Raw genomic sequence first — 144,179 nt, forward strand, 5'->3', positions numbered from 1 at the left:
ATATTTGGGTGAAGATGGATGCCATCTAAAATACAATTGGTTGATCTTTAATTCGTCAGTAAAGCCTAGAACTTCATAGTATCATCAGTATTTACCTCTTTTCTTTCTTATTCCCTTCCTGAAAAAGCCAGTTCAGATACGGGTATCTTCCCCGCATGTTCTCCAGACAGACACATGGAATTAGTTTGTATTCTCCTGAGAAATATTGTGCCTGTATTCCTTTACATTTCCCAGTGCAAGGAAAGATGAAGCAGCCATGGCTTCTGTTGTCTCCTCTTTTGCTGACCCTGTTGTCTGCCAACTCCATCATCTTCCAGGTGCATTAGGAAGAGTCCACTGAGCCACTCAGCAAGAGAGAAAGGCATAAACCTATAGGACTGATGGGGAAATGCGTAGGACAAAACAGCAGTGCCACATCTCTGGTTGCATCAGTCCTGTATGGGAAACCCCTTCAGTTCAACTGCACTTACTTCCAGGTTCACATGCTTTTGATTGTGCTGTCTGAAGAACAGGGGAGATCTTCGAGCTGCAGCTTGACAACCTGACATTTCTTAGTTAAAAAAATTAAAAGTTAGGAAAAGAAAATACTATAAGGATGTAAAAAGTGTGGTATGTGAACATGAGGAAGGGCTTAAAAACTGCAGCATGATTTAATTATTTTAAATAGCTGATGGAAGGTAGTTTCTAAGAAACTTTGGCAAGCTATGATATTATACTAGGTCTTGTAAGAAAGAATTGGTGCAGCACAGCCTTCTCCAACCTAGTGACCTCCAGATGTTGCCTCCCATTAGGCATAGCCAGTATAGCAATAGTCAGGAATTCTGAGAGTTTGTAACACAAAACAACTGGTAGACAGTGGGTAAAGACCGATGTAGCTTTTATTACATATTCCTTTTAAATTCATGGCCTTTTCCTCCTAATATCCTTCCACATTCCTAAGATTCTCATAAGGTCATGACATTTCAAAGCAAACATAAACATTTCAGTCTTATTTAAAATAATAATAATGCACACCAAATTTATTAAGAAAACAAATAATGTTATGCGGGTGTCCTACTCACATCTTTTCCCTGGTGGAAAAGCTGTTTGGGAGATCTGATTGTTGGCAGAAAAAAATGGGCAAAGGAAAAAAATAAAGTTGAACACCTCATTGTGACTCTTTTCTCGATTTGCAGCTTCCTGCAGTTATGTTTCATTTTAGGAAAAGGTCAGGAAACTGTTAAATGCATCTGCTGTGTAACATCTTGCTTGGTCCTTAGAGTTACACCATTTACAGCACATAAATGAACACAGTCTGCTTCAGAAATATATTTATGGTACTTTATGATTTTATTGGATTTTAATGATTAGTTGTAACTGTCTTTGTGTATTTTATTATGTATTTTGATAGCCTTCCTGGGAGCTGCTTATGTGATGAAAGGCAGGAGAGCAATAGGAAAATAAAATGTATCTTTCCCCCCTGTTGAAACAGGGAGGTGAGATGCAGGTTTGGTCAACACCCATTTGCCTCTTCATGGTTTTAAATGCGCCAAGGTTTGACAATGCCCACATATTAATTTATGGGAAAAACCCAGAGGGAAACATACATCTCTACAACTGTATCAATATATGCTGCACCATAAATGCCTTGGTTAAATAATCTTACAGTTAAAACTCAGCATCATCTTGAGTGTTGATCCAATTAATACTGGCAGCTACTATTATTACATTTCATTTATATTCTTCCCTTTTTTTCTCTTGCTAAGAATCCAGGCAGTATATACTGTCCTCCTCCACTCCATTTTATCCTCACAACAACAAACCTTTGAGTTAGTTCAGGTGAAGGTGAGTGAAAGTGCCAACGTCACCCAATGAGTTTCACGACTCAAGTGGGACTCGAACCCCATCTGCCAAGTCCCTAGTCCAGGGTTCTCACTACTGATTTTGAGTTATATTCCAGGACTTTGCTGAACCTTCTTCTCCATCCTCTGTTGACTCTCTCCTTGCACAATTCCTTCCCATTGGCTGATGGTGTGCAAAGAGCTCTGCAGGTGAACATTTGATGGCATGGATCAAGAATCTGCCTTCCACAAAGGGAAGGGAACTTGCATGAAATGACAGACTCCTGTTGCAGAAGGGATCTTTCTGCATGATATTAAAGGATCCCTAATCATTACAGTTTACCCCATTCAACAGGGTCTCCTGATTTTCCCCATAGCATTTTAAGGGCAAGAGAGAGAGAGAGAGAGAGAGAAAGAGACAGAGAGAGAGAAGTCCAAATCTAGAATCACAGCTGATTCACTTTAGAACTGTATCCAACCCAGTGAGTAGGGATTCTTGCTTACTTTTGAAACTTATTTTATTTAAACAGTAGCTCCTGCGCCTCTACTTTATAACTGCAAGCTTTCAAATCAGCTTACAAAAAGTCATCACAATAAAGGATAAGCATTTTGTTTCACTTTGGTCTGATGAGAGTCTATCAAAATTCATGAAGTTCTCCATATTTGGCACAAAGAGAAATTGAGACTGAAAAAGTCCAAATGATGGAACAACTAAAATTAGCAGATTTGTCTATCCATGCCCAGATATGCCTGGAGCTTAACTAGGGTTGCCACTTTTTTCTCCCTAACTGCAACATGACAGGTGGCCACTCCAAGGTTCTGCCAGTGTTGGGAATAGATACAGCTAATGAATTTTATGGGTGTGGATGGGTGAATAGTTAATTTTGGTTCAGTATTTATCATAATTTATCAATGTTTGCATGTCCTACATGCACTTAAAGTGAAACTGACAGGACCACCCGTTCCTAAATATAGTAGAATTTGGAGGCATTCTAACCCAAATTGCATCTAGAATGGAAGATCTCCCTAGACAGTCTTGAAGTGGTGAGACAATATGTGTTGGATTATAGTTCAAGTAATACTGTCTTTAGACCACTGCTCTTGTACTTCTGAGTGCCTGCATAATGTTGCAATTGTCCGCTATTATTCATAGATCTGATAAGATGGCACCATTTGCCGTTGTTCAGTGCCATTCTCAGGACTGAATTAAAAAAAAAAAGTGTGGACACTTCCTCTAGATTTTCAGATGATCTGGAACAATTCTGATGGAAACCTTTCAATGGTCTTCCACTTTAAGCAGAGAGGACTTCTGCTTTTTCGTTCACTTTCTCTCCATTGAACACATCCTCCCCACTGAACTCTTACTGGTCCTCTCAGTGTTACCATTATTGCCATGATAGATGGATTGCCCTGGAGATCACAGCAGCCACAATAAACACAGCAGATGACCAGATTATTCTGCTCCCTCCACCCATGTCCATCTCTCTCAGTTCTCCAGGTAGTATCCCACATCTTCTCCTAGAGTTGTGGAAGCAAAGTGAGAGCAGAAGGGATACTTTTGAGCATGGTCAGATTACCTTTGTCCCACCACCATGAGGTCAGAACTATGCCATTAAAAAAAAAAAGAAGAAGCAAGTTGCCCGCATCCCATTGCCCAATCCCAATCTCCTTCTTAATCTCCTGATCAGAAGTAAATTCTAGACTGGTCTTCCATGTTTAAAGTATTTAACAGCTGCTTCAGAGATGCAATTGGTGCTGGATTTCTCCAATAGGAAGGTACTAAGATGAGGGAAGCTTCCCTGTTGAATGTTTGCCTGGAATGCAAATAGTGGAAATTCTTTGTGATAGCAGTTTGAATGCAGAACAGCACCTCCTATCTTTTCATCTTCAGTTGTTGCATTTTTATAGTGTCCAATAGCAAAGCTTTCTTGGTGATTTACAGACATTGCAATAATTTTTAAAAGATTATAAACACACTGTCTCTACTCTCTCTTTCTCTCTCTCTTTCTCTGCATACACACATACACAGGCATAAACACACAACACACATGGATATGGACATATATCTAAAAGCAATTTTGAACAATCAACAAGAAAAAAATCAAGATCTGATTAAACCCTCATGATATGCTGGCAAATATCTGAGAAAAGAAAGTGCCTTCTGATTCTGCCTTGGAAGAGACACCTGGAGGAGAGTCTTAGATGAAGAACCACAAAGTAGAAGTGATTCATGTTGGGAGAGGCTCTCTTTCAGGTATTTCAGTACCACGTCCTGTAATCTCCCCTCATCCAATTATCTGTTCCTTATTAATCATCTCATTAATCATGTATAATCTCATTTCCAGTGAGTATACATCCTTGAGGCATGACAATAATGAAATATATAGGTTTTACTACAGAAATCCATGAAAATCCATGCACGGAGTTGAATTTTTCCCTATCACAGACAGATTTATTTGTTTAGCTGCCCTCCAGAGCGTATCAATGGGCAAGGCATATAGTTGCCATGGAACAAGATGCTTTTATTGAGATTCTCTGCTTGAAAACAACAGACCTCTAACAGAGCCTGCAGAAAGGAGTAAAGAAGACTTGATGGCCACTTCTCCCTAAAGTCCAGAACCTCCCTCCTCCAATATATATGTTAAAAACAAACAAGCAAACAATTGCCAGGACATTACAAAATTCTTATAGAGCCACACTACTGCATTTTCCATCTGTCATTTTGGTTTTCTTCTTCCTTTTCCCCCATTGTAAATATGTATTGCACCAGGACCCCTATACCTGCTGGAATGGTTACTGTGTTTTTAGTTAACTGCATTTGACTTTGTCCCAAAAAAGAAGTTGCAAAATGCCAAAGAGAAGAAGTAAAGTGCCTTCTATGATCTTGATGCATTTGTCATAATGTCCCTCTTTTGTAGGCTAGCTCTTACTCCATTTGCTTCTTCAATTTTTGCATCTTTTTCAGATGCAATCTTATAAATGTTTAGACAGAAAAAGTCCTGATGGCAACATGTAGTGTTCCCTAGTCACAGCAATAGATGGTTGTTTCTCCTCCTCCGACCTACTTTATAATCTTACCCTGCTTTAATTAGTGCTTTGAGTCATTCCTGGCCATGTCGACGTTTATATATCCTGGGGAACCCACGGGGGCTGCTATTGGCGTGGTCACGGGCAATGGTCGTTACAACAATAGGGGCTTAACGTGTCCACGTAGAAGAAGGATGGACAGATGGCTGACACCTGTCCCTCCTTCTGATCCTGCCCCCAACCAGAGGGCGCCAGGTAGCCTTGTCAACCACCCCTCGGGTCTGACGGTGCTGCTGCTCAATGCCAGGTCGATCAATAATAAATCTTCCCTCATCCATGACTTGATTGTGGATGAGGGGGCTGACCTGGCTTGCATAACGGAGACCTGGGCGGGAGAGGGAGGGGATGTTGCCCTCTCCCAATTGTGCCCGCCCGGGTATCTGGTTCAACACTGTTCACGCCCAGAAGGGAGGGGAGGGGGAGTCGCGTTGGTTTACAGAGCCTCCATATCTCTCACGGGTCTTCCGGTCCCTTTGAGACCAGGGCTGGAGTGCCTCTACTTGGTGTTGGGCGAACGAGACAGATTGGGGATTCTATTGGTGTACCGTGCACCTTTCTGCCCAGCAGTCTCCCTATCTGAGCTGACAGAGACCGTCTCGGATCTGGTGTTGAGGACCCCCAGGATGTTGGTCCTGGGGGACTTCAATCTCCATGCCGAGTCTGGACTGACCGGGGCGGCTCAGGACTTCATGGCCTCTATGACGGCCATGGGCCTGTCTCAACACGTCACTGGCCCTACCCATGAACGTGGACACACTCTGGACCTGGTATTCACGACGGGGCAGGTAGAGGATGACCTGAGGGTGAAGAACTTATGTTTGACTCCCCTGTCATGGTCAGATCACCTCCTGGTGAGATTTGTGCTCGAGAGCGGCCTCTCCCTCTATAAGAGTGCGGACCCGATTGTATGGGCCCGCCCCCGGAGCCGGATGGATCCGGATGGATTCCTGGGGGCCCTGGGGGAATTTCCGGCTGACAAGACTGGTGCTCCTGTCGAGGCTCTGGTTGAACTGTGGAACGGAGAGATGACCAGGGCTGTGGACACAATCGCTCCTAAGCGTCCTCTCCCACCGGGCAGAGTCCGCTTTTCCCCTTGGTATACACCTGAATTACGGGCGATGAAGCGAGTTGGGAGACGGCTAGAGCGTAGGTGGAGGAAATCACGGGATGAATCTGACCGAACACACTTGAGAGCCCACTATCGGGCCTATGCTGTGGTGGTGAAGGCGGCGAAAAAGAAGTTTTTTTCTGCTTCCATTGCCTCCTCACAATGCCGTCCAGCGGAGCTTTTTCGAGTGGTGCAAGGCCTGGTTCGCCTGGGTCCTAAGGAAGATCCGATGCCACCCTCAAAGGCCCGCTGTGACGACTTTGCCAGGCATTTCAGGGAGAAAATCGCTCAGATTCATCACGAGCTGGACTCCACTAATGAATCAGAGGTCTCTGAGGAGTCGCCAATGCCACCGTCTGGTCCAAAATTACTGGAGGAATTTCAATTATTGCGGCCCAATGATGTGGACAAGGTGCTTGGAAGAGTACGTCCCACCACGTGCCTATTGGATCCTTGCCTGTCTTGGTTAATAAATAACTCCAAGCACGGGATTGGGACCTGGATTTTGGAAGTGGTTAACGCTTCTCTGAGGGAGGGTCGAGTGCCTGCCCCTTTAAAGGAGGCGGTAATACGACCAGTCCTGAAGAAAGCGTCACTGGATCCAGAGATGGCCACTAACTATAGACCTGTGGCCAACATCCCGTTTCTGGGCAAGGTGCTGGAGCGAGTGGTGGCGGGACAACTCCAAGCACTCTTGGAGGAAACTGATTATCTGGATCCTTTTCAGTCCGGCTTCAGACCCGGGTACAGTACTGAATCTGCCTTGGTCGCCCTGTACGACGACCTGTGCAGGGAGAAGGACAGGGGGAGTACATCCCTGTTGGTTCTTCTGGACCTCTCGGCGGCTTTCGATACCATCGACCATGGTATCCTTCTGGATAGACTTGCGGGATTGGGGGTTGGAGGCACTGCTTTGCAGTGGTTCCGCTCCTATCTCGACGGTCGATTCCAGAAGGTAGTGCTGGGGGACCATGTTTCTACGTCATGGCAGCTATGCCATGGGGTACCACAGGGCTCCATTCTATCCCCTCTGCTATTTAACATCTATATGAAACCGCTGGGAGAGGTCATCAGGAGGTGTGGGCTGCGGAATCATCAATACGCTGATGATACCCAGCTTTACCTCTCATTCTCCACTAATCCAGATGAGGCAGTGGCTGTGCTGAACCGGTGCTTGGCCGAGGTAAGGGAATGGATGAGGGCCAATAAACTGAAACTCAACCCAGACAAGACGGAGGTCCTGTTGGTTGGCGGATCGGGTTTCGGAGAGGGTGGATTTGACCTGGTCCTGAATGGTGCAACACTCCCTCTTAGGGATAAGGTCCGCAGCTTAGGTGTACTCCTCGACCCGGAGCTTTCTTTGGAAGCTCAGGTGACAGCGGTAGCGAGGAACGCCTTCCTTCAGCTTCGGCTGATTAATCAGCTGCACCCCTACCTGGAATACGACTGCCTGGCGACGGTGACACACGCGCTGGTGACTTCCCGCCTAGACTTCTGTAACGCGCTTTACGTGGGGCTTCCCCTGAAGACAGTCCGAACACTTCAATTGGTGCAAAATAGAGCTGCCAGGTTGCTGACGGGGACGGGGCGTTATGCTCACATGACTCCAGTCCTCCATCAGCTTCACTGGCTTCCCATTGAAGCCCGGGCCCAATTCAAGGTGTTGATTATGACCTACAAAGCCCTAAACGGCTTGGGTCCTGGCTACCTGAACGAGCGCTTACGTCCGTATATGCCCGACCGCCCTTTGAGATCTGCGGGAGAGTCCCTTCTCCGGGAACCCTCCATGAAAGAAATTAGGAGAGTAAGTACCCGGAGGAGGGCTTTCTCTGCGGTGGCGCCCAACCTATGGAATTCACTCCCCAAAGAGGTCCGCCTGGCACCGTCGTTACTGGTTTTTCGGCGCCAGGTAAAGACCTTTTTATTTAAACATCATTTCAATTGTTAAAACATATGATCTGGCCTGGGCAACTTCTTCTTCCTTCTCTTTCTCCTCCTATATTTTTATTTTATACTGATAATTTTAATTTTGTATTTGTAAATCAATGTATTTTTTGTATTGTTATATTTAATGGTAATTTATTATGTACTATTGTATTTCAATGTATTTTATCATGTTGTAAGCCGCCCCGAGGTTTCGGCAAGGGGCGGCATAGAAATGTTAATAATAATAATAATAATAATAATAATAATAATAATAATGGTGTCTCCCAGCACCACCTTCTGGACATGGTCAGCCAGGTAAGAGTAGAACTGCTGCAATGTGGTGCCTCCAACTCCCATCCCAGCCAACCTGTCCAGAAGGACACCATGGTCGATGATGTCAAAAGCCACCAACAGGTCAAGGAGAATCAACAGGGTTGCACGCCCCCTGTCTCTCTCCCTGCAAAGGTCATCAAACAGGGTGACCAAGGCAGTCTTTGTCCCAAACCCAGGTTTGAAACCCTATTGAAATGGGTCTAGAAAATCTGTCTCATCCAAAAGTGCCTGAAGCTGCCTGGCCACCAGCCACTCTAACATCTTGCCCAAAAACAGGAGGTTTGCAATGGGTTGGTAGTTGGGAACTATCCCTGGGTCAAGGTTAAGCCTTTTAAGGAGTGGTCTAATTACTGTCTCCTTCAAAGAGGCAGGGACCACTCCTTCTCTTAACGATGTATCGCCAGCCTCCTGGACCCAGGACTGAACCTCATCCACTAATCCTCCAACCAACCACAATGGGCAAGAGTCGAGCAGGCAAGTGGTAAAACAAACAGAGCCAAGAAGCTTGTCCACATCCTCAGGTTGCAGTAACCGAAACTCATCCATAACATGACTTGAAAACAGTGTACTAGACATATCCAAAATCCTGTGACAAAGGCAGAGTCAAGCTCTTGATGAACATGAGAGTTTTTGATTTCAAATGGCGCTGAAAATGTGTTGTATTGAGCTATCAAGGTCTCCAGGGTCTCATCTGGCAAACCAGATTGCAAGAGGCCCAAGACCACTCGAAACAGCTCATCTGAAAAGCACTGTGAAAAGCGATAGAGGCAGCAAGAAACCTACATTTTGCCATCATTATAACCACAGAATAGGCTCGATAATGAGCTCTTAGATGTGTTTGATGAGACTCATCACAATATTTCTTCCACCTGTAGTCCAGCCATTTCCCCACTTACTTCTCTGCCCACAGAAGATATTTCTTATCCTCTTTCCTATTCCAGTGTGGCCATGAACAGATTCAAAGATCAGTTAAGGAACTCCAAGGATCCCATCAGGAGATAAGCCTTAGTCAGGCATTTCATCTGATATGACAAGCTATTGTTAATCACAGTAGTTTGTCTGAAATGAGCCAACTGTAACTTTAAAAAAACCAACTTGTTTCTTCAAACCATAGTTAAGATTACCATAGTTTAGGGTTTGGACATTAGTGCTAAACTGCACTAATTCTAATTCATCAAAATTAGAAGGGAACATACTCAGTATTCTTCTTGCAGAGATGCTTTACCATGATTTCTGAATTTGCATAATGTAATGTAGATATATATTTACATTTTGATGCCCATCTAGTCCTTAATGAATTGGCTAGATATATGGGTGTGAAGTGGACTTTCCTATGGTTGAGCATATATATTTCCATCTGGGGGCCTATTCATTGTGATATCATTTGTTTAATAATTTTAAGTAATTACAGCTGGATCAACAACAGAATAATTGTGGGCCACTATATAAGCAATATTTTTCATTTCTGTTTGTGTACATTCAATATGAATGTAAATGCATCATCCATAGGCTATGCAATTAAGCAGCACTACAACAATTGTTTGTGACAAACTGTTTGATAGATTTTGGCATTTGTAGTAGCTATTATATATAATTTGAGGAATAAAACTTGGAAGTTTCCTTTTGATAGATTGGATGTTATTATTGTGTAGGACAGCTGTGTTGTTGTTCTTATTATTGCAACCCTTTGCCACTGCAAGCCAAGCCAGAAATAAAAAAATGTATAAATAACATAGATGGGAATGAAATAATCTTGTCCATAATTGTTATTGTGCACCATTTTAACCACAATCTAGGCTTATTGTGAAACATGGAAAAATGGCCCTTAAGCCCAAGACAAGCCAAATACCAGCCAGTAGCATTCTGCTTATCAAGATAGCTGGGTATCTCACAAAGTGTCTTCTGTTTCTAAAATATGGTTCGTGCTTCCAGCACTGGTGCCTTTAGCGCAAATGAAGCAGGCTGATATACAGCCCAACAAAATGGGACAAATCGTATTAACCCAAGTACTTAGACTTAAGTGATTTGTAGATTGAAGAGCCTTTGTGTGACCTATGGGAAGAGGAGATTGTGGTAGAGTAGCCAAGTATCCCTTATGCAAGCACTCTGTCAGGTCTTTTTTCTTTTAAAGTTGTGGGTTGACGAATATCTTTTTTGAATTTAACTTCATATTCTAAGTCCCCACTCTTCATCTTTTCAGTCTTTTTTCAAACTGTTAGAATTAGTCTTCTGGATGCCTTTGTGTATATGTGGAAAAATATTTCTACTTGTTTATTATTCTTGCTTTACTTCTATAAAGGTTTATTTTTCCTACTGGAAATATTTCTTCTCTGCCAGCCCTGCTGCCAGCATGGCATTGAATAAATTTACTTTAGACCATGAATTTCTGTAAACTAAACTGACTGGTCTAGGGTAGGTATTTGCTAAATTAAATCAACTTTAAAATTAAATACATTCACTTTCAATATATAATGTATTTCAATATATTAAATACATTCACTTTCAATATATAACAGTATGTGGATCTGATTCAGAACTGTGACAAGCTCGCTTTAGCCCAAGGGGACACATAGCTTTCTGAGCCTAATACCTAAAAGAAACCAGGAAGATAAGTTCAATGCTTTTTTCCAGTAGCTGGCTCTGTAGATGCAGAAATTGATAATGAGAAGGAAATGTGATGTCTGACTTTCACAGGGGTTCTTCTGTGCTTATTCCTGAAGCTAGATTTCCCCCCACCCCACACTCCTTGTGGTAGTTCTGTCTTGTATTTAGATACAAAGGGTCTTAGATGAAAGGTGCATTTAAAACATGACTGTTTCTTCCTTTTTACTGATACGATTCTTCACTATTTATTTACAGTAGTTGCTGAATCATTGGGCAATACAAGTCCTAGATAAATTGTTCCCTATTAGGTGTCATCGTCATTCTGTAAATAATTTTCCCAAATGTCATAATGTTCCTTGACTTCAACAGGACATGTAATTGGCCTTCAGAATAAAATGTTAAAATAACTGGCACTGAACAAAAGAACTTGCACAAATAAAGTCTGAAGTTCATAGAAACCTCTGTTTCCATTGCTTATTTCACTTACAGCTGATACCGTAGGATTAGTAGCTAATTTATCATTGCCAAGATAATGGTATTCAAACAGACTTTGGAGGGATACCTGCTTTGAACTAGCTGGCATTCCAAGTGCTGCTCAAAGACTGCCACATTTATAAGACCATAAGACAGTGGTGCAAACCTTCAGATCCAAGCACAGATATTGTAATTTCATTTCAATTCAATTTATATTTCTAACCTGCCCCGTAGTCCATCAGGGTTCCCTGGGTGGTAGACATGCATGATAAAACAGAATACAAATAGTGTGATCTGGAAACTTGATAATCAGTGTTCTTAGTGGTGTGAAAAGCTTCCATGGACAGCAGAAGCTTTTCTCTGTACCTTGTAAAGTCACCACAATGTACACTGACAATGGAGGGAGAGGGGCTGACATGCTCCTCCTCCTCACATGTTTCAACAGTATGCTTTGGTGACACCTAAAATGGCTCAGAACACTTCTGAATCATCTGGATTAAGTTTGGCAATGATTTCATGTGTCAGCTCCACAGACAAGTCTGGGGAGAATGAATACAGTTTCTTGCAAAGAGCATAGCCCAACGATTGCCTCTCTCCTTTGTGTCTGTTAAAAACAACATGGATTCCTGTATTGAGATAACATAAATTGGCATAACTTAGCAACAAAACCATGTTGGTATTTGTGCAAGATGCCAAGCTGAACAAGAAAGGACTGATGAACTAAGGCATGAAGATCCACTTGTACATTTTTTTAAGGGACCCTAAGACCAAGTGGTAATGTGCCATGGCTGACTGCTTTCAAAACTGAGCTAAGGAGATCCAGTAGAAGGGGACCTGGCCTGTAGGTACATTTTCAGGCTAGCTTTGTAATTCATGTCAAGCCCCTATGAGCTACAGAAGCACATTAATAACAGCAGCAAGCCCAAGAACCATAGTTGCATGATTGTTTAGACAATCCTTTTGGTAATACTAGTTTGTTAACTTCAGTGGCAGCTTCTGAGCAGGTCAAATGAAGTGCAACTCTATAAAACAATCTGCAACTGAGAAGGATCAGCATCTTGGAAATGCACTCTGTATTCATTAAGTGGATCCCCTAATGCTGCCAGGACTGCTGTGTAAACAGCTGCCTTGCTCTTTCCTTCCAGTCTTTTTATGTGGCTTTGGCCATCCAGGCTCGGTCCCTGTGACTTGTCTGGTTGTGCTTTGAGAACAGAAGCAAATAAAGAGCTGCATTCAAAGACGAGGGGGATAATGATCCTTGTGAAGGCTTGTACACTAGAAGGTACAGGGACATCTGTCATTGATTGTATTCTGCCTCTCCTGCTTACAGAGATTTGCTGCTGCATTATGCAGTGACTCACCTCCTTGGCTTGCCAAATCCCGTTTTAGCATCTTTCAGAAGCTGTGTTAAGACCTATTTACTTGGATTACGTGAGCAGAGGTAGGTTAATTTTGCTAAGCATTAAGTTTGCTGCCAAATTCCACTAAAAGAAGAATTTAGCTCAAAATTTGCAGGTCTGTAAACAGAAAAGTGTTTTAACACAGCTGGCAGACTTAGCACAATCAGCAATTCCCTATGGAAGCCACTGTAGGCCTGATTCTGTGGCAGTGTTTCCACAGAAAGCATCTGTATTTTCAAGTTATATTCATTATAGCGATACTGTATTATTTTTTTCCCATCAGGCTACTTTATGGACTCTTGCCAATTCCTGCAGAGTGTATGTTTTCTTGCACATGTGTATGTGTGTTCATATGCTTTTGCAGTTCAGCTGTTAAAACATGGTAAGAATAGATTTTATGCACCATTAACCTACAGAACCATGTTGAGGTGTGATGGTGAGCAAAGCTGCATGTCCAGAAATACCCAGAAGCCTTCACTGGAGCTGAACAATTGCTAATAAATTAAGGGCAGCATACTCAAAGCTTCCCAAAATACAAAAGATCACATTTCCCAAGGAAAACTTTTGCTTGGGAATGGGAAAACTTCCTCCTGAAGGCTTCATTTAATTCTACTAGCCACATGTTGTATGTGCTCATCCTACACGTGATGTCAGAAGAAACTACATTATATTAACAATCCCAGGGCCACCTCAGTGTTTGGAAAATGTACATTTAAAAGAATTTAGGTCAACATGGTCACAGTGGTCATTCATTTTGAAATGTTTGTCCCCCGACAACAATCCATTTAGTATGTCTACCACAACTGTTTGATCTGTCATTCGGCTTGTATAGTGAACTGCCTATGCACTCGTTTTGCGCTTTTTATAAAGAACCACATGGGGTGCTTGCCATGCAAGAGTTACTGAAATAATAAAAGGAGGGGAATAAATCAATTTGCCACCCTTGATGTCTCCGGCTTTGTATTTTTCTTAAATACCTTAATTTTTAGTGGCTTATGCGTGCAAGAACATATTCCCCATGACTAATATGCTAGCAGTGGCAAGCGTATAGCTTTATTCTAAGCATTTCATTCATCTGCTTTTTAGCTCAGCTTTCAAACCGCTAGAATGTTTTTTTGGTGGTGATGCTGGATTTCTTTGTCAGCTTGGATTACTGCCTCTCATTCATCTTCCAGCATCTGGTGTTTCCCTGTTCATTAAAAACAATGAGGGATACTTTTGCCTGTGTCTGTGCAGTGTAAACCGGAATGCAGTTAGCCTATGAACTAGGAACTGCCCTCCGATTTCACCCTGAGCTCAGTGTGCTGCGTCCCTTGAGGAACAGAAGGATGGATTTCAGCCTGTTTGTATTAGCATGTGTGCTCCTCTTCGGCCAGGGTGTGGAAAAGTGGAGGCATGTGTATAACTGGAGGGCGAACTAAAAATAAGGGCTGTGGGGGTTTCATCCCCGCCAGGGAACAGTTGCCGGAGCGAATCTCACGCAACTTGGCAACAGTCCTGCTTTTTGCAGTGGTCCCTGAATAGGCTCTGATGGTCTGTTCTGACTGAACTTGGAGAGCAGCACAGTGCCCTGAGGCGAGCCGCCCAGCTGCTATGCTATGGGCTGTGCCAAGCTCTACGCTCCTGCCTTTGACTGACCCAGCACTCCCTCCTTGCTCCCATGGAGCAAGCGACTCATTCCGCCTCTTCCCAGCTGTCCTCTTCCTTCAGAAGGTTGCTTTCCGAAGTCCAGCAAGAATACACAGGGGCCCTTTCCTAATGAATTCTAAATGGACACTTCAGAAAACCAATTCAAAGGAGCTCATTTCAAATAATAACTCACATGTCCCTGTATGGTCTCCCATTAAATGCATTACAGAAAGCCAAGTGCGTGTAATTGCTGGATAAATACTTTTGAACCTGAGAGTACACAAAAGAGAAAGGATGCCGTGTGTGTGTGTGTGTGTGTGTGTGTGTGTGTGTGTGGAGAGAGAGAGGGAGAGAGAGGGAGAGAGCGCGCGCGCGCTAAAATAATAGCTCTTTTCTGGTCATTGCTTTGTTGCTGCTGTTGTTTGTGCATCTGTGCAGCAGTTGTGCATTAATAACAGAGCTGGCTCCTGATTTATCCAGCAATTCATGAAGGGAAACAGCAGGGGTAAGGGGTGAGTTGCCTTAGTGCCTTAAGACAAAGTGGGCCACAGAGGAAGGGGATTCTTAAAAACAAAACAACAAATTTGATAGCCTTAAAAAAAGACTTGTGACATCTCTGAGTCTTGAATATTCTGGACCTGGAAACACTGGAACTGGAAGAGCACTATGGTAGTTCCAAGCCATTTGAAAGCTTTTCAGAGTTCCCAAAAGACTCAAGTCCTGCTGCTCCTCCCTCACCACCTCATATAAAACAAAATTCAGATAAGCCACCCTCCCCACAAACATGCCCATCACAGATGCATGAGCACCTGGCAGAGAGGAAGTGGAAGATATCATAATGGTTTGGATCTGGCACGAGGCTTTTTAAGTTTTTATTTCTACTAAGTTAAACTTAATATGGAGAAGTTGAATTAAATGCAAAGTAACATGATCCATCACAGAACTGGTGCAAGCTAGCAAAGCGATACACATGATATAATCCTTTTATTGCATTTATTTTTGTTATTCTGTTTTTACCTCTTTATAATCATTTATTTATCTATCAAGGTTTTGCTTAATATTTATAACTTGTGTAAATGTCAGTGTTACTTTTTTAATACAGGACAATACAAAGGAGATGAGAAAATTAAGAGGTGAGAAAGGGGGCAGGAAAAAGAAAAAAAATGGAATGGTTGGCAGGTAACCTCATTAGCTGGTGGTTGCTTGTTCCTTTGCGAACTCCACACTGTTGATGGGATGGGTAAGATTCTGATAGGCTAATTATATTTTGGTTATTTATTCATATTTGGTAGTTGTGCTTCAAGCTAGTAAACATCCATGGGCACCTTTATGGTTGACTGGCAATTCCAGAGGGTTTATATTCAGGTTTTTGTGACCCAGTGTGAAGATATGAGTGGCCTTTGAAGCTGACTCACCTTTCCCACTTGGAGCTTTGCAGCTCTGGGAAGCAGTGGCAAGAAACCTCCCTATACCATGACAGAATCAGATTCTGCCAGGCAGGGGTTGGACGTCTTGCTGTATAATATTACAATTTAGTTGCATGTAGGATTAGCTGCCTGTACTGTCCCCATCCTTTGCAGATCCACTTTAAATATATATGGCCCAAGTCCATGCCAAAAATGCAATATGCCTTTCTTGTTACTCAGCACCCCCTTCCCAGCTTTTTACTTGCAACCATAATGAAAGAGCTTCTTCTTTATGTTTCACCTTTTCAGTATGCACAAGTCAGGGAGTGGGAAGAAGAGAAACATGGTAAATACACTACAGAACTATAACTGGAGCACAATCAGTTCCCCAGGACGTAACTGGCACACTGCAGTGAGCTCAGGCATCTGTGCCTACAAAGGCCCTCAGGGTTTCAGTGCTTCCTGAAGGGAAGTGGGAAGGAGTTGGAAAAGGCAGCTGCATGCCTTTCTCCATGGTCTGCAACAGACATGAGGCCTGGGCAAAACATTGACCTGTCTCCATTTTCTACCCCGACCTGCTTGCAATAGGTCTCTACCATGGCTATTATGTTGCTATTTGTTTGGGAATAGAAAGCCACGTTTGAGAAGGGAGGTTGATGGTTTCAGATATTGTTGAAATCTACCACCTTTATTATAGGGAGGAAAAACAGAGCCTCATTACCAGTATCAGTAGAGATTGTCAATTCCATTTAATTGGATAGTTAGGGTATAGGTAGAAATTAGACCAAAGCTGATGGTTAACTTTTCTCCAGAGGAAATCCTTAGGATTCTGCTAAAGTCAATGGGAGAAGTAAAGGAGTGATGAGATGGTGAGATTTAGCTTGTATGGAAAACAGTATTCTTAGACTCATTAAAAATTGTACATATAGTTTTTAGTATTTCTGTGTGGTCATGATAGACCTCAGGAAAAAAAAGGTAGACTTTAGAATTGTCTCATTCATTTTACATCGTTGTTCTTATACAGATGAAAAATACTACCTACTGATAACCTCCTGTTCTTTGAATAATTTAAGTATTGCTTTGAGGGCTTTCCAACTAGTTGACCCTGTGTGACCCTTCTCATTTTACAAGTTTTGACAGGACCACAATTCAGGATGCCATGCCTTTAGGCTCTACAAGTCTTTCAGTTCAAGAATGCTATAAAATATACGATAATATCATTTGAAATAAATGTCGGTACATGACATTTTTCTTTTCCTCTGGGCATTTATCTTTTCACAAGGTGTTCATCAAGTTGTGAATTGTGTATAGAGCAAATAATCCATTAATAGATGAAGTTAAATTTCTGTAAGATTTGAGTTTACAAACAACAAGGCTGTGTTTTTCAGAAAATGTTTCCTTAAAATAGTTGAAGGGGTCACTTACTGGGAAAATGTTTGAAATGTGTTGTAAAACTAGAAATTTAGTTTGTGCTAGAAATTTAGTTCATGAAATGTCAAATTCCACCCCCCCTCCCCAGCTCAAATGAGGTAACCGTATTATTTGATAATTTGATGAGGTAACCGTATTAAGGATTTGGATCACACTTGTAAGTCTCTGGTGCCAAATGATGGCTACCCAAGCTCATATCCTTAGTATTTTATAACCTTGGTGGTGTCCAAAAGCTGTGGGAATGTAAAGTCATTTAGTTCATGACTCTGTCCCCCACTTCAGGGCAAGAAACTTGACAGTTTTAGCCATTTGATTTTATTCATTTCATTTATTACATTTGTATATCACCCACCAGCCCAAGCTCTCTGGGAAGTTTACAAAGATTTAAAATCCTCTTTGGCAGGTTTACAAAGATTAATACATCATAAAGCGTGAACCCACACACACAAACACACAAACATCAAAACATACAATACCCAAAGAAGCACACATCTACCTAAAGCAATTTTGAACAATTAAGAAAAATTAAGGAAAGACGTAAGACCAGAGATCACATTATATGCTGCCAAATGCCTGAGAGAATAAAGATCTTAACTTGGCACTGAAAAGAGAACAATGTAGGCACCGTGTGGATCTCATCAAGGTTATGATTCCATAATTGGAGAACCACCAGTGAGAAAGCCATCTTCCTGTTGCCTCCCTCTAGCTGTGTCCTGTAAGAGGCATCTAGAGGAAAGACATGGATGATGAAATTGTTTCTGGGTTCATGTGAAGAACAATGTGGGCTTTGTCGGCTTCCGTCTTTGTTTCCATACTTCATGAAGCTGACATGGGAGCTGACCAAAATAAAATAATGAACTAAGAATGCTCCATGGAAGTCTTACCAGTCCTTGTTACAACGGCACTATTGCTGTCCAGACTTTAAAGTTATGCTCCAAATTGCAAGATCTTCACACCACTTTATTGCTGATTTCTTTAGATGTTTATGCGATGTGGTTCCTAAATTATTATTGGAGCTGCTACTGCCTAGCCAGTTATAGTTAAGTTTTCCGTTTAATGATATACACGCCCCTTCTGCTCACATTGTAATATGAGCTTTCTGTGCAAACGATCACATAAAGCCAGTTTCAGTATGAGAATTCTAAACTGGCTCGTAATATTTTGCCTTGCCGGCATTCTTGCAATACTATTTTAGAACTGGAACATGTTCTGCAGGCATAGAGCAGTGCATTTTCTACTGTGTGATAAAGAAACTGGGTGATGCCCCAGGGCTGCTGAAACATGAAATAGAAGAAGGAATCAGAAATTTCAGAGGTGACCATCTCATGTGTTAGATCAGGCGGTGGGACATTTCAGGGATTTGCACTAAATTTTTTTCATACTGAGGTACAAATATAGCACAGTTAAGCATAGCAGTGCTCCTATGTTCTGGATACCTTTCAAAAACCATTCATTTAAAACAAGAATTAAAAAACCAAAAAATCTAAGACAGTAGAGAATCTTAAAAAAAATAAAGCAAGTATTGTTGAAAATAATGACATCAATTTTGTTAGATTAAATTGTTCCTCCAATTGTTTATGACACCACTGATGTTTTTCTTTCTGTTTAAATGTATTCTTTTTATCTTGCAACTAGGGTCAACGATTCCTCCATGTCACTGTCTGATTATTATGCATAAAACATCTGCAAAATATAATAGTATTGTATATTTCTTTTGACATCTTAAAAATGGAAATTATTCAAGCTGAGTACATAACCTCTTGGGAAAATGTCCAACTTTATCTTGATTTTCCCTAAAAAGCTGTAATTCGATGGGAGTGGATAATCACCAGTAGCTTTTGTGTGAAGGCAATACAGATACTGCATCACAGCAGATGAATGCATCGTGAATGATACATTACACTTACACAAACATGCATGTAGACAATATTCACTCCCAGCCTTACAGAAGGAAAGATTGGGCAGCCTGCTGTCATTGTACAATGGTGCAGTCTCTAAAGTGCTGGCAAAGCTGCTCTGAAGTGTAGGTTTTTATTACTAAAGGCAGGAAAAATCTGGGGTGGGGGGACATTAATGAAAAGTGGCTTCTGGAAAGAAAATTAAGTAGGGAAGACTAGTGCATTTGGCAAAGTTGCTGTTGTTGGTTTGTTTTTTTAATCCGTACCATTTTGCATAAAGAAAGGCTACATGTGAATTTCATGCATACGTTTAAGTCATACTTTTCCTAATATTAAGGATTACCAAGGAAGTTAATTAATTACCAGTCCCAGCAGTAGCCCCAGCGAGAACACTCAGGATGCTTGGGTGAGTAGGAAAATGGGGAGGCGATTCCATGTTCCCAAATAGCCTCGAGCACCACCTTCCCAGCTGTTCTGGACAGTCTGGACTGTTCTGGACAGTCTCCTAACTTTCTAGAAGAGCTATTCAAAGCCCACAGAAGGGAGCTCAAAATCATCTCCTTCCTGTTGCACTCATGGACATGGATTAGAAGTCTTTTGTGGAATAAATCCTGCCATTTGCAGGATCCAGGTCAATTTTGCCATTGGCCATATATTGTTTTGTAGCAATAACTAAGTCTGTTCCTCAACTAGCAGGATTTAGATCATTGCAACTGTCAGGAGTGACATTTCAATTTTCTGTAGAGGTGACAGAGCAAGGTCCAAAGGCCTGGTCTTTGCAATGACCTATTCCAGCTGCAATGTTTTAAAAGTGCTAAACTTTTAAAATAGAGAAATGGACTCATGGAATGGGCATCTGATTTAAAATGTGGATTAGTACAATGAACAACTGGCTGTCTACTGTTCTCTCCTCAGAGGTGTCTCTGCTAATACATTTTTGATATAAGTAGTATTTAAGGTATTCCTTAAAAAGAAAAAAAAAACCCTCAGTTGGATGCAGTTTGTTAACTTTGACAGGAAAGTAGAATCCAATTATGTATCTACTCATCAATATTTTGAGCTTTATTTTGCTTCCAGCACTTCTAGCATTACTGCTTGTTTGTTTGTTTTTTAAAAAGAATTCTTTCTATAAAATTATGCCAAGAATAATGTTAATAGTGTACAGAAGACCAGTCACCTGTCTCGGACAACTGACAGCCCGTGTTGGTGCATCCTAAGACGATCAACCTGTCCTTGGGTTGTGCTTCTTCATAAGGCAGCTGGGGGCTTTGCATGCTTGAATGCTTCTTCATGTAAAATAATTCTGTGCACACTGAAAATTAGCATGTTAGAAAGAAAGAAATATGCTCCCAAGATTATATGTTTCCAGTATTGTATCAACCATGCATGCCATAAATTTCCTTCGAATCCCCCAAGTAGTCAAATTGTCCGTCAAGACTGTGATTATTTAAATCTTTTAAATCCAAGATTATTATGGAGAATATACCTAAGATTACTGCTGTATTTTCATTTTTTTATTTTAGTTTTGTGTAGTTTAAACTTTTATCATGCATTTTATCATACTGTATTTTATGGTTTTAATTGCTGTGAACCACCAGGATAGCTTGGCTATTCAGTGGTACAGAAATGCAACATAAATGTAAATAAATAAAGAAGTAAGAGTGTAGGCCCATCATTTTGTCTGATATGAAGGAGCATACACAGACTCATGCCTACTGTCTCTAGCCTATGTTTGGGTAGACCATTACATGTGAAGGCATTAGATTTGTAAGCACATAAGCTCTATGTGCACAACTACACCAAGGATTTCAGTGGTGTGAACACAAGCTGTGTGTGTATTCTCTACATGAATGTAGGCTCTGTCACAGGTTCTGATGAACATTGGTGGGCTGGAATAGTGGAAAGAATATGAGACATATGCAGGAGATTTCATACAGACCAGCAGGTGCAGTTCTGATCCTTGCTTATGGGAGAGGTGGAGGCAGCACAAGGAACCCAGTACAACCTGGGAAGGGTCCTGAAGATAGACTTCACTTTACTGGAGTTAATCATAAATTATACAGCTAGGCCGAATCATTCAAATCCATGAATGTTCTGTGGTTTTAGACTGTAGTATTGTCCACTCCAGGGGCATGGTAATAGATAAAGATTATAGAATGTAAAACTTGGGAGATCCAGGACAAGTCCCTGCCTAGCAGTTAAACTATCTGTGTGCCCTTAACCCAACCCTAGCCTATCTCATAGGATTGAGGAGGGAAAGCACACCATGCATACCACATTTGCCTTGAGTTCTTTGGAGAAATTTTAAGTGATTAAAATTAAATAATTTAGAATTAGGGCTGTAAGATAGGTTTGTCATTTGGAATACAGCATTTAAGAGAGAGCAAATCTTTGCACGAACTTGCTTCCAGTTTTATAAGCATCCAACGGTATTCTGAAATATTGTAATCAAATGTTTCCCTGGTTTATATGAATAAAAGCACTGACATGTTGAATCTTTTGCCTTCATGTAAGATTTCACTGTGATATGTGAAGTAGTGATGAACGTCTCTCTCAGCTTCACTTTCTTTGGCATCTGAAGTTTTAAAATGTCAAATTCTTTCTATCCCAAGTGTGAAGAAATGTGTGCATTTTGTTAAATTCTGATTAAAACAATCCATCTTGAAAATAGGGATGGTCAAATGACTGGTGTTTAAGACCATTACAGTTCTCTGAGCATTGTCCCGAAACTTATTTTGTGACTTATTCCTGTTTGCATCGCTGCTTGCTCTGTATGAGTAGGAAAACTGTGTCAATTGAACAGCAATCAGACATGACATTTGAGCAAATTCTTTGTAAGCAACTTTTCTCATTTGCACAATTTTTTCTCCATAGACCAAAGTAGGATTGAGCCAGCCTATAAGAAAATTTGAGCAAATTAACACCATCGTGAAAAATTGTACTGTGAAAGTTGAGCATATCTAATGTGACCACATATCCAGTAATTTGCAAACATATCATTGTCATTGTCATAATATATGAAACTTGTATGCCACCCTAACCCTAATCCTAACCCTAATCCCATGGCCCAAGGGCTCTCTGGGCAGCTCTCAAAAACAATGGCATACAGAATAAAATAGTGACATATAAAGGCAAGCAGTGAGAAAAACCATAATAAAATCATAATTATACTAAAAACAGGTTTGAAACAAAAACGTCTTCACCTGGCAGCAGAAATGGAACAGTGTCAATCACTCTTCCTTTGGAAGGATGTTCCAAGGTGAGGCACAATAACACAGAAGTCCTTCTCCTTGACATTGCCCCATAGAAAATCTTAAGGGTCCCATAGGGATATATAGACACAGGCATTTCTTCAGATATTTGGCAGACATGTGCTCACACTTGCACTCAGCGCTTGAAACAGAGCATACTCTCACGCTTTGTGAGAAAAGATGAAATTCCCATATGGCGCTTCCTGACCCTGCCTCCTACCAACTGCGCAGCTATTCCTAGAATGAAGAGGGCCAAGATGTAGCTGTCCACCATATAGCCAGCTGAGAAAGCTGACAGAGGAAAGAGGCAGGACCCTAACTCAGTAGTCCAAAAATAAGTCAACCCCACTTAAAGGGCAAAGTTCTTTCATATTCACATTTTCCTTCATTTTCAGATGTTTTTGTCCAACATATCAAGATGCGGGTGCATTTTGATCAATTAAAAGCCATGTTTAAATGAAATCCTTACTCATCCAAATCTGAAGCGATTGTTGAGTTGGAATATTGAAAATGATACTTATCTATATCTGTATCATCTATAGCTATAGCTATCATCTATAGCTATATATTAGTTTGAGGCCAGTTGAATGAATTTGGCATTCTGGATGCAACTCTGCTTAAGGACTGGAGATTGATTGGAGGAATGTTGAGTGTTAGGTTATCGTCAGTGTTCTCACCCTGATAGTTACGGGGTACTTTAAAAATACAGAACTACATCCATTCCTGAGCCTACTGAACTTTTGATTATATAGCCTATATAACTAGTGAGCTAAGAAATGTTTTGCCTCTGGGCAAAACTGATTTGTGCAGCCCTGCAGGAAATAATACTAAATAGAGTTTGTGGTTAAAGGGAAAAAAAGACACTTGAGTTGATTTTCTATCCATTCATGTTTGTCTTTCACCCTTACTTTTTGGCTTTCATTGACCAAGCCAGGGGGTTGAGAAACTGCATCCTCTGAAATGAAAGATGTAGCATTATGCTTTTATGAAATACTTTCTGCACAGCTACAAGCCTTGGATCATTCAAGAAAAATAAGGAAATGTATTTTTCCCCTTTTGCTATAAAGTGAGCCAAACCTCAAGCCAAATCCTATCATTTCTTTCATCTCCAGGCATATACTTTTCCTTCCCCAATGCTTTCAAATGCAACTTACAGGATGCTGGCATAAAATATGAAGTGTGGAAGCACAGGCATTTTCCTGTGAAGTTCCACATCCCCTCCCCCTTGCAATACCTTATTTTGAAAACTCTGGAGATGTAAAAACAAACACATTCCAAAACAAATATATTTAATATACTTGCACATTATATATTTAATAGAGAGGCCACAGGATAGGGGCCACGACTTCATCCATACATGGGCTAGAAGACGAATGCGTAACAGACCTCAGCACAGGTGACGGTAGCAGCCTGTGCTCCCTCCTGTTATCCCTTTGTCAGCTCCGCAGGTTTGCGCTGCTGCAACAGCAACTTTCCAGCTTGTGCTGTCCATGTGACTCGCTCTGTGACAAGGCGGAGGTGGCGTTAGCTGCTAGGAAATCTCATCCAGAGCGTGGTGGCCACAGCTGACTTGCATTGCTGTCCTTCCTTCTCCTTTGCCAGTGCACGGCCAGGTGGTGACTGGGCCAGTGTGCCTTCGCACAACATTAGCTTGTGCGTATGTCAGGTAATGTCAATCACAGCACCAGAGAAAATGTATGTATGGGTTCACATGGAAGCACAACATTCAGACTCGGCAGTTTTTTTGGAAAACAGAGAAAATACCAGTGGTGATGGGTTGTTAGTATACAGAACTGACTATGAGTGCTCCAGAGCATACACAAAGTTTTTATAAGTTGTGGGTTTTGTACACAGGGCAGGCTGGAGAATGAATTCCGAATGGGTGAGAAGGTGAGAACAAAATCGTAATATAGAAACATTGAGAAATCATTATAGACATCAGGAAACATCAAAGGCTTGAGTAACAGATAACAAATAAAGAAAACAGGAATTACAGCATTATAACAGGTTTCAGAGTTTGCTTTTTACAGTCAGAGGTAGGACATTGCAGGAAGACAATGAGGAGGAGGCCCAGTATTCGAATATTCAAACTAGGTGCCCTGTATCATCCACCTGCAGGCTGTGCTCTGCATTTGAGAACGATTTGCCAATCATTGCATATCAGAGGCAGGGCTGCTTTTCCCATAGAAGGAACCTCAATGGAAAAACCCTGAAGACTGGAGGAAGGGGAGGAAAGGAAACAGGCAGCTTGCTATAATCTGAAGAATAAAACATAGAGCTTCTATTAGGGCAACTCCAACATGCCCCACCTGCACCTTTGAGTGGGTAAAGCAGATCCGGCAGCAGTTCTCTTTCCACTGACTGCAGGTGCTGCAAAATGCAGAGTGTTTTCTGTGGTTCATGCTTCAGACCAGAATATTCTGAAGCTGTTCATGACGTAACAGCTTCCGTTTGGTTTTAAAGGTCTTGGCTATTATATGTAAAGCTCTAAAGTATTTGCTACCAGGATACGTGATTGACCACTTTCTACCCCAAAGAATCCACTCACTGAATAGTCAACTGACATTCTGGTTTTTTTCCCCCCACATAAAAGCATGGTAGCTTTGTCTGGCATGTGGACAGACCTTCCTTCATTTTGCCACCCAGGTAGAGAGGCCTGGTTCACTGTTAGTGGGTTTTTAGACTGTAAAACACGGGTGAAGTGTTGCCAGATGGCCGACTGCAGGCTCCAGAATGCAGCTCACAAAGCCTTCCCACCTGGCTCATGGTTTCTCCAGCTCAGTCTGTCTACCCTCACAGCAATTGGCTTATAATGAACAAGCATCTCCCCTCCCACTGTCTAAAATGGACTGCTTTCCCAAAGTGGGAGACAATTACAACATGTGAGAGGTCAGATCTGGGAAGGAAAGAGTTCCCCGCACATACTTCTCTCTGTTATCTCCACTGCAAAAAAAGGCAGTGTGTGTGTGTGTGGTGTGGTGTGGTGTGGCGGGGGGTGGGGGGAATAGCCCTGCATTTCAGCCTGTAGAAAGTTTTCCACTAAAGCTGATGGAAGGCTTTTCCTCCTGAAAGGACATATTTATGTGTATGTGCTTGAATGAATTTGTGCAGTGTGTAAAAGGGAATGAGTCCTCTGTCTGAAATAGTGTATGATTTACATGAGAATAGGTGTGTGTGTGTGCGCGCGCTGTATGAGAGTGGGCATGTGTTCTTTGCCCCCACCTGCTTGCTGCAAGTTTCCTCTGGAAGGTTCCCTGGAAGGCAGCGAGCCCCTCCAGCCAGAAAAGATCTCCATCTCTGATACAGAGACTGAGAGGCTGCTAAGACCTCATTATTTTGCCAAAGATTTATTCTGAGTTGTGTGTCTTCCTTCTTATTGCTTGATCTAGTTCTCTTAAAAAACAAAACAAAACATTTTTGTTTAATTGCTGTCTTGAAATTTTACACTAAATTTAGGGTCATTTTCTGGGTTGGAAGGCAAGGTCTGGGTGCTTTTGTAAAGGACTATTTTCTAAACTGTTCCTGCAGGGGTATGTGTTGAGTCTTGGTGGAGGCAAACATAAGGAGCTAGGTGGAAAGGGATGGAGTGCCGAGTGTCCTTTTCAGCACAATTTTTGCCAAGCACAGGAAGATGAAACAGGTTCTTGGGACTATTGTAGCCATTACTTTTAAAAGCTCTTTAATTGAGCAGTGGAAGAGTGGCTGGCAGTGGTGTGTGTGTGTGTGTGTGAAACAAAAAGCTATAAAAGCAAGCAAACGTTGAAAGAACAAAATGAAGACATTTCATTTTTAAAAGGTTACCTTTGCTCCATGTGCTGCAATTTTAAGTAAGACCCCTGCTCACCAGTCTCAGTTGGTACTAAACGCCCCTGTGGGAAGAAGATTAAGTCAGTTTAGATAGCCTTGAGCTGTTACTGCTGTTTGAAGTCCAGGCCTGTTCCTTATAAACAAAGCAATCAAGGCTACAAATGGAAAAGAAAGAGAAAAAGGGGGGGGGGGAGTACCCTAGCAAAGTTAGAACAGGCTCTGTGTGTGTGTGTGTGTTTGAAGCTTTCTTCTCCTTGAAGATGTTTGCCTGACTGCTGAGGGCAGTTGCCTGCTGCAAGAGATTTCATTCAACATACTGGGGTGTTGGCAAACTTTAGCCAGATTTGGGCTGTTCGAAAAGCTGGTTGAAATTTGTTTTTCTTTAGTTACAGATATTAAAAAAACAGAATGGGGGAAAGTTTAATAAGGATGGCTGAGCCCCTGTTTTCAGTGGGACAGTCCAGATCTGGCACATATGTGCCAGGTCTCATTGTCACCGGGGATGCTGAGAATTCATGAATCTCCTTTCAGTTCATTTATATAGGCATTTACCAACATGCATATATGGGACAAAAGGATAAATGATCATAATATTAATAATGTGGGAGAAATTGAAACTGACAGATTCATCCACCCAGGGCTTTGGGTGCTTAGCTCTTAAAAGCCTGGGGTTCATTTCCTGTGCATTCAAATGTGTTAGGGCTGTATAGGCTTCCCACCTCTTTTTGTAGTGATAGCTATAAGGAAGGTACAATGAGTCTTTTGCTTCTCTAACCTCCATGCTGGTTACATTTCCATTCAGTTTTGGTAAGAATTCACCAAACTTTGTAAGTCTCATCATATTAATGATTGGAACTTTAAAGATTATTTGTTTGAATATAGGAGAAAGATTTGTCCATCACTGACTGTTAAGACTCCGCTCTTGCTCTATCCCCTCATCCATGCACACATCTGTGATTAAGATGCAGAATGTGATATCCAGGCTGGCTTGAAAACAATGGGAATTAAAGCTGGCTGTGAAGCAAGCATAAATACTATTTGGAACATATGTCTGATACATTTGTATAAAATTGGGCTAATAAAAGTTAAATATGAACTCAGCGTGATTTTCATTGCTCAAAAGGCCCTTGAAAAAGACAGAAAGCAAAATAAACATGTCTGTTTTAAAAAGCTAATCCACTTTTCTTCCCAAAGTGGGTATATATGTCTGACAATTTGAGATTTTCATGCTTCTGATGAATCAGACAGTCTCCATGAAGCCTCTTGTCTATATATATTTATTAGACTTCAGTGGCAGAATCCAACAAGGTGCTTCTGTCCTTGTTGATTCCTTTGCACAAGCTGCTCCCATCACTTGCACAGTGGTGACTAAGCATGTCCAAATCAGTATGAAAGGAACAGAAGGAAGGAAGAAGGTAATCAGAACTTGCATGAGGAGTTCTGCCAACCTCACGCCTTCCAGAAATAAGCATTTCCACTTACTCTGGAAATTCTGCTAGGAAGCACAACATGTCCCTTGCATGAGCAGTGAGTCTCTCTTTTGCAGTGGAATTTGTGTAACTCACCCCTGATGGAAGGAAATTGGTGAGATGTAAAGGGGTTTGTAGGTACATATGCACTTTATTGAATTTTGCCCTGAAATGCCACAAGATTATTTGGTCTTTAAGTATTGTGCATATGTTACAGTGTCTTCTTGTAAATGCTAACTGCCCCATAACAGTTTCTGGTCGCAACATCCACTAATAATAATGTTATATCAAGAATAATCCAAATTTACAACACAAAATAAATAAAGCAAAGTACTGTAACTCCCACCCTCCCCATCTGATTCAGACTTTCCTGCATTTGTTGAAAATGTAAAAGGAGTCTGGCTCCACCTCATTTGTGCTAATATTTTATTATGACATTTGTGTTAATATTTTATTAAATTTTGCTTTGGTATACAGATCATGGCAAGATGGACCAGGGAAATTGCCCTGACTGTAAATACCACCAGGAATAACTACACAGCAAACAGAAGTGCCTAAAATGTATTTTGCCTTTTAAAGTAGGATAAGTCCTGCATTATGAGTCATTGGATTTTCTTTTCATCCACTGCTGTTCTGAAATCCTTCTGAACATTCTAGAATGCACAGAACAGGATACTTCACTGTTTCCTTTACAGTTCTTTGCAAAAGCCTCTTCTATGCATAGAGCTAGTGCATGGAAGGGAAAGTGCAAGTGCAGTTGTCTATGTTGAATGGAATTTTAGAAAGGGTGGGCACTATCATGTCTATATCACTTTTCCTTCCAGAAAGAAACCCAAAGAGCCTAATATCATACAGAATACAGTAATACCAGTCAAGGACAGCAGTACAAACATTCAGTACTTTTTTTGTAAAAGAAAAAAAAAAGTGCCGGAACTCGTGTCTTGGAGTCACACTTTCACACTAAAAAAGATTTTCGATTCACCAACACACACATAAACATAATGGTTGCCGCCGGCAGTAAGCACTCAGCGCACAACCGCACACATCAATCCCAAGCCGAGCAGCGTCCCAAGCTGAGCAGCACCCTCACAATCAGCGCGGACACACAAGCAGCCTGCAGGCACTATGTTAATGATTTTTGCCGCTGACCTGCTACGCCCAACAGGGCGATTCACAATCACTTGGAAAAATCCATCAAAAAAGATGCTGGAATGCCGTTCCAGTGCATTCTATGACAAAAAAAGCCCTGCAAACATTTATATCAGTTCTTAAATATCAAATTGGTTGAATGAAAAAAATCATAACCTTATTGAAGGAACAAAATAATACTAATCATATTCTAAGTGAATGTGCACTTACAGTCAGCCTTACTGGTAAATACGGTGAATTGTTTGGACCTACAACTCCCCTGACACCAGAAGGGAAAACTAGCCACAGTCTCGTCTTCTCCAGAGCTAGTACATTGTGTGGTGATTAGAAGGCTGGACTGGGTGCCTGGGAGATTCCGGTTCTAGCCTGCATTCAGCCACAGAGCTCACTCAGTAACTTGTCAAAGTCTCTTGACCTACCCTGCCTGGCAGGGTTGTTGCTGTGAAGATAATGTGTTGTAGAAAAGGACTATGTAAGTCATTTTGGTTTCTTCACAAGAGGGGAAAAAAAGATAGAAATATGAGATTTAAATACATAATATGGAAAATACAACCATACCCTAAGCCCCCTTTCACGTGAAGAAATGGAAGGCAGCAATGCTGCTTGGCCATGTGATTGAATGTGTAGCCCAGCCTGCAGCGTGCTGGAAAGGGAGTGGTGTCTCTTACTTCAGGTTGCAAGGTGAGCACAATGATCTCAGCCACTCACCAGGCATAAAGTTCCAGGCAGGTCTTCTTGAGAGCCACCTCATCTCCTCAGAAATAGAGGAAGAACAGATGTCATTCCACTCCTCTGCTGCACTGCCCTTGGCTCTGCCTGGTAGTGGGAAGGGAACCTCCATTACACAGGCCTCCCTCAGGTGTGGAGAAGCCACATGCGCAGAGTTCAGTGTGCCTTGGTCATGTTTGCTGACATTCCACCAATGTGCCGGCACTTGAGGCGAGTTGAGGATGCACACACTCCCAGGGACAAGAGCCTCTTCCTGCATCAGTTATAACCTTACTTTATCAAATGCATATACCTAGCTGGATAACCAAAAATAAGATCCAGTATGAAGTCCCCTTCTTGGCTGCACACCTTCCCATGGTGGGGCATTTGAAATAGTCAGAGAAACTAAGGACAATGCCACCAGAAAGCCAGATGCTGGGTCACCAAAGGAAGAATGGCCAAAACTGACACATCAGGCCAAGATGCATCCACCCTCTTCAGGGGTAACCATCACATCAACAGAAGAGAATGGATACCTTTAATGGTGATGGGTGCAGAGAAACTTCTGAAGGGCAGCTACTGGGCAGCAGTGGTAACTAAGTGTAACACTGGCAGATAACTTTGCAGACAATGTCAGTGATGCTTAAGCTAACCCTGGTTAGCACTGTGAAGAAGATGGTGAACCACTTTGAATATTTTGTGTGTTGAAAACCCCATGACAAAACAATCCAAAAGGAAACAATGGAAGATGAAATTCCCAGGATGGAAGGCATTCAGCCAGCTACTGGGGAAGAACAAGTATGAGTAGTACTGTTGCTAATGATGCAACTAGATCAAAATGAAAAGGAAGTCTAGCAACTGACATGTACACAGGTGAAATTCAAGTCTGATACTGCACAACATATACAATTGGAATATGGAAGTATGAATCTAGGGAAGCAGGAAACCACAAATACAAGAAACTGGATGGTTAAACTTTCTTGGTGTGAGTGAACTAGAGAGGACCAGAATAGAACATTTTCAGTCAGAAAAACACAAAGCATTTTCCTGTGGTAAGACAAACTCAGAAGAAACAAATTGGCTGTAACACTGAAGCAAGACGTAGCACAGGTAGTAGGGGGCTGTAATGCAAAGTCCCACTGAATAATACCAATCTGAATTCTTGTCAAACCTGTTAACACAACCATCATTCCAATCTACACACCAATAACAGATACTGAAATAAAAATTGAAAAATGTATGCAAGCAGCCAAAAGGAAATTGATAACACACCAAAACAACACATGCTGATAACCATAGGTGAGTTCAATGCAAACAAAGTTGAATCCAATGTTGTGTATTGGCATTTCACTAGAGACCAAAGCCAAAACCATCCATACTGTTGTATTTCTGATCACTATGTATGGGTGTGATAGCTGGATAGTAAAGAAAGTTGACAAGAAGGAATTGATACATGTGGATCCTGGTGATAAAGGAAAGCTTTGTGCGTATCCCAGCCTGACAGAAAGATTAACAAGTGCGTCCTAGATCAAATCAAGTCAAAATTTACCCTGGAAGCAAAAATGATGGAACTGACACTGTTGTAATTTGGACACAGGCAAGGACTCACTGGAGAAAGCAGTTATGCTAGGGAAAGTCAAGGGCAGAAGAAGAGGAAGAAGACCAACTGTGGGACAGCTCAGTTCCATAAAGGAAGTCACAGCCTTGCATTCAAAGAGTGATCGAGGTGAGGTCATTTTGGGGCGTGGGGAGCTCATTTGTAGAGTCACCATAAGTCAGAGTTGACTTGAGAATGTAATAACCAAATGAAATATAAAATGGTGCATGCATGGAAGAACCTCTTGTGAATATGCTTATTATGATAAGTACAGAATTCTACTAAGAAAATGAATATTTAAAGCAATTTGAATTTCAAAACAGGACCCAAATGGAGGTGTACATTAATGTTTGTGAAAATAATCCTGAAAGCATCTGGCTTTGTAGCGGCATGCCTCAGTGTTTTCTCCTTTATTTCTTTATCAGTAATGTCCTAGCTGAGAATTGAAGAAATCTGCAGAAATGCAAAGGCTGACATGGATTCAATATCTCATTCTAAATATGTGTAGTGTTTAAAAGCCAAGCTACAGCAGATAACAGTGGGCTGCTTGGGGAACTGAAATCTCATCAGTGATAAAAGGGACATTACTTGGGAGTGGAAGTAGGTGGTGAAAGAGTTATCTCAAAAGATTTCTTTTATTGTTTGTAGTTTTCTTTGTACTTTAAAATACAGAAGCAACTACACAAATCATGGAAAGAGAGATGATCCTCACTAGGAGTGCTGTGGAAACAAGAAGAGTACCAAGCTTTAAAAAGTCATCAGAAAGATTACAGATTCTGCACCAAGAAAATTTTAAATGACAAATAAATAGCTCACAAAGCGGTAGGTTAATAAAGAGACACATTTGATTTCAGTTGGATGACTGCAGCAGATTAATTTGCCCTTACTGTGAATCTCTACTATGGGTTCTTCCTGAGAGCTTGGAACAGACTGAGATTCTCCAGCTGTTACCTGATGTATATATTAACATAGTGATCACCAGTAGAAATAAACATGCTCATTGGGATTGTATTTCCCAAGTAAACCTTCCTACAAATCTCATGTCTGAAAACTAGCTTCAGATTTGTTTGTGTGTTTCTTTGATGTAAAGGAAAATTTATATGTGGAAATATAGTAAAACATGGTTGCCTATGTGTGATGTATCCATGAGCGTTTCTGCTGTTCCTCTTTGACCTGTTCACCATTAGCTTGTCTTTAATAGCCAAGCTTAGATAAAACTATTCCTGTTACATGAATGAGCCACAGCTAATCTTAGCCTTACATGTTTCCCTTACAATCACTACTATGTTAATTTTTGAGTTAAGATATACTAAGGTTTCTTGTTGCCTCTGAACCTGGGAACTGTGTCTTATTTCGATTATGCTGAATGAGAACAAACGATGAAAAAACTAGGTTTCAGCCCTTACCACCACACAATAGTCCCTCAATTTTAGCTGCAACAGGTGTCTGTGTATAGTTTGAACTGGAAGCACATAATCCCCATCACCTTTCAGGGACAAAAGAAGAGAGATGGGACAGGTAGAATGTAAGGCTGGATAACAAGAAATATTGCCTTGCTGGCTGGAAAGTGGAAGATGCATCCTAGTGTGGCTGGACAAGTGCTACAGTTACATGACATTACACAGCTCGAAAGACAGGATGCATGAGAGTGAAGAATCTTGGGAATAGAAGAGGCTGTCAAAGGAAGGCAAAACTAAGCTAGAATTTCTAGTACTGCGCATGTTTCAAAGCACTGAAAAGAACGCCAAGGTTGTGATCATCTTGGGTACAAAACAGCAGAGCAGAAACAAATGCCAACATTAGAAATAAAAAATGGCACCCCACCCCATTTTGCCCCTGAAAATATATATGAGCCATATGTAGTCTCAGCCCTAAAGCTAAAGCTCCTGATTTAAGGGCACAGGAATCCTACAGTGATGCATTAGCAGGGAAGTGGCCCCAGAGAATGCCTGTGTGGTGCTAAAGAGAATCCTCAGAGACCTGGGATCAGGTGGGTGGGGGCCAGATGCTGTCAGGTACTGTCCTGCTGCCACAGTTGGAAAGTAGCAGGTGCAACTCAGAGAAAAGTGGGCAGACTCATCTTCTAACAACAAAGAGTTTAAAAGTGATCGCACTGAGTTATTGTGGTAGAAATGAGTTTATAGTCAGACTTATTCAGATGGTCCCCTGTAGTTCTTGCATTTAACATACAGTATACAATGCATATTTATTCAGAAGAAAGGTCTTAATATTGTCTCTAGAAGCCCACCTCAGTCTCAAACATTGCACAGAAGTAAATTTGTTAATATACCAGCTGGAAAAATTGTAGCTGTATAGCTGGTGCAGAAAGAATGTGTACTCCAGAGGATGAGGACGGAATCCTCTGTGTATTGGCCTTTGGCCCTTGCTGCATAAAGGTGGACATCTCTTGGTACTGGACTGCAGAACGTGCTTCTTTGGGACTGCAGAAAAGTGATGATTGTGTCTTTCTCTTTAAACAGTTTTGACTCTTCAAGGTTACCTTCTTTGGGGTATCATTGTCTATGGATGCCACCATCTGCCCTCAACAAAGGATTCAAAGTTTTACATCTCCCAGCTGTCTCATAAATGTTTACATTCCTGGTTGTCCCAGAAAAGTTTAGGAACCATTTCTCTTCAGTAGGCATAAACTTCAGGAACAAAACTACAATTCTTTTGAGTTATCACAGGATTTTTAAAGTTTGGTGGCCTATCCTGAACTTGATGATCTGTTGAACTATGGAGGTATGGTGCGCTTTCCTGGCTTTTTTCGCTACTTTGTGACACTGTCATAATGAAATAAAAATGAAGCTTTCAATCAATCTCATCCTGCTTCTGGGAGAATGAGGGAGCAGGAAAGGGAATGCGAACTCTGACCTTGGCTATGTTAAGCATTGCTTGGAATAGAAGATGCTCTCTCTGACCTGGTAGGTAAAACATATTCGACTGCATTCAACTGCTTCATATATTGTATCATTCATCTTAAATAAAATGCTTATAGAAGAAAGCTTGTACACATGCAACACACAGAAAGACAACTCAAAATCTGGTGGCTTCAACTGCGAATCAAATCAATCTGGTTTGGTTCTGATTCAAGCCAGTAAAGTTTGGAACACTTCTACTGCTTCAATTCCAGTTCATGTGGTAAAATAGAAACATTCACACTAATGCTGGTTTAGGGAATAGAGTCAAGTCAATTAATTTGTCTTGTTTGTTCAGAGATGGGCAACATGTGGCCCTCCAGATGTTTTGGTCTACAACTTCTTAATGACTATGCCAGTTAGGGCTGATGAGAGTTATAGGTTAGAACATCTAAAGAACCTTAAACTGCCCACCTCCAGTTTAATCCGTTTGGTAACCCACTTAGGAGCCTGGAAATTTAGGAACATAACAGATGTGCACTGTTAGCAACTACATTAAAAAATAATATCTTTATGAGTTACAGGGGGTGACTTACAATGGGACATCAGTATTCAATGAAGAGTGTTCATAATCCTACTGAAAATCAGCCTCCGATCCATTAGCCTTGGTGCGGGGAGAGTGATGGACTGGTACTTAGGTGATCTGAGTTCTTGTCTCCACTCAGCCCCACTGACTAGATGACTTTGGGTCGGTCAGAGACTCTCAGCCCAACCTATTTCACAGAGTTGTTGTGCAACTGAAATGGAGAGGAGGAGAATATAAACTGCCTAGAGTTCCTTCTAAGAGGAAAAGGGGTCAGATAGAAATGTACTACTATTCCTACCACTGCTACTACTAAGTGCAGCAGCAGCAATAAAAACAATAATAGTAAAAGCTGTACATTGTATTGAAGTCCATGCACAACCAAGGTCCATTAGCAATACATAAACAATTCCTTGCCAACCTCCATACCGAGTGCAATATTTTCTGAGACCTTGGTTTTATGTGCTCAACATTCAATTCCTGTTTTGTTTTGGTGGCAGAGGTGGGGCAAACACACCTATACTGTGCTAGTAACATGCATTTTCTTTTTGGCTGTGTCCTGGTTGAACGGACTCCTTAAAATAAGAGCCTAGGTCCATTTATTTGTTTATTTATTTATTTAAACCATTTTTATGCCGCCCCATTCCAGTTTGTACTTTCTTCATAGCAATACACATGAGGACTGAGATGGGATGGAAGCAGCCTAGTACCACCCACATCCAGCTAATATCTTCACACATGAGCAAAGGCAGTTGAAAAGAACTACTAGAAGAAACATAGAAACAGAGCGAGTCAGAAGGGGTCTCTCGGGCCATCTAGTCTGACCCCCAGCTCCAGTCAGCTCCGCTCACGACAGGCCCACCATGTGCATGTCTAGCCTATCCTTGAGCATCCTCACCTCAACCACCTCCTGTGGAAGCCCATTCCACACCCGTGGGGTCCTAACTGTCAGGAAGCAATTCCTGGCACCTAAATTGAACCTTGGAAGAATTTAGCAAGAGCTCTTTACTAGCTAACAAGGTGATAGCTGACCTACACAACTGAGACTGAGATCAGAGCTGTGGCATATTTTGAATTTCAAGACCCAGAAATTAGGATGTGAGTTCAATACAGGTAGCCAGAGTAAATGCTTCATGCAGCTCTGAGAAAATTTAAGTTAGATGTGGTTTGGCTATGAATATAAAGGTTCTTTTAGTGAGACCAAAGGACCATCTGATTTCCCATATTAACTGGCTATATTGCTGTCTCTGTGGTATGGCTTATTCATCTCTATGTTGCCATTGTTTATTGACTTTGTGTCCCACTTTGTAGCTTTTCAAAACTATCTTTATAAAAATACAAAATATTTGCAAGGAAATTCAGTAGCTACATATTCTTTAAATGTTCAATGTGAACAAAAATATGAATTGAAATTCAATAAAAAGAGATGTTACCTAGAACCAGTAGCCCAAGAACTTGTGGAATGGCCAGCAAAAGTAGGAGGGTCTTCAAAACTTTCTTGAAGCTTTCCTACAAAGAAAAGGCCCAATGGATACCTGCTGGAAGGTGATTTCAGAGGTGCAGGGTCTTCACCAAGAAGACACCTTCGCTTGGACTGACCAGGCTAGCTACCCTTGGAAGGAGGCCCATGAGATGGGCCTCTGCTGGTGACCCCAGAATTCAGTCAGATTTGGACAGGCATTCAAAGTAAGCCCAGGTCATTTAAGATTCCAAAGAAGATTAAAACAAACACTTTGAATTGGGCTTGGAAACACACTAGCAACCAGTGACACTGGCACAGTATTGCCTTTACGTGAGCTGATCACCCAGTCCCCACCAATATCCAGCTGAAGTCTTCCCAGGCAACATGCAGCCCAACATACAGCATATTACAACATACAACACAATTGTAGTTGCTGATAGAATTGAATGAGTGCCAGTCACCTTTCAGGGAAAGCACTAAATCAAAGAGACAGTCAATTCTCTGGACTGTTTCTTGGAAGTGTTATAGTTGTTGCCTCCTAACCAGCTCTAAAACCTCCTCATTTCTAGTTATATTTTTTGGAAGTCACATTTCTTTGTAGCTTTTCTACAATAGCTGTCATACTGCCTATAATTCCTAAGGAGCTATATGACAATGTGTCTGTTTGCCACACCATCGTTACACTTATACCTATAAAGTGTGTGATGAAAGATGGGTGAGAATTTTGGTTTTATAAGAATTTATGAAAATAAGTGCATTTCTTCTTATTTGGGACAACAATACCTTGATTTTTTTTTCATGAACATTGGAGAGAGTAAACCATGAAGCCTCAGGCGTTGTGTGCTTAGCTCTTAAAAGTTTAGATTGCAATTCTTTTGTATTCAGCCATGCTCATGATGCTGAATTTGTGTAGACTCCTCTTTTTGTTCTGACAGGTTTCTCCTCATTGACAGTTTTGTGTTAGGTGCAGCATGGTCCCCCCAGAGTGGGAATAATGCTACTTATTGCTTAAATTTGAGTTTGATAATCATTTACCAAAATCCCCACATTTCCTCATATTCAGGACAGATTTTAAATAAAAGGTGAAGTGAAACTGACAAGTTCATCCATTCCGTGTGTGTGTGTGTGTATGAAACCAGCGCTTCCAAAAAGAAGGTTCTGGCAGATTGACACTGTGGTTTGGGATAGATATCTACCAATGAATTTTCAGCTAAAGCCAAGGCCAGCATTTATGTCTCTGGCCCTATCCTCTTAGATAGCTCATAATCAATATGACTGGGATATAAGGATACTGCGTCAGACCCTGCCTGGCATTAACTACATACCTGCTTCAGGCCTATTGGGTTCTCTATTTCATGGATTTTGATAGGTGCCTTATGAAGACTAAACTCACCACTGAATGCTCTGGTCTTTATTGAAATGCTGGAAGTGACCTTCTGTACATTTTGGCCTTGCACCTACAAGTCAACTGGGGTTCCAAAGCCCAACACCCTGTTGCTGAGGCTGAACACACTGAAGACAGAAATCTCACAAAATATAGTGTTCCTGCCTGCTCCCCAGCACATACAATGCTCATCAAGGAACTGAGCCCATGACCTTGAATTAGTTCAAGATCAGTTTGTTCAGTACTAGTCTTATCATTTTGAATCTCAGTCTTCAATGCATCTCATATTTAAGGTGGGAAGCTGTCACCCAGCTCTCTTTCCCCATTGATATGCATTGGCCCATGGAAACCAAGATGTGCATCTTGGTTTATTTAATCAGTAATTCTGTATGAAGGAAGCTAGGAATCATCTCTGTGGATCAGAACTGATATGTCGCAATGCCCGTCAGAGGAGATTAGCAGCCCTGTGTCAAGGTAGAAGCAGTTAGGGTAGAATGAAATGTGAAGCTAGGTCAAATAATTGGGTTCTCGTTCAATAAAAGTGCCTCGTTTGTGTGTTGTAATGAAAGATCTTTGGTGCAATGGATGTCTGGATCCAAATACCCTCTGGATTTTCTGATGGCTAAAGGGATAAGATTGAAAGAGATTTAATTTAGAGCTATTGAAAAACTTTAAAGAGATTAGAGGAATTCATAAATGTAGTCTCTCTGTTATCAGAGTGCCTTTTGTTACTGATCAGAACCAGGTATTACCAAAATAAATAAATAAATAACCCTGACACACAAGGTTTCTGGCTCATTGCCACAGCCTGCAAGCATTCTGCGCCTCAGGTGTGTGGGCAGCAAATGAAAAATAAATTTTGTTTTCCTCTTTGTATAACCTAAACTGAATTTCGGATGGGAGTAAGGCAATTGCTTCCCAATTGAGTGGCTTATCAAAGCCAAGGACAACCATTCTAGCCAACAGAATCTTTTCTCACTCTCATTTCAAACAGACTGTGCTCTCTCTAAGGTCAGGTCACTCCAGCAGAGCCAAATTCTTGTTTAAATAGCTCTCCCAAACACAATCCCTAATGCCGAAAGCCAGTGTCTCTCTGGCTTTGTGATGACACAGGAAGGTTTGCTGTTTGGGCATTGTGGCCTTACCTAGGCATTGTAAAACTTTCCCCAGCCAATGGTAAGAGCGTTCTTCTCTCTCCCACCCACACACCCTCAGCCGTACATGCACAAGAACATGCTGATCAGCTTCTGCCGGTATCAAAGTTTAAGAGCACGAGAGGAAAAGAATGATATTGGCAAGACTGTAGTCCCTGCTCAAAAGGTTGGCATTATGCACACTTCCTTGGGAATAAGCTCCATAAATTCAGCAGGGGTTACTTCTGAATAAACATGAGTAAGATTGGCCTGTCACAGGCCTTTCCTGTGCACATTTACATAGAAGATAGACCCACTGTGTTCAATAAGGCTTACTCCCAGGTAACTGTACATAAAAATTCAGTCTAATTTCTGTTAAACCATGAACAAATATATATGGGAAATAACTTCTGAATCAGAATGCTGATCTTTATATTAAGACTGAGCAATACTGAATGCAGGTAAGACTCTATTAGTTTTCTCACCAGGATAGTAACAAAGCAGTTATTTTATTTGTGTGACTATTCTAAGCATTAATAAATATGAAAGGAAACGCTTCTTTGTGTTTGACTTTATTCTAGGTCATACAGTTTCATAGTATAAAGCAATATCCCATATATATTTGCTTTTTTGTAATATCCAGCATGAAATAAAAGCACACAGGTTGTTTATACATCTTGACTGCCTGTGCATGTCTAAGCAACTGAAAGTGAAAGTTCTTGGCCAGTGTTACAAAGAAGTCACCTGAATGCACAAGTATAAATATGAATTTATGCCATGTATCTGTGGGTGCAATAAAGTGGCAAATCAGATGCCCTATATTTTTGCATAAATAGATTCAGCATTTAGTTCACTTTGCTTGCTTGCCTGAGAAACAGTTAAAAAACACTCTCCCAGTATATACATAGAAATTCAAATACCCATTCAAATACCAGCTTCTGAAAATAACACTGATATAAAATAGCCTGGCGTCTTAAGTATAAAATGGGCTCAGTGTTTAATTCCAAATTTCAGCCAGTAATTCTCAAAGGAATATGCACAGCTCTAAATTAGTACAAAAGGGGATTTGGTGGGTAGGAGTTGCCTTGTAGTTCTATTATGGTCCTTGCATCTGGCAGGATGTGCTGTTTTGAGCCACTACTTTCACTGCCGCTTCTGACATCAATGCTGCTTTTTTCACTGACTGAAGAAACTTCAGCTAATAAGCTCTGTCTGCAAGCATCTAATAAGTTCTATCTGTAGTGTGTAGCAAGCATAATTAATTGAAATCTGGCTACAAGTCAAGAAATTTGTCATTTGCTTTGACAGCATTTTGTATTGGAAATTGACACTTTTAATCCAATTTCACTGCTTCTTGCTACATTTTGCTTCCCCGGACCTGCAGTTATTACATGCGTATATTTCAGCTTCTGAATGATTCATATGTTTAACAGTCTGAAGGCATTGAGTGATGAAGCAGATAATTAATTGACCACATAGGTTAGAGACATAAGCAAGTTTCATTTTAATTGTATGTTAATCAGTTTTCCTCATTTCTGAATAGGGTTTCTGGTGTCACTATTTGGAAACAGGGTATGATGGACAAACTTCAGCATCTTTCTGTTTTGTGGAAAGGGCTAAGCACTACTTCCCTTCTCCAAATTTCACCCTTACTAATGTCTTGGAGGTGCTGGTACACAGATGTAATACCAAATGTTTAATCCAGCCCCCATCTGCATGGTACATCTCTCAGTTCTAGAAATGGAGGAGAAATTTGTTTGGTTTGCATTTTAATTAGAGTTTATTTATTGTGTTGTAGCATTTGTATCCCACTGTTGTTCACCTTGCATGGAATCCAAGGCAACTTACATGGTCATCCATTATTCCATTATATCTTCTTAACAATCCCGTGAGAAAGGTTTAGCTGAGGGTCACTTACTGGTATCAGATCAGCCAATGAACTCCATGACTGCATGGAGGCTAGCGCCTGGGCCTTCTGTATCACAGTGCACCGCACGTACTAATTGTGCAGCTCTGACCAATTCTAAATGTGGACTTCACCAAATTTGCAGTGGAGAAATGTTAACACAATCCATGATAGTAGTTTGGTGGCTGTGTCACAGTGGATCAATTGTTTAAGAACAACCAAATGATCTTTTGTTGGATATTCTTCAAACTTGAGAGAACTTGACTTGTAGTATTAGGAGAGCTTTATGCATGAGCTAAGTCCGTACTCAGTAGCTAAAGTACCTGGGGAGAGGAACTAGAGGGATAGACAAGCAACCTAGGCAGATTAAATGGGTGACAGATTCATGATTTGGGTTTATTTTAGGTGGTGTTGTCAGTCCAGTAGTCATCCCAGCACACCTGTCAGCATTTGTAGTTGTTGAGCTTGACCTTTTTTACACTAAATATCTCTTATTTTAATACGGGAACTGGACATTTCAGTCTCACCAGTTGCTGAACTTGACAATATCGAACAGTCTATTGGACTCAATAGAGACTATGTCAGAGACTAAGGCTCTGCTTTCTTAAAGTATTAAAGTGCTACAAAGACCCTGTTTCTGAATACCAGTTATTACAATGGTTTGTTCTTCATTACATTCCAGCAGTGTGAACATCAAACCAAGCAGTGAATTATTAGGAGTTATAGGCAATTGAGTAAATGGATGGTTGATGATAAATTGTCAAGCTACATTAATTCAACCAAACATATCAGGAGCATCAGTTACCTTAAAACTGCATCTTCATAATTAATCCATATGTTCCACTCAACATGCAGTTGTGGCCAATCTGATTCCTTAAAGGAATTTGATGTGATTTTCTCAACTATGATTCATGGAGAAAGAGGGTAACTGCCACTAATATGAAACCACCTGCTCCACTTGCCCCAGGAGGAGGAAAAAACTCACCACTTTAGTGGGCAAGTCGAATATTTCATATCGCATTATTTATGTATGTTTGGCTTGACTGATCTTATTTCAACACCACATTTATTACTTCTTACACTGGAGCTGTTTAGTTAATTATATTGTGTCAGCTAGGCAGAAGAGAGACAGAAGCTTATTTTATGATTTTTTTTTTCTATCTGCACTGACTCTATGATTGAAACATTTTGTTTTGGCTATGAATATGATCCTAGGAAATAGGTTCTTGCTCAATGCAGTGTTGTTGTACAATGAAGAGTCTGGATTTACTTAATTTGTTCAGAAAGGCAATCTTCTTTTATTTCATTTTTGTTCCAATAAAATCATCCATAGGAAAGCTGTAGTAAGTTGACAAACCACCTTTCTCTTAAACTGGTCTGCCTTCAGGGAACTATTACCTACAATCACATGGCACATTATACACTGTATAATAACTATAACATGGAAGGTGGAAGAGAAAAGCCATAAAATGGCTCCAACACAGCTGGAATCTCAGTAGTGTTCTCATTAAATTTGGGGCACCAGTCACTCTACATCTGACTTTACAGGTTTGACAGCCATATATTTGCTTCACACTTTGTATTGAGCTCATGTTGGTGACAAAAGAATTCAAGGATAAGGTACAAAGAGCAGATTCTCATCTGCAATATTCACCTACTCCAGGGTTGAGATGTATTCTAAGTGTCTGTCTGAGCAGTGCCTCTCACAAACTGTTCATTCTTCTCCATCTCTGAATTCTGATAAGCAATGTTGCCAGGTTGTCCACATTTATAATGTGAAATTTTAGCATACTATGTTATGATCAGATTTGGTCAAACTACAGATGTGAGCAATAATGGTCAATTATTAGGATGCCATCATATGCAAGAATGCCCAGAAAGTCACATGGAAAAATTGCAGACTTAAGTGTATGAGCTTGCCTGAGTTTAAGGAGAATTTGAGGAAGACTAACAGAGCAAAAAATATACACAGAATTTAGTGTTCTGCTGCATATTTGCAGCCCAGTAGATTCTGTATTGTGACAGCCAAGATGAATCCTTAAGTAGAGACTTCAAAGTTGAAAAACCTTTGTAGTTTAGAGTGCAGAGTAGTTTGCTACTTTCCTGTCACCTGAAAAAAGCCTTAAATGAACTACTCTCATTTGAAGGGAGACAATTTTATAGCAACACCAATACTGATTAAATTAGTAACACATTTATTATTCATTTTAATATTATAGAATTTAAAAAGTAATATTACTTCTTTAATGTACTTTTTAAACATGGTAGTGGCATTTACTAACAATTTTGAGTGCATTTTTAATGGTGGGCTACTCCAGGATGTATTGCTTCCTGCTCTGTATATATAAGCCTGCAGCAATTACAGCTACAGAAAACTTGCATGTGTGGGAATATTATAAAACTGGCAGTATTAAGGGATTATTGTCATATAAATACAATAAAAGGTATATCACCTTTGTTATGAATTCATGTCAGAGAGAAAATAAAATGAAAGTAAAAGGTACCACTTCACTGGTTCCTTTGGTCTTTTGTAGTTATAATTTTTCCTTTGAAAACAAATGGCAGTGTATCAGTGAAGAGAGATGGCATGGAATCCCAGAGCAGTTTCCTTATTTTTAAGGGTCACTCTATGGTTAGACAGGGTAGAAACAGCTCTCTCTCTCTCAATCTCTCCCCCCCAAACACACACCATTTTGGACTTCCTCTCCCAGGAGCCCTGTCAGCATGACCAAAGGTTGGAAATACTGGGAGATGAAGTCCAAAAGAACTGGAGATCTTCCTTCTGCTCCTGGCTCTAAAACAACAGAAAAGACAACAGAGTTTCACCATTTTCAGGTGTCATTTCACAAAGGTCAAAAATACTGAGGTGGGAGGAAGTGGTGGCTGTTATCTCAGCAGAAATCTTCATCTTCAAGATCTAAGTTATGAATAAGCTTCTTTCAGACTTTGAAACACACTCAAGTTTGGGGATGGAGCCTGATATAATGCTGTGTGGTGCCTCTCCCTTCCTACATGTGTGTGTTCTCCATCCCATCTAGGTCCCAAAAGAACTTGTATGTGCCTTTTTATTTCATTCATATTTTAAAGAGAAATAAGCAAAATACTGACTGAAAGAAAAGTGTGCGGTAGATTGTGCAAGCATTCACATTTGAAAAACGTGTGATTATGACCCAAATATAATATAGCAAGTTGTGTGTAGCGGAAAAGGAATGAGAAAGAGGGAATTGATCTTTCTTTTTCTTTCTTTTTTCGAAGCCGCTCCTGTATGATTTCTTAACTCTTGCGGTTTTCCTTTGCTGTATTGATTGTTGCTTATGCTTATCTCAAAGTCTGCACAGTATCAGTCCCAAGTAGTTATCTGTTCAACCCTCAAGTCCACCATGTGCTTCCCTGAGTTGACCTCAGTTAACCCCTTTTACTTTGTCAAGCATCAAACGTTAGCAGTCAATTCCTGCCCCCCTCTCTTGCTGACCTCCTGGGGGATTATGATTATATGGCTTTTATGTTAGGGCTTTGTTATTTACAGAAAGCCTTGCTGATATACACTCTCAATCCAGGCACAAGCAGCATTACTAAGCAATGTAGCTTTACTTCTTTGATGTGCTGAGCAATGAAAAAGTAGTCTGAATCAAGGAGACTGTGCTCTTTTCTTGGGAATCCCTCCCACTTTCAGAAGAACAGGAAGGAGCGGGTTCTGTCCCAAATCTGGGCACACTCACACATGATCCTGTGAATTGTCCCCCAAATGTACAGAAGATTTTAGACAACTATAATAATATGAAACAGTCAAAGTCTACTATTGACCAGCTACAATATCCACAATATTACTAGTGAAATAGGCCCCTTCTGATCCTCTCAGCAGCTACAACTAACCGAACAGTTGTTACAGACTGCAGGAGGCGGCTGTGCATGTGTGGGAAAGTTCACAAGCGCTTCAATCCACAGAGGAAAGTTGCACAGATTAGGAAATGTGTGCAAATGTAACTGGGAATTGGGAATAAGATGAAAATGAATGCATGTTCGACAATTTGTAAATACTTGCAGGAGATACATGCTTCTGCTTACATTCAGAATTTTGAATATGGCACGCTTGCGTCTTCGGTGAACAAAATGGAAATTGTCATATATTCCTATTTGTAAAATATTGGCAGAAGCTCACCATTACACTGACAGAAGTCTGTGGAAGATCATAGGATGATATTAGATTTCTACATTTTTGGGATAAGAGTTGGGATGCTTTCTGATTTAAAAAGAAATTGATCCCATTTGAACTTCATAATATAAGTAAACAGGCACTCACTATCCCTTTCCAAGAAATCTGCTAAAGTTCTGAATCAATGTCTGCCATTGGTAAAGATCCAGGTAAGCACAAAAAATGTGAATTTTAATGGCACCCCCACCCCCAAGCTGCCACATAGTAGAAAGCTCTACATTTCTACTAAGGAAACTTCTTGAAAAGCTCAAGGTAGAATGGAAACCCTGAAAGGACCTTTGGAGAAAATTCCTGCAGCTCTTAATCATTGTTTTGATATTTGACTAATTTTAGCTTCTATTTGTATATGTCTATATACATATGCTTTATTGTTTTATGTTAGGATGCAATTTGAAAAAATGATTAAGAATTTCACATATTGAACAGAGCCTTATAATAATCTCCCCTCAATACTTAAGTCTCATAATTAGTCACATATTTATCACTTCCACGTGGTCATCTCTCACATCTCATAAGTAACATTTGAACTAGGAGATGTTTTATAATTTCTTCTCATGTCAATGACATTTAATCATATGGAGAGGACTATGTGACACAGAGAGTAACCAAGTTAACTGCGTCTCTAACATGAGCACCCTGAAGCATTGCTGAAGCAGTAGGGCACCTGTGGAATATGGGTCTGGAAGACATGATCAAAAGTTGCAGTGGGTTTCCTAATTCCATCTTCTGAAAGGAGCCCCCCATGTTGTTACTTAGGTTGCTTCCAGAAAAACTTTGGGAACAATGATGCAGGTGTGATTGGACAAAGAAAAGTAGATAGCCAAGTGGGAATATGTGTCTATGGCTACACATGGAAATAACCTCTTTGGATTTGAGTCTAAGTGGGTCTTCCACATCCTTTTATTTAAAAATAAAAGGGAATGGTCATTTCTTTTATTTTTTCCTATTTTTAAAATCAGGTATGGAATAATTATATATAAGAAAAAGAAATCATATTTGTTATCAATATTGATCATGCTGCAGGTTTTAAGTGAAAAGGAACTAATATCTACTTGCAGCCATTGCAGCCATCTTGATGAACAAAAACCCAAATTTCCTTATCAGAATAATATGGAAACACTTTCCTTAAGAGTGAATTTCAAGTTTCTTTCATGTGTATTATGTAATAACAGTTGAACCAGCATGTCTTTCCTTACCATATGCACATGGGTCAATATATTATTCATCTCCATAACTGGAAGATAATATGCATCACACTTTCCATTGAAGCAAAACTTCATAATAATCTCTGCTTCTACACAGTAACACTGGATTCACACTCGCAGTTGCAATAACATTATGCAAAGTTTATGCTAGAGTATTAATGGTCTCCTTTTACTGAGTTGGGGCAAGAGGTTTAAAAAGAAAAAAAAAACACTGTTTAACTTTCTTCCATTCATGTTTCTTGAAACTACCAGTTTTACATCTTTGTGCCTAGTGATGGCTAACCTATTATCCTCAGTTTTGCACAGATTCTCATTTTTCCATGGTTAAGTTTGTTCTGTCCTTTTTATGTGTCAGATTGCAAATTAATAATATTAAAATATAATTAGCAGGAAGATGTAAATATATGGAAACAGTGCCCAATAGTAATAAAAAAGGTTAATTGTGTGCCATACTGAAAATTATAACTGGTGTACGCTTCAAGATCTGCTTATACATAGGGAATTAACATAATCCCCATTGCAAATTTGGAGGTCTGGTTCAAAAATCCATTTCAGACAAAACTTGGAACTTAGCAGATTCTTCATTGGTCTGAAATTTATGAATTTATTTAGTAAGTTGGGTCTAATAGAATTTCTTCCAAGTGCTGCTGATCCCTCAAAGGTTTCACAGAGCCTTGTGAAGCTACTCATAAAGACATAGAGCACAAACTCATGGGATCTGATTTTCCAGGAATCATGCCATGACGGTGTTCCATGCACTGACCCATTGACTGAATAAATGTTCTCTTGTAAGAATCATTAATTCCAGTATTAATATTTTCTCTTTTAAGAAATTATCATAGCCCTGTGGATGAGTAGTTCTTAAGTCCAGGAGAGAGGCTTATTGCCTGTTTTGGGATGGTGTTGCATCCTCTCATTGAAAGATCAGACTTCTAAGCTGAGTATACTTTTAGATCTGTCTTTGTGTTTTGAGACCCAGGTGGCCACTGCAGTTCAGTAGCCTAAAGACTGGATTGCTGCCATTTGCTCTGTGTGGGGCTGGCATTAAATTGCAGTTAGCCTGACAGAGCTGGCCCTTTTCTGCATGGAATGCCTTTGCTGAAGAACTTCACTAGCTGCCTATCATTAGACCAGGTTCAAGGTTTTGTTGTTGGTATATGCAGAAGTAAACAGCTCAGGACGACTATATCTGAGAAAACGTATTCTCTTTGGTCACTGAGGTTATCAGATGAGACCCTGCATTTGAAACCCATTCAAAGTATTGGCTCTTCTCTATGATATTTCCTGGTTGTTGATGTCAGGCAGGCACCAACATGGGTCTGCTTCTGGCACCTGCTAAAGACACTTTATTTAAACAAGCCTTCCCTGACTAACAGGCCTTAGTTTTATTGGCACAATTTGATTTTATAATTTTTAATTCTGTATTTCAGTTTTTATTATTCTCTGCCTTCTATTGTTCACTGCTCAAATGTTTCATTACATTAATTATGTAAATAAATACATGCCAACAATTAATGCTATACTGAAACCAAGAGAAATAAAAAAAAATCTCCCCATGTTTGTTTACCATAAATATAGGACTACATTTGTAGAGTAACACTGAATTTCTCCCAAGAGTCTTCTGAAAAAATCACGACTATCATGGTTAAGAAATATAGAAATGACCTTTCAGCAAATGAGAACTTGCCACTAAAAATGATGTCACCCAAGTATATACTATGTTGCTAGTGTTTGCAATATATATATATATATATATATATATATATATATATATATAAAAGCACAAAGGGTAAAATCAATAAAGGAAGTTGATTGTTTTGTAATATCCTTCTATTTCCTCAGCAAGGCTTAATAACTTGTCCTGACTTCACACTACACAGTGCATTCCTACTGTTAAGAAAAAAGATGTGCAGCACTTTAACTGTATAATTGAAAAAGGATGGCCACTAAAAAGGTCATTAGTTTTTACAAGGTGCACACCTTGATGAAAAGCAAAGCCAGTCACATCCCAGAACTTTTAAAAGCTATACTTCCAAGTCTTAAAAATCAAGATATCGTTTCCATTTTTATATCACAAAATTAATAACAACCATTGGCTTATCAAGCATGGCTAAATATGTACCAGGCAGCTGTCTGAGTCTTTTCTGACTTGCTTTTCTATTTATCACACACCCTTCCACACCAGATTCCCTGCATCTGCACACAAAAGAACAGTTTGTCTCCTTGGCACAGCCCGGGAATGCAGGGAACACAGGACTGTGAATTTTTGAGCGCTGCTCTCTCTGACCACACTCCCAGTTCCTTTTCTGCCTTGCCAATGACAGTCCACCCTCAAGTTCTCCCTCATATTTTTTTTTTGTTTCATTTTGTTTTTTATTCAGCAATTTTCTCCCAAATCTCCTCCTCAGGCTTCTTACTATGCCTATACTCTCCTTAGAAAACCAAAGAAACAAAAAGCAGAAGCTCACCTTTCCACACCCATTCCACTGGCTCTGGAAGAGACTGGGTCAGTGCATCAAAGGGGGCTGGAAAAAGAAATGACACCTGAAAAGGACACGGACACTCTTGGCAGGTGCCCGCATGCCTACTCACGGGGCTCGCTAGCTCTCTCCTTATTGCCAGCTGCCCATCTCTTCTGATCATCTTGGCAGGTCGCACCCCACCACAAGTAGCACAAACTGAGACCCTTGCCCCCACTCTGATGAGGCCATGCTCAGAAGGGACCTCATCACAATGACACACTTGCCATAGTGGTGAACATTTCCAGGGCTCCAGTGTCAGCTTGGCCCCAGTGGACCATGCCATGGCACTGCGCTGGGAGTGTGAGGAAACCAAGGCAGAGCCACAGGAGGCAACCACCACTTTCCCCAGCTACTTTATCCCACCACTTCCAGGCCAAGTAATTTTCAGTCCCAAGGAAGGGTTTCACGCCAGATTTAGGACCCTGGGGCAAACCCCTTCTTCAGGATGAAAGACCCCACTTTTTCTTCTCTACTTCATATTAATGAGAAGCAGTTGATTCAGAAGGTTAGGTCCCACTGTGGTTAGTCAAATCCTACATAAAACTATTTCCACATATATCCTAGGAAGAGAACACGACTGCCAATATCTCCTTGACCTTGAAATCAGTCAAAGGGAGAGCGTGTAATGCAAACCAGTGAAAGTAAAAACAGCACCTTGGCTGCCACTGTCCAGTTTTGGACAGAGTTTGCCTAGGAGTCACACCCTGAACACACACACCAGATATTGGGCCAATGATGACAGAAACCAGTTTCCTCAATTATAAAAATTATAATGGGTAAAAATTATACCCTCAATAAGATATTTCCGGTTAGAAAATAAGGAAATATTTGGACTCTGTTCAAACTGAGCAAACCTCTTAAGGCTGTTTAACACTGATGAATTTTCTCTGCTCTCTAAGATGTTGGCCACCTAGGCTGCAACCCTGAACCATAGGAAGAAGTCCCAATGAACTGTTCCTCTCCAAAGCAAAAAGGGCATTCCTGTAGCTTCACCCCACCCCCACCCCAGTATGTAGATGTTCCCACAACAGCTCTCCTTTCTGGTGCCGATGCCTTCAAAGAGAGTGGTGTCCCATTCAAGGAGTCACCAAAAGAATAATAATAACCACCAAGAGAAATTCAGCTATTAGGCAGTGTGTGTGTGTGTGTGTGTGTGTGTGACACAGAGAGAAAGATGATCATTTAGAATTCACCCTTTAAACAGTCCATGAAGCAATATTTCTAGGTATCAGAGCACCTGCTTCTCATTCTTAATAAGCCTGATTTAGCGGCTGAACCCTGTGGAGGAGGATTCTCAAATTCTATTAGACCCAGAGACTTCACATTTTTAGAGCCAGCCTAATCTCTGTCCTACTTTACTGCAAAAAGCTTGAAGGACCCTCCAATTGTTCTAATAACCATTGATCTCCATGATCTACCTTCCCGCATTTCTGACAGAGAGATAGAAACCCAGGTGGGTACAAAGCTGCATCAGTTCTTTCCCACTTTGAAAGCTTTGGCCAAAGACAATTGGGAACTCTGTTTAATAAAGGAAAGTTGTCACATTGCTGTTTCTCACACTGTGAGGAACAGATTCCTCCCTTCTCCCACCTCCAAGTTGCTCACAAACAGAGCCCTTTTGGAATACGTATTGGATTTCCTGTGAGACTAAAGGGCACTAGAGCCAAACTTGTGCTCTGTGTTTCTGGCATTTTCTGTTGTGTGTGTGTACTAGGGTGAGATTCCCAGGTGTGCACAAGAAGCTGACTGTTTTGGTGGGACTGATAGCTCAGAGTCTGGGGATGAAGTTGGCTGAATCAGATGAGACTCAGAGCATAAACACTGATAACAGAATTGTTGTTGCAATGGACAGTCCTGCACCTGCAGGCCCAAGCTCTCAGTACCAGTCTGAGCCTGCTCTGGAAGAAAGTAGCTCAAAGACACACATGGGGCCTAGTCTCCCTGCCTGTGGGAATGAAGGAAAAGATGGACATAAACATGTATGTTGTTGGCGACATACAGATATGTGAGGGAATGTCATATGGAGATGGGTAGAGACATCCCATCAATGGGTAGAGCAAAGCTCAGGAAACCAAGGTTCCATTTAGATGCCAGGAAGCACTTCCTGACAGTTGGGACCCCGAGGGTGTGGAATGGGCTTCCATGAGAGGTCGTTGAGGCCCTGTCGGTGAGGGTATTCAAAGATAGGCTGGACGTGCACATGGTGGGCATGTCTTGAGCGGAGTGGGCTGGTGCCGGAGGTCAGACTAGATTGCCCGGGAGACCCCTTCTGACTTGCTCTGTTTCTATGTTTCTATGTTAAACATCCAGAGGGAAGACACTTGGAAATGGGCAGTCTCTTGGAAGGAGAGCACCCACCACCTGAGTAATTGGTCCTGAGGGCCCATCATTACAGCCACAGCCTAGCCAAATTAGGGGCTCAGAGTGCAGGTATTCCACAGTGCCCTTCCCTCCAGAGACAGGTCCCAAAGGGTTCATAAGAAAAGATCTGAGTAAAGCGGGGCAGAGAGGGTTCAACATCTTTCCTTGTGTATACTCAATGGCTTATGTATGCCTAGAGTCTTCTATGTAGAATAAAGATGCTTACAAGAAGTTCTGGAGAGTCTGTCTTGCTGGGGAAGGAACACCTAGCTCACGACATTTTCTTCATTGTCCTGAACAAAGGCATACAATGGCACTCCAATCTGGATTTGAAGTATGCCAGCAAATGTGTGGAATTTTGCAAATTCAGAATGGAGTCAACATCCCTACCCCAAGCATTCAGGAGGCTCTTCATCAGGGGAATATTCAGCTTCAGGAAAACTCAAATGAAGGTCATAGAAGAGTCCTACAGTTCTCCCACCCGAGCATATATTTTCAAGATCGTGTTCTCCCATTCAGTCTGGCAGTGGGTTTTCTTAAAACTGTTGATGTTGGTAGCTGTGTTTCAACTTGCAGGATATACACCCATAATACTACCTAGACAACTTCCTCCTGGAAGCTCCCTCCCTCTGTCAATCAAAAAGGGACCTTCATACCACTAGACAGACTGTCAAAAAGAGCCACTTGGCCTGCCAGAGGGTAGTCCACCTACTTGTACTCTCAGACACCAACACTGTCTTCAGAAGGAATTTCTACCACTATTTGTTGCTTAAGGAAATTATCCCATAACCTAGAGCACTTCTTGGGGCTCATGATATCCTGCACTCAAATATTCCTGTTGGCACATTCCTGCTTCTGGTCACTACAGTGGCTATTCATGCCAAACCAGAAGGATATTGCCATCAAGGACCACGGGTTAATCCGACTTACCCCCACAGTCAACGAATCACTCACTTGGTAGATAAATCATATCAACTTCTAGAAAGGGATTCCACCTACACATATCCCCAGAGTAACACTGACATCAGATGTCAGCTTAACTGAGCAGGAAGCCCACTGCCAAACCATGTAGCTCATGATTAGAAGTTACATGTAGAAGTCACTCACAACATCAGCTGTCTGAGATTAAGAGTAGCCCAGCTATCACTAGTCCAGCTTCACCATCTCCCGCAGAACCATCTTGTCCTCCTATGAAAGAATAGAGTGTCCATGATGATGCTCATAAACCATAATGGGAGCAGCGATCTAATTCCAGGTCTCTTCAGAAGGAATGTGTGGAATGATCCATTCTGTTGATCTCAGCCAGCACACATTCAAGGACACTAAACATCACAGTAGACTACCTCAATAAGCAACTCAACAGCCCAGGAAGGTGGGTCTTCAAAAGTTCTTTCACAAGGTTCAGTGCTGCTTCAACTATGTGACAATACATCTTTTCATATCCACTCAAAACAACAAGCTCCCTTCATTCTTCTCTCATTTTTTTCCATGAAGGTAGAAGCACAGAAAATTCTCTGGCCTCCATGCCTTCTGCTTGCCTTTCTACCTCTGACATCTAGTGCAGACCAAACAAGCCTTCATAATTCCACACTGGCCAAGCATCCAGTATTTGGAAACACTACATTGAGCTCTGACAGATCCACAGACAGATCTCTTCTCTCAGGGATCTGTGCCTCAGCTGGACCCAAGCAGCTTGAAAACTAAGTGGCAAGCATTCCCAAACTTGAGCTATGCAAACTCAGTCATTGATATACTTTCAGCTGCTGGAAAAGACTAAAAGAGCACATCTGTGAGGCAAGCTGGACAGCTCTTTCTAGATCATGTCAATACATCTGCCCTTCATGGCAGACCTTACCATGCTTTGTTTCTCTCCACAGGGACATGGGACTTAGAGCAAATATACCATCATCTCTTTCCTCAGTTTTCTCTAAACACACTGGTGGTGAGACAGCTGCACCTTCAGCACTTCCTATTATCCGATCATCTCCTTATCCGTGCAGTAGTTCACAGATTTCTAGTGTTTCACAGAGTGCTTACAACTCTCATCAAGGCTTCTTTTCAGCCACTACAAGCTGCAAGGCTTCAAATCCTCTTCTTCAAGATGGCCTTCCTAGTTGCCATCACTTCAAAGAGAAGCATGTCAAAACTGAGGGTGGGGAGGTCTTTGTATCAGAAACTATGTGACTTCACTAATGACAGAATGATCCTCGCTATGATCTTCCTTCATAGCTACATTACGTCCATCATTTTCAGAACTGATTCTCCATCATTCTGTTCTAAACATCTCATCTTTCCAAGAAGCTGTTACACAAATTAGATACCCACGGGAGTCTAAAAAATTATATATGTAGAACCAAGGACCTATACCTAATAAAATCCCTTCCATTCAGCCTCATTAGATAAGAATCCCTCTAAGGCCCTGGATTATGCATGCTGGATTATGGTCTGCACATTTCCCTACAATATATGGCACATAGGCTTCCAAGTTTCATGGCATGCTCTGCTAGCACTGCAGCAGCCTATTCCCTTTTCAAACACACCTTTCTTGAAGTTTTGTCACAATGGTTGACTCCAAACATATTCATGAGACTTTTAAATTAGATTAATCTGCTTTAGCCAGTATAGCTTTGGGCAAGAGAACACTCAAATAGGGTACATCCTCAGCTTCAGATTAGTCACAATCCTTGTCTAATGAATTCAGATTGCGCATATCCCAAAACTGTGGAACCTCATCACACCGGACAGAGAATGGGTCATTAGGAATTTACCATGAAGGTCTTCTGTCATATGATGTAATCAAGTCATCTGACCACACCCTTCCTGAGTCACTAATAATCTTTAGGATAGTACACTCTCAGTACTAACTTTGGTTTCTCAGTCTTCTCTTTTGATTCCTAAGGTGTTCTCTCTACCCTTACAGTCTAGACTGCTAGATTTCAATCTAGACTCCTGTTTTTCTTTGACTAGCCATGGAAGGAAGCAGGAGGTGGAATAAGAAGAATCTCCTGTGATCCTTGTTTTCCTGGCTGGTACCAAGGAGGCAACTCAGTTCTTCAGGCACTTCCATTCTATATCAAAATGGACCTTCAGTGTAAGTTCCTAATATCCCATTTTCTCCAAATTCCTTTCCTAATACAAACATATGCTTTGTTCTGGAGTTCACCAAGAAAGCATGGAGGAAGAAATGAGGCAAGGTCCCCATCTCTGTAAATTCCAGCTTTTTCATATTTGGTTGGATGGGCATTGGAGACTGAATAAGGTTATCATGTAAGTAGCTAGAAATAATAGCAGCGCTAACTAGCAGAAGACTGGCTTAATTAGTTCTTCTTATGATACAGCACATACCTGGAAGTGCTAATAAACATTGGTCCTGCTCTTACGAATTTTAGATATGGCTGTTGGAATCCTATTATTGAGTGGCTGCTCTGTACAGCAACACAATTAAGTCAGGGGAAACACATTGGGATTATCTTCAATTTCTGATGACTATGCCTCAGACAAGCCTGAGTACTTCCCCCTACTCCACCAGGGCATTGGCTAATTCAGTACAAATAAATTCTGAGAGCAACAGTCATGTCGTTGAATGTGATATTTTTCTATTCTCTGCACTGCACTAATGCTAAAAGATGCAATTTGGTCATATTGGAATGTGAAGTAGCTGCTTAGTATGGGCAAGCAGTTTCGATCCAGAAGTATACAGTAAGAATATGTGGGTCTCTATAAGACAATCAATTAGTTCATGTTTAGAGGCAGATCGATAACCAATTCTTTGGCTGAAGAGTCTCTCTTGTTGCTTTTTCCAACAATGGCAGATGGTGTCAGTTGTACTTAACTTGATTTATCACAGTTATCAACAGATTAGGAGAGATGACAGCTTGGTGCCATCTCTGGTTATTAATGTTCATAAGAGATGGCCTCATCACTCCCAGCTCTCACAGTGCAAAGCTTTAGCTTTCCTAATGTTTCAGAAAATATCTGGTGAAAATCTATCAAGTTTAGCAACTGCTGTTTGCTTCTTGCATAGAATTGTCATTATTAACTCTAATCACCTCTAACAGTTGGAGGCCATGCTTAAACTTATGGGGAAGAATGTGGGATTATAACAAATAGAAGTTTGCCTTCTTTTTCTCATTTTCAACAACTTCTTTTCAGAAGTTCATAATATCATGTGACCCTACAAGTATCTAAAAGTGACCAGTTCTCCTGAATTTTTGTTTGTTTCCTCTGAGAAAAAGTAAATCATTATTATTGTTGTTTTGCTATTACATAGGATAGCAAATCACATTTGCTATTGTTCCCTAAAAGAGGACAGTTTGACTTTCATGATGTCACCAAAGTTCAGAATTGGGAATCCATACAAGGTTCAGCAATTCAGAATTTTCATTCTAGTATCAGTCAGTGCCCAAGGCATTCTGAAGTTTAAGTCCAGTTCATAATAAGCTCATAGACATGTTAGAAAAATCTGCAATACATACATGTGCATTTTTTGCATTTTTGTTTGTATTTTCTATTAATCCAAACTGTGGGTTCCACTGTGGACTAACTTTCTCAAAATTGCCAAGCATTCATGGGATTGTGTTGGTATGTGGGGGAGAGTTGTGCAAATATGCACTTGAACACATTTGCACCCAGAAATGGAATTCATGTATATCCCTGAATGGAATCTGATTCAGTCAATGAGCAGACAATTGAATAAAAGACACCTGAAGAACTATGAAACAGGGATGAGATAGATTTTACAAAATTCATATCTTGCCATCTGAGCAAGTCCACCGTCCCTGCGACTATAGCGATCTTCCTTTTCTGTGACGGTAGCAGCAGCAGCAGCAGCAGCAGCAGCAGCAGCAGCAGCAGCAGCAGCAGCATAGTTCATGCTCCAATAACATATGAGAACCTCCAGTTCCCAAGGAGTCTCCTGATCAGAAAGCTTTTCCTGAAGCTTACTCAAGCCTGATCAAAGCTACAGAAGCAGGCAGTCATCTTCACCTGGTTAGCCTTGGGGAGGGGAAGGGAAGGGAAGGGAAGGGAAGGGAAGGGAAGGGAAGGGAAGACCATGTGCAGTGGGGTGAGGTTGGCACTCAAGAAGTGGGTGAGAGCAGAGTGAACGCATGTGGAACTTAACAGAACTATTGGAATGGAATAATTAGCTTGCTCAGTGCCTCAACTATACATAGTAAGGAGAGCCGAACTTGACTTGTAAATTTTGTAAGTATTTAAGGATCTTTCTAGTCTACTGAATGTTCACTTCATTTTGATTTAAAGTGAAGAAGCAAAGGAAAGAAAATTTGCACGTATTCTTGTGTGTGTTTTTCCCTAATGTACAAGTTTTTGCATACAACTTTCCCTGCTAGGGACATTTTTGCATTCAATTTTTGAGCTGAGAACTGGATCAGAAAATTCAGAGAAGTACACAATATGAGGGATCTCCATATTGGTCTGGGAAGTGAAAATTAGGTTGATTTACTTAAAATGCAGAGCAAATGAAATTCTTCCACATACATGGCACATTACATTCCATATGCAAAGGTGGGGCTTAGAATAGACAGTAGGAAAACAAGGGATAAATCAATAAGAGTAAGGAGGAATGGGTGTGGGAAAATACAATCACAATCGTACAATTGAATTTGAAGAGGGATCGCTAAAGAAAATAAAACTGTTTGCACCACATTCAAAAAAGGTATCCCAAAATCAAATGGGAAGAGGTCTGATGGGAGCAGAAGGTCTTCAGGTTGCTGAGGTTTGTGAACACATGTGACAGGTGGCAGCATGATGCAAAACGAATTGTACGAGTGAGCCAAGATTTTGAAAGTGAAGACAGGGAATTTGGAAAGGAGGAATGTAAAATGATCTGAGAAGGACACTATATGGCTGTAGCGCTGAGACAACTGAGTGATTTTGGCAATTGAGTTTGAATAGAGGAGGGAGATCACCAAAGCCTTAAGATGAAAGTCAGCTGAGAAGACACAGTGGAATGAACTGATATTTGCACTGTTGTGCCTGGAAAAAATGAGACACCTTGGCAACTGGTTCAATGTGGGGAGAAAATAAAATGAAAAGACTCTCTTAGGAAATCAAGACTGCATGCTTGACCAGAATGAGTTGTTCTGTCTTTGGCACACATGGAACATATAAGGTGCATCTCACCAAGTAAAACACTTTAGTTCCATTCAGGCACCAAATGCAAAAAGACACACTTCAGCAGCCATCTTAGGCATCAGCTGCTATTCCAAGGCAGAAAATCAACAACATTAAAATTCTAGTATCTTCACAACTTTCATGAAGATTCTCAAATTCTTAACATGGAGCAAATGCAGAAACCAACATCTGGATTATGAATTTCATAGTTCTATGTTCAGATTTCAAGAAGACTCAAAGCTACCTGCTTCTTCATCTGGGACCCAGATTACTAAGACAGATACATGGTAGAGCTGTATGAGAATGTCATTCCTCTTCACAAGTCAGGTAAACATGTCACTTTCACTACCCAACACAGGAAGATAAATTCAGTTATTTGGATTTTTATAATTTTTTGCATTCATGTTCAAAAGTGCATTTGCACAAATGCACACTCCCTAAAATGTACATTTGTATACATTAAAACCCTTGTGCCTGCTGTTTCGGTTATTGCAGTTTCACTTAACTGTGATTGACTGCAGTCCAAAAAATAAAATTAAATAAAAAGTTCCAGAAATATAGTAAGCATTCATAATTTAAATTGTGTGACTTTTTGAGTAACGTGAAGAAATCTGATGCAGCCCCACCCAGGATATTAATTATCCCTTTGTCCAGGATATCCATGCTGTATATGCACTGAGTCATTGCCTTAGTTATCAGATCAGCTGTCAGGGTATTGCAGTGCTTGTGTAGTCCTTGTTTTGCTTAATAATGACTCCAAAGTACAAGATCGTGATGCTGAAAACTCAGATGTGCTGAAGAGAAGTTATTGCTGTTGTTGTTGTTAATGTCTTATTTTGCCAAATTTGTAAATTAACCTTTATTGTATGTTATGTACAGCATGTGCATTATATACTGTTTGCCACTTCTCATAGTTTCCCCAGTGGCTTGGAACCTATCCCCTGTGGTTATGGGAATCCTACTGTATATGCCTAGGTGTGCAGGCTTCCGCAAATGCATATTTGTCTACTGTCCACCCCAATTCATATAAGGAAGACCAAATAAGAGATGCATTCTTTCCATAAAGGAAGTCACAGCCTTGACATTAGACCAGCCAAGTATGTATAGGATATGTTGGAGGGCTCTCATACATAGGTCCACCATAGGTCAGAGATAGCTTGACAGCAGAGAGCAATAATGAAAATACACATTTTCAATAAGGGAAAACATCAGATTTTTAAAAAATCTCTCCCCAGTTGGAAAATGGAAAGAAGTTACGTTCAGAAATACAAACGGAGAAAGAAGCTTCAGGGGAGAATTTGGAAACCCTCAATAAGCTTGAACCCTGCATGTTTGACTGTCCCTTGTGTAATATGCACAAACAACTCACTTGTATTACTCAGTAGTGTGAAACTCCCTATTGACTGCACCCCACTTTGCCACATTTCGCCGTGAAGTGAAAAGCTGAGCTCACTGAGCAAAACTGTTGGTTGAATTCCGCCGAGATACTTTGTGTGTGAACTGACCATGTCTCTCCTGGAAATTCTGTGAAGTAAGATTGCTGAACAGGTATAATAAGGATCCTGGAAAATGGATTCAGATGGAATTGAGGAGAGACTGGGGTGGGACTGGAAATGTGAAGTGCTTTATAAAGGATAAGTGAAGTAAATTAAAGAAAACTGCTGAGATGAAAGATAATTGTGAAATGAAGGAAACTCAGGGATCAATCAAAGGGTGTCTTTTAATTATTTCCTGCTTGTTTGTGGAACACAGATGAAAGCCCCTTCAGAAGTCATGGCCTGCTGCAGTGGAAATGAGCCAGGGAAATATTGCTTCAGGAACAATGGATTGCTAATTTGAGGAAGGCATATGAGGGTTGCTGGTTCTGGATGCTATACCATAATATTCAAGTCAAGAGTTTAGCATTTTTGTCATCGTTATCATTTATAATGCACATTCGCACATACACACACAGTAGATAGAATTTAGAACAAGTTATCAAATTAAGAAAAACACATATAAGACCACAAATCAAAAACTTCAATAGGAACAATTGCAAGTAATTACAATTATAATGTCAGTAGATAAATGCAGAATAAAAATATCAAATAAAAACGTTCAAATAAAGTATACCTGGGTGCTGGTCTCTCCATGGTGATACATGAGTTTATTATTGTAGACCAGATTCATGATGGGAATATTTACAGCCCAACAGACATTTAATCTTCTAGCATTAAAAATAAAGCAAGCCCACTTATTTAAATGCTTATTCATGTGTCAAAATATATTAACAAAATGCATTAGACATCTGAATGCTTATCTTTTTAAATATTTGTGAGTTCTTATAAGCAAGCTATTGTTAAAATTAATAAAGGATTTAAAATGCTATTTCTAGTTGTGTTTGATAAGCAAATTTGATGTTGCATCAGTCATACAAACCAATTTAGTATGTGTGTGCTTTCTCTGGAACTAAGTGACGTAATGATTGGTAGATTAGTATTTGTTTAGCTAAATTTAATTGGTCTTCACTGAGTTTTCAAGTCCATCATAAAATTTGGAATGGAAATCGCAGGTGAGCTCTGCTTTGTCCTTTCCACTTGGGCTTGAAAGTCTGCACAGTGAAACCTTTTATGGCAGTTGCCTGTATGAACCGTATAAACTTACATATTTTAAAACATTATTTGAATTAATATATGCATTCTCAATTGTAGGGAGGCATTGAAAAATTTGGACAAGTGAGAATTTTTAAGGACTACCTGATTTTCGGCTTTTGTGTTGGTTCTTTAGTGCAACAATAGGGGAATTAACATTAAAATGTAAACTAATAAATTTCCCCCCACTTATATTTACCACTGAATTACACCAATAGCTATTTCCTTGCTGACAATGTAATTGAGTTTGCATTTTGTGTTTCCTTTCCTTCAATACCCTTGAATCATCAGGAAAAGCAGTGGGAAAATTCCCACTGAAAACCATGTTTCCAGTAGGTGGAAGTGACAAGTTAGACAAACTGATCTCTGAGGAATTTTATAATACACAATCCAAGGGGCCAAACAGTATCTCCCAAGAACCACCTACTGGAGCTGGTCATCCAAGTAAAACCACTACAATGCAGTATTCTTTACACCAAATCTAAACAACTACTTCAGAGCAATACCACAGTTCATCATATCAAAACCTGCCAAGAGATACAGTAGTGCCAATGGGGTCACACACACCCTATTTATCTCCCAGCATGGTGATCACAGAAGATGACCAAGACTGTTTCCATGCAAAAATGACCTGAACCCCAATTGAGGTCAGACTAGATGGCCCGGGAGACCCCTTCTGACTCGCTCTGTTTCTATGAAATGGATCTAGATAAATCAGTCTCACTCCAAGCGTGCTTGGAGCTGGTTGGCTACCATCTGTTCAAGAAACTGGCTCATGAGGGTGGATCTATGCCACCAGCCTGGCATAGATCTTACAACTTACTTAAGCTCTTTTGGGTCCAGAAAGGGTACCTCCAAAAGAGGCAATCATCGCCTCCCTTCCTGGCTCTCCTCTCCCTGCTAGCTTTTATTAGCCAAGAAGGGAAGGATCCAGTACATGGGTCCTCAAACTACGGCCCGGGGGCCTGATCCATCCCACCATGCCCATTTGGACCTGCCACGCACGTGCCCACCACGCACCCACCGCCACCCACCTCGCCCTGTGCATGGGAGACAGCGGTCTGCTCGCTCGGAGAAAATGATCTCCAAGCAAGCAAGCTGCTGCCTCGTGTACCCACCTTGCAGCGCATGTCCGCCTGTGCTTCGCTGCGCGCCCCACACGTGCCGCCCCCGCCCCCTTGCCGACCTGCTCCCAGCACCGGCAGCTTTCAACTGCCCCCCTGGTGAAAAAGTTTGAAGACCCCTGATCCAGTACATGAACCTGTCCAAGCACTTTGTCAACATGCTTAAGCTGTAATAACTAGCTCTTATCCAACTTGACCTGACTATGCTCTGGGTATTTTGTCTGATTCAATTGCAGTATCATTGCAGTTTAAGTTCTGTTGGATGCAAGAGGTTATCCTGGCAGTGCCTAATCAATGTATTGCAGCTGGCCTCCGCTCTAAAATGTCCATGGGGGAAGCATGTAGTAGGAACTGGTCAGCCCTGGATTGCTCTGCTGGGCAGCAACGATTGAATAGAAGCAGTGAGATATTGTTTCTTTGTCAGCCTCACTGCCTCCAGATATACTTGAATACACTTGATTATACCAGATGGAAATAACAAATGAATTGTCACCTTACATCTTCTCAGTGGAGTGTGTGTGGCGCAGACGAAACTAGTTCCCAGTAGCCACCTTGGGGGAGTCATTCTAATATGTGAAAAGTAAACCAAACAATGTTGGGGACGGTGGCCTCACTCCTTTGCTATCCATTATATGCCCATATCGTCTGACATCATCTGGTCAATAGAGAGCTTGGCCTCCCACTTTTCATTGCCTATCACTGATGTATGCCCTGGATACAGTGTTACATTTGTCTAAGAAAAGACAGCTTCCTCCATCTTTCTGCCATTATGAACATGGATGGCACTTTAGGTAGATGCTTCATATGCACATACATGCACACACTTTGTACCTTAGAACAGTGTTGGCAACGTGTTGCCATCCAGATGTTTTGGATTCTAATTCCCACAACCCCTTTCCATTGAGTAATCTAAAACATCTGCAGTGTATGTGGCTGCTAATCCCTGCCAACTCATGTGCATGTTTTTTTCAAGATATAGCAAACTACTTTGCATAAAAAGACAGCAAAGTTGACTCTGCTTTATGAACAAATTCATTTATTTTACATTTACAACCTTTACACTTTGAAACTCATTTTTAATTTTCATGTCAGATAGAAATCACATTAATGGTTCAAAGACTTTGAGAAGCTGTGATAAATTTAATGCTTAAATGTTTGCTTTCTTCGCAGAGAGGGCAGAGTACTTTTACCTTCTTGCTGTAGTTACAGTACAACTACTGGCAACGATAAGAGTAATAATGATGCATTCTATATTATATTTCCATGTGAAATGTTTCCAGCTCCCATACTGTCAGCTATTTAAATAGCAGTTCAGCATACAATGGGTTTGATCCAAAGTTCTGCTAGCAGAACAGCTAATACAAACTGCCTAATTTCGAGCACAATCCTATGCATGTTTAGACAGACAGAAATTGTCCGGCATTCCCCAGTTGACATCGTTGGCTGTGGAATGCTTGGCATTGGAGGACTTTTGTCTGTCATGCACAGGTTTGCACTCGTAATGAAGATGTGAAATAACTTGCAAAACTATTCATGAAATGCCTTGTGGAGCAGCTTGCATTAGCCAAATTTATTTCTTACTTGTGCAAGGATGAAAATGTTCCCTTTTGCAGGTAGCAGAAATTTTGTGCCAGCAGAATGGCACAACTAGATATAACCCAGTATGTTGACCTGTTTTGCTTTGTTTTCCTCCCCTTGTAAACCTAACTGAATGCTTTGCCGAGAACTGCTTTTGAGATCCTTCTTACTCTGTTTCAAAAGGAACATGTGGACTAAAATAGGCAGGAATGGCCTAAAGTTTAAGAAAGAATAAAAGGATTTATAAAACTCAGTTAGATCATTTCTAGAACTACCACACACTTTCTATTTCAGTTTTTCCCAGCCTAACTTCCTCTAGATATTTTAGACTTCAAGACCCATGAACCCCAATTAGTATAGCTAATGGTCAGGAATGCTGACAGTTCCAGTCCAAAACCTATGGAGGGATAGTGCTTTATTTATTCTACAATTAAAGGTCTGAAGCAATTAATGTTTGAGTGTAAGAACATAGATCTTGGTTGTAAATAACCAGATGAATAAATAAATAAAGCCTGTTGGAATTTAGTTACATGGCCGTTGGCAGCGAATAAGGTGGGAGTTTCAGTAGATAAGAGTTTTCTTTTCAAGGTGGTCTATATTCCTCCCTAAATCCTCCATTCGAAACACAATCATGTTGACAGCAAAGCTAGGATTAAGGCATTGGAGAAAATAAAAGTTTGGCAATCATTTGCTGTCTTCTAGGCTTGACCTTAGTCACACTGCTGATAGCACAGTTGAACTGCTGACTCCTCTGACTGAAGCTCCCAGCTGAGGTGGCTTAAACAGTTGACAGGGCAAATGATTGAGGCCAAAATGTCAGGAAAATGAGCCAGGGTAGGACTTGCATAGTTTGCAAGGAGTACTGGAGTGTTTCCCTGAATGAGGCAAAGAATAGAACACAGGCTGTCAACATTGTCACTTGGCTGACCTTTATAGGCCCGCAGCCTCCTGAAGGCGTCAGTTGTGCTATAGCTGTGTGGCTGCGTTTTACTCAGCTTGGGTTTTTCCCCCCTAAAATATTTCCTCTCCTGTATAATTGATATAACAGCCTGCAATCTTTCCTTACAAAGCATGCCATACAGTTCAATGGCGAGAACTTCAAGTCGGAAGATTTCTGTCACTTTGGCTTCTTTTTGCTTCTTTGCTTCTTGTTTCTAATCAAGCATTCATTTGTCAAAATATTAAACAGGAACAATAACATGGTGGAAATAATCTTACAAAACCAAGTGTTTTCTTTTGTGATAATCAATAATTATTAAATCAAAGCTGTAGTTATAAAATGGAAAGAAGTAATAATAATCATTGACTTTTTGTGTAATGTCTTGAACTTGGTGCTATATGTAATATTTGTTATCATTTTCTTCCTTTCTCATATTACTTTTTTGCTTTTCTCTTTTATTTATAAAAATAAAAAATATATAAAATAGAAATAATCTTACAAAATAGTGTCAGTTAACCATATGAAGATTGTCTTTAATGCCCCCTTACTTCTCACTTCAGTGTTGTTAGGATGACAGGAAGGTCGATGATGGCAAGTATCAGGGAGGAGAAATTGGTATAACTAGAAACTAGAGATGTCATATCCAAAGAGAGAACACAAAAGATAAAAAAGAGTTAACTCAAAAATGGCAAAGTGCTAATATGAATAACTCTTAAATTGAGCTATTAAAACAACACACCTATTTAAATGAAAGCAAATTTAAAACCAGATTGAACAACCCTTTGCCTGGCTTTGGAACTGGGAATGAACCAGCAGACCACCATTCACAAGAGAACCTGAATAAAATGTTGAGGAAAAACTTCTTTCCTCCACCAGCTAGTCACCTCACCTTATCAGGAATGCAACAGGGACTGAAAATCCAATGGATTTTTTCAAATTACCCATAAGGGTTTCACTCCATCAACCCACGCAGTTGCCAGCTCTATCAGATGCATATCAGGCCAACACATGGGCTTCCATTTTCAAAATGGGCCAAAATCTGCATAATTTAAAAGGCTGTGAACTGTGAACAGATCCAAAATTCTCTGTCAGAATCAAGGCAGCTGAAATGGAGTGTGTGCCATGTGCAGTGAAAGGAGGATGTTTGCATGTTTTTCACTTCAAATACTACAACAAGAACAAAAAGAAGAACATTGACTCAGATACAATAAATAGGCCCTGCTTTGCTCAGTTTGCATAATTTGCCCATATCATGCTAGAGATACACATTTGTCAGCTCCAAATTTGCATGGATATTCTGAACCATTTCACAGAATCAGAATCCAAGATCTGATTTAGCCCCCTTGGAGCTGCCAGTTTGAAAAAATGTCACAAGTCTGCCAAGTTCAAAAGGAAGAAGTTTTCCAGTGTCACATGTCCTTGCTTATGACACAATAGTTACAGTGATATAGACAACAACTTGTCCCTTTCTGAAGGAAAGAATGTCAACAGGTTCTTGTAACACAGAATGCAAGAGATGTGACAGCATCATTTACAACAGCTCTAAATATCTATTCTAGTGAACACACGTCTGAGCATTAGATCTACTGCTCTACCACTTGTGGCTATCCATCTCCAAATCTGAGATGAAGCTGAAATTTGTCACGTAGGCTATCATGTCATATGTACATTGCCAAAACAGCATGTATGTTAAGGGCAAGGCCTTCAGTAGGTATAATTTGCCCCCATTTGGAGATGTGAAGTCCTTACCACAACAGGTTAAACCAAAACAATTTTTGTTAATTGAATATGTAATGTGTATCTGATGCTCTCTTAGTTAGCATGTGGACGCCCCTTTGAACTCCTTCCCAGCCATTTGTCTTCTGGAATGTCCCCACCTGGGAGTCTGTGCCTATCAAATGTAAAATGTTGCTGTGTATGTGTGTGTGTGTTTACTTTTCATGTCGTTTGTACTTGGTTTCAAATTGATTTAAGGGCGCAATTCTATACATATTTAGACAGGAATTAAACCCTGCAACTCCCAGCATTCCCCAGCCATATCTAAAAATATTGAACAGTAGAAACAAAATGGTAGAATCTCCCTCAGCGATATTGTGCATATCCATGTCTATAGCTCTCATCACTTTGAGCCATTTCCTCTCTCTCTCTCTCTCTCTCTCTCTCTCTCTCTCTCTCTCTCTCTGTGTGTGTGTGTGTGTGTGTGTGTGTGTCTGAAGGAGTAGGGAGAGTGCTTAGACAGGTGCTGTTGAGAAAACCAGGGCTACCTGGGACACCTGGCAGTTCTCTGAGGCTCCCTGTTTGTAAGCTGCCTGCAGACTGAAAAACCACATTTAAGTAGGATGCCACTTTTGTACATCGCTTTACAATACCCAAAACTCATTGTGTGGAACGAAATTGTGTGAACAAGTAACAATCTGATTCTCATACTGTCAACTTATTGTACATCTGATTTATTAAACTCTAGATAAAGGGCTTTGAAATCTAACTGCACCTTGCCTCACACTGAGAACTAAGCCAGCTCCTATCCACACAGTTCTGCTTTTTATCTATAAAGACCTTTGTGGGTTCCATATCCTTATCAAGTTAGAGTATGACAAAAAGGCAGAACACTGGGAAGTGGCTGTTGCATACAGAGACTGTATCTAACAAAAAGGGGATTAGGGATTCTGGGAGTCACAAGGGCAAACAATAATACAATTGTACATATATTTGCACATTGATGTTCAGCTGGGGAATAAGAGAACCTGCATTTTAATTCAACTTTCGCTACCTATGTCAGAGAGTTACAGTTTGAGCACAACATATTTTGAAATAATAATCAGTCTCTAGTATTTATTTGTTCTGCTATCGCACCATTTGGAAGCTTAGTATAGTGGCAGAATCATTGTATTAATTTCTGCTCCACTGTAAGGTGCCACTGTTCAGGCAGCTTGTCCTTAAAGGGATCCCGAGTTAGCAACTGAGTACTTATACTTTCTGGTTCAGTGAGAGTGGGTCTACCAAATGATGATATTTATGATGATAGCTAAGTGGAATCCCCTGAGTCCAAAGGGGATTACATATGCTGGTGACAACGCCCAAGGAAGGATGCTGTTGTCATACCCTGCTTGTAGAAGGTAAACTTCTATGAATTGGTGGTTTGTCCCATGCTAGTAACAGATAGATGATAGAACAGCTGTATGTCCCCTTTTACCAAGTGCAGCCTCTGATGGCTGCCAATGCTCCACTCTCTGTTTAAAGACTGCCTTGTCTAATTTCAGTGAAAAACTGAAAGAAACCTAAGAATTGTTGCCAATCAACAGGGGGAACCTGGGTAGAGGATTCAACAGACACGTATCATTTGGTCTCGGTCTTCTCCACTATGCTGAGATTCACTGTATCTTTATTTATACTACAATAAATATTTATGAATGTGAGTCTGTACACATGACTTAGCATATATGAGTATTATGCAAATATGTATAATCCTTCTTTGTTCTTTTAGGGTATTCAATTTACTCATTTTTGGTGGTCCATATATGTCAGGGTCCAGAGCTAGGACATAGGTGGCCATAGACAAGACAGAGGCATCAGAACCAGGGCAACAGAACTGGAGGTGATTCAGATTTTAATGTAAGGTTTAATGGCAAGTTGAACAGCTAAGTCTAATTTGTAGTTACCAAACAGGCCAGGCTCAGGACCCAGATGCACATATCAGGGCAGAACAAGGGCATGGTCAGAAACAATCCAAGGGTTGAGAACCAGGAGGACATACAAGAGTTGCAGATACCTAGCACAGAATATGGGGCAAGGCAGGATTCACAGCGAGCTTCAGGCAGGATGCAGGCACTTGAGGCAAGTGGAAAAGGATACACAGAAAGGTAAAATGTAGGAGCTGGACCACAGCTAGCAGGCAAACTTGCATTGATGAGGCAACATGGCAAGGCAGGATATATGGCAAGGCAAGGTACAAATGCACCAAAGGTCAGGAGCTGAACCACACCACAGCCAGCAAGAAGACGAATGTTGCTGAGGTGAGGCTGTGAGGTAGGATGCAGGCAGGGGACAGAGCAGGTAAGATGCAGACACTACAGCAAACAGGAAAACCCATGGTGTTTAGGCAGCATGGTAATTTAGGATACATGGCAAGATACAGGACAGGTGAGCAAAGGTGCAGGAACTACAGAAACTAAGATGACCAGTGATGCTAAGGCATCGTACGCAAGGCATGACAAGGCAGGATACGCAGCAGGAAAGACTAGGCAGGATGTAGGCATAACAGAAAACAGAAGGACCTGTGTTGCTGAGGCAACATGCCAAGGCAGGCAACAGGGAAGATGCAGGAACAGAAATGGTCAGGCAAGGTGCAGGCACTGCAGCAACAAGATCTGTGTCTCTGAGTCCAGTTCTAGAAGGAAGAGCTTGCTCTTACATAGCCTTTCACCCAGGGCTTCCAGCTGGCACTCATTAGGAGGCTGAGCACTCCAGCAGAGCCTGGACCAAATCCTGTGAGTGTGATGGTTGTCACAAAAGGAGCCTAGATGCAGGGAATATATGCACTCCAGTTGACAGATAACTTGAACTGTGGTCTGATGTGATCCACGGGTTCTTATTCTAGAAAAATATTTGAAATGTAGTTCAATTAATTGTATTTTTCTGAGATGACCTTATCAAATATATTTTTAAAATATGCAGAATGAGATTTAAAAAAAATGCTCTGAATTACTGACTTGTTTGTTAATATGTGGGTTGCTGTTTTTTTCTTTACATTACATGCCTATCTGTGGGATTTGATAAAACAAATCACACTGTTATGAATAAATTTTAAACCAGATCAATTTAGTATTTGCAAAGGAAAATGACATTACTATGCTACCTTTTGGCTTTGCTGTTTTCAGCCTTGGAACATAATGGTTATTTAAGATATAAGGGGGATCAAGTCCCTTTGTGTAGGTTTTGGCATAAAGTGAGGCTGAATTTGGCATGAGCTTCTGGTTTTCATATGCAAATAACCCTGAGTCCAAAATATTAAATACAGTACTTAACAAGGTCTCTGTTAAGGGGTAGTTTTGAGTAGTGTCAGAGTCCTGGCTATGAGAAAGGGTTGCCATGACTACTGAGGCTAAAGAAGTGAGATGCTGACAACAAGAGAGAGAACAGACAGAATACTTTTTTAAACAAACAAACAAACAAACAAACAAGCTATGCAAGTGTGTGTTATCTAGTGATATTTTCATCCTAATTGTAAGTATCCTTTCTTCAAAACGTTGCATCATGGCAAAGTTGAGAAATGACATTCTTGGCATTGATTTTAATGGGTCATTCCTTTTTATCTCCACCATTATTTCTTGTTTGCGTGACATTGTTTTTGAGGAAAAAAGGTTCCATGGGGAGAAAAATCCTGTCTCTTTCTTAACCCCAATTAGTACGATGCTTTTACTTTAAATGAAGACAGTGAAGGTGTTCTATAAAATATCGCACATCATTTGTACATGCATCTGAAACCCATTCAGCATTAGTACTACCAAATATATCCAACACTGTCACAGTATTCAGTGACATAAACCAGCACTAGCACTGATCATTAGCACTTGCTAAACAAAAAGAAAAAGGAAGCCATTACCACCAAATTTTGCTACTCAGTTACAGCAGCCCAGCAGTTTTGTCCCCATTTCCCTAGCACTGAATGGATGCATTGCACTAATGTCGACTTATACTAATGCAACAGCATTCATGCTAGCAGTGTGGTATCACTAGACTCTTCCACATGTCCGTAGTTGATAGTTATGCTAGTATCTTTTTCTCACAAAAAAGAAAAGAGACATTATTTCAACATTTTCCACAGTCAGATTAGGTAGGAACAAACCCTAGCCAGATCCTCTAGTATTCATGAACTCCCTCTAGTGCTCAGCCCAGTCTTACAAAGCAAACTGAGCCAGGAGGAAATCCTCAAATGTCCACAGAATGAATGAATGTTCCGCAACTGGAAACCTTCTTCCATGTCATGCCCAGCAGCAAAAGGATGCTGTAGGTGCTGCAGAAAAGGAATGCTTCTGGAACAGTGGTCGCACTGGGCTCCATTCTTCCTCCATGTGAAGTGGGGCAACCCAAATGACAGCTTTACATGGCACAGTGAGTGGTTGCCTGGGGCTCCATTTCTGCAATGGATTCCCACTTCCATTCAGATTCCTCCCGTATCTCTCAGTCAGATCTCCTACTGTGTCCTGCACCTCAGGATCAAAAATAAAAAAATCACCCTCTGCATTATAATCTCACTATCACAATGTAGTCTTCTTCATTTGTTGGCCAAAGAGAATGACCCATGTGCCGTTCCCTTTGTAAGCATATCAATTTGATTGTAATATGATGAGTCCATTAAACACTGAGATTTTAGAATGAAATTTTATGTACACCAAGCATGCTGCATTCCAGGCAGGCCCATCTGTTGTATTTCCAGTAAGATCTGCAGCTTCAGTCCTGAGGCCATTGTTGAGGGAAATGAAAATATGAAACAAAATGCAATATGAGTTGCCATATGACGATTGAGCATTCATAACATTCAGAATTAACTCTTTGCATGCATATGTTTTACAAAATGTTCTGCATTTCATGAACAAATCCCAGCTTGATCTCCATGCACATTGTTCAGTGGTGCAAGATGCATAGAAATTGGGTGGGATACTTACTTCAGCTTGAATGCTGAGTTCAATGCATTCAAAGGGTAGGTAACCCTGGGACAAATGATTCCAAAATACAAAAACATATCAGCATATTTTTGCTCAATACTCTCAGTGACAGCCACTAAACTTTTTAGCAGAGCTTCAGGGTTGTGGACTGACCAAAAGCTGAGAAGCCACCACATAGTTACTGGGGGAACAGACAAGGGCAAGGGAGCATAGTCTTCTAGGGAATGTCTGGTTTAGTTCCCAGGCCTGAGATTATCCCACCTCTGATGCAAATGAATGCTCAGTGTGACATAGGTGTGAACACTGAAGGATCAGAAGGAAAGTTCAAGATGTTCTGCTGTTTTAACTGAGAGGCTTAGCTTGACTTCTCAGATGTTTATCAATCGAAGCATGAGCTAGTGAGTTATCTAAAACATTTCAGTTCTGTTGGGAAATCAGCAGGTAGAACTGTTAGCATTTCATACACTGAAAACACTCAGGCCCTATTTTTGAGTCTATAGACTTGCTTCAGAGTTTCTGGTAGCTTTTTCAAGAGGATCGAAAGATGTCTGCCAATGGTGTGAGCAATGCTGGTAGAAACAGCTGCATAGCAAGGCACCATGGTGAGAATGCAAGGACTGTTTTCAAAAAATACCACAATAATCATGGACATTTTTGTGGCCATGTGCCTTCAATATACATGATCATAAAATAGTAGAATTAGAAGAGGCCACTGAGGCCACTGAGTCCAATTCCCTGCTCAGTGCAGGACTCCAAGTTAAAGCATCCTTCACAGATAGCTGTTTCTAGTGTGGGAGAGCCCCTGACCTCCCTAGGCAATTCGTTCCATTGCTGTACTCTTCTAACAGTTGGAATGGTTTTCCTAATGTCCAGTTGGAACCTGCTTTCCTGTAATTTGGGCCCATTGTTCTGTGTCTTGCACACCACATGACTGGGAAGAAATCCTGGCCCTCCCTTGTGGGATAGCCTTTAAGTATTTGAAAAGTTCTTGTTTTGCATTGTCTTTTGCTCTGAATGCTAATGTCCTGCACTTACTTACACACAGTCCAAAGTACAGTGTTCTTAGCAGGGTGCTTAAAAAGTACAATGTTCTTTAAGATGCCCACAGGGAATGCACAGAAGATGTAAATCCTTCCACACCTGTTCTTTTACCCTGTAGTTACTTTCAATTTCTACCTGCAGCCTAAGCTCACTTTAAGAAATTATGGTGTTTATCCAGTCAAGAGAAGGCCTGGAGGTTTTAAGGGCTTTCACACTGACCAAACAAAAAAACAAAGTAAATAGTCTGATAGGGAAGGAAGTATATTTGGCATGTGAAAGGACATAACATTGGAATGAAGCAGAAAGGGAGACGGCTGGAGCACAGGTGGAGGAAGTCTCATGATGAGTATAATCGAACACATTTATGTGCTCACTATTGAGCCTATTCTGTGGCAATAATGCAGGCAATGTGTGACTTCTTCTCATCCTCTATTGCTTCCTCACAGTGCCATGAGTTATTTCGGATGGTCTGGGTCTCCTACAAGCTGGTTCGCCAGATGAGACCCCAGAGCCCTTGATGGCTCACAGTGATTCATTTGCTCAGCACTTTGAGGGAAAAATCACTTGGATCCATCAAGAGCTTGACCCTACTATTTGTATACACCAGTCTTTGGAAGTGTCCAGTGTGCTGTCTTATGTTTCATTATTGGATGAGTTTCAGTTGTTGTGACCCAAGGATATGGACAAGGTGCTTGACTCCTTCCGATTTACCCCATGCCCACTTGACCCATGCCTGACTTGGTTTGTTGGAAGGTTTGTGGATAAGGTTTGGCCCTGGGTCCAGGAGGCTGTCAATGCCTCAATGAAAGAGGGAGTGGTTCCTGTCCCATTGAAGGAGGCAGTGGTTAGGCCACTCCTAAAAAGGCCAGACCTGGATCCAGGGATACTGGATAACTGCTGTCCCATCTCCAATCTTCCATTTCTGGGCAAGGTGTTGGAGCAGGTGGTGGCTTGGCAGCTTCAGGCACTCTTGGAGGATATGGATTATCTGGATCCATTTCAACTGGGTTTTAAGCCTGGGTATGGGATGGAGACAGCCTTGGTCACCCTGTATGGTGACCTGTGCGAGGAAAGGGAAAGGGGAGTGTGACCGTGTTGGTTCTCCTTGACCTCTCGGCAGCTTTCAACACCATCGACCATGGTCTCCTTCTGGACAGGCTGGGCAGGTTAGAAGTGGGAGGCATCACATTGCAGTGGTTCCACTCCTACCTGGCTGACCAGGTCTAGAAGGTGGTGTTGGGGAAAAGTTGCTCTACCTCATGGCAGTTGCATCATGGGGTTCTGCAGGACTCTCATGCTATTGTCTGTCTCTCATGCTATTAAATATCTACTGTGTCTCATGCTATTAAATATCTACATGAAACTGTGGGGAAAGGTCATCCAGAGGTTTGAGCTGAGGAGTCAGCAGTATGCTGACAATACTCAGCTCTATCTCTTTTTTTCATCTAATCCATGTGAGGCTGTTGCCATCCTGAGCCAGGGCCTGGGCTCAGTAATGGACTGGACAAGGATCAATAAATTGAGGCTTACCTGATAAGACAGAGGTACTATTGGTAGAGGGGACCTCTGATAGGTTAGGAGGCATTACCCTGTCCTGGATAGGGTCACACTCTCCCTAAAGGATAGGATCTGCAGTCTGGGGATGCTCCTGAACCCCAGTCTGTCCCTGGGTTATCAGGTGGATTTGGTGTCTAGGAGTGCCTTTTTCCAGCTGCACTCCTTTTCCAGGATTTTCCAGCTCTGCCCCTACCTAAACAGTGGAAACCTGAAGATAGTTACCCATGCTCTGGTAACTTCCAAAATAAATTATTGTAAAGCACTTTACATGGGGCAGCCATTGAAGACAGTTTGGCAATTGCAACTAGTGCAGAATTCTGCCACTCAGTTGATGACTGGTACTTCTAGAATGGTCCATATAACACCAGTTCTGAAAGAACTTCACCAGCTACCAGTTGTGGCCCAGGCCCAATTCAAAGTGCTTGTATTGACACATAAAGCCCTAAATGGCTTGGGGCCCAGCTGTCTAAAGGACCGTCTACACCCATACATACCTACCCACCCCCTCAGATCAGCTCAGGAGGTCCTTCTATGACAGCCACCCCTCAGGGAGATGAGAGGGATGACAACCAGGCGAAGGGCCTTTCTACTGCTGCTGCCCATCTTTGGATCTCCTTCCCTAGGGAAATTCACCTGTCACTGTCTCCATTTTATTTTTGGCACCAGGGGAAGACATACCTTTTCAGAAAATTTTTAACATTTAGCCTCTAAATGCTGCTGTGGCCCTTTTTCATACTGTTATTAGTAAACGTTTAATATGTTTTATTATGTTTTGATATGTTTAATGTATTGTAAACTGCCTAGGTAGGCCTCGAAGGTTATAGTGATCTATAAATAAATGTACAATACATAAATAAATTTGCATATTGTTCATATCATCACTTCTGGACTACTTTCTGAATTTTAAATAAATATATTTGCAGCAGCCACACATTTCAGAGCAGATATAACTACATTTTCATGGACTTTCTATCTAAGAGCTGAGGGGATCCTCCAAGAGGTTGGCAGGAAAAGGGGGACACAGCATTTGAGATGACCCTACTGGGAACAAACCATTTATCTCTCTCACTGCAAACTTTACAGTTACTCATATTACTCAGACACTACCCCAATGCCCGTGCTGTTTCCAGAATGTCCTCATTTTCAGTTAGTGAAGCCATATGGGAGGTGTTGGATCTTAGTTTTGGACTTTGCTTTCTCCTCGTGTTCATTCACTGGGACATATACAGTGTGCCTATGTGCATAGACTGGAAAAATCAGGGCCACCAATTGCAAGGAAAAATGTCTTCTAGTGCATGAGTAGGGACACTGAAGATATAGTAATGCATGAGCTAATGCTGGATACATGGTAAAGCATGGTGTGAGCAGAAATAAACCTTTGAAAAGGGCTAGTATAAATTTGGTGGAATATTTAGTTTGCCTTTTCCTTGTGGCAGAAGCTCTAGGAAATAAAATCCTCTATTTACTTGATCTTGATCATAAACATTTCCAAAATGCACTTTGGTCACTCTCCTTTAAAAGCAACCTTTTCCCTACTAGCATGCATTATGAATAGTTTCAGAGGTAAGTGAGATAAAGCATGGAATCGCTGTTGTAAAAGAGGCACTGATGGACCCTTGGGGGATTTTTTTTAATCAAAGAGGTGCAATTTACTTCAAAGAATTCTGTGTAATGATCTAGATTTTGAATGATCAGCTCTTAGGTAAATACAGCTGCTAATGCCAGTAACTCAATAGTTAATCAGCTGAAGTGAGGCCTTTGGTTTATCTCCTAAGGTTGCTTGTCACTTTGTAAATGCAAGAAAAATGGTAAGTACTGAAGTATTAGGTTACTTTTACTCTTATTTCTATTTTTATTCTATTTTATTAATGAGGCATCAGTGATAGGACAGTATAAGAAAGAAAGAAAGAAAGAAAGAAAGAAAGAAAGAAAGAAAGAAAGAAAGAAAACCATTGATGCATACATCCAAGGTGCAATTCTGCATTGGAACTTTGATTATCAATTCACCCTATCCCAATCATTTGCTAAGAAATAAATTCAGAAAGAAACCATCCCATCTCACATCCATTATTAAGGGCAAGTCAGAAAAGAGATAAAACGCAGAGCAGTGCAATGCATCTCTTGATGCCAAGGCTTCACAATGACCATCAGCGTGCTCCTTCCAGACAACAACCTGCAGACAACACCAAGCACAAAAACCAGATTGACTGTTGTACTCATAAACTATTGAACACTCATCTTTAATAATCTACAGAAGAAAAGAGCTTTCTGTATCTGTTGAATCTCTCCTGCAAAATCATGTGGGGGTATCTAAACATCCACTTTTTCCACTGCGGTTGAAATGTTAGAATAATTCTACAAAAGATTCACCAATGTAACTTGAGCTCATTTGCTTGAGGTCTGGGATTGTTGTTTGATTTATCGATTTATTTAAATGAGCTGATCAGGAGGGGGTAAAGAGGATCAGTTATTTTGAGCTATTAGTTCTCTGGATTTAATTAAAAAATAATGTTGAATTTGATTTCCTTGCCTTGTGTATGACTATTAAGTCAATGTTTCTATTTTTCCCCATAGTATGCAATTATTATTTCTCGGCAGCATAATGTAAGTCATACTTTGATGCACAGTGATGTATCATAAAATCTTAAGCTACTGATGTTTGTCATGTATTTATCTATTAAATGGATTGAAAGACACTTCATTTTGCATATATTAGGCATAAAATATTTATTTAGTTTTAGTCCCACTCTCTCCTTCCTTTATATTAGATTTCTCCAGCTGGGTGTCCTCCAGTTGGTTAAGACTACAACTACCAACTAACCATTGGCTGTGCTAAATGGAGTCAATAGGAGTTGCAATCCAAAACTTCTGGAGGACACCAGGTTGGGAAATACTGCTTGGCACAAGCATCTAATCACATTGGTCCCAATAAGCAAAAATTACTTGTGAGTAGAAGTGAGCCACATTTAATCAGTAAAGATTATTTCAGGTAATCCACTTTAGCATTGCAGTCTTATAGGGCAATTCTATTAATGCCTACCCAAAAGTTGGTCCCAGTGAGTACAGTATGGCTTCCTTTCAGGGAAGTGGAAATGGCAGCACAGCCTGCATCCTATTGGAACCAGGCGTACAAGTGAATTACATCTGGTATAAGTGCCCTTGCTTTCCAGGGGACTGAACCATGACTCAGTGCCCTTAGCCTATCACTCTTGTGGCACAGTGCGTTGAGCCAGCAGCCATATCTTCTTGTGCAAGCTCCTCCTCTGTTGAAAAAACCGGAAAGTCAAGGTCAGTAGAGGCATTTTTATGCCCCTCCTCCACAGGAAATTTGGAGGAATGGGCAGAAGAGGTTTCATCCCAGAACTGCATGAACCCCATCTGAAATGTACATACTTGTATGAAAGCTAATAAATAAATAATATCAGAGAAGCCTCAGCTTGCTGATTAGCCTAATGTGAAGTTTGGCTGTGATCAGGTGGCCATTGCACAGGCCCCTGTGGTGTTGTACTTAGACCAAATGCTGAAATGTTAGTTAAAAATTAAGCATAGGATGCAAATTTCATCAAATACATACAGATAAGAATAGCTTGTGTGATTAATGCATGATAATCATGGAAATGGAATTACAGCACAAATGAATAAGTGTTCCACAAGTAAGTACTTGCCACAAATAAATAAATGCCGACACTTTAATGGTGTATTTAAATGCGAAACAGTGGCTGTTCGTGTGCAATTGGGTATTCTTTGACATGTTTTTAGAAGGAAGGAAGGAAGGAAGGAAGGAAGGAAGGAAGGAAGGAAGGAAGGAATAGCAACTGCCCCAACTGCCATTCCTAACAGGTAAAACAGAGAAGGAAGGCCAAGCAGGTGGCAGAAAAAGAAGAAGGGTGTTGGCAAACTCCTTAAAGCAAAACAAAGCAAGAAAGCAAGCTTTTCCTATTCTCCACCTAGTAAATGTGACACAAAATGACTAACTGAAGTGGCAGTGTGCAGGCAATGAAGTACAGCAGTGTAGGGAGACCTCCAGAAAAACCTTGCCTTGTCCACCTTCATACCTGGCATTCCTACAGATAACCTACTTTTCACAGCTATTATAAGAATTACTGAAATATTGCATGTGAAACATTTGAAAACTAGGAAATGTGCTGCATAAATGCTAAATATGATTGCATTATTACAAACCAATGAAAAGAAAGCTGAAAATACAAGTTGGGAAAAGTAACTCTTGTTTGGTGTGTGTGTGTTTTAAGTTACTGGGCTTAGAGTCATCTAAACAATCTTGATAGAAATGGCATTTGTAAAGCCACATCCTCCTGTTATGGAAATGCTGCAGCTCAGCTATCATTACACCCCTAACCTGCATGTGCAATTTTCCAATGGACAACTTGTAGCGTGAGTGGGTTTGTGAGAGCTGCTACATTATGAGTGATTATCATGCACAGTAGGTACAAATGAATAATTTATCAAATATGTTTTCATTATTTCTCTGAGAAAACATTGCTGGTCTCTCCTTTACATCCTAACATTTGCACACTGAGCAGGTCTTTGCTTAGGCAAATATTTGAGAATAGATCGTCATATAAAAATGGAATGGCCATTACTAATGCAAATATTGTGCCACATTCTGAAAAACGCAATGAGAATAATTAGTCGGTAATTAAGCCATTGTTTTAAAGCCATGGTTTCTTATTTACTTTCTTTTTAAAAGCATGACACTTGGATATAAATACTTTGAAAATTCATTGCATTTTAATTTATAAGCAAGTAGACAACTGTAATACATTGGCAATGTTTTAAAGGTGATATGGGCATATAAAAGCCAGCTTTAGTTGTCAAAAGCATGTATAGGGGGCTGAATGGAAGGGAATCACACTGTTTCTAATTTTGCATTTTGTGAGAGCACTTGCATTCCGTTGGCTGTAGCAGATAAGTCCAAGTGAAGTCACAGTGGTTTCTAATGCAGAAATTTCTGATTTAGCTTTGCACAAAAGGTTGCATCCAGGGAAATGGGAATTCAAGAAGCTGTGTAACAGGATTTCCCCATAGCTTCCTCCACTGTGGCACCAAAGCCAGGCACAGCAGTCATGAGAATCCTCAGAACAGGGTCATCTGGGGTTCAGGAGGTGCTGGGATGGAGTGTAATCACCTTGTGCATGTATTCTGGCATATTATGATATTGTAGGAGGAGTACAACAGACTACAACTTTTCCAGCATGCATTCAAAGAAAACCTTACCCTTCTTTCATCCCCTTCCCTAGGCTATCTTCTGTAGATCCTTCCTACTGCACCTCAGATCCCATAAGTGATCTAGATTTTGGAGTGAGAAATAACATGGTCAAATTATCTGATGCAACAAATTACTGAGAGCAATTAGAACAAAATAATTTCCAGAAATTAATGAATAAGCCTTAAAAATGGCAGTGCGGTTAAATGTGAAAATGTGTGAAGTGATATATCTTCACTCAACCTCACATGGCCATTTGTAAGATCTGGACTGGCCAACAGAGAGATCTTAGTTTTTTGGTAGATAACTCAATGAAAATGTTGCAATATGGCAGTGAGGAAAGGGGAAGCCTGTTGTTCAAAGAGGAGAATAAGCACAACTTTTCTGTCTGTCTCCAAACCTGTAACCAAATCTAAAGTTGCTACTTAGAATACAGATCTTTAATTCCACCCTACACACACACATTTTAAAAATAATGTTCTTATGCTGCTAGTACAATCATGCCAGAACATTTTCCACCATACAATAGGAGTGATACATGGAGTGTGGGGTGAAGATGTCTATGGAATAGCAACTGTTTTTATTTGTTACATGGTTTGATCACCTATGCAACTCAGCACACAGAGGGGGAAAACCCTCCTTGACAAGTTAAATATAATCAAGGTGTTTCTTCATGTTGAGGTTTTCAGGAAGGAAGCAGAAGCATGGCAGGAAGCCCTCTTTTCTCTGAACAGCTGGCGGGTGGGGATAGTGCCTAGAGAGAAGTGACATTCCCTATAGCACATGATATGCCAATAATGATATACAATCGCTGTGTGCTAAAGTTTTCAGAGCAAAATCACAAGTGATGTTGGTGCTACTGTCAAGGTACTCATTAGTGCATATAGGTTGGATGTCAGCTTCAGCAAAAAGGATAGAAGTTCACCTTTTTTTCCATAGGAAAGACACCTAAGAACAAATGTCACTTGATTTGAGACACCTGGGAGAAGACAATTAAACTAAATTGGGGACACTCCTGAGAGTTGTATAAAACTGACGTTATGTTCTGTAAAAATCATCCAAATGAAACCTGACACGAGATCAGTAACTTCAGTGGGAGGAGAAAAAATTACAGGTATATGTAAGAGAATGAGAAAAATAAAGGAACGAGTGTTTGTCTCTCCTGGGAGTATCAACCCACTCTGAGGACTGTGCAGGTCAGCTTCTAAGTTAGACTTTCTTCCCTGGTGCAAGACTTTTTCCTCCTTTCATGTTTTTAAGATCTCATTTTAAAAGGGAAAGCAAAAAAGGTGAAGGTTACTTTGAAGACCTTTATACAATATCCTTCAAAATACCAGTTTCTTAGTTATAAAGATAATGGAGATACATGCATAAATAGAAATAGATTTTAACCTATTGGGCATGCATAATCGCCCTAACTCTTGGGTAACCAAATTTTCACAGATAGCTAAAATGGGATTTTGCAATCTTGTCAAACAATTAAATGTGTAATGCCAATATATTCTGGCTTTTTCCACCTGTACTCAGACTTTTCCTAATTCTTCTTTCTTTTCATTCCACGTGGGGCTGAAGAATCCCCCATCAATGTTCATGGAGCTTTCCACTACCACAAAGTGAAAAGTCCCATATTTTGGATGTTCAGATTCCAGCAATGGCCAAAAATGTGTTTACACTGGTAAGGCTAGTGCACCAAGTACACTCATTCCTGGAGAGGTCAGAACTGGTCATGGCAACACATGCCTTGCTTGCATCCCATGTGGACTGCTGTATCATTCTCAGGGCACATCTCAATTTATAAAGCATTAGAAATTTCTGCTGGTCCAGCCTATTGGTCAGGACTGTTTAAAAACCATTTAAAACCATTTGTTCTCTTCTTCCTAATTATACATTTTAATTACGTGATTTTCTTGTTGCTGGAATTCAAGTTTCCTTCTATTTTCTGAGTTTTAATGCTGCAATTACTACGTAGTAATTTGTTTTATAGTTAGCTGCCTTGACCAATAATTTCAGACCTGGTGTTGAGCATGTTGGTTCTGGAAGACCTCAGCTTCCACAATGAGGTCATTTTATCTGGAGCAGCTCAGGACCTCATGGCCTCCATGGCAACCATGAGGTGTTTCAACATGTCACTGGCCCAATGCATATAAAAGGTAACATTCTAGATCAGATTTTCTTGACTGGACAGGGATATGGTGATCAGGAAGTGGAGGGATTAACATCAATGCTTTTGTCATGGTGAGATCGTTTCCTTTTGAAGTTTAGGCTTTCAGCCCCTTTCCCCTCTGCTAGGATGGGAGTCCTATTAGAATGGTCTGCCCCCTGAAGCTGATGGATCCAAATGGTTTCCAGAGGGCTCTCAGTGGGGGGAGGGGTTCCAGTTTATATGGCTGGTGCTCCTGTTGAAGCCCAGGTCACTCTGTGGAATATGGAGATGACCCAGGCAGTTGAGATTATCGCATCCAAGCATCCTCTTTCCTTGGAGCAGAGGCTGATGAAACAGGTGGGAAGACAGCTAGTGTGAAGATGGAGAAAAACTTGTGGTGAATCCAACTAAACATGGTTTAGAATCATCAGTTATTGAACCTATATTATGGTGGTGAAGGCAGCAAAGAAAGCTTATTTTTCTGCCTCCATTTTTTCTGCCTCCAAGTGGTTCAGGGGCTCTTACCAACCAGCCCTTTGGAAGAAATGGTGGAATTCTCAGTGGCCCGCTGTGAGGACTTTGCACAGCACTTTGAAGGTAAAATCGCTTGGATCTGTCAGGAGTTGGACTCCATGGTTGATGCAGTTCCTCTGGCTGAGGTGTCCAGTGCATTTATTGGATGAGTTTCAGTTGTTGAGTCCAGAGGATGTGGACAAAGTACATGGATTAGTTCAGCCTTGTACTTGTATGCTCGAGCCTTGCCCATCATGGCCGATTGTGCAAAACATAGAGCGGGTGTACCCCTGGGTCCTGGAGGCTGTGAATGCCTTGTAATAAACTTGTTTATTAGAGGGCGAATAAATTGAAACTTAATCCAGACAAGACAGAAATACTATTGGTGAGGGGTACATCTGTCCAGATGTGTGACATTTTGCCTGTCCTGGATGGGTTCACACTTTCCCTAAAGGACAGGGTTTGTAGCTTGGAGATGCTTCTGGGCCTTGAATTATCCCTGAAATTCTAGTTGGATTCAGTGGCCAGGAGTGCCTTCTTTCAGTTCAAGCTGATATACCAGCGGTGACCATATCTGGACAGACAAGACCTGGCAACAATTATCCATAGAGTGGTAACTTCTTGTCTGGATTATTGCAACGTGCTCTACCTGGGGCTTCCCTTGAAGATGGTCAGGAAACTTCAATTTGTCCAGAACAGGGAGGCTAGACTTTTATTGAGGACTGGCAGATATGATCATATCAAGCCAGTCCTCTACCATCTTCACTGGCTCCCACTTAAGATCCAGGCCCAATTCAAGATATTAACACTGGTGTTTAAACCCCTAAACAACTTAGGGCCAGGGTATCTAAAGGAGCACCTCTTCCTGTACACTCCTCTACACTCTGCTTTAGATCTGCATCTGAGACTGAAGGAACCCCTTCCTCAGGAAAGAAGGTAGGAAGTAACACAAAGAAGGGCCTTTTCTACAGTGGGACCATGACTTTGGAACAAGCTCTCCAGAGAGGTTTGCCTGGTGCCTTCCTTACAGTCTTTTAAGCGCCAGGAAAAACTTTTTTATTTTGACAGTATTTTAATTGTTAATTTTTATTTATTTATTTATAGCATTTCTATGCCACACCCATCGCAGAAGCCTCGGGGCGGCTCACAAGGAAAATAAATAAACATAGAAAAGAACAACATTAAAAAATTTGGAGAATCTCTGACATAATTTAAAACCAGTACATAACAACCAATTCATAATTAAAATATCATTTAAATAAAAAGGTCTTGGCCTGGCGCCGAAAAACAAATAAGGACGGCGCCAGGCGAACCTCTCTGGGGAGCGCATTCCACAGGTGGGCGTCACCACAGAGAAGGCCCTCCTCCAGGTACTCACCCTCCTAATATCCTTCACAAAGGGCTCCCGGAGAAGGACCTCATCCGCCGATCTCAGGGAGTGGGAGGGCATATATGGATGCAAGCGCTCCTTTAGATAACCAGGTACCAAGCCATTGAGGGCTTTATAGGTGATAACGAACACCTTGAATTGGGCCCGGACTTCAATGGGGAGCCAGTCCCCGTCAGCAACCTGGCAGCTCTATTTTGCACCAATTGCAATCCAGACCATCTTCAAGGGCAGTCCCATGTACAGAGCATTACAGAAATCTAATCGGGAAGTGACCAATGCATGTGTCACAGTCGCCAGGCAGTCGTTCTCCAGGTAGGGACGCAGCTGATGGATCAGTCAAAGCTGAAGGAAAGTGCTCCTCACCACCGCTATTACTTGAGCTTCTAATGACAGTTCTGGGTCGAGAAGCACTCCCAAGCTGTGAACCCTGTCCCTCAGAGGGAGTGCAACCCTGTTCAGGACAAGGTCCAGGACCCCCATCCTGAAGCCCGACCCACCTACCAACAGGACCTCTGTCTTGTCTGGATTGAGCCTCAGTTTATTGGCCCTCATCCAGCCCATTACCTCAGCCAGGCACCGGTTCAGTACAGCCACTGCCTCACCTGGGTTAGCTGAGAACGAGAGGTAGAGCTGGGTATCATCAGCGTACTGATGATTCCTCAGCCCACACCTCCTAATGACCTCTCCCAGCAGTTTCATGTAGGTGTTGAAGAGCAAGGGGGACAAAATGGACCCCTGTGGTACTCCATGGCATAGCTGCCATGGCACAGAGCCATAGTCCCCCAGCACCACCTTCTGGAATCGGCCATTGAGATAGGAGCGGAACCACTTCAAAGCAGTGCCTCCGACCCCCAATCCTGCTAGCCTATCCAGAAGGATACCATGGCCAATGGTATTGAAAGCCGCTGAGAGGTCCAGGAGAACCAACAGGGATGCACTCCCCCTATCTCTCTCCCTGCACAGGTCATCATACAGGGCGACCATGGCAGATTCAGTACTGTACCCGGGTCTGAAGCCAGACTAAAATGGGTCAGTTTCATCCAAGAGTGCTTGGCATTGTCCCGCCACCACCTTCCACCCCTTGCCCAAGAACGGGATGTTGGCCACCGGTCTATAATTGGTGGCCACCTATGGATCCAGGGATGCCTTCTTTAGGACTGGCCAGACTACCACCTCCTTTAAAGGGGCAGGTAGCCGGCCATCCCTTAGAGAGGCGTTGATCACCTCCAGGATCCAGGTCCCAATCCTGTCCTTGGCTTGAGTAGCCAAGGTGGGCAAGGGTTCAATAAGCAGGTGGTAAGACGTACTTGTCCAAGCAGCTTGTCCACATCATCAGGCCGCAACAACTGAAACTCATCCATCAATTGTGGACCAGATGGTAACATTGGCACCTCCCCAGTAGAATCTGATTCACTAGTAGAGTCCAGCTCATGACGAATCTGAATGATTTTCTCCCTGAAATGCTTGGCGAAGTTGTCACAGCAGGCCTTCGAGGGTGGCATGAGATCTTTCTTTGGGCCTGGATGTACCAGCCCCTGTACCACCCGAAAGAGCTCCGTCGGATGGCATTGTGAGGAGGCAGTGGAAGCGGAGAAGAATTTCTTCTTCACTGCCCTCATCGCCACAGCATAGGCCCGATAATGGGCTCTCAAGTGTGTTCAGTCGGATTCATCCCATGATTTCCTCCACCTACGCTCTAGACGTCTCCCAACCTGCTTCATCACCTGTAATTCCAGTGTATACCAAGGGGATGAATGGACTTTGCCCGTTAATTGTGAACTTGTTTTAAGTAGTATTTTCACCATGAGTATGTTATTATTATGGTGCATTTTATATTGGTTTTAATGTTTTCTGTTTGCAATTGTTGGTTTATGCTGTATTTTAATTCTATTTCATTCTCTCTCTCTTTCTCTTTCTTTCTCTTCCTTCTTTTTTTGCTGTAACCCTCCCAGGGAGGCTAATGGGGCAGGTTAGAAATTGAATAAATGAATATTTATTTATTTATTTATTTATTTATTTATTTCAACCATTTCTATGCCTCCCCCATCGCAACAAAGCCTTGGGGCAGCTCACAAAAAATACATACATACATACATACATACATACATACATATATATGCACACACTGAGTACTACAAATAAGAAGGCCATTTCTTCTGTAACTTCTTCTACATATGACCACCCCACAATACATCCAACAGTAAGAGCACCTGGAGAAGTTCACCACATGTAGAGCAGATTTTTTTTTTTTTGCTAAGTTCATATGGGTTGGGGAAATTCTTGCTATTGCCTTATTCCAGACAAATTAGGATTGTTGTGCTTGAAACCAGTTGACTTGAGAAGCTAATTAGTAACAGAAAATCTAGCATATGCTTGGTGTAGTACAATCATCCCAAGCAGACCAGGAGAGAACTCATCAGTTGCATTCAGAACCCACTGAGGCTTGAAGGATAAACCTGTATATATCATGAAGCAGTAACCTAGCTTGGAGTTTTTGTTGTCTCGATGTCCAGTTAATTTACCAAGTTTTCAAAGAATGCCTTCATGCCCCTCATCAGGTTATTTGAATCATTAAAGTCCTGACCCTGGGACTTGCTGTTTCAGGAAATAAGTCAAATTATGTGCCATATTACTGATCACTGTGTCAGCAAAGCTTCTCCCAATATGACACACAGATGTGCCAGCACAAACACTTGCAACCAGGTCATAAATTGGGTGAAATTAGCCTTGGCTCTCATTCTCTGCCCTTCGCACTAAACCATTTTCATTTTCACCAGTCAATGTTGCAGCGTGGTTGCTTTGCACCTTTTAAACATAAAATGTGTCTTGCTGAGAAATCTCACTAGGTTTTGTTCTGTCTGTTCGATGACGTTCCCCTTTTATTCAGATATTGATTGGGAGGCTGGTAACAAAGAGAAGCTGGGCAAGTGTCGGTGTATATTCTCAAAGCTCTCCTGTCAGTCATGGCATAACAGTGTAAAATGGATACAGGCCTCACGCCAGCTGCTTGACATCTCAGCAGGTGCTGGAGCCTTAGGAAATGTCACACTATCAGATGCCACCTCTGAACATGTGACTAGCAGAAAAGCACCCAGCCACGGCTATCACCCCCGGCCATAGCTAACACCTCAGGCCACTTCATCTCTTCTGCTTGAAACAATTGCTGAGCTGTCAGTTTAATAAATGAGTAGCCACTTTGTTGTGATCAGCATTGTCAGGGTTTATTTCAAAAAGTGATTCTGATTCCTTCTCACAGCCTAGCCCCAGCCAAAGTCAATTGCTATGATTTCAAGGTGAATCTATTCATACTTTATAAAGGTTCTGTGCACAAATATAGTGAGACAGTGGAATAAATTAAAATAAATAGACTTGGAATTACAGATTCCTTCCAGTAATTGAAATAGTTTTCCCCCTCCCCAGTCTATTTGTAGCAATAATGCTACTTTTATAAAAACTGAGCTATCTACAGAGAGGAAGGCATAGAATTACCATTTTGATAACATATTTGGAAAATGCAATTGGGGATAATTTGATGAAAAGGGCAGTTGAATGATGTCCTTGCCTTTAACTTTGCCCACACTTGATACAGCAAAATGGGAACTTTCACTACGAAATAATGACACACAATTATTTCATTATTAGTGTATGCATAAGCAATCCTATTTAACTCCCTGCCCAAAAGTACCGTCCACTTTTATGGAGCAGGCAAGCAGGCAGGTAAGGTATTCACGATGCTGAAGCTAAGCAGGTCTGGGCTGACCTGAGCTTGAAGGGAGACCACCTGGAACATATAAGCATGTAGGCTTGGGTGTTATAGGGATAGTACACGACCAAAGGCATGCTTTCTTACTTGGCTAGCTACTATGGCTATCACAGGGAGTGGCACAGAAGCCAACCATGAGTTTGCTGAAGTTCTCCAAATTCTTCCTTGAAGTCCATTCTGTCTCACCTCTGTATAAAATGTCAGTTTCTGAGGTGCAGGAGCTCCTTTCTGCATGGATATTCATGCCTATTTTACAAAAGGTGTGTGTCAGTTGTACACATCTTTGAAATGTACACATTCTCTCCTCACTAAAGTGTTTTGAAAAATAGTGCATTTTTGTATTGCATGCATTTCTTTTGGTCTGTGAATTCCATTTCTTCGAATAGTTCTCAAACTCATATTATTTATATCTGCAAAATTTTCCCTGGTCTGTCCTTTTCATCTTTACTGCTTCATATGCAAATAAACGAAATGCTCTAATATGGCCATCTTGATCAGAAAAGAAGGAACACATGTAAGGCTGATGGGAATGAGTATTTTAGAGACCGAAAAGTATGAAAGCAGCTACTAGGATAAATTAAGGTAAACATAATGTGTAACTTAGGGGGACTTACAGAATGGAGCATCACATAATACCTGGCTTACTAAACCATGTTTCTTGCAAAACAGAAGAGGGTCATTTTCTCATATGAGTATCCTTGAGAAGCAATGCCAGAAATCCATGGGTTAACCACCATGACAGCAGCCCCTGCTAGCAAGACCCATAATGCTAACCCTAACTTGAAGCCCAAACCATCTGGAGATCTACTGCTAACTTGAACCACTATGAATATATGAAAAAATAGGACGTGTTCCTTTTTAATATAGAGGATAAAAGAGTCTACAGAAATGACTTTTCTTATTTTTTCTAGCAAGGCTATTAAAACTCCATCCTCTAAATTGTACAATACACAGTTTTATCAGGGAATGAAACAGTAAACATAGTTTTTCTTTTACTGACAGTTGCTAGATATTTACTTCCTAAGGCACGTGTGTATGTGTGTTTGTGTAAGAGAGAGAGAGAGAGAGAGCATGTGCTGCTTTTTTGTGTTGCAAAAGGAGCATTCCAGTTTTAAGTAATTTTTCAGAAGCACCATAAGAAGTGCTGAACTAGCTTCCTCTCTGCAGGCTTATACACACAGCCGTTAACACCCCAAAGTAGTTTATATCTACCATGTCGTGTTACAAATACAAGTGGCAACCAATACCTCCCTATATAATGGCAGAGTTGGAGGGAACCTTGAAGGTCTTCTGATCTAATAGTTTGTTCAGTACAGGATGAGTACACAAGTAAAACATCCCTATTAATGCTTTACATCTCTTACAAACAAGTAATACTGAAATGAACATAGTAGGTAAATACAGTCCCAGAGTGTAAAATTAGCAAAAGAATACAGTGAGCAACAGAGACAGAGAGAGAAGGAGAGAGTGTGAAAGAGGGGAGAATGGGCTTTCAGAAGAGTGGATTCCAACCTGAAAATCTGTGACCCATTTAGAAAAGTAGTTTCATGGCTTGAATATTAAAAGCTGGGCCTTGGCGCATAAAATGATTGCTGCAAGGTTTGCAACTTTGTTTTGCAACAGTATACAACTTCTATGTACATTATTGTATTGGCAGTAGTGCAACATTAGTCCTTTTCCTGCCCTTTATATCACAACAGTGTAAACCTATGTCTATTCAGAAGTATGACCTCCTAAATTCAATAGGCTCTAAGTAAGTTGGTAAAGTGCTACAGCCTCAATTGACTCAATTGACTAAAATGAAATGTACTGTATAATACTTTGCTTGGGGGAGTGCGGGTTGGGACAAGTGACCTTCAAGGTCCCTTCTAACTCACACATCATTCAATGTGGAGGGTACTGGTTGCCAGTTGGGTATTTGTAACATGGGATGAAAGATCCAGTACCATAAACTCCCTGTGTCTATACCAGCAGGCAAACAAATCTGGGACTTCAATCCACTTCTCAACCTCCCATCTGTAATACAGTGGTGAAGCTGGAAATAGTCATAGCATAGGACACAGCACAACATGTGAATTGCCTACAGGTGAACTGCACTTCTGTTAAGGCTGTGGGCATTGACAATTGCACTTTCCCAGCCTTTTGAAATGGGATGCCTTTAACAAGCATGTTCTGAAAGGGGTTTTTGTCTGTTTGTTTAGTTTATTGAATTAAATTTGTTCATTTTCTGTTTGCCTCAGCAGTCATAGGCTCTCTGGGTGACTTACAACATGCTAAAATCCATATTTACAACATAATAAACAATACAGTATACAACACAATAAATATTTTTCACTTATACCTTTGTGCATGCACATATATTGCATTTTATATTTGTATTGTAGTGGCGTTGCATTACAGTACAATAATTTGTGTGATATTTTATATTTTAACTATTTTGTGGAATGTAATCTTGTAAATGGTTATCTAAAGGAGCGCTTGTGTCCATATATGCCCTCCCGCCCCTTGAGATCGGCAGCAGAGGCCCTTCTCCAGGAACACTCCGTGAAAGATATTAGGAGGGTGAGTACCTGGAGGAGGGCCTTTTCTGTGGTTGCACCCCACCTATGGAATGCGCTCCCCAGAGAGGTCCGCCTGACGCTGTCGTTATTTGTTTTTTGGCGCCAGGCCAAGACCTTTTTATTTAAAAGTTATTTTAACTGTTAATTATTGATTGCATTTATTGGGTTTTTATACTTGTGCTGAGATGTTTCCGGTTTTTAAGGTTCATTATATAATTGTTTATTTATTTTGTAAGCCACCCCGAGGCTTTTTGCAAATGGGGCAGCATAGAAATGTTCTAAATAAATAAATAAATAAATAAATAAGTGTAATATTCCCAAAAACATTGATAATTGTGTAGATTAGAAGCATAATACAAAGGATGAATCCGTTTCAAGATTCTGTTACTTTTATGTAACATAAGTACCTCCTTAACAGTAGAAATTTGAGAAGGAAGGTGTACTTTTACAATTTAACTACACACTGCAAACTGTACTGCAGAGATAAGAGAAAAATACATGTTTGGAAGATTCAACTTTCTCCCCAGCCATGATTAGTAGGTGGCAGACAATATAGCATCAAACGGTATGCAAAGATAACCAAAGGTTTGAAGCATGAATCTTCTGCTAGAGTGAAAGATGGAAGATGACAGTTCTAATCTCTTCAGATTCATAATTTACTGAATTTTAGGCAGACCCAAAATGATGAATAGTCTCTATGCAGGGTTTAGCGACTTAAAAGCATTTTATTGCATTACACAAATGTGCAGTCTAAAAGTTTTAGGTGACCCATATCTGGAACTTTTTTACAACTCTGGAGGATGCATCTCTTTGTGAAAAACTAGTCTAGAAGAGTAAAGATGCTATACTAAATCCTGCTATCGTTTATTACTTTGCACGTCATTCCCCATACAGTGAATTATACTGAGTAAATTGCATAACTCTCAAGAGAACTGTGAATTATTCTTCCCTTCTGTAAGATCTGCTAAGCTGAGGTTGGGTTAAGCATATTCATTAACATATGAACCCATGTGGGAATGGCAGAGTTAACTTGCAGTCTTTGTAAGATTTGCATGACATCAAACAGAGTTTTTGGTAGACCTTTGGCAATGATTGTTCCTATGTTTACATCAAACCAAGAACTGGCTTTGATGCTCATCTATAGATTGAGCGGTAAAGAACCAACTTGATATTGCTAGGATTTTCTTAAATAAGCAAACTGCAATCCTAGGCATATTTACTTCAGAGTAAAACCATTGAACCCAGTGGAGCATACTTCTAAGTGAAGAAGTACAGACTTGCACTGTAAAAGAGTGATTCATTTTGTTCTACTATTTTGTATAACAGTTAGCTGCTTACTTACATACATGTTTTCCTCAAAGGAGTCAATGAGTTTTATGCCGCTATTTTCTATATCTTCGTGTGTCTTCCATGAACTTTAGGCAGAAAAATGAATGAGAATGATCAAATTTTCTGCATCACGAGGTTACTTTTCTCTTTAAATCTAATAGACAAGATATGAAGAACCACTCTTAGCATGTTTTCTAGATTTTCTTCCTTAGAGTTGAACCAAATTTTGTTTGGTTCATATTTTAATGCAAGCTTACGTAAGTTTGTGCTATGAAAATAATAAGTAAACTCAGTTATCTTTTAAAATTCACACATCTCCAAATTTTGCAATCAAATTCACTGGACAAAAGATGTTTAAAATGTGTAGGAAAAATGTGCACGTAAAATGTGTATAAGTGAAAATAATGTAAAATACATTATGTTAGGACAATTGATTGCAAAAATACAGTTATAGGCAGGAATGCATTTATTAAAATGTGCATAAAATATATATGTATGTTCATGCATACTTTTAAAAAGCTATATGCTTTTAGGATGAATTCAGCTGGGGAAAATATACCACAGGACATTGAACCCCCACTAATTCTTTTGCTTTAAATTTCTGGTGTGGCCCACTTGCACAAAAGAACTCACAGGAAAAGTTGTTTATGCAATGACTATTTAGCACTTCCTAGAGGAAGCCCTGAGATGAGCAGAAACAATAATTTCTAAACAGGGACTGGTCAGCAAAACTTCTTTATGAAAAGTCCACTGACCTGCCCTATTCCAGCAATTGGTATTTCTGCTCACTTCAAGTTGCCCTCAGAAGCACTACAGTTCTGCAAGAGGAGGGTGTCATCTGTAGAAGGGAATCAGTTGTGCAGGAGGGAAAAAGAATCTAGGAAAGTCTAAATCCCTTTAATTTCTCCTGTTTAATACTGTCCTAAGCAGTGCTTTTTTTGTAAGAAAAAAGGTGCCAGAACTCATGAAATTATTTATCTTCCGCATGTAGTCAATCACTGTACACACCCACACACATCAGTTGTGTAACGAAACATAACGGTTGCCACCCCCAGTAAGCACTCAGTGCACGACCACACAGCCAATCACAAGCCAAGCAGCGCCACAAGCCAAGCAGCGCCATTGCAACCAGCACGGACGAAGTTTGCATGCATCGGATTCGACACACAAGCAGCCCACGTGCACCGTTTTAATGATTTTGCCACCGACCTGCTATGCTCGACAGGGCGATTCAAATCCACATGGACCAAACATCAAATTTTCAAAAGTTACTTTTAAAACTTGGAAAATCTGTTGAAAAAGGGTGCCAGAACTCTGTTCCAGTGCATTCTATGACAAAAAAAGCACCGGTCCTAGGAGTGGATGGCATTGACAGATTTGCACAATATGAGACCAGACTGAAAATAAATGTAAAACAGTTGATCCTTTACTAGGGCTAATCGAAGTGTCACAATATAGTGAGCAAGTGTTGAGTTATTAAGCAAAATAGGAAGGTGGTAAGACATATCTGTTTTTATGCTGAAGCCAAAAATTCTGCATTTAGGATTTTAAGATGGAAAGAAAGAAGAGAGTGTAGACCTAACTGGCTTAAGCTCTGTTGGGTGCAATACAAGATTTGACACCTAAGCTTATCCAAGTATATACATAGATGCATATGCCTCTGCTAGCTGTTATTTCTTCATGTTTCCAGTTTGCACCTTTAAAATAAAAATACCAATTCCCTAATATGCATAGTTTGTACCTATGTCTCACTAAAATGTGCATTTTGTATGCATTATTTTTATTTGAGAATTGCACTGTAAAATTATGTGAAGTGCAAATACTGAAGAATAAGGAACAAACAAAAAACTGTTCTGTTTACAGATAGTGATGTTATGTTTTGTATGCTCCGGCGTGCGACCCTGATTTGGGCTGGGCCATGGCATTGTAGAAGAGGGGGTTGAACGTCCCCTCCCACCCATTTTTGTATCAAAATTTTGCCATGGGAGGTGGCAAAACAAGCAAAATATAGATTAACCAGAATCAATAATTAACTGGAATCAAAGGAAGGAGGGTCCTTCCCCCACATTTAGTCCCTCTTCCAGTGGGAAGGGGTAGAATAAAAAGGGGGGAAAGGGGGGGAAAGCGTGCAACCTCGCTTTCCAGAGCACTGCTGCCACACTCTGCATCTGTGCCACGTGTGCTTCGCCCAACATAAATAATCCAATCTCGTACAGAGCTGCCATGTGTGATTTGCTGAACATCTGCTACGTACAGTTTGTTGACGTTCTCTCTTCCTGCTAATGTGTCCACTATGCCAACAAAAGAAAGCCTTTGCTTTGGACACTAAAACTTTTTAGCTGTGGGAAAAAGTTAAAAGGAGGAAATTACAAGATGCATTTGGCTATCCTGAAGGAGAAGGAAATTCTCCAGAGTCCTTTCTCCAAGCTCCACTGCCACCTGAAGCTTGTCCTGAGTCATGGGGAGAGCTTTCCCTACTGGGACAAGCTGTGTATGGATTGCTCACCTTGCACAAAATTTGAACTTTTTTTTTTTGGTTAGGTGAAAACCTTTATATTTACTCAGCCCATTCAGTGATTTTCATTGGTTTTACTTGCTTTACCACCCTGAATTTGCATGATTTAGATTTGCCAGTATTTTGCTTCCATATGAAGTTACAAATGGTCTTGAGCCTGGTTGCCAGGCCTCTAGGAAAGAAAATTCATGTTGGCACCACAGCTGAAAAGGTCCTGCTCCTAGTGGACTGATACTGCAATTTCTTCTTCAGAGGCATATGAACAAGGACTCTGGATTGCATATACTGTGTGAGGCTTTATCTATAGGAGACATACTTCCCTAAAACCAAGCCATTCAGAGCTTTGGAGATTAAAACCAGCACTGTGAATTGGATCCAGGAACCAATACGAGCCAATGGAAGTATGTCAAAGGAATATGTTCCAGTTCATTATTGCCAGCTAGCAATGTGTTAGAATCATTCTTTGCCCCTGTTGGGCAGTCCCAGGAGAATCAGCAAGGTCTATCTTTCAATGGCTATCTCCTAGTGTAAGTCATTGACTATAAAATAATGGAATTTCCATCCCAAACCTAAACCAAAAATCTAGCTAGAAGGTGTTATTCAGAACAAGCTGAGACCAAGATGTTTGGAACATATTGCCTAAGTTCGATGTATTACCCATGAGTGACAATTACTCAAGTCAGAAGTATTCACTGGTGATTTTTATTAAACTCTTAGTGTTTTGATTCAGGTAAGGGTCAGGCAAGCTGTGGATAACTGTAGTTCTGGGATAATTCCATGCTTATCCTTAAATGTTTACATGAAATAAATGCATAACAGAGCAACTTCATGCACAGACTTTATATACATATACACATATTTCCCTGCATGTCTGTGCAGAGGGGCAGTGCAGAAAGATGGAGAGAAACTGAAATGTGTCCTTTCTCACTCTTCACTGTGGCCAGCTTCAAACAACCCAACAAACTATGATGGTTGTTTTTTTTTTGCCATTGTTGTTCTGTTGTGTTGTCCAAAAGCAATTGAGGAAATTCACCATGGTAAGTTTGGTCTTTAGAAACCACAATAAGAAACAATGGTTTATTCAATGGTCTTTCCATAGCCCCACAGCTTATTTTGTGGTCCAAAGTCAGGATGGTGGTTTCTATGGTCCTGGTATGTGACTACCACAGAGTACACTGCAAAGTGTGACCACACTAGGAGCCACTTCAGCCATCTGGCCTCTACTGCACTTCCCCGCCTAGTAAAAGACACTCAGACCAAGGAAAATGTAGGAAGCAATGCATCTTGGGACTCACGTACAAGACAATGCATCTTGTAGGTGATGGGATACATGCCAACAGTAGGAGGACTGAGTAGGAAAGATGAAAACTATGATAACATACAAACCACTTGATTATCTGTCAGGCAGATCATGGTAAAAGATGCTGAGCAATGTTACCTGTGTCGGGTTGTTTCTTGTGTGAACCCAGCCTTTGTGTGTGTGTGTGTGTGTGTGTGTGTGTGTTTGTGTACTGTAAGAAAGCTTTCTCAAACCTGGTGCCCTTTAAACGTTTAGGACTTAAATTATCCACACCATAATGGCCAGCACTGCCAGGAGTTGTAGTCCAAAACCTCTGGGTATTATGGGTTAGGAAGCTGTCTATGTGAAAATAACACAGCTGAAGCAATTATCCCATTTAGAAGCTGCTACATGAAATTTCTGAGTTTGTCCCTAGTTCGTAGACCATTTTTCTATTAGAATGCCAGTGCCAATGCAAGGCCTCCTGAGAGTTAATGCAAACTTTATTTCTGGCACTGTGTTCCATTTTATTTTAATCTGCTATCTGTAAAAGAATTAGAGGAACCTTATCAAACCAGACATAAGGGGAAAGAAATGGAAGGTGGACTATTAGCAGCTAAGAAGAAAGGAGGGAAAAGAAATCCAACAAATTTTATATAATAGTCTGAACAATCAGATAAATTAATTTTTAAAACTATTCGAAAGAAAAATTAAATAGATGGATCCCCTCATCCATGACCATTAGGCGTTTCATGTCCACAGAGGGGTGTCAGGCTTGACACATTATTAAAAGAATCAGATTAAAATTCAAAGAAATTTAGGTAATAAAAGTGAGGGGGAAAATAAATTCCATAATATAATTGCTTGTTACAGTTTTCGGCCTTTTGCCTACCAGCTGCTATGCTCTGTTAAACTGTATTTTATGAAAGGCCATCACATAATAAATTTCTGGTACTGCAACAAGATTTTTGTGTGTATTGGCATTCAAGTACAAGCTTTTGTAATTAACAGTTAGAAGGAATATATTCAAGCTTAATCCATCCTGTAGGTTATATAGTTCTTTGCAGCCCTAAACACTTGTGCATTTTAGCTGTTAGATACATCATACATTTATTCAAAATATATACAAGGCAAGTGAAGAAATAGACTACAAATGCAACAACGGTGACAGGAGTGGTCTTTGTCTTTCTGCCATGGCTGTCCTCATAATATTGATAGTTACTGCTTACTGGCCCTACTGCCCAGGGTTCATGTTGGCAGAGAAAGTGGAAAATCCATGAGAAGCTAAAATAGCCATGTGGGGTGCAGAAGCTCAAGACTAGGTTCAGTCAGAACCCCCATCCCACGGTCTGGGATTCCCAGATTCTAAAAGCTGGAAATGCTTCTCTGGAAGTGTAGTTCTTGGCAGTAAGTTCTTGGCCTTAAGCTAAAATATGGTTGTGTTTCTATATTTCACCCTGCCCTCTTTGCCTTTGGCCTCACCCACCACTGGAATGTGAACTTTGGAAAGATGCTCAAAAGGCCTTGGGCTGAAAGAGGCCCAACACCCCTGAAGGAATAGATGGAGTTGTCCAACAGCCTGTGAGGTGGATGGGAAGTATCACTCCTACAAGTGCTGAATGATGACTGAAAGCAGGAATCCCTGCATCCTTATCTGTAGTATGCAGAGGAGCACAGGAGAAATGGAAAAGGTCAGCACTATCCAGCATGGGTATAAAGTGAGGACCTTAGGAGACATCCCTTTGGAATGAAATCCCGTGCACACCATTTTGCAAAGGAACGGGCTCAGTTAAATTGATATGCTCATATGATATCATTTGGAGGCAGCGACCTTGTAGCTTACTGACTTCCAACTACAAACAAGCTCCATGCAGCCCAGGAAGGCCCAGCAGAAACTCTCCTAGGCTGCATCAGAGCACTGGCATTTGCAGAGACGGTGAGCAAATAATGGGTGTGGGGTGTGAGTTCCAGTGTGAGGCAGGCAGCTGGTATTTTGGCTTCAAACTTGAGCCTATATCACACTGTGAATTTTATTTCCTTCTTTGTGTGTTAAAAATTGTGCATATTTTGTGTGCATTTTTTTCAAATGTGTGTACGAATTGTGCACATTTTTGAAATTTCCCCCCATTGATTAATTTGTATTTGTATCATTTTTTGTTCAAGTTCATCTCTTTTCATGTGTGTTTTTCAAACACTGGTGAGCGTCTGTGTGTGTGTGTGCGCGCAAGCACATGCATTCCACAAGCTTTGAAATCTTTTCCGCAAATAAATCCCAAATCATGTCACAATTATTCTTTATATACCCTCTCCTCACTTTAACTGAATAATTCAGTTTTTAATTAAAAACTGAAATGAATCCCTCATAGAAACACAGAAACAGAGCAAGTCAGAAGGGGCCTCCCAGGCCATCTAGTCTGATCCCCAGCTGGCTCCACTCATGACTTGCCTACTCATATATCCATAGCATGTGCATTCAGATGAAAGAGGCAAATATGCACTGAAAATAGTATTGCATCACCTTTCAGTGCCATGTACTAAAGGCGACAAGAAGGAATGCACCACAGTTCAGAGATGGGATGGAAGCACAGCCTGCAAAAGGCCCCAGGTACCATCCCCAGCCAATCTAGTTAGGGCTGGACAATTCTGGAGTGTTGCTGTTTGCAGTCTTGGGATAGGTGGGCCAATGTCTGATTCAGTATAATGCAGCTTCCTATATTCCTAACCACTACATAGTACTACTCATACCTTGATGTCAGGCTGCATTGGCCGTGTTAGAGTTGAAAGACTGCCAAGTAATAATGAAAACACTTAGCATATCACTGCACAGGCAAGTCCAGTGATCTCAACCAGGCCAGGGACTGGCTGTTGAACAGTGTAATTTTAACAGAGCAATGAGATGCCAAACATGCCCAGAGGCAGTTCTGCGTGAGGTGAACAGAGTAAATCACCAATAAATGCGTAGTTGGGCTGCTCCCCGGCTTACTCGCGAACTGGCGTTACTTATGATTTTATTGATGAAGTTACTTATGACTTCTGAGGGAAAGAGAAAGGTATGTAAAACACTAAGCTGGAGCCAACCCTTCCTCCGTATGGGAGCTCCCAGTCCAGTCCAAATGTAAGAAGCTGGGCTGCAATGTCATCCCTTGGCAACACTGCTGCCCCTTGCGGGTTCTGAAGGCATTCTCTTCTGGCTTCCCCAGAGCATTGCGCTCTGAACTGCTTAGCAGCTTCAATCTAGCAAAACTGTTTTCATATAATGGAAAAATTAGGGTAAATTAGAAAAGAAAGAGACAGACAGACAGACAGAGGGTTGGGGAACCACTGTAAAGTTTGTAAAACAGCCATCAAAGCTGTGATATAAAATTCACAGGGCAGCTGTTGGAAGTGCCTGCATTTGGAACTCTACATTTTCTTGAAACTTACCCGTGTCGGCCTTGCCACTGCAGAACTTCCATTGCATTCCATTGCTAATCCTTCGCATTAGGAAATATTATGCTACAAGGCATAGGTAGGCATGCTCTAGGCAACTTATCCTGTCTGCTTCCATGCAGCTGAGGTAAACCATAATTTAATCATGGATTTTACAGTCAAGGGGTAAAATCCACAGGGAACCGAGAACAGAAAATATATGTACACAGAAGGCATCTTTTTAATATCAACAATAACCTTATCCATGGTTTTCCTTCTTACTGTTTCCATATTTGTGTGTGGCATCTTTCTGCATTCTTGATAAGCAGAACTGATTTTTCAATTCTTAACTTAAAACAAAGATACTGAAAAAAGAACTAACATAAGACTAGTTATTCAGAAACAATGGACAATATAAATCATCATAAATTGATATATTTGAGTCTTCCTGAGTAAGTCAAATGTGAATCTGCTGAGCTGTTAAGTCAAGTATGCAACATCACTAAAACCTTTATCATTTTTACAGGTTTTTTGTTTGTAATACTATTTTTAAAAAAATCTGGGAGATAAGCAAGTATTACATGCTTATTAACATGCTGATCTGGTATGTATAACTGAGACCTTGGGTATGAGAACAGAGAGGAGTCAGTATCTCCCAGTGGTGACCACCAAATTACTTGGTTCAATTTCAGGGTAGATGCAAGGGCCCAGGAGAGGGGGTTTCCATAGTCTATAAGAATTCAATTTCTCTCCCCAAGCACCCTGTCCATCTGACAACTAGTCTGGAGTGTTTGTACCTTGTGTTCGGCCAGAAGGGCAGATTGAGGAGTCTGCTGATGTACCATCCTCCCTGCAACCCATTCATCTCCCTACCTGAGCTGATGGAAGTGGTCTCAGATGTTATGGCAGAGTCCTCCAGGCTGCTGGTTCTAGGGGACTTCAACATTCACACTGAGTACATCCTATTTAGAGTGGCTTGGGATTTCATGGCAACCATGAACTTTAAGCCAGTAGCAAACTTCCATTTTCTGGACAAAGTTCTAGAAAGGGTGGTTGCCAAGCAGTTCCAGGCACTCTTGGATGAGACTGATATTTAGACCTACTTCCGATGGGATTCAGGCCTGGGTTTGGCACATAAATAGACTTGGCTGCCCTGTATGATGAACAATGCCAGGAGCAATATGGCGGAGTGCAACCCTGTTGATTCTGCTGGAGCTCTCAGTGGCTTTCGATAACATCAGCCATGGAAAACTTCAGAGGCAACTGTCTGAGTTGTGAGTGGGGGCCACTACATTGCAATACTTACTCCTATTCGGAGGGCCACCTCCAGAAGGTGGTGCTTGGAGAATCCCAGAGTTTTGGAATGCATAGCCATCAGTATGCTGATGTTACGCAGATCTATTTTTCCTTTTCATCTTCAGCAGGTGATGCTGTGGATATGCTAAACTGTTTGGAGTGCTCCTCAATCTAGCTTCATCATTTAAGGCTTGGAAGGCATTGGTGACCTGAAGCGCCTTCTACCAGATTCGGCTAGTGTCCCAGCTATGCTCCTCTCTGGACAGGGATAACCTGGCATCGGTATCTGGCAATCTCTAAACTTGATTATTACAATATACTCTACTTGGGGCTGCCCTGGAAGACAATTCAGAAGCTGCAGCTCAGGCAGAAAGTGACAGCCACATTAATAACTGAGAACACAGATCCAAACATATAAGCCTTGGTGGTGACTCCCTTGCCTCAGCTGCCTGTATGTGTCTAATCCCAAGTCAAGGTGCCAGTTTTAAAGTATAAAACGTCACATGGCTTAGGATCGCAATACCTATCGAAGCACCTCTCCCAGGTGCCATCTACCTGGACATTACTCTCAACCTCTGAGTTCTTGAGTGCCAACTCCAAGGGAAGTGCAGAGGGTCTGTTGTGTAATCTGGAGTTTCAGGGAGTAGGTTCAACATTCTGAAAGCATGATCTGTTCTAAGGTTGTCATGCTCACCCTGCTTTATCCAGTCATCTGTACCTAGGATTTCCATTCTTGGTATGAAAATACCATCAAGCCCCCTGCTAAGAGTGCCTGCGGAAGAGTCTACTGCCCTCTACTGCCCTCAGCTCCAGATGTGGAATTGCTCATCTTATTCTCATTGACAGAACAATGTCTGTCTTCCTGTTTACTTGTGGAAACTGTGTGAAAACACACAGAGGAAGAAGGGGAAATCATAGTGAATTGTTTGTTTTCATTTAATAAGCATCTTTCTGGGGGCTGTAGCAGCTGGGAAGTTCACTCATGAGGAGGCAGGAGAACCCTCTTTGGGACTGCAGAGGACCTATCAGGAGAAAATGGCTGCAGTCCATAAGCAAGAACAGGAAAGAAGAGAGATTCTTCTCGGCTGTAGTGCCCCAGTTTTGAATGCGCTCCTCAGAGAGGCTCACCTGGTGCCGACTTTGTATTCTTTTCAGTGCCAGGCTCAAACTTTTTTATTTACTCATTATTTTAAAAGCTGATCAGGTTTTAATGTATGATTTTATTACTGGATGCCGTACTTTATTTTTTATCCTGTTTTTATTTTACAAGATAGTAGTAGTCGGACAGCACACAAAAATCTTAAATAAATAAATAAATAAAGTCTACTCACATAGGCTGCTCAGTTGCATGGTGAGGCTGGGAGGATGGACTGGGGAGCTCAGAAATTAAGCTGCTGGGTAACCATATGATCATGCCATCATATGGTTGGCCCAAACTCCACACTGCGTGGAAACTGTGTAGGGATACCACACTGTTCAAACCCAGCCAATGATTGCAAGAAAGACTGAGCTGGATAATCATGGCATCTACCTCACAGAGATCACAGAGAACCTGCTTCACCTCCTCTATCCCCATTGAACAGCCAGAATGGGGAACAGAGGAAGATCCTAATTTACAGACAATATTTGCTTACCCAGGTAGGGCAAAGGCTGCTTCTCACACAAGGTAAAAATCTCTTAGGAAGCAAAAGGTAACTTAGAATACGGGGCATATTTTGAACTCAAGGCCATCTCTAATCCCAAGTTATCAGGAACTGAGGGTAGGGATGGCTTAAAGAAAATGGAGTCACAGACTTACATGCATTTTATTCTCCCCCTTGAATTCTCCAGCCTCCTAATACAAAGAAATGACTTATTTGGGCAATTTGTTGTTCAGTCGCCAAGTCGGGCCCGACCTATCATGACCCCATGGACAACATTCCTCCAGGATCTCCTGTCCTCCACCATCCCCTGGAGTCTACCCCAGCTCAGTCCCACTGCGCCAGTGACTCCATCCAGCCACCTCATCCTCTGACATCCCCTTCTCCTTTTGCCATCAATTAGTCTCAGCACCAGGGTCTTCTCCAGTGAGTTGCTCCTTCTCATTAGGTGGACAAAGTGTTTGAGTTTCATCTTCAGTATCTGGCCTTCTAAGGAGCAGTCAGGATTGATTTCCTTTAAATAACCTAAATGAACCAGAAGGTAGGGCTGTGTGTGTGTGTGTGTGTGTGTGTGTGTGTGCGTGGTGCATGTCTATCTGTATTTTCTTGGTAGCCCCTTTGTGCTGAGTGGGCTTACTTGCAAGAAACTGCATGGGATCACTCCCTTACAGATGTGCATTACCCGTGATGGCAGCAAATACTCTTTTATGTACATCTCTATTTGGAGAGAACAGGGAAGAGGCAAATAGTGGTCATTCCTTAAAATGAATGTGTAAAGCTACCCAGCATGCTGTGCAACTATTTAAAAGATGAGAAACAAAAGCAAAAGAAAATTAAACATTTCCACAATGGATGGGAGTTAATAGTGGTTGCTCAGGTATCTGTATCATTTCTTTTGTATGCATTATCTGGAAGAAAGAGTAAATAAAGGGGTTGCAGGCTTCAAAAAGCTGCAGAAAAGACAGTCCAGCTATAAGATAGAGGAAATTGAGCATGAATTTCAAGTGAAGCATAACAGTACCTGAAACCCTAACTCCACATATGTTGATGGGTCTGCTGAATAATCCATGAAATACCTGAATGTTTTCTCAGTTCCAGGAAAATACTGTGTGGTCCCTTCGAAAGCCATTTACACAACTTGTGTTGAACCGTTGAACCATTTCCTACAGTTCCACAGTGGAATTCCTATTTCCTCTAGACACCTGGTAAACACGAGTTCTGTCTAAAATTCTTCTGATTTGCAGACACAATTGCTTCAGTTACCCAAATTTTGAATAAACTCCTAGCCTGTGAACTCTCTTGGCAGACGGCTGACCATGGTTGTCAGCTTATTACCATTTCAAAGCACCTGCCTGCTATTTCTCTGAGCCATGCCTAGTCCAATGGAACTGATGCTGCACCAGAGGCTCCCAATGACACGACGTCAGCCTTCTTTCTCTCCTTGGGAAGAGCAATGCCTGACTTTCCTCTAGAGCCAAATATCAGCTTAGATTCTGTTCAAGTGTCATTCTTGGTTTGAGTCCTGGGGTCCTGTAAGCAGAAGGGGCTATTTTTGTCAACTCCCTTTTTCCTGTTACCAATTTTTCTGCCTAGAGAAAACTTGCTCTGAATGGCTGAAGGACCCTCCAGGACTATGTGTGAGAGAGCACTCCTGTGCTATCAAAGTGCTGCCCCCAAAGTCCCTATAAAGCAGCATTACATTTGGACTAATGGCAGAAGAAAAAATGGAAACCAGTCCATGGACAAAGGCATGTTACTTGTTCATGCAACTTTCTCTAGATCCTGGTCATTTTTTAAAAATAAAGTTTCCTTTTTTTTTTTTTTTCTTATATTCTATCCCACTTTTCCTCTAAGGAACCCAAGATGGTGTACGTGATTGTCCTCTTTTCCATTACTTCTCCAACACATTCTTGTGTAGTAGTGTAGGACATACCTGGTTGGCTGGCATTAAGCCTGGGCATCCTGGTAACATCCCCAAGTGTTATCAGGCATGGGAACCACCTGCATTAAAATGTGCCAATCAGCACTCGCACCAGGAATTTCAACTTTCATCGCTAGCTTCTCAGCAATGGTATAAAAGGGGACTCCACCATGTTCTCAGTATTGATTATTATTTTGAGTTTTGTATCTCTTATTCTTGTAATGCTTAATTGGGTGAAGTGTGCCAGGTCTGGACCCCTTGAGTCATTCTGTAGGTTAGGCTAAGAGTCAGTGAAGGTGAATTCACCCATTCAGCTTCATGGCCAAAATATAGGAATATTGCACAGATCTCCGAAGTCCCAAACCAATAATCTAAGCACACTGGCTCTTCCCTATGCATGCTTACAATGTATTTCTTATTTGATGAAATATTGCTTTCTGTCCCTCTCTTTTCAGTAATTCTGTGGTTCTAAAGTTGCATCTATAAACCTCAGATGGGTGTGTGGTATCATTTAGTTTATGCTCTGAAGAATGTTCAGCTTCTCTTGCCTCACCTACAGGTACCAACAGAGCCCTGAGGAGCAACCTGCACAGCTGGTCCCATTGCAGAGACACCCCCCACCTCCCTTTGCTGCTATTTTGCATGAAGCATTAACCCAAGTCCTTCCCAGTGATGCTTAGCTTCCTCCCTCCCCAGTAATCTCAATGCAGGAACTGAGGTTCCTTCTCTAGCCTTAGCAGCGGGAACACAGGGAGTGTGGATCATTGTTCCTAATACTGAAGAGCAGCTATACGGATCATTGGAGGCAGCAGGAGAGGCTTTGACTTCATCCTGTCCCAGAACCCCTGCTACAAAAACTGCCGGGCCCTCTTCCTAGTGATCACGCAGCAGGGTTGTTGAGGGGTGGATGAGATTAATGCAGCCTCCCATAACAATTGCACAAGGTTAAGCCCCTCTGTATCCAAGTGTTTCCAATGCAGTGATTGCTGTTAGCAGTAAAGGAACAGAAATCTAGATTGAAGTACCATGATATACCTATGACTGAAGATGACCCTTAGTGCCAAAGTATTTGCCCACTCCTTCCATATGTCATTTAAAGTGTTCTTGCTGGAAAGCTTGAGTACATAGTCCCAGTGTTTCTCCATAACACTGTTGCTTTTATCACCATTTAAGTGAAAACACCCCTGATTTCCTGCTGAAGCCTAATCTACTGAAGCTTCATGTTAAAAATGGAGCGCAGGTGTACACACACAGCTCATGTGTTTCCAGAAAGGACAGTTCAGAAAAGGCAATATATCTTCCCTGTTCTCACATGCCAAACAGCAGCCTTCTTCTCTACATCTACACCTCTGCTAAGAAAATCAAGCACACATGCAGCAGCAAGCTAATGGCAGCCAGAGTGAGGACTGGCAGGAAGCACGGGATGGCAGAGCTGGGTTCCCTGTCTGTCGCACATCAAGGGTCCTTTCACTATCTGAGTGGGTGGCGTGAAAGAAGCAGGCTAGATCTGGCTGCCATGGTGGAATTGGATCCAGTGGACCAAAGCAGAGCCCTGGAGTGGGCTCCTGAATCCCGCCCATCTGCTACAAAGCTGCTCCTGAGTAGCTGTGGAAAAGATTATGGTATAAAGCATTCTTGAAGCATAAGGAAGAAGCAGCATGTTGAGACTCAGCCTGAGGGACTCATGATAAAATATGGAGAATATGAACAAGGCAAACCCCATGGAGGAAATGCCCCTGAAACTCATCATAGCAGGACTGAAGGAAGAAGGCAACATAGTATGTGAAACTGGTGGCTTAGGGCAACCATCTCAAATCAGTGGCCTCCAGATATTTTAGACTATACCTCCCAACATCCATAGCCATTGTTTTTGGTGGTGGGGCTTATGGGAGTTGTAATCCAAAACATCTGGAGTGCATCAGGTTGGGGAAGTTCCCTCTTCCATTAGGCGAGCACAGCTGCTGGGAGGTGGGGGGTAGTCAAATATTTCAATATTGTACTGAAATATTTTTATGCTACTTCAAAATTGATATTATATCACAAATATGTTTTCCCCTGAGCCAGATTAATTGTAGACCTCAACCTTTTGTCAATTTAAGAAATCAGTTAGGCTCTCTAACTGTTTCAGCTGAATAACATACCTGATTAGTCAGAATAGCCTTATCTTTAAAGCTTCCTATTTGTCTATCATTGCATGCAATGCTGATGAATAGCACAATTAACCTTTCTCTTATTAAAACAATAAATTACAAAAATTAAAGATATGACAGGGACACAGTATTAATGCATAAATTATTAAGTTCAGGAATTATACTTATTCATACATATACAACAAATCTGGTATCAACAAATAGGTGTATGCACAAGTAAGTGATGAAAACTGATGAAGCCAAACAAACGTGATTTAAGATGCCAATACTGGAAATACTTGAGCATTTGAAAAACCCTGGAGAGACTGAATAAAATACACACTGTCACTCACTCACATACAAAGATTGTAATCTCTATTTCATTAGGAAAATGCTAATTTACTCTTTTAAATTAAAAAAAAATATTCAGGATGCTATCCTATGTGTAGTTAAACAAAAAAAGTTATCCAACTCCAGCATTCATCTAACTAAAGCTGCAGGATTTTTACTGTCTAAATGTGCATTTGGATTGCATCCATGAATATTACACCCACCCTTTTTAACAATAAGGTATATCACAGATACAAAAACAAAGAAATGATGTTTGTGGGATATATTGTGGCCACAGATTCTTCAGCAAGAACTTACTTTGCCATGCAATTAATGAAGTCTGGTCCATCCACAACATGGAACTGACCAGCACAACATATTTATTTGTGTTGATTGAATCATATTTACTATTGGGAAAGTTCAGGAGATGCATCCACTCAGTGTGGAAAAGCTTCACTCCATTTCAGTTCAAGCCTGTATTTCAAATTTAACCCCGGCCTAAATTTAAGCAAAATGTTTCCTGAACAATAATTTTAACTGATGTGTCATGGATGAACCATCTCAAATGGGAGGCCATCATTTCAAACAGAGATTATGCCACTCCTTCACAAATAAGAAGGTTTGTAAGAAATGAGAAATGAGACAAAATAAAACCAGATAAAAAGAGAAAGGGGAGGTGGGGGTTGAGATAGGCAGGTAGCTCTATGAGGAAGGAGCAGGAAATGATAGGGTTAAATGCAAGGAAATAAAAGGAATGAGATGTTAGAAGAAGTGCGAGTTTGGGAAACATTTGGGTACTTTTGGAGGAGGTCAATTTGTAATCTTTTTCAAGGATTTTAATCCAGGGTTCGAAACAGCAGCCCCGATGAGAATGCACGGCAGTGTAATTCCCTGGGGCTTTCTCTGTTATCACTTGAAATGGAAGCAATGACATGGGGTTTTCTCAGCAAATAACAGAAATGAACTTTGTACATCATAATCTGTAAAGGTCTTATCATAAAGACCACTTCTACTTCCCTTCAGGTGACCAAAAACTCATGCACTGGAAATAAGAGAATAGGGTGAATGAGCCTGTCTATAATTTACTCAGTAAATTATACTGTTTGGTAAACTAATCAATAAATACACCTACCTTTCTAGCAATACATTTATTTGTCCAGTATGGGACCTATATTGGACAAGTTATATTTAATCCTGGGGCTACACAGTTCCTGGAGCTATGCAACAAAAACCAATCTTTTACAGGAGGACTAGATAATGAATATCTTGCCTATTGTAGATATCAGACAATCCCCCCAAGAACATTCATGTTGAAGTCATAATTGTTACTTTAAATTAAAACAGCACTGGTAGTTTCTCTACTTAGCATGGCTGAAACTGTAAGAAAATGTAAACACAAATGGCACTCAGGAATAATATTTGAGTAAAATATTTCTGGTAGAAATTGTATTTTTAATAGTATAATGGTAATTATACTTTCATTTCCCTTTGATTCAGTACTTTCACTTCCTACATAAGAATTGGAACTTTCAGAAAAGATAAGCAGAAATTAGCCCTTGGAAATTGTAATAGCTGGTCTGTATCAAATTGCAACTTATCCGCTAGCAAGAGGTTGGGTATAAAAAACTGACAGGAGTGTTTGTGTTCAAGTAGTTCTACTGCTGAAGGCAGTAGTTAAATTAGAATACTTTGATATGTTAATTATTTATTATTGTAAATTATGCATCTTCTAAAATCAAAGAGACAAGTAACCTATAATTTATTATTCATTCAATATGAAATTGTGTCTTTATGCAACTTCTTTCTCTGCTACATACAAAATTCTGTTTTGACATAAAAAAAATTAACAGGTTGTGTAAATGGAATATAAGACTGATGGTTGCCTGAATAAATTGGTTGTCTTAGTTTTATTTCGTTAAAAATAAAACTGACAAACTATTCAAATGAAAGAGTTTTCATTCCAATGACTTGACAAGATCAATGAACATGAGATTCTGCAGTATTAACATTCCAAGGAAGCTTTTTGCTGTGATCTGACCTCAGTGGAACATGTTGCTTCAAGGATTCATAGCCACAGGTAACACATGTTTGCATCAATTTTGAGACTATGGCCACATTTTCACAAGTGCAATACTTTAAGACAAAAATGAAGCCAGTGGGGTGCAATGGTGCAAATGTTCAACTGGGAAGATCTCAACTGTAGTCCAAACTTGGCCATGAAACTCTCTGAGTGACTTTGATCCAGTCATTGCTTCTCAGTCTAACCTGGCTCATAGGATTGTGTTGAGGACAAAATGGAAGGACACGCATGTCTTGCTCTTGTCATGTGCTATAAAACCATCTCCATCTTATGGCTCCCCCTCCAAAATATCCTCTCCTTGACAGCCCTGCTCACCTCTCGTAAACTCAAAGCTGTGGTTCCCTCAACGGAATCAAACCATATCCTATTAAGTCATTGTCTTCTTCCTCTTCCTCTTCCTCTTCCTCTTCTTCTTCCTCCTCTTCCTCCACTAACTTTGACTTTCTCTAGTGTGTCTTCTCTGGTGAGTCTTGCCTTGTCATGTTGTACATCAGGACAAACAGACGCTGAGGTACATTTTCCATCTATTTATTTTTATCTTTTTCCATGACATCTCATCGTCGCACTGTTCAACCTCTATTTCTTGGTCGTGATCTCATTCTTTTTCACTTTGAAGTCAACCAATAAAGGTCTGATCCCTGCTTCCCAGCTCTCCCTCTGCTGCAGCCTAATGGATACTACCCCCCCCCCCCGCACACGCACACACACAATAGACCTTGGAGGTCAATTTCACAGAGACATACTGTTCAGGAAATGGATGCAGCTCTGAAAGAACCCTATTTAGACATGCTGCACACCAAATGAAAGTGAGCACGCAATCTTATGCATGCTTAGACAGGAAAAAAAACCCTGCTCCAACTCCCAGCATGTCCCAGCCAGGTGCAGTTATATATACACAAGAGAGTTGCTATAAGGTATCAGGTGATAAAATACTGAAGAAAAGATGTTTTCAGATTTTAATCATCCTGCACAGCTATTTCAACACCCTGACATACTTGGTAGCCAACCCAGTTCCTGTAATCTGATGCATATGTATAATGTGTTTTTTCTGCCATTTTTAAAAACCACAAATCCTTTCTTTGGTTGTCAGAGACTAGAAGTCCACATGTTAAAAGAAGGCCTCTCATACTGATAGACACTTTTGCTGGAATTTTTCTGACTGGAAGACTGGAGAATTAGTCTGTAGTGCTTTCTTTTGTCTCCTTTCATCCCACTTTGTTGAGCCCCATTACTGTGCTGACTAGAAGAATCAAATCCAAAAAAGGAGATACAACAATGCTATGAAGTGAAGAGCCACTTGTTAAGTATTCATTTCTATCTCTGGCATTTGAATTGAATTTATAAATGGGACAGATGCAAAATATGCTTAAGGAAAACTGCCAGTTGGACTACCGTGGAATAATGAATCACATCCTCAACTGTCTTTACTCATTAGATTTCTACTGTGGGCCCAGCAGCGCTGTTACTTACTTACTATATACTTTAAACCTTACAATAAAAGCAAAAACCAACCAAAACACACATAAATTAATAAAACTATAAAATTTGAATGTCATATAAAACTACAAATGAAAATAAATGTAACTAACACAGCATCAGAACTTTCACAGGCATCTTTTAGGTTAAAAGACTGATCCCTCAAAAAAGCCTGGGAAAAGGATGATGAGGATGAAGATAAGGACTCCAGGTCTCCATCTGATGCCCAAAATAAAGAAATCAGTTACTCAAATAGGCACCAGGGAAGTCACTCCACAACTGGGTGGTCACCCCTGAAAAATCCCTCTCTGCACTTCTCTCAATTCATTTTGTTGGAGCATCTAAAGAAAGTAGATAAAGTTCTTAAGTTCTAGGTAGGTGTATCTGGAAGGAGTATATCCATCAGGTAACTTGCCCCCAAGTCAGGAATATTCATGGGTATTCAGTACTGCTGCCATGCCTCTGCTTTTAGTATTGCACCATTGGAACTTACTGCTATCTCTGAAGGAAGCGAGTGTTTCCTAGTGATACCCTAGAAATGATGCCACCAAATATTGCAATTAATTGGCTTATTGGTCGAAACTCATACATATGTAAAGTTCACCTTTTTAGCAAGCCTGGATGACTGTATTATGAATGAGCTATTCATTTCAGAATTGATTGTACGTTTTGGAGCATGTACATAGATTGCTTTTTCCAAATTTCCAGTCGTCCTCATCCTAGACCTAAAAATGTTCTTGAAGCAGTCCTCTTAGCCTCTTCCCTCATCATTATCACTGCTGCAGCTCTGGCTCTGCAGGTCCATCTTCATACCAGTGACTGGCGATGGTGAGCAACCATCAAATGGCATCATCATGCATTCAGGCCATGAGAAAACAAACCATCAGAAAAGGATCATAACACTGGATGCAGGATGGCAGGCCATGCTATGTGGTTCCAGACCTCATCTCCCAAGATGTACATGTGCAGACATACACACATGGAATCAGGTTTGGTTTTCAAGGACAACTCTCATCCAAGATCCAGTTTGATATCTTCCAAGTCAATAGCACCTTCAGGTAGCAGGGCTTATCTCTATTCATTTCTGGAAAGGTACAGATCATCAGACCTCCCTTTTGAGAGCTCCACAAACGTTCTGCTCCTTAAAGGGAGCATCGTAGCCCATATCCAGTTGCTTTAGGAAGTGTCACCTTTTCATCGCCCTAGTGGACGCTCCAGTATAGTGACAGCAATGATCAGATTAAAATATTGTTATTTATCATAAGCCTGATTATAATGTCCCTCTGATATGTTTATTACTCTGCACAATGGATATTCTCTGCCAGCTTTTATGTATGTGTGTGTCTTTTGATCAGGAAGGTCTGATCAGAAGTGAGTTCTTGGGTATCACCTCTTCTGACAAAAGATCATCATATATTTTAGTAGCACAAATTATTATTACATAACATCATAAGATAAAGGCATACATTAGCACAAATGATTCTACAGGACTTCACAGAGTCATCAAAACCTGAGAAATTCCTTGTACATGGGATTACTTCCTGTATGCAGTGCAAGGAGATTAAATACACAGCTGTAAAACTTTGTGATCATGGTAACTGCAGTAGAGGTGAGGGGAGTTTCTCCCCTTTTCTTCCTCTGATTCCTTTAATAAATCCTTTAAGTGTGCATTCAGTATCTCAACAATTTCTGACAAAGCTTGTGTGCTGATGTTGTGAATCACCTTCATCTAAAGTTCTGGTGATGAATATTTTATATGGCTTATCACTGCACTCTTGTCGCAGGCTTGGTGTAGTTTGTCACCTCTTATTAATACTAGAAGGTGGAGAGAAAGGTGTAGTGTAGTTTCACACTTTAGCCCACTTTTGTCTCATTTCAAAGAAGATAAAATATGTATATATTTGTTGAATGATGAATGAGGAGATTGTATTTTACAAATCTGGATTCCTTAGGCCATTAAGTGATTCATGCAGAACAGTTAATCCATGTGTGTCATGTGTGTGGGGGGAAGGTGTGTGTGTGTGTGTGTGAATATTATTAGAACGGTAAACAAGGAGAGGAATACATTCTGCCCATAAATATTCAATCTTCCATTTTATCTAATGCAGCAAACTAACACCTGTCATAGGAGTCACCTTGTCGTAGGTGCCAGTCAGACAACCATAATTCACTTTTCCCTTCCAGATATTTATTTAACCCTTTCAGTCTCTCTCCTAAGGAACAAGCACATGGTACATTGGAATTGTCAATAGTATCATATCCAAGAACACCATTAAGAGTGGACTAGAAGTAATTTTAGATAGTTATAACTACCTCATTTATAATTACAATTATCCAAATGTTCGATATAATATTATCCAGTTCTAGTGAAATCTTTTGGAGTGTTGGTAATTCAAGGATACATGTTTTCTTTCTGATCACAGACTGATTGCAGTGGGGAACCTGTGTCCTGCAGGCATTGCTGGAATTGACCCAGGGTGGTTGTAATGTCTGAATTGGCCTAATGTGGAAAGCAGTGGGAGGAATGGAGGAACCACAAACAGGGGCAGAAGGAATAAGGAAGAATACAGTTATACCAATTATCCCTTTGTTTTATAACTGGGAAGGGAAATGAAGGGTGTGGTTTTATGCATGCTTAGGCAGAGAAAAGACCTACAGGTGGAAATGTAAAGGTTGTGGGGGATTTTTAAACATCTAAACTTGAATGAGCTAATGGCCAAAGATATTTATTACACACACCTTGTTTGCCTTTATCTCAAAAACTTTTACCATAAGTTCAGGAACCAAAATCTAAGAGATCTGAATTAGGGACCAAAGAAGGTGGTGGATGCTTTTAAAAAGTGTGGGGAAGGGGTAAGAAAGTTTATATCCTGTAGTCTGTGAGCAAATATCCACTCTAAAAATAGCATGAGAAAATATAAGTGGACAGTAATTTCTTTAGAAGATCTTTTCTCTCTTAAGGTAAATTCTTTTTGTACTATATCTTTAATAATCCAAGTGATTGATCAGGTGATTGCTTTTTAAGTGACAAAGTGTGTGCAGAATTATTCCAGTAGTCAATCTACAATAAAACCAATCTAATAAATAATGGCATAAAGAAAGAAAAAGAAAGCTTTTCTCTTTGGCTGTTTTTATGTTTTTTTGTGATTTGTGGACTCTCTCCATTAATATTTTAGAGAATGAATTTACTGGCAGTTATGTTTGCTGAAAAGCACATTTTGAGCTAACACCAGACAAAATGCTCTGAAAGCAAAATCTTAACTCACAAATTCAAGTTTTAGCAGCTTGCGTTCCTTGGTCTTGTGGACACTTCCTTATGGTTAGAAGGATAAGGGTACATTTCAATGGATCAAGACCCATCACGGCATCCCGGGATGCAAGGTCTATCTGAGTTACAAATACAGTTGGCATCGCTTGGTGTGGTGGTTCTCCTGTCAGCACTGCCAAGCAACCGGTAGGGAAGGAGAGCGGCCACTCTTATAGGACCAGTTAAGAAGTGATGGTGATAACTGCTTGGTCTGCACCATAGAAACATGGAATTGCTCACTGGTCTGCAGCCCTTGCTGAAGGCTCTCAGCCATTCAGCCGCTGTGCACTGTAAGGGCTGGCATGTCCAGTGGTGCAGTTAGGGTCCCTCCTATCCAAGGAACCCCAGACTGACCCCTGCAAGTACAGTAAGTGCTTGAGGAAATGGCAAAGAGACCCACCATCAGTACCCAGGCCAGTGTGGGCCATAGAGGACCCATCCGGGATTTTGCTATCTGCCACGGCATCCTTTTTCCTTATGTTTAAATTGTAGAGTTAGGGGACAGCTGACTAGGCATGTACAACAGTGGTCTCTGTTGGCTGTTGCAAATGCCCATTATACCACGCCCACTTCTTAAAGCATGTTATTTCTTTCTACATGAGTGTGGTGTTCTTTCCTAGCTAAATGTGTTTACTGTCATTCAACAAACTTCATTTTCATCCTGCGAGTGAGTTTAGCATGCAAAAGGAGAAAGAAGGGGGAAGTTATTTGCTTCACAGTTGAAATGATACTCAAGGCTATCTAAAGAGGTTCTCATATGGCCATTCAGTTCAAGTCCTAAAATAGTCTTGCATCAGAAACCTGCATATGCATCTTCCCACTAATTTTGGTTTATCCTTCCTTATCAATCCGCAATGGCTACTATCAGTTTCAAATACTGCTGGATGCAATTGATCTGATCTAAGCATGTTAAAGTGGAACACTGAAGTTTATTGGCATCTAGAATGGATGTGAGCAAATCTCATGTGATGCTGTGTTTCCAGAATCCCTAGTTCTGCTATATTTCAAGGAGCTTGAATCTTTATTTATGGATTAAGGCAAAAGCAATTCATGTTTCCTACTGTAAAAAAGAAAAGAAAAGACTAAAAGATGTTTACCAAGTTACAGTCATTCAGCCAAAACCATTTCAAAAGGAAATCAAATTAATAGATGCTGTGATTTGTATCATTAATGTAATGTTACCCAAACTGGTGACAGCAGCTATTTTACAGGAAAGAAGAAATGTTAATATTTACAATTTACTATCAATCATCTATGATTGTTGTCTTTCCAGGTTAGACAGCATTAGATGGTGTCAGTTACTAAAGGCAGTAATACTTCATTCTTGTTTCTATTCATGTGTTCTCCTGTATTTACATGTATTATAGTTTTAGTCACCATTAGAATGAGCTTCAAACAAACTGGTGCTCTGACAAAGCACAGAAATAATTCTTGAAATAAATGGGACATACAGATAAGCTATTCACATATGATTGGCTGATACCTGCCATATCTACAGTGGGCTACATTGGGGAATCCACTTTTTGTGAAATTTGGGGCTAATTGGAATCGTACATAACAGAAATGACTCAGGCCAAATAGAAAGCCCTGGCAATGTAGCTATTTCCATGGCAGTGTCATTTCTTGGCTCCTGGCAGAGGAAGCTATGCTGGTATGGGAACAGCCCATAAGATGGCATTGGCCTGCATTAAACTATTCTTACAACATTCTCCATTTGGTGTAGAAGGAGCCAAAGTGAAGCATCATAGCAATGCTAATAAGTGTTGTGATACTGTCAGCTCCTGGACTGGATGAGACTTAACAGGTCCCAAATAAGAAGACTATGCTTAAACTGCCAGATTTTAAATGCCACATGTAATCATTCCTTGGTTTCTGTGTCTCCAGATGTATATTTTCCAAATGAGGCATTATCACCTCTGAGCCTTCTCCACTTGGTCAAATGTCCAGGAACTGTGATAGCTATAACAGGATGCAGTACTTGGCTTCTGCTGTGCCTCTGCGGAAGAGCACCTGCTCCTCATGAAGCAGGTCTGAGGTGCAGTCCCAGCCTCTCCAGGAAGGGCTGCTAAAACTCCTGCATGGAGTCATGGAGAGCCTCTGCCAGTCAGTGTTAACAGCACTAAGCCAGATGAGCCAGGGTACTAGCTCAGCATTAGCCAGCATCCCATGTTCCTAGGAAAATGAAAACTGCTCAATTTTATTTATGTATGCAAAAATATAGGCTAACATGTTGAGTATGCAGTAAAGTTTGTTTCACATTGCCATTCATTTCTGTAAAAAAAAAAGCAAGCTTTCCTTTGCATAATTATTCATTTTTAAATACATGAGTTTTATTAGTTAAATAATTGCATGCTATTCATCCTTTTGTTTTCTTTTGACCATTTCTGTACTCCTTTGTTTTTCAGAGCCACAGAGGCATTTATGTGCAGAGCTCTGGGTGTTGTTCTGGCAAACTGTAGCCAGAATGGAGTTGTTGCACAATAATGGCAGCAACATCTCTGGCATTGCAATGTCAGAGACATTTGAGCAGGGCAAGATGGCAGCCATGGAACTGAGCTCCTGCTGTTTCTGTCAGCATCCGAGACAGTCAAGGCACAATCCTCTGCATGTCTAAACGGAAAATAGTCCTACAGCCCTCTCCTCTGAATGTTACAAAAGAGAGTCCACAAGCAAGCAACCTGTTATTATTCTGTGCACTTGTTTTGGAACAAATGCAAACTGAACCAAATGGACGTCATTTGGTTAATTTATTTTCATTTACTATAAGAGCTCTTCAAGACACTTTTCAGCCTTAAGCAAGGGCTCACAACATGATTTACAATTCATTAAAACAAGAAAAGCATTAATTTAAAGCTTAAAAAAATAAGAGCAAAGATTAAAAGCAAGGACAGAAGAGAAATTCAAAGATCTGTATTCTAACTAAGTATCATTTAAAGTCAAACAAAATATGCATGACTGTACTGCCTGCTTAAAAACCATCAGGGAAAGGTCTGATCTTGCTCCTTTGGAGAGGAAAGCTGCCATAGAGGAAGCCTTGTGCTGAGTTACCACTGGCCACACCTGTTTAACTGGTGGGGTGCAGGTATGTAGGGTCTTCAAGAATGTCATCTATGGGCAATCCAATTGGAAAAAGGTCATCTTTCAGATACCTGGATTCCAAACCATTAAGGGTTTTATGGGTAAGAAGCAGCACTTTGAAGTGAGCCCAGAAATGATTCATAATATTAAGTCCTCTCTGTGTTCTGCATTTGCTTCAGCTTCCCTCCTCTCATTTAGGGCAGCCTGACTATAATAATCTTATCTGCAATTGACCAAAGTTAATGTTACTTACTTGGTTACTTACAGGCCATCATGGGTAACTAGCCATGGTAGGTTATTCTGCTATCCAAACCCAGACTGCTTCACCCTTTGTGGCTTGTTTTTAGTTCTCTTTTCAAACAAGCCATCCTGAAATTCCCTGGGCTGCAGTAGGATTTGTTTTACCCATCATGGGGTGTTGTGTCATCCGAAGTGGTGCACATGACCTCACAGTGGATAAAGTGAAGCAGCATGTAGGCATGAGGCAAGGGCAACAAAACAAACAAGCAAACTCTTGACAGTCTTTCCAAAGTACCTAGTCAGTACATTGGAGGGTTTTCTCTAGCTGGCCACTTAAAAAAAACATGTTCCAAACATGCAGAGTGTATCTCTTTCTTATGGCCTGAGCAAGGATGAAGACATGCATTTCTGTGAGCCTGAAACAGGAAGCCTCACTTGGGCAATGTCTGGGGTGGAGGGACCCAGAGAGGCACAAAATGGGTTTTTAAAAACCCCTTAAAATGGTTTTCCTGACAGCTGTCAAAAAGTGAACTGTCAAGGAAAAGGGACAGTATAAAAAGGGAGTGCTGAGATTATACCCCTGTTGTGGTGAGATCCTCACCTGTTGGATCCATAGTGAATTGTTCGGAAAACAACAAACCAGCCAGGGCTTATTGTCATGGTGGGTTATTATGTCATAAGAATCTTCCCACTGTGGTCTTCTGTAACCGAAGCTTTGTTCGTTTCACTTGTATGAATGCTGCTTCATGCAGACTGGTAGTGCAAATGCAGTATTGCCTGAGCCAAAAGACTGTGAGTTGCTTCCAGATTTAGGTGTATATCTCTGAGCCAGTGGAAATGAACTTCTTTGTCCATTACTGCCCGCAGCAGCTTCCCTAGGCTACAGAGAGGGTCAGGTGATCCTGCTTAATAGGCTGAGCTGTGAGAGGAAGAGCTTTCTCCCAAATTGGGCAGAAACATTTTTCATGAGTGGAACCCTTTCATTAAGAGAAGGTAGATCCTGGCTCCAACGTATTGTTGGGATTGGGTCATAAGTATGGCAACCTTAGGGCAATGATTACTAATGTGTGAATTATAAGAAAATTTCCTTGAGTAGATGAAGGAAATTGTGGGATCTTCATACTGGCCAGATATAACAGAATCATATTTATAATAATAAATACTGAATCTGTGCCAGGTTGTCATCTGTCTAATTTTAAAAAACTCCCAATGAATAACAAAGTATTACCCATCAAAACAACAGAAAATTAATTTGCTGACTCACAATAGATGCCCTGAATTATCTTGACTTTTAACGAAAAGAAAAGAGTCCAGCTTGTCTATTCATAGATAAAACTTATTGACAGCTGTATAATTTTATGGACCATAAAAGCTTCCTTCACTATGTGTAATTGCTGAGTGTCTCACACAGTGATTATTAATAGAAAGAAAATGGTCTGTAATGCCCTTTAGATATTTCCTAGCCTGTTAGTCTCAAACAGCTCCTGAGCAGCTGAGAGGTTGTAATGACCCAAACACATGGTTGTTTAACATCAGTTTTCACTTATAGAAATGGGTCATGTAACTTTTTTTGGAGGGGGAGCGTAAAAATGGAAGATGCTTCTGTATCCAAAGACCACTATTTAAGTATCTGGTTATGTTCAGGGAATGTTTATGCAAGTGTAACATGACCCTTCTATAACTGTTTCTTTAAACATATGATCCTATTAAATGCTTCTTACTGTCTTGCTTTATTCCTTGCTCCTCTAAGGTATAGGTAATAACCTTTTCCACCCCACACCAGCCAAAGGGATATTTTTCAAGGGAATGTTCTGAGCACAAAGACACAACAACAGAGCACAGGCATCTATATCCATAGCAAGTTGTTGTGTCATTTGACCCAGGTGCATTTTCCACAAGGTGGATTATTGTGGAGGAACAAGCCATGCTGAGAACTCATAGAATCATAGCACAGAAGGTTGGAAGGGGCCTTGAAGGCCATTGAGTCCATCCCCCTGCTGTTGCAGGACACCACGTTGCACCATCCCACTCAGATGGCTGTCCAGTTTCTTTTTGAATGTCTGTAGTGTGGGACTAGAGACATTTATGACTAGTTGCTGTGTTGTTCCTGCCCATGACAGGTGGTCATGTTACCCAAATCCAGGAGGTTGCTCTTACCATGGGCTGCAGTGATTGGCTCCAGAGCAGCTTGGCCAGAGCAGCATAAAAAAGCCTGTTCTTCTCACTTTCCATGACCTTGCTAGTGACTGCCCTAGCAAAAAGGCAAAAATGACACCTTGGAAGGACCATCACATGTTTCCAGGCATTGATAAAAGAAAACAAACTAAGAAGTCCCTCAGAAATGCATAACTGGGTTTGTAAAAATACTGCTGCGGTTGTCAGTTTCTTACAAGTGCACTCTTTCACCTAACTGATATATGTAGTCATCCCTGGTCTGTTTGCTTGTCCGTTACAGCTGTCAAAGAGGAAAACAAAGGAAAAATGTTGGAAAAGTAAGTGCAGTGGTGGTGGTGGTGGGTGGGATATCTTTGTCCTTGAATTTCTCAGATTTAAGTATTTCTCAGCATCCCCCACCTTACCAGCATTTTCCCGGGTGTCCACCTACTCCCAGAAGGGGAGATACTTACTCCTTCTGCTTTTGTGGTTTCTTGGCAGGTAGGCAGACAGACAGTGCCTGGGATGGAGAGAATGGGCCCCTGGGGTGGTATAAACACTAGTGGTGCCAGAGCCCATTGTTCTGTCCTGTTCTGCCACCCTCTATTTTACTAAGCAAACTTCTTGGGGATTTTGTATGATGTGTTTGCTTCTGGGTTGTTTGCTCTTTTGTATTGGGCTGGGAAGTAAATGGAGTGGACATTTGTGCAAATAAGGGCTCGGAATGAACGGAGGGAGGAAGAGCGCACCTGCAGTGACAAAGCAGGCTGTAGTGCATTTGTGAGATCCTATTACAAGACAAGCAGTGGGACTAGAATATATGAATGTATATTGTATTCAAGCATTTTTCTTCAGGCTTATTGCTTTCATGTCCAGTTCTGATCACTGATAATAAGAGTGTTATCCAATTAAATTGACTTGCTGAACTGAATCCAGGAAGCTTCCTGGAGCCCCTTATGCATTTTCAAAACCTACTTTGGAAGACTGGAACCTCCCAAAGCAGAATTTGAAGAGACAAGAAAAGTTGCAACAGGGAGAAGAAGGAGATAAATTTCCAATGTGCCAAAGCAAGTCCAGTTGTATGATGATGGTTTATTATACACAATGCTTTTAAAAGTCAACATTTAAAACTCACAGATTTCCCCACAATCTTCCTTTTCATTTAGATCAGGGGTCTCAAATTCGTGGCCCGCGGGCCGAGTGCCGGGACAGGCGGGGCACGGGGGAGGGGCCCTGCGGCCTTCAAAGCGCCAGTGGCACCCGGGCCGGCCATGGGATGAGCGGCCCACCAGCACCGCGGTGGTGGAATACTTGATGTGGCCCAGCCTCACCCAGACTCTGCTTCCAGCGGCCCCCAGGTCAGTTGAGTTTGAGACCCCTGATTCAGATACTTCGGAGGGATGGTGGAGAGCCATAGTGGCAGCTTCACTCATCCTAGGCCAACTATGTAGAATCCTTTTTTGGTGGGGGAAGCAGTTGGACAGGGATCTTTATTGCTGTTCCTTCCAATCTGAAAGCAAAGTAGGGAGAAACAAATTTCCTCCTAAGCTTCCTGAAGTGAATATATAAACTGCACACTAAGTACAGTAAGAACGTCATTTACTATGGAAACTAATGTAGAAGCAAGTAGCTTATGTTGGTAAAGATAGCAGCCAATGTAACTAGAGACTGTATTGTAAAACTTTGGAAGAGTTATTGTGCTTGTAATGTAAGCAGTTTTTAAAGCAACAACAACAACAACCTGTCACAGATCTTCCCTACTGATAAGGCACATGGTTCAAAAAGTCATTTTCCAGGAATGATGGGGTCGAGAGTGAGGTGTGCATCTTTCAGACTGAACAGATATGAAGCTCATTAAAACTAAAAACTCTAAGCTCATTACCAAATTATTAACCCCACCTCATTTCTCCAGTGAATTATATTATGTTTAATCTGCTATGCCTGAAATGTTTACCTAAAAGGTGTTTGTCAAGGAGATCATGTGCAATTAAGCAATGCTCATGCTGCATTGTGGCTTGGCTTGGTTTGGTTTTGTGCTTTGGTGGGGGAATTGTTCTGAGATGAATCCCTTTTCTGATGAGTGATGGGTTGGATCCATCCCTTGTGTGGGGACACACAGTGGTGCTTCTGCTCATGCAATGGGACTTCCTTATCCTCTTCTCCCCCATTGCCCCCCAAGTGAGTACCAAATCACCCAACCTCCATGCACTGTCAGTGGTTCCCTCCCGCAAGCAAAACAACATAATTGGATAACACCTGATGCATCGGCCTTAATATCTATGCAAAAACACTTGTCGCCATCGCAATTTATTGAACAGCTGAAACTTTACAGAAGACTTAATGAACCAAGGGGGTAATAAAAGACTTAGCACAGCACATGTTACAAAGCTATTATTTGAGGGAAAATCTTTAGGAGGTATTTAGGAACTTGTTAAACTAGTTATAAAATGCTAAAATTTTATAAGTATTTGGATACAGATTTAATCATGTACAGCTCCAGCCCAGCTGTACATCTCCCCATGCCCCTAAAGAAAATCCACTCAGGGTCCCTCCCTTATAAGGGTTTCTTCCCTGGAAGATGGCATTCACACAGTGACATAAGAGAGCCATTCAGCCAGCATCAATCTAAGCAAAGAAACTCTCTTTTAGTGTCACTATGAAAGGGGGAAGGCAAGAGGAGGGGTATCCAAGTTTGTCAGGCCACTGCCCTTCTGCTAGTTTTAATCATTCATCCTTATGCATGGCCAGTTGGTGCAAGATAAGTGTTTACATTCTCAGCTGGAGGCCATTCCCATTGTGGGTGTTATCCAGCAGCACTATGGTGCTTCTAATCCCTCTTCCCAGCAACTGTTCTGCTGCAACTGGTTACTGAAGTGCAAATGAAGGATGTCCAACATCTCTGAACATGTCAAGCCCAGCCCCCATTTGGGATCGCTGCTTGCTTTGCATGACTGAGGAACTTCTGCATATCAAGCAGTGATCAAACTGGATAATTGCACAAACCTCTCCAACTTTGTGCAAATTTCCTCTATAGACTAAAAAAAGTGTCACTCAGTCTCCTTAAGAAATTTGTGTTCATTTAACTGAGAATTGGGCATGGAATGAACAAGCTCATGTTTAACCATTTGCCAGTATGTTTTGTGGACAGGTACTCCTCTTGGCATTTGGAGAACTGAAAAGTCATCCTTTCTAATGATGATGCCAAGGTTATTTCTGAGGCTCTGGATAATATCATGAAAGTTGATAAGCCCATATGAAAGATAAGAGTAAGGCTTGCAGATGTTTTTTTTAACCAGGTAGAAATAGCAATTAATGTGAGCATTCATCAGAAGAGTATAAAACTAGGCTGTGTGCATTATGTAGGTCACACCCTGTCAAGGCTTCTCATGTTTATTTATTTGCTACAGAAAATCTCTTCCGAATATCTCAAGGGCAGAGGTACCAAGAGATTTGCTTATGCACAGCATTGTTGTGTGGCTGCCATTCCCCAAACTGCATCCTGATGTTAATGTGCAGTTCTTCTGAGGGTTCATCCAAAATGTCCCACAGTTTTCAATTCAATTCAGGAACTTTGTTGATGTGTCCAGTTCAAATGAGGATGTTTGATCACTTTGTTCTGGAAATAGCTTGCAACTCTTCTTGTAAATCTTGCCATATCAGAGAGCAGCCTATACTTTGGAATTATGAGGCTCCAGATGGCCAGATGTGATGGTTTTGAATATACTTAGACATACAGACCACCTACCTGTAGGCTCCACTGTAATGAATAGCACTGAATAACATCCACTTAGCTGAGAATAAACCTCTTACTGCTATTAATAAGCTTTCTGAGGATGACTCCGTACATGGAATTGTGACTTTGAGGTCTAGCATTAAGACCTATTGACTTGGCTTCCACGATTACAGAATAGCCAGTGAGTCCTAGCGGCTTCTTAACTTCACTGTATGTGCTAGTCTAGATCAGCTAGATTTCCCTAACTACGATTGTTGGAGCGACTTGCTGTGTTATCCCAGGGTAGACAGGGAGAGTTTGCTTGAGGGCCCATCAATCCCCAGACAACTCATGGATGGTGATTAGGTTTTTTGTGGGCTACTGTCTCTCTACCCCAAACAAACCATGCCACCTGCATTGGGGTGACATGGCAAGCTATGCCCACAAAGGTAAGGAAATCTGGCTGGCATATAACTGGCAGGTACTGTGGGAGAAATAAGATTACTTTTTTCTTCATGGCAATTGTGTGAACCAGCTTGCTGTATTAGTTTAATAGTATTAATAACAGAAAACTGTGTATTAATCAATGTAAACAATGTACAAGAAATGTACTTTAAGGAAATGTCATAAAATATAATAATGTGCAGCAATAATATTGTTCCAGTGTTATCTATACATACATACATACATACATACATACATATATATATATATATGGACTGAAGGCTTTATGTTTGCTATTCCAGTTTCACTGATTACTTTAACACTATTCTATTCGACTTTGTAACTCAAGTTTTCTTCACTTTATACAATAGCTTTAGGATTTAAGAATTCAAATATGTGGTCTAATTGCTCCTTCAGCCTCTTATCACTGAGTTTTAAATTTTTCTCCTGCACTTCAAAAAGTAAGTAACACATATTTTGTTTGTGCTGTTGTTATTCACAGTGGATTAACTTGGGCTAAACAATAGACTTAAAGGTCATTGTAAATTTATGGAAAGCTAATCTGTGGCAATTGTGTTAATATATTCTTTCAGGTTGATAATGTGGGAAAAAGCAACCTGTTTGGGGGAAAACAGCTCTGGCAAAAATGCTTAGATTCTGTTGCAACATGTGTTAAGTGTTTTCACATAGCAATGCATTTGCCACTTGCTTTATACCTGATAGTCTGCAGATATATGTGCATTCATTTTTATTAGCCTTGCCATATTAAGAAGCAAACTATCCATGCATAATAGTTCCATCTGTCTTTTCATCTACCTATAAGGTGCAATTCTATGAACCCCTGACTTTGTCTGCAGGTCTTTGGGGATAGGATGATTCAGAGCCTCAGAGCCAAGTTCCTGGAATTTGGAGAAAGCAAAAAAAGGTCATGCTGCAGGGTGAGGGAGGGGAGGCAAGGACCTTTGGCTGAAGGCCTGTGCTCATTTTTATTAGCACCTCGGCATCTTTCCCTCTCCCTCCCTGGTGCTTTAGCCAGAAAGCCAAACAAGGTCTCTCTAGATATGGGGTGTGCCCCATTCCATGTATAGGGTGCCTGGAGTTCAGAGGCTTCCGCACAACAAGGGCAGGGGGCACTGGATAATGTTCTATCTTTCTCTTTCGCTAGCACTGAACTTGTTGTAAAGCCGGTGTGGTGTAGTGGTTAAGAGTGCAGCTTTGGGACTCAGGATCTCTGAGTTCTAGTCTCTGCTCAGCCGTGGAGCTCTCTGGGTGACTTTGGGCCAGTCACAGACTCTCAGCCCAACCTACCTCACAGAGTGGTTTTTGTAAGGAAAAGATTGACAGGAGAATTATGCAAGTCACCTTGAGTTCCTTGACATGAAAAAGTGGGATATAAATATTAATAAATAAATGTTGCAAGCAAGCTCTGGGTGTATTAAAACTAATTTCAGGTTTGGCTGTGTGCTTATTTCAAAGGGCAGCTCAAAGTCCCTCACTTTCCCTCGATCTAGCCTGTTGCAGTCAGTGTCTAAGCATAATGTGGAAAGCAGCACTGCTACAGTAGCTGCTGCAGCAGCACGGGGAGCAAGGAGAAAGCATATGTGAACTAACTATGTGCCAGGTGTGTCTCTTGTGGCACGTGTGTGTTTAATGACAGAGAAGCCTGTGCTTTCCCACAAGCCAGCAGCGGCTTGAATCTCTGTCAAACAGCTGGCTCATGCTGCTCTGTTCAGAATGGGTCCAATTGCTGCTTCCCATGAGGGTATCTGGAAATCCCAAGACCACTTATGAGCCTGGTTCCCAGCACATGATAGGAGCATGAGGGTTTTTGCTGAAGAGGCTTGGAGAGTGAGCTTAAGGGAAGCTTTGCTTATAGCACACTTCAGTCCAATAAAAGAACAGCTCCCTTGTTTAATGCTTAATTAAATGCATTAACTGTATAAATAAAATAAAGTAATTAAATTGCAAACGCTTTAATTTACATCTAATTCATTGTGAGCCCCCAGGTTCCATGTGGAAGTCCTCATGTGGCTCTCAATGTACACAAAGTTGGACTGTCTTGTCCTAGCAGAAATACTGCTTTTTAGAATGAGGGAGACCTTCAGAAAAACCAGAAAACCTCCACATGATCCCTGGTTAGGGAAAATGGGAAGGGCCAAGAAAGAGAATGACGTTGTGAAAAACCCAGAAAGCTAGATTGGACTACCCAAGGGCTGAAATTTTCCTCCTAGATTCTGTACCTCTGCTCTCCAACTCATTCCAAGAATTAAACATAAACCCAATTATGGATACGGACAGAGTAGTCAAGAATAGAAATGAAGAGTCATGTTGCTGTCTGTATCAAATATAATAACTGAAGAATTTCACTGTGGTGTCACACCAGCAGCACATCTGATTTTGCCAAGTGGTGTCACAGGATAGTCCTAGAAGCGTAGAATAGTAGGGTTGGAAGGGGCCAAGAGGGCCATTGGGTCCAACGCCCTGCTCGGTGCAGGACTCCAAGTTAAAGCACCCAAAGAGATGGCTATCCAGCAGCATCCTGATGTCTCTAGTGTGAGAGTCTTCCCTAGGTAATTGTGACACTGCTCTAATGGTCAGGAAGTTCTTCCTGATGTCCAGCCAGAGCCTGGCTTCCTGTAACTTCAGCCTGTTATTCCATGTCCTGCACTCTGGGATGATTGAGAAGAGATCTCAATCCTCCTCTGTGTGACAGCCTTTCAGGTGCTTGCAGAGTGCCATCATGTCTCCCTGTGGAGGATTTGCAAACAAAGCTCTGGTGATGAAGTGGACTTCCTGCATCTTCCTGAATTTCCACATTTCCCCTGCAGTCTGTTCCAGAAGATCCACCAGCCTGTAGAGAATATCTGGGTGGCACACCCAGGCTTGCCTTTGCACTTATCAGCTGTTAATCCTCTGTAGCTACTTCTGGTTTACTCTTAGATCCAAGCACTACACACTGAGCATTTCCTTTTCTGCTACATAATGTCTAGGTGGAAGCCTGGTATAATGGGATAGATGTAAACATACAAGCAAAGAAAAAGTGTTTCCTTTCAGTTTTTCACTTAAATACTACACTTAACCTATTTAAGTGCCACAAATGTAAAAGTTGTGGAAAGTGCTCTTTAGCTACAGGGGAAATAAAGAAAATCTGGATGGTCATGACTCCATCTCAAGAAAACCACATGCAGCCCTAGTCTACCTGGGATGAGAAGGTATTGTTTTCAGCCAATACTTGAGTCCTTACTAATTTTATTTTAGAAATTATACTCTGAATGGAACACTAAAGCTATCATGAACAAATATAGCAGGTCTAAAAACAGTCGCTATGATTTTATATGGCATTGTTATTAATTTACGTAGCTCTTTTTTAAAATTGTGCTTTGACACATCTCTGACAATGAACTTCAGTTCTCAGTTTTATCCTTTATGAATTGGGAAGGGGAAATTTATTTTGATGTCTTTGAACTATGCTAACATTATTGACCCCCACTCTGTATTTGCCTTTTAGGAAAAAGATAAACAGCTATTCCTGAATCACCTTTGCTAAACAATTGGGTAATGGAATATGCTACTCTCTAGCTTTTTCTTTTATCAGGAGCTTTTCAAAGTCACTGCAAGCAAGTTTGATCTTTTGGGGAGTGGGTGGGAGACTTTTGTTTGATTTTCTTTACATTCTGCATGGCTAGATAGGCCACATATTTGATGGGGAAAAGCCAAGATTCTTTAATTAAATAGGAAAGAATGTTAGCAAATGCAGGGCAATCTTTGACTTTTACAAGGTTTATATTCAAGGTGGAATCTAGTCTCTGATCAGGGTTTTGGTTCCATCATCCTGAGGATGTTGTAATTCTTGTTCAGGACAACACCCTGGATAAGTTTTTTTTTTCTTTTAAGTTTAATAATATAACTTCATTTTGTGGTGTTACATAACTAAAGCAAAGGAGTCATTTATTCCTGACCTCAGTAGCAGACCGGGTGACACCTGGCAGCATCAACTTTGATAGCTACCATAACTTAGCTCTTATAAAAGCATAAAACTGTTGTTCATGGCTGTAAAACTGTCGAGGGTTTGATTCAGTTACTCCCTTACAGCAGTGAATCCTATCAGCTGAGCAGACGATACATGAAGCATTTGTTCTTAATCCTCCAGCCATTAATTTCATTTTATGAAGCCTTTTTTTCTTTTATAATGAGACAGAATAGAGTAGAGAAAGGGATGAGGTAATCAGTCCTCCCTGATGCTCTTAATAGGTGACATTCTGTGGAGGAGATGGTGGCTCATGACCTATAATTCTCCTTCAGGGAAGGGCAATGTCTGCAGATTCATCCCAAAGGGTTTCGTGGGAACTCCAACTGCAGGGATTGGGTAGTAGTCCTGCCATCTTCAATACAATGTCCATGATCCTTTGAGTTGGGAGGGTTATAAGCTACATTCAATTGTGCTGCGAAGAACACAGTGTTTATCATTCCCCAGCCAGCCATACCAGCTGGGGTCCGTTGGACACTGAATCCATTTTCTATGTCCAAAGGGCTGTCCCTTGGGAGAGTCACAGCCAGTCAGTGCAGATAGTACTGGGCTATACAGGCATGTGATTTCACTCAACATCAAGCAGTTTCATATGCTGAGCTTTGCATCTCTTAGTCTGTAGTGGAGAATGTTATCTTCTGCCAACCTGCATCCCAGTATGCTATCTTTTGCGGAATATGTTCCAAGGAAGATCTCCTGCAGAATATTTTTTGCAGCTTACAAAATCAGGATGTTGATGCTGCATGTTTTGATTTTAAAGGACACGGCATAAAATTAGTTATTTAACCATTTCACAACTCAGTTCTCCTCTGCTTACTCCCTAGACTCAAACCCACCTTCTTCAGCCCTAAGTCTGCCTCACACCAAGCATTCATGTGGCCATCTGGCAGGATGGAAGTTCAAGTGGAGTTCTGCTTCCATGCGCATGACTTTGCACACCTTCTGCAAAGAATTAGGTACTTTGAACAAAAAAGCAGCCAAACTCCTGAGTGCTCATGGACTGAAACTCAGATCAGCCCACTTCCTGGCTGCACTTGAGTATGGGAAAGAAGTCCAGGAAGCACGAGGACCTGATCTTTATATCCTTACCCTAAGCAGATCTTAATAAATACAGATTAAAAACAGCATCATAATAATTTTATGAATTTTATAAGAATCATAATGAAAACACAACAGAAATACAAAGAAATGAAGAATACTTTTCCTGCATAATGCAAGCATATGGATGTATTGCTAGAAAACATTAGCAAACAATTTGATTGTATAACCTTATCTTTAAACTGGTGCCAACACTTATCAGGAGTTCAGCAGCCTCCCAGAATGCCCCGTCCCTTCCATATCTGACAGGCTTTGCTTCCACTTTTACTGCTCACCTCTTTAGGAGATCAGGCACACTTTCTATGAGTCCATGACAGTACTGAATAAGAATTTCCACTGCCTGTCATAAAATACAGCAAGGAATTCATAAACTGCATTTGCTTTTTAGACTTAAATTAATTATGCCATCTCCACAGTAACATCTTGCATCCACAGCAAAATTCTTGTAATGCTTTCAGTATAAATCATTACTGGCAAAAGTCAGCTGATGCAGCAATGTAATGTATATTTGATGCATATGTACACACACACAAACACACACAATCTGAGTCCCCAAGAGAATGCCAAAATAAAAATGAATTGTGAACACTATTTTGTGAATGTTCAGAACTTGGAATGAGCAATCCTCTGGCTCATGGCCTCTGTCTCCAGGGCCATAGGCTACTTTAGCTACCGAGGTTCAAGGCTGGAGACAGCAATCCAACCTCAGAGCTTTGACTGCCCCTTCCCTTCATAGCCAGCTCTGAAAGTACTGTGCTGACTGCTTTCTGAAGCTGGGAGAAGAGTAAAAGGTGTTTGTGGGGCATGATGAGTAGGAAACTGGAGACTATCCCAACTTCCTTTCTTTCTCAAATGCCCTTCTAGAAGGACAGAGAGGCCCATCCAGTAGAAAATGCAGCATGGGAAACCTGGAGGCGAAGGTTGCCTCCACTGCTCCTCTGGCTTTGCATAGGAATGCCCACAAGCCTCTGAGTTTGGGGCCTATGGCCATCAGGATAGGGCTGTGCTCAAGAAGTCATAAACTGAAGGAAGAGCATGCCTACCATCCTCTTCTCCTGACCTCAGCTTGCAGTGGAAGCACACAATAGGCTTAACAGAGAATCCATGACTGGCAATCCTGGCTGAGCAGTGTTTACAGATGAACAGAGAAAACTACATGTATAAAACTGTGTACATGTGTAAGCCTGCTTTGCAGCTTCCATTGAATGCAAGAGTCTGCTGGTGAAACCTTGTTCCTTCCATATTTTGATTTAATGATTGACTTGAAGTCATGAAAAGAGCTCCAGTGGCTTTTGAATCTTAATAGCATAGGCATTTAAAGATTATTAATACATTCACCCCAGACTTGGAAAGACTTTTTTATATGATGCATGTAGTTTTGTGAAGCGAGTTCCAAATGCATTGCAAGAACAGCAATAGGGAATGCGCTCCCAGGCTAAGACCTTTTTATTCAAACAATATTTCAACAATGTTTAATATTTATAGGTTTTAATTGTGCAGCCAGGATGTTTCCGAGATTTAACTGTATTTGAATTATATTTGTTTATTTATGTGAGCTGTCCCAAGGCTATATAGCAAGGGGACGGCATAGAAAAACTTTAAATAAATAAATAATAGGGTAATTCTGTAGAACATCCTGAGGTAGTAACGCCATACACCAAGGCAATATATACTATTAGAAGGAGTAGCAATTACATATTGTGTCATCCCCTGAAAATATATAGACAAGCATACCACCCATTCACACTTCCAGAAATGTAAGAAAAGTAAAGAGGAGTATGAGAACAGTAGCCTTACACTTTTAATAAAGCTTAAATTTAAAAACTCTGGTACTAGTTCACAACTTATTTCCTCCTTTAGCTCTAGGGCCAAGGTAGGTATGACTGGGCAGCCAGGCTCCTATCCACTCTGCTGTATCCTCTTCCAGCCTACTTCAGCGGCTTCGCTGCTTTAAACAGTGTTGCCCAGCTTGACTCAAGCATTAGAAGTGAGCTAGGCAGAAAGAACATGGCTTATGTTGAAGTTCTGAATGAATATCCCTGAGTTTCATTTTCAGAAATGAAGTCACAGATTTGGAGCTGCAAAACAAAGCTCAAGACAGTTACCCAAGATATACCTAATCAGGAAGAATGCATTGTAGCAAGCCGGTCTGTAATTAAAGGTGCAATTCTATGCATGTTTTGAGTAAAATGTCCTACAATCCCCAGCATGGTTGGCTAGGAAATTTGGTGAGTTGGAGGACCTTTTTCTGTGTAAACTTTCTTAGATCTGCTTTACCTGAAAACTGTTGAGAATCAGCTCAGAACTGTACACAATCGCAGGCCATTTCCCACCTGAGACAATAACTGTGATTAGCACTAGTTAGACAAAATGGGTATCCTACAGCTAACTGGTCCCTACTTTGAATGCCGAACATAATGAGTATAATTAGATTTGATCAACATCATTTTAAATGTCAAATAATTCACAGTAAGTCTAGGATTTGAAGCAGTGTGCAAAATAAAAAGTTAGGCAATTTGCATTTCTAGCTTATGGGAAAATGTTATGAACATGGAATATCGCTTATTGATCAGACACGTGAATTTGAAGAAATAATAAAAACACATCATACTTCTGTAATTATGGAACAACACTGTGAATTTTATACATTTATACCATGGACATGATTTTGCAAAACTTCCTTCATAACAATGTTCTGTCCAACCAAATGAAAATTAAGTTGATTTTGACCAAATGTGATTTCTTTGATTTCAATTAGACTTTGCCAATAACAGCTCTATCTTAAGAAATATTTTTTAAAAAACTTTGTAACCTTACAGAATCTGAGAGCTGAGTGCTAATTTTACTTCTATAGCATTATGCTGCTTCTGAAATACCACTCATTTGATTGCCTACATGCCCCTATGGATCTTGATTTGAAAGCTCTATTTCCTTCCTGAATGGGAGCTTCCCTTTGAAATACTTGAACTTGCTGCCCCAGAATACTTTCAAATTTCTTGTCAACATTCTAATCTTGTGTGTGCACACCTTTAAGGTGACCATTTTATTTTTATTGTTAACCGAATCAGCTAATGATAGAAATGTAGACTTTTGAGGAAGCCCCCTGTCTTTGTTCTGTGATGTAGAAGATTTGCTCATTCCTTCATAAATAGTGTTCATCATTTAAAAAAAAGAATGAAAAGAGATCAAAGTCCACCTTAGGACTAGATAGTTGAGTAACATATTTAACTGATAAGTCAAATAGATAATCTTTGGTGATAGCGAGATATGAATAAATGACGCTTTTTTGTACCAATTGATGTAAGACCTTTTCTTGCCCCTTCAGAATATTATAAGAGGTAGTTCTTTTGTAGCCAGCAAAGCTTAAGTTAGACATATGAAAAGATTTATTTGCGTGCTATCCCACATGAAAGCACCAAAAGGATACTTGCCAAATCATAAAAAGGAATAGTCATAAAGGTAAGGGTTCTAATTTACTTCCCAGCTTTATTTTAGCTTAGTTATCTATCGCCACAAGGCATAAAAGTTATTGAGTTTTACTACGTTCAGTTCATGCTGGTTTAGTATCAAACAGAATATCAATGGAACACCTCTGCTGAGCTCCCTACATGAAATTGTCCTTCTGTACATCTCATAATCGGCTGTGATGTGGCCAGGCATCTGGTGGTGACAAGCAGACATCTTTGATTTATTGGCTAATATCACTGCTTGTTAGTGGATGGTTGAGCAGGAGACTAAAAGAGCATAAAATCAGAGAGAATAAATTATGAAGGCACCGAACTGTGCCATTACAAACCCCTCCCTGTCACAGCTGTGACATCTCACAGGAAATGGAGGATGAGAGATGTTTCCTCTTCAAAGGACCATGGCCGATGCCTTCTGATCTCAAGCAAAATAAAAAATATATCAACCCCACAGATGCCTTTCCTAAGCAGGACATGCTTCTCCTGTCATAGCACTCTGTGTGTATACTGCTAATTTTGTTTTGAAAAACAAAATTAAAAAGTATGAAGTGTATATGCATTTGTATGTTGGGGGTAAGTCTTAAATAAGTGATTTCCCCCCAATCCGATATTCTCTGCTATATCCTAAATGCTTTCATCACAGTGGGGAGGGACAGCTTTTCCAGAACTTTCTTGTCATCTGCAAAACGTGCAATCATGTACAAAGGTTGTCTTTGTATCATCTGAGAATATGGTGAGGCAGTTTTTATCATTCACATGCAGCCAATCAAAGCTCTGTCGAAAGCAGGAGCAAGATTTTAAAGCAAACTGGCCAATCAACCAATCCAGTGAGCCAGGAAGTTTTCAATATCTGAATTTCAATGTGGTTGTATGTTTGCACATGGAACACACTTCAGAAATGGTTGCAGTTGTTTAACTGGCGGTTATTGTAATTATTTTGACCCCAGTTTTGCTTTTGGGAAATGTCTTTTAAATACCGTGAGCTTTCTTCCTTGCTAAGATCAAAGACTTCCTTGCTATGGTCTGTTGGTAAGTGGGTTTGTTGACAGCTGAGCTTGGGTTATCACTGTGAACCAAAGCTGATTGCTAATCACTAAAATATACTTTGATCTGGATAAAACTACTCCATAATTGCATTTCTGTATTGTGTCTTTAAAAACAAGGGTTTGTTTTGTACTTTTAAATGAAGAAAAGGTAGACAGCAGCATCTTAAATGAACACAGGATTCGGAAGGCAGGGAAGTGCCTTTACCAACAGCTAAGTGTGTCTGCATGTGTGTGCGTGTGTGTGTGCGTGTGTGTGTACACACATGTGCACACACGTGTGTGCAGCTGGTGGACCAGTGATCTCCTTGCTTCAAAAGCAAAATGATGTCCAGTGTGGCCTCTGTGAAATGCATGGAGAGAGAGCAGGTTTTTGTGAGGTGAACATCTCAAGATAGATGCAAAGGTGTGTAAGAAAATCCATCTCTGTTTTTTGAAGCATTTCTGCTTATTCCCTCTCCACCATCAGAAAGAACTTGCAGTTAATCACCATTTAAGTACTTCATGGCTTGCTTGAGTGAGTATTATGACCTTCCTATCACATTCCTCTCATGTTCAGCTGAACTTTCTGAGCTACTTCAGCCCATACCTACTTGGACTGTCTCTTCTTCTTCAGCTAGTTTTATTGCTTTTCTTTAGTTTCTGCCAGTGACATTCTTCTCTCCTCAGGACAGAAATGTTGGAACTGTACACGTCCACTTTCTTAGCATCTCAGAGAGAACACAGTTCTGTGCATTTTATTTGCCCAGTTTTGCCTCATCAGAGTTAAAAATAACAATGCTGCTGTCGCTTGGGAAACACTTTCAAACAGCCATATGTCTCAAGGTACAAATCAGGTGGAAGAACATTTGTAAAGCAGAACTACCTACAACTGTTCCTCTGGACTCTGTTTCTGCAAAGCCATCTTGTCAAAACCTGGCTAGTCAAAGTTATTAAATTAGCCTGATAGGAATGGTCATAACTACCAGAATGAAATGGCTTAGTACTAGAAGTAAAAGAAAGTATAAATTTGCAGGGAACATAACCAGGAATGCTATTCCAAGAAAAAAAAAACCTTTTGAATGATAAGGAAATACAAATAAGAGAGTAACAAAATATTTCAATGTGGATTGTTTATGTTCAGGATTCCAGCCAACCAGCTTTATTTTATTTGCCTGGTATATTCCTATCACAGGAATATATAGGAGTCATAGGATTGCTATATATTCTATGGTATATTCCTTTCCTCCTCTCAGCCAGCTTTTTTCCTTCCTCCTGCTCACAGTCTGACAGCATTCCACAGGCACTGACCAGGCTTAGTCCTCACTGGGATAATTCTTGTGGGGATGCTGGTGGTCAAGGGGTGGCATTTCCCACGTTTAAGGCTTTCTTTCATACTTTTGGAAACCCTTTGGGTTTCTCTGCCTCACTAATGCCTCACTCTTTTGCATGCTGTTTTGGCTACATGGGGCCAGAGATTGGAGATGTAGAGATTGGAGATGGCTATCAGGACACAGTGTCAAAGCCTTGCATGGCAACAAGGTGTGCCTGTTATGTGTGAGTATTTGCAGCCCTGCCTCAGATTGCACCTGTCAGATCAAGGAAACAATGGAAAGCCTCAGCAAGTGTGGACATGCTATTCATAGGAGGGTAAACAAGTCAAATGAAAACCTCCTCCAAAGAAATCTGCTCAGCCACCCAGGCCCTGGTTGCCTCCAGGATGGACTCCTATAAAGTGACTTACACAGAGCTGCCACCAAAGATGGTCCAGAAACTTCAGAATGCAGCTGCCTAGATACTTGCAAGAGACAAGTGCTCAGAGTTCAGCATGCAACACCTGCCCTGTCCCAGCAGCATTGGTTACCTGTTTGTATCTGGGCCCAACTGAAAGTGCTGGAAATGACCCTTCAAGAGCTTAATTTGGCAATGTGTGGTCTGAAATATCACCTGCACCTATGCAGACCTTTAAAGACATGCAGGTTGGGCTTCGAGACCTTGCTTGTTGGTCTGCTAACTGATATCTATTGAAAAGCAAAGCAGGCAAGGCCTATTTAGTGATAGCCTCATGCTAGCATAGTCCCTCCTTCCCTGTCTTTTAAATGAATTTAAAACTATGGTTGACTGACCGAAAGCAGAGGGTAACCATTAGTGGGGAATCATCGGGATGACGGCCAGTAACAAGCGGGGTCCCCCAGGGCTCTGTCCTGGGGCTGATCCTGTTTAATCTTTTCATCGATGACATGGAAGAAGGGGTGAACAGTCTGCTGATCAAATTCGCAGACAACACTAAAACTGGGGCAGTGGCTGCAACTGAGGAGCAGGTACTCCAGATCTAAAAGGATCTGGACAGACTATGGAAGTGGGCAGGAGACAACAGGATGGCATTCAATGTGGATAAGTGCAACGTCTTGCAGTTGGGGCATAGGAATAGCTGTCATAAGTACAGGTTAGGTGACAAGTGGCTGGAGAGCAGCGCTTGTGAAAGGGACCTCGGGGTACTGGTTGACTGCAGGCTAAACATGAGTCAGCAGTGTGATGCAGTGGTCAAGAGGGCGAATGCCACCCTTGGTTGCATAGCCAGATCAAGAGAGGTATTACTACCACTCTATACGACTCTGGTGTGCCCGCAACTGGAGTATTGTGCTCAGTTTTGGGCCCCTCATTACAGAAAGGATATAGCCAGGTTGGAGTCAGTGCAGTGTAGGGCCACAAGGTTGGTGGCTGGTTTGCAGGGGATGCCGTATTGAGGCGAGACTGAGGGAACTGGGTCTCTTCAGCCTGCAGAAGAGGAGACTCAGAGGGGGTCTGTTGGCGACATACAGGTATGTGAGGGGATGTCACATGAAGATGGGTAGAGACCTGTTCTCCCCTGCAGAGGAAGGCAGAACACGCTCCAACAGAGCAAAGCTGAGGGAGTCAAGGTTCCATTTGGATGCCAGGAAACACTTCCTGACAGTCAGGACCCCGAGGGTGTGGAATGGGCTTCCACAAGAGGTCGCTGAGGCCCCATCGGTGCGGGTGTTCAAGGATAGGCTGGACATCCACATGGTGGGCGTGTCGTGAGCGGAGCCGGCTTGTGCCGGAGGTCAGACTAGATGGCCCGGGAGACCCCTTCTGACTCGCTCTGTTTCTATGTTTCTATGTTTCTATTTTATTTTTATTGTATTTCAGACTGATTTTTAATGTAAGCAACTGCTTTTGGCTTTATTCACATGTGACACACACACACACACTCACTCACGGAAGCTGCCCCAAGAGAATTTTGTGTTGAACACCAACATTTACATCTTTTAAGTAAGTCATAATACAAGTTTGGGCCATGAATCTTTGAAGCTTAGTAGGAGGTTGCTCAAAGCAAGTTAATGGGCAGGTGCTTCCTGATAAGAGGTAACTGGATAGGAAGAGAGTGAATGGATGGGTACTGGCTGGCAAGAGAATGCAAGAATGGCTGGCATCAGCTGGCTACAGGAGAATGAAGAACAAGAACCAGCTTGTGAGGGAACAATGAATGGACAAATTCCTTTATTTCTCTATGTCCCTTCCTCCATCCCCCATTTCCAGCTGCACCACTCCATCCCAACTTCCATCAAGCTGTTTGGGAGCCAGTTACTATATCCATGGCATGTTATTCTTGAAAGATTTTTAGAGTACAATGAAGGGCTTAAAAAATCTAGTATATTAAGCCTGTTGTCAATGTGAATTCACATCAGCATTTCTAGGACGTCAGATCTTCACTAAGAATATTTTCTTTTCTGTCCCCCAAGCTTTTATCTAGACCTGTGCACAGTTCCATAAATTATACATATTAACTTAAGTATAAATTTTGAAAAAAGGAGACTTGCTTATGGCAATGCTACCAATGATTTCCCCATATTATGCACTCATTACAGTAAATGAGAGATTACTTGCATATTACATACAAAGTAAAATGAGTTGTTGTTAAGAGGATAATTTCCATAGAACAAGGAATTGCAATTTTCCATCACTCAAGAAACAATAGTATATGGACCTAAGGGTATTTCTACTACTGCTGTGCTGAAAATGTTTCCACATTTTTGACCATTCTCATTGAACTGATAGATTAGCAATGGTTTAAAAAACAAATCCAAAAGTGATTGAATTATAGCAAGTTGGGTTCCAGGTTCCTGTGCTTCTCTTACTGAAGGAGTGCATGTGCACGCCTAGTCATTCACTGTAAAACCATCTCCATGGCAGACTGGTTCCTCCTCTGAACCTCAGATGAAGCCTTGGGAGAAGACATCATGAGGTAATTCTTCACAGGAGTTGGCAGGACAATATTTATTTATTTATTTAAAACATTTTTTTGCCGCCCCCATCGCAACAAAGCCTCAGGGCGGCTCACAACAAGAACAAAATATACAAATATAACAAACTGTACAATAAAAATATTAAAACCTGGTGCATCTCGGCTTAAAAGATTTAAAATCATATAAATACAAATGAATTAGCAATTAAAATAAGTTTTAAATAAAAAGGTCTTAGCCTGGCGCCAAAAAGCAAATAACGACGGCGCCAGGTGGACCTCTCTGGGGAGCACATTCCATAGATGGAATAGCAACACATGCAATGGGAAAGTGCACACACAACACTTCCCACCATCCTACAGTGGTTACCTAAGCTCCAAAACATCACCAACGTAAGTTTAAGATAAATTATAAATTGTTTTGCGAGCCGCCCCGAGGCTTCGGCGAATGGGGCAGCATAGAAATTTTCTAAATAAATAAATAAATAAATAAAAATTGCTCTAAAAATGAAACAGAAAAGTGGACGTCTCAAGACAGTTCATGCTACTGCTACTACTCTACTGCTTAAACCCCATAGGAAAAGGGAAAGAAGCTGTACTACAACCCCTGTGAAAAAATTGTTCCAGAAGCTCTCTTCTCTTTGGAGAAATTTGGTGAAATCGTCTCCTCAATTGATCAACCCACAAGTAGGTTGGAAATACGTAAGAGGCTGTTAACACAGTATCCCAGTTGTACACATTAAGTAGGATCTTTATGAAAATCTAAAAGGGATGCAAAGAAGAGCATAATATATCATTTTAGTAAGGAACAGGTGGTGTTGGTCTTCTCAGAAGAGGATGACCCAAAAATGGCAAGCTAGTGCAGCTATTTTATTCCTCAGCATGGCTATAGACTGTAACACTATCAACCCAAGCAACAGTTGAATATTCCGATTTGCAGAGGTCTCCAAACAAGTCACTGTGCTCGATATACTAAATGGCAGCAATGAATTCAGGTCTGCTTGGTGTCAACAAGAGGGCAAAATAAAGCATTACTGTACTGTATGAAAGAGAACTTTCCCCCCTCAGATCTCCAGTTGTTCCTTAGGCATAGGGCAGAGCATTTTCCATCTGTGTATAGATACAACACATGGAAGAGTAGGAGGGCCTTCCCTTGGCCTACATATTTGATAAAATGTCTGAAACCTATGGGGATTCAATTGTTTGGACGTAGCGCTTCACACTGTCAGGCTGCCCAGCTGATTTTCTTTTAAAAGTATAAATCCACTTGTTTAATGTTCAGGGTGGCTAACAAAAGCAAGGATGTCACATTGGGAATTCAGGCCTGAGGTTCTGGATTCCTGACTAGTGGAAAAAACGACCAGCGCCTTGTCCTCCAACGATGATGTCACTTCTCTGAGTCAGCAGCTTCCAAGAGCTTAAGCAGCTTGAATGGCAGATGTTCCTTTGGATCCAGAAATAAAACAAATTGATGTCTCAGTGAAACTTGCTAGTAGTTCAAAAAGAGCTAATCTGGTATTGTACTTAGTGTTAATATACCAGGTAAAATTGAAACAGTTACCTAAGGCCATCAAAAAGATCCAAAGGAGACTCAGGAAACATTTTGATATTAGATTAGAAGTATTCTGGAATATCAGTGGAAACAAAAACATTTTATTATCATTTTAATTTAAAAGTAGAATATGGGGGTGGGGGAAAGAGAGAAAGGATATCAAGGGATCTTGCCCAAATATTACATATAATATCTACCCAGTTCAAAAATTTTCACAAAAAGTCAGTAATTGCTTTTTCTTCTACACTCAGTTAAATTAATTAGTACTTAATTGAGACTCATAAATTGTTGTAATTTATACTAACTAATTTAATTAATATACTTATTTAATTTATACTAACTTATCTAATTAATACTAATTTATTTTCCACTGCAGAGAAGGCCCTCCTCCAAGTAGATATCCTTTTTACCTCCTTCAAGGAGGGTTCTTGGAGCAGGAGGGCAAATTATTAGAGAGCAAATTATTCTCCTTATAGAATACTTAGTTCTTTTAAAACCATCTCTAAATGCATGGCTTTTTGTGTGTTAAAGAATTTTGATTGATTCCTTATCCCACAAATAATTATGTATTCTTCCTTCCAAACCTGCTGTTTCCAATTTCACTGATATTTCATTAGGATTTATAATCCAATCTGTAATCTAAAGCAAGCCAAATGCATAATAATATAACTTGATATTAGGTACTGTGATACCTCCTATCTCTTTTCCATCTTGTAGGACTTTCAATATAATCTTTGGTTTTGTCCCATTTCAAATAGAAGTATCCAATTTCCTTTGCCATTCTTGAAGCGTTTTTCCCTGTATGAAAATTGGTATTATATGAAATGAACATATTACTTTTGGTAAACACTCATTTTTATAATGGAAATCCTTCCCAATCATGACACTTTTAATTTAAATCTTTCTGAATCTTTGCCAAATTATTTTGTAGTTGTCTTGAAATAATGTATTATTATGTCCAGTCACATTTATTCCCAAGTACTTAACTGAGTTGGAAGATATTTCACATTATAATTTTTAATTTTTTCCCTTTTCTTGTTTTGTTGTAAATTCTAATATAACTGTAGTTTTTCTTATTAATTTTGAGCCGGAAAAGGACCTAAATTTATTCTATTTCATCTAATATATACTATATAGAGGTGTGAATTTAAGATTGTCAACATTATATCATCAGCATAACTTTTTATTTTATATTTTTCTTCATCTACCCTCAAGTCTTTTATTTTGGGGTATTGTCTTATTTTTTCAGCCAAAACTTCCAAAATGTGGATAAATAAAAGTGGTTATAATGGATACCAAAGTTAAAAATTTTAAAGCAAACACATTTTGAACATGCAAATAAGCCTAGGAGATATTTCACATACTGCCTTAAGAAGGAAACCAAAAGGATAACAATAACAGGGGTGAAGAAAGACAATGAAATTACTCATATGGAAAAAGAAATGCATCAACAATTCATCCGGGGCAGGGGCGATCCAAATTTGGATAAAAAACCTCCAATCTTAGGAGACAGAATGGAACAATATGTAGAAGGAGCACATACTGAAAAAAATACGTCTGATCATAGAGAAACATTTAATGATACTATTATCATCCAAGAGATAGCACAAGCCATACAAAAAACTATGATATAGAGAGATACAGATATAGATAGAAATATAGATAGAGAGAGAGAGAGATTGAGAGTATGGGGGTGGGGGTGGGATGAGAGAGCATCAGGACCACATGGCTTTACAGTGATGTATTACAAAGGTTTAGAAAAAAAAGTAGAACTACCATTCCAAAAAGCAAGGAATGAAATTAACAAAAAAAAAAAAAAATTCATTACCTCCATTGTGAAAAGATGGGCATATAACTTTAATATACAAGGAAGGCAATGATCTTACCATGCCACATTCTTCTAGATCTATCTCATTTAAATATGGATTACAAATTTTTATATCAATAATGTTAGAAAGATTAAGAAAATGTATAGCAAAGCAGATTCATAAAGACCATACTGGTTTTGTACCAAAGATAGTTATGAAAGATAATGTTCATTTTGCAATTAATGGAAATGAATTAGTTAAGAAGAAGTGGCATTTATCTATTTAAATATTGAAAAAGCATGTGATAATGTCCCTTGGTCCTTTCTATTGAAAACCCTTCAGTACTTAGACTGTGGTCCAAAATTCATGAACTGATACAAGAAAGTAATACAGAACAATATGCAAAATTTTAATAAACAGAATACTAACCAACAGTTTTCAGACAGGAAAGGGGATGAGAACATTTTTAATCCAGTGATTTTTGGACCTCAACCTGGAAATGAAGCTCACAGTTGATAATTTTTTAAAAAGTGCATAGATCACTAGGCCAGCAGTCTCAGAACAGTGAGTAGTCACAAGATGTAGTTGTGAAGTATGAAAAATGCGGAGTGAAGTTAAAGTATTCCCAAGCACACCATAATATCTGTAACAAGGAGGTTAGAATTCAGATTTGCCATGATACATTCTGTGAAATTCTTCCATGAGTACCACAGTTTGACCCATTTACTAAACAGCTGTAATATCTCATACTTAGTGGGTTTCTCATTACACTGATGGTCAAATTCTAAGGAAAAATACTCACCAGCTCACCTAACATGCAAGTGGTGGAAATCCTTGCAGAGCTGAAGCTGAGGTTCCACAATTATCGATTGGAGGATGCACAGAGAAGGCATTGAGCTGGAAACTGCAAAGAAAATTTTCTTCTAAAATCTTTCTACTAAGAAGATATCATCTAAAATTGTTCATAAATCGTCTAAGGGCATGTCAAAACTGAGTGCTGTATGCCTGACCATTAATTTTGTAATCTTTAAACTGGGAGAAGTGTTCCAGTCTGCTTTTCTTCTGTCCAGAAAACTCTCATAGCTAATAGTGAGGACAGATACTTTAATGGAGGATGGGACTGTTTTGGCTACCAGCCATTATGGCTATATATTATATTTATATAAGAAGCAGTATGCATCTTAATACAAGTTGCTGAAGAATATAAGAGCAAGCTATTACCTTTGATGCAAGTGCTGTTACATTTGCATATTTCATCCCATTTCTTTAACTGAAGCAATCCATTGTTCAGGCATTTCAAATCCTTTGCTTGAAGCTACTTTGCAGGTACAGTAACTGGCAAAGGATCTGGTGCCACCTTCTTCTTGGCTTACACGTTTTTGATCACCCAAAGTTCTGCCAAGTTGGTTAAGGTATGCCACATAAAGAATGGCAATCCATGGGGTTGTATAGAATCCAGGATCTAAAGAGCAATGGGCAATGTGACAGGTAGAATGGATACCAAAACATCCAGATAAGGTAATTTCAAAGCAAGCTGTTGCAGAAGAGAGAAATGTTCAACTCTCTGACAATGGTTTAGCATACTGGAGATCAGGCAGACAGAGTATCTGTAGCATCTCCAAAGAACTGTTGATCAGACAGATGTGATATCATACTTGCTCATAGGAAAAATACTTGGAAGCACAAAAGTGCGTGAAGGTATCTCTTTAAATAATCAAACACGAGCAGATCCAACACTGGCATGTTCATTATTAACAAAGTGTTGAAATGATATCGACAGATTCTTTTTATCATAGACACAAACTAGTGTACCTTTATTCTTATCTCCTTTCCCTCCCTAGAAAGAGGTGAAACATTTTCAGCCATGTTTTAGCCACTGTTCAATTTCTTTGCAATTAAAACATTACCCTACTGTGATCTCATTGGCTCAGTAATAGGCATTTTTTAAAGACATGTGAATGAATGCAAACCTAACCATGTGCAACCATGTGTGGCGAATCTGTCAGAATGAACAGCAGGAACTTTGATAAGGGTGCTCCATCAGTAAACTCTGCTTGAGAGCTGATAGCTAAAGGTCTATGAATTGTTACTACAAATAGCACTCAGTGGTGCCAATACAGATTAAAGTTCTGATAGAATTTACTGGAATTCTCTTCTTAGTATTTCTAGGTGACATTTGCCGTAACTGTTCTACATTCAATTCCAAAAGGCAAGTTATCTGCACAGTATTGGTTCACCTGCATGTGAGCAAAGTGGGGAGGCGAGCAGAGGAGGTGTACGTGTAAGGAAAATTCGTACTGGCTAGTAGGAGCATGCATAAAACATACATCAGCCTGTTCTGGTGCTCTCAAGATGTTTTGGACTTGAGTTTCTGAATTCCCTGAGTTTCTGAAAACTGGTCATCTTGGTGCTTGAGATCTTCAAAATATCTGAAGGGTACCAGGTTCAGGGATGGTTAGTATCAAAGGTTAAAATGTACTGATTATACTTTATACATACTTGGAATTCAGAACATACTTTATACATACTTGGAAGAAGAAAGTTGGGCAGAGAAAAGGGAGAAGCAAAATTTTCTCCCAGGTTTTACCCAGTAGGAATATGTGCTCATTGGACTGTAAAAACTTTGAACCTCCTCTGTCCTAGAAGGATTCTTGATTTTGAAAGTGATGTCTCGAATGCTTGATGGCGGGAGTGCTAATATTCAGAGATGTCCTAGTGTCCCACTTTCTACCGTGAAAGGGGCCGAGTGCTCCAGTCAAGCACTTAAGATGAAGAAAGAAGTCCTTGCAAAGTACCTGCTGCTTCTGCCTTCTGACTGAAGGCTGACAAACCTAGTTTAGGGTAAGGGAAGGCAACAGTAGTAGCAGTCTCCCAGGACTTCCTATTGTCCCATCAGTGACTATAACTACAAGTTCCAGAGTCTCTACTGAAAATGATGCACAGAGCAGAAAAGCATGTGCCACTGCTGATTCAACCAACATTTTGGAGCTTTGGGCAGAGGAAGGGAAGGGAAAGACGTTAGTGGCTACCTCAGTTTTTTTCAGTCATCCAGCAGACTGTGCCCTGTGGATCAGACTAGGTTCAGGAGTGAAAATAGTTCCTGGACTTTCCAAAATTGCTTCTCCCTGCTGTAAAAGAGCAAAGGAATGTTTTGATTTAGAAATGAAAATTGCCAACTTGAAAAAGATGGAGACATCCCCTCCCACACACACACACAAACTATTGTTCATGGTCAACAAAACAAAATATGACATGACATATGCATTAGCAACTGTTCTTGCCAATTCATTTCCTAACTGACATTAGTGAGCATTACATACTGTGCTGGACAGGACTCTAAATACCCAAATATACTAACTTGTATTGGGTCAGGCTACTCTGATTCTCTGCAGATGTTTTAGACTACAACTCTTACCATCCCTCATTGGTCATGATGGCTCAGTAATGGTAGGAATTGTGATGCCGCTCATCTGGAAGCACCAAATTGGTTGGTCTAGAATCTGAAGAGTTGGCCTTATTAAGTAACTATTATGGCATATTTAGTTACAATGCCAACTCCAAGACACCAGAACAGTACTATTGTAAGCTTGGGAGTTTGGACTGGATGATTTCTAGGGACCCTTCTGACTCTTGATTCTACAATTCTAAGATTAAGGTGGACAAAAATTACCCAGCAGCCCATTTGTTCGGTAAACCTAGGTATGTTAACATGCAACCTTATTGTTAGACCATGGTTTAAAGATTTTTTAGAAAAAGAATATCATTTGAGTATCAGGACTTACTTCTTTCCTTGTCTCAACTGAAGATGATATCATCTTGTGTAAAAAAAAACCCAAACCCTGCATACTTCCACAGAAGTATGTCAGAGAGTTGTTTTGGTCTTTAGCGAGCTAAAGCTTTTGGGGTACTGCCCACATCTTTGGGAAACTGATACGGAAGCAACAAACTTTGACTGTTGAAATGCAAACTGTGCCTCCACCTATGTTCATCCTGCATATCTGTAAATAAAAACAGATATCACAATTTGCTAGTAAGGTCTTTAGCTTCCCTATAAGGACCTTCTTCTAAATGACAGAAAACTTCTGTAAGTACTGCACCCTTGGAATTGCTCCCTTCTCACAAAAGTGGAGCATGCACACAGCATCGAGATATTTATGCACTTAGTGTTGGTTTATAATTTATTTATTAGAATAATTTCTCTCTCATCTTTCTACTTACCAGAGTAGTTCTTGATATAAGAAAATAAAGCAGCCATCAGGAAATAAACAATTAAAAGAACTACAAATAAACACACAGCATGGTAGAGAATTGAAAGATTAATCCAATTTAAAATAGCAGGTTAATAAACAACCTACTTGAATAAAATTCCAGCCTGCTGCTGGGAACTCAAAAGAGAGGTGATTATCCTCCTGTTTGGGAAAAAAATTACAACTGGGGTACATCACCCAAAAAGATTATCATATAACTCACATGCCTGAATTAACCTAGAGTATTATTGACAGGAGTAATTAGATGTGGGCATATTACACTAGCTTTAACCATCTTCCAACTAGCTGGTGTACTGGTCCCAATTCAAGGTACAAAGTGTACAATGCCCTAAATGTCTCAGTATCCTGTTACTTGAAAGATCTCCCATCACCAGTACCAATTAATCCAGGTTGGCTAAGGAGGCTTTCCTTAGGCTGTCATTGAGGAATGGTAGAACATGGTCAGGGATTGGCTTGGAAGGCCCTTCTGGTAGAGAATCAGCTGCCCCCAGGCTGTTTACATTCAGGCAACACTTAAAGAAGTGTTTATTTGTGCAAGACTTTGGCATATAGGGAAGTGTTTTTATTTGTTTTCTGGTGTTATAATGATGGTTCTGTTGTACTTTATTATGTACTTGTAATTTTAGAAGTTATTTACATGGTAATCTTGTGTAGTGTTGTCTTTATACAGCTTGTTGGCAGCTCTGAGCTGCTTGTGTGGAGTGCAAGATATAAAAGTCAACCAACCAACCAACCCATTGAATTTCTGCAGTACTTCATGATGGCGGCTGTTGGGTTCCCATACTGGTTAATTTCATATGGTGGTATCACCACTCTGATTCTTGTGTTATTACTTGAAAAGTGAAGCTGCTAATGCAGAAATGGACATAGTGGAAGGAGTTGGGAATGAAAGAGTTTCACAAAACAGACTATATCACTCAAGTCCAAAGAAACAAAATTACTTTCATCAAGAGTTCTTAAGATTGCATTGCTATAGTAATTCAAGGTAAATATTGCACTTATTTATAGAATAGGGAATTTTAGCCATAGGGAGGGAGCTGTATTTATCCAAACATGTTATTACATGAGTTTAGGAAGGAAAATAACAAACAACAAACTCATGTTCAGTTATGACTGTTTCCTATTATAAAGTCACTTTCTTAGATACTGTATATTCAAAATATTTCTGGATATTTATCCACTCTACTCAGCAGATAAACCATGAACACCCCAGATGGTCCCTAAAGCAGCACTATCTTCTTGTTTGCAATTTCTTCATATATTTTCCCTTTATTGTTTGTTTGTTTATTTATTTTCCTTTCTTGTCCCTCTGACAGATTTGCAGATTTAAAAATGGAATCGTGCTCGCCTTTATTCAGTGCCAGATAAAGGGTGCACATTCAGATCATTGCTATCTACAGTTTTGCAGGATGTAACCAGGAAAACAAAATATGATATTTGCAATGTGAAACTCCATTACTGGAGATTCAAGTGTAGAACAGTGTGTGCATTGTTCTGATATGTGTCCTAGAATAATGTTCCTTTCCACCATGTTCATATGAGCAAAATAAACACCTGAATAAAAGAATATAATATCCAAACAGCACGGGGAATACCCAAACTGCTTAGATAAGCAGAAAAATTGTTTTTAATACAAACAGGGAGAAAGCAGCACATTGAAAGCGTAAAAACAAAACAAAAACATCACACCCCATCTAACTGAAGTTCAGGCCACAATGAAATTCTACCTATTGTTTAAAATGGCCTCTGAAGAGCAAAATCTTTCCAGCCATTTGAGTACAAATTTCCTTGCTGATGCGTGAGCAGGAATGCTACCAGAAAGAGCAGAGATGGCGTTGAGGAGACTGAGAAAACTAATTGGGCCATGAAAACAATACCAAACATGGACTGTCATGAAAATGCTGGGAACAAAACAGGGGGGGGGCATCATGGACTGGTGAAGGGTGATGGTAGGTAGAAATGATGTGGCTTGCCCATTTTCTGCTTCCTGTAAGCCACACGACCTCCTTACTCTGGGGCCATGCTTTGGGCAACAAAACTCATGGGAACTGAGTAATGGAGACACTGACAGAGCTGACAAGGCAGGTGAAGGGCTTGTGAACCAGCACTGGTAGTTAATCCCACAGGATTTTCCTGGACTCCCCAGCATACACTAGACTGGACACTGGCTCCCACATAAGCCACTGGTGCCTTCCCTTCCTTTTCCAGAGCAGATAAGGACACCACTTCTGCACCTTGCCACTGTCACCAAATATTTTGCTTGTTCATGCGGATGAAGATGCAAGAGTGCCACCAAGGGTCAACTGCAAACCGTGAGGGAATTGCATGTGGCAGTTTCTCAGGGGTCTCT

This window comes from Varanus komodoensis, unplaced genomic scaffold (assembly GCF_004798865.1).
Source record: "Varanus komodoensis strain SLA01 unplaced genomic scaffold, ASM479886v1 scaffold7_1, whole genome shotgun sequence".
Lineage (NCBI taxonomy): Eukaryota > Metazoa > Chordata > Lepidosauria > Squamata > Varanidae > Varanus > Varanus komodoensis.